This window comes from Capricornis sumatraensis, chromosome 16, assembly GCF_032405125.1.
Source record: "Capricornis sumatraensis isolate serow.1 chromosome 16, serow.2, whole genome shotgun sequence".
Classification (NCBI taxonomy): domain Eukaryota; kingdom Metazoa; phylum Chordata; class Mammalia; order Artiodactyla; family Bovidae; genus Capricornis; species Capricornis sumatraensis.
The window spans coordinates 77,706,865-77,845,927 of record NC_091084.1 but is presented as its reverse complement, the minus strand read 5'-3'; the positions used below and the strand labels follow the sequence as shown (position 1 = coordinate 77,845,927).

The following is a 139,063-nucleotide window of genomic DNA, read 5'->3' as shown; positions in this document are numbered from 1 at the left end:
GGGAACCTCAGTGAGGAGGGTGACTCATTTGGGGCATCCAGCTATCAAGTGGTAGGTCAGGGCGGGACTTTGAGTCCACGCCCCAAATTCCGTGCCATTTTCCTTTGCTTTTCTTGCTTTCAGAGGCTCAGACTCATAAAAATAATGAAAAAATTTATTTTTATAACCACTCTTTTTCATGTGGCAGTAAATTTTTAATTGTTAATCAGTCATGTAAGTTCAGTGTCTCATTTTAGAAGTTCTTACCTTGAGTTAAGGGGGAAAACGGGCATATCTGTGAACTGCTCTGACAAGGTTTGTTTGTGTACCTTACCTAAGCTGTTTTTACCTGTTTTCTTGTTAAGAGGTAGGAGTAGTTTAACCCTAACAGAAGTGGCATGGAAGTAATGGTTTTAAGGTAGGTAGCATTCATAGCACCTTCAGGTCTTTGCAGAGAAATGTATGGCATTCCTATGGGCAAATAAATGAGGGCATCCCTCCCACGGGTCATTTACTAGATGAGAAAACCAGAAGTTGCATCCTTATTTGGTTCCTTATGAGAAATGGTGTGGCATGAAAGGCTGCTGTCTCCCTTCCCCCTTCTCCCTTCTCCCTTCTCCCTAAGGTCTGGCCCTGATCTCTGCTCCCAGGCCCACAGCCGTCCTCTTGGCTGTGACCTCACCGAATCCTAAACAGCCGCCTTCCACGAGCTCCTAGAGAGAGAGAGATGGCCAGTCTCTCCTGGCTGGCTTGCAGCCAGTGCTGCCTCACCAGGTGGTCTGCTCTGTGGCCGTGTCCTCTTGTGGCTGGGCCCACATGAAAGCCTGTCCCAAATGCTGTCTTGATACGTATGTCCTTGCTAGCAATCTTGTTTTTTAAGCCTCCATTTACAGGTTGATTCCCAGTGGGGGCAGAGCCATGTTCAGAAACTTTCTGATAGCCTGATTTTTCTTGTCTTTCATCTCTTTGCTTCTATTTATGTTCTTTGTGCCTCTTTCTTGAGCTTGCACCTTCTGCATAGCTGACTCTATTATATCATCTTTGAGGCTGCAAAATAAAAGTTGGAAGATTTGAAAGTTAAAGTTCCCAGAATAATGTTGTCGCCCACATTGCACATATGTCACATTTTGAGTTTACTAGTTAAGCCTCTAAATATGCGCTTTATATACAGTATGTGCAGTGTGATGACTTTGGTTGCCATGAGAACCTAAAATTTTTAGGCTTAAACGGTTCAGTAACAGACACATTTTTTTTCTCTTTCATTGTCTTAGAGGTAGACTAGCTTTTTCTTTGATCTAATGTACTTTTTACAAATTGAGGTATTAGTCAGTGTCTGTTCTCAGGTATCACCTCTTGCTGACAGGGTGGGTAGCTTCTTTGTTTCTCTATTATCAGTCTCCTTTATTCCAGTCTTCCATGCTCTAGTTTTTTCCCTGTCTGTCTCCTTTTACTTTGCTACAGGATAGAATTAGAAGTAGGAAACTGGAAGCCTTGCCTTCTTAGAAAAAACAGTATACCTGGTAAGAGAGGAACTGTCTAGTGGGACAACCCTAAGCACATCTACCGAATTCCACTCTCATGTAAGCCTACTGTGATAAGCTGTGGTGGTAAAATTTGCTTACGGGAAAAAAAAAATTTTTTTCTTGAACCAATGTACTAGACTTCTTTTTTTTTTTGTAATTGAGGTATGGTTGATTTACAGTATCTTGAGAATTTTTTAAAAAGAATTATGATGTTAGTCTGTCATCTAAAACAATTCAGATTCCACTTGAATTGGAATATATTATTTTGAATAATTTCTTGGCCAGAGTGACTTGTTTATTTTTGACTAAGTTTAGTCATGAAGATTCCCTCTTTTTTGGACTAGGAAGTACAAGAGGAGATGACAGTATGTTAACAAACTATATATTGTTTGCTCTTTGATTCTTAAACCTGTTTTGCATCATAGACCCCCTTTGATAGTTCATGGAACTATTTCCCTACAAATACAATTTAAGTACATAAATTTTTTTGCATATATATGTAAAATTTTGCACATAATATAGTAAAATTTATGGAATCCAGTAGGTCTGTGGACCCTAAACACAGACTCCTGATCTGGCCCAATGCCAGTTTTCACCTGAGAATGTGGGTATCAGGAAAGAAATGACTTGCCAAAGGCCAAACTATAGGTGTGTTTAGCCATGTTGATTTTGTGGTTATACTTTAATCACCCTTGGTGTATATAGTTGTGATGTTTTGCATTGTGTTTATTTTTACATAAGTAATCTTAATGGATAATTAAAGCTGTGATGTCATCCAGAAAATAGCATATTAGTCCACAGTACGCTACATTTTGGGAAATCAAAGTTCCTGTAATAGGCCCGGTCAGAATAAATTAAGTGTATAAGCCACCAGCACGGCTACGAGGTTTTTAATGAAACGTTGAGCAGTTGCGCATCTGCGCTTTGTGGGGCATGCCTGGACTGCCTCTGCTGCTGGGATCCTGCTGCGCTCTTCTGCAAGCACATCAAACAGGGTGTGGACAAGGCTCTGCCTTGCACTGGGGGATCCAGGAGGTGGGATTGAGAGATCAGTTTATCTGTGATTGGGCCTTTTGCTCATCAGTACTGAATTATGTACAAAAGGCACAGAGAAGATTTCAAATGGTTAGTTTGCTTATGAAATACAGTAAAGTAAATAATTACGGTGGACCAATTAATTTTAAGGATTTGAAAGGTTTTCCTTTTTTGAGTTTTAGGGAAAGCATTTTGCTCGGGTGCTACCCAATATGTTTGAGTATTTATGTCCCATAAGCTGGAGGATTGTGCACACACGTAAAGCAGGCATTTCAGTGATAGAGAGGAACTAGGCAGTGCTGTCTTCTCCAGAGCTCCCCTTCATGACTGGGTGAGTTAGCAAGTGTTTTGTCATCAAAAATATTAAAATACACACTCAGTATTGGTTGATTCATTGAGAGCTAAAGTACAGAATCTTTTGAGGCCATCAACAACGCATTTCTTTCATTCTCTGGCCGCACCCCCCCCCCCCGCCTTTTTTTTTCTTTTTTTTTAAACCATGCATTTCTTATCTGTGGAGAGTTTACTCTGGCCACAAATGAAGCTTTTCATATACGCTTTACATTGAGATGAATGTGAATGAGTTGTTCCAAGTAGAATAATTTTTAGAACATAAACATTTGATGTTTGGGAAATACATTTTAAAAGTTATACATTGTAAAAGTTATATCAGGATTTATTTTAACTTGTAAATCAGAAGAGCACAAGAGACCCGAAACATAGTCTGAGAGTTGGAATGAGAGTTTCATGCTGAAGACACCAGCCGAGGGGCCTTCACACAGATGCGGAATAACGTTTTTTGCATGTTAAATTCCAGAATTTAAATGACCAATTAAACCTTGTGGTGGCTGCTGCTGATCCGGTAAGACGCTGCCCTGCTAAAGTGCTCACAGTGTCTTTCCTGTCTCCTGTGGCAGGGGGATTCTTGATGTATAAGTGACTGAAGTTATTGGGAGATTCCTTGGCTGAAATAGAATCTCAAACCTTTCTTGAAGTAACAGCCTGTGTGTTTCTGTTTTTTGTCTGGAGCATGTGAACACAGTGCATGTGTGTGAGATAATTGGGCTTTCACTGGCGGCCCCCTTTCAGCAGCCATGTATGGATAAAGCTGTTCAGGTCCCTGCTCCTCCCTCCGGCGCAGGATCTGTTCTGCTGAAGCTGCTGCTGCACTTTTCAGCTTTCTATATTTGTCCCGCAGCAGCAGGGGCAGCCCATCCTGGCTCGGGCCGGCTCAGGGCCCAGCCGCGGCTTGCAGCTTGTGCTCTTACCTGCTTGCATCTGCCTTTGTACATTTCTGTCGGGGACTGAGTTTTCAGATTAAAGAGGTGACCTGTTTGCCTTGTTTTGTATTGTTTTGTCAGTTATAAATGGTAAAGAATGTTTCAGAATCTTGAGGGTGGGGTGAGGAGGAAAGATTTGTATTATTTAACAAAGTATATTAGGGAGAGGATGCCAGACTGATAAACAGTGTCAGAAGTGACTTTGTTCTCTTAGAAACTTTTCTCATTAAAGTAGTAGCATTTTTTCCCTTTCGTTTTTCAGTAGTCACAAAGCCCAGTTCTTCGGGGTGAAAGTGAATTCTTTTCCTGGCACGTGAATTTCCTGATGTAAGAATTGAGTAAAAAAGGCTGAGACATCTACCTCCTTATGAAATGATCTCATACGCATCTTTTTGTAAGAGGGGCTCCCCTGTGTCTCAGACTGTAAAGAATCTGCGTGCAGTGCAGGAGACCCGGGTTCGATCTCTGGGTCCAGAAGATCCCCTGGAGAAGGGAATGGCTGCCGACTCCAGTATTCTTGCCTGAGGAATCCCATGGTCAGAGGAGCCTGTCGGGCAACAGTCAATGGAGTCTCAAAGAGTCCAACACAACTGAGCGATGAACACTTTCACTTTTATAAGTAGGGGCTAAGCCTCTTCCTTTGACCTTTTCTTGGAAAAGGAACTGGGAAATGCCCCATTTCTCTGGGCTTTGCAGTGACGATGCTGTTTGCACCGTTTCAGAGGGCTTTGTCTAGTCTGGGCTTACAGAAGGCTCTTGATATTTTTTTGGTGTCACGTCTATTTAAGGACATGACATGTAGACAAGAGTTCAGGTTATTCCAAAGAGTATTGGGTTTGTTATATATTTAAGGAGTACTCTCTTGCTTTGTTGTAAGGTATTCTAATTAGCCAGAAATACATACCTCATTCTTGGTCAACTCAAGTCTAAATTCAAGTTGGTTTCTTTGTTTTACACTTGCCTTTTACTCCCCTCCCCCAACTCCCCATGAGTCATAAGCATGCCAAGTTGGGAATAGACCTTGTCAGCTGAGTAGGGATGAGACACTTCTCTGCACATATTTGTAACTGGCTGGTGAGGAAGGTAGAGGACTTTAAATGCTAGAGAAATGCGTTCACTGAGGCAGCTGCTTCTGTGGCTGTGTAGTGTGGCTGCAGGGTTCCGTGTGACTGTTCACTGATGCGGTCTGCCTTTCAGTCCCTTAGGAGTCTGTTGTCCTGTGACTCGTTTGCCTGTGACTTGTCCGTTGTTGCCTTCAGGGGTGTGTATTTGTGTAGGGCCTAGGACCTGGTACTAAGTCTCTCATGGGTCCCATTACTTTCTGAAATTCTGTTGAGTGTGTCATTGAGTCGGCTTCACCTTCTCTTTGGCAAGTCTTAGTCCCTGTCTCATTTTACCTTTCTACTAATGTTTTCTCATTTATACCGTGAGTCACTGTATACTCTCTTTAGGGGCTGTCACCGGAGATTAAAATCAGTGGCAGCTCTCAGATTTTAGAGCTCAGTCTCAGTAAAGGACACCATGATTTAGCACATCTCTTATTTCAGCTTTTCCTTGATCTTTTAAAAACTTTTATAATTTCCCTAGTCTCGTTTTATTAGTTGGTATTTTTTCATTGTATGCTTCCATAAACCCTTTTTGGTATGACGAGGGTAATAAATAAATGTTTATAAATAAATAAGTGCTTTAGAACAAGGGGTTCAGTCTTTTATAAAGAGGGTTACACTGACACTGGACTCCTAACAGACGCAGTTGGAGATTTGTCTGCCAGTCTTTGCCTTCGTATCTCCCTCCCTCCCTCTCTTTCTAACAGGTGTTTCTGTATAATCTTAGGTGCTCCATTTTGCTGGGGTTGGCATCCGCACACTGCAGTATCTAAAGTAGATAACCAACAGGGATCTACTGTCTAGCACAGGGAACTCTGTTCAATATTCTGTAATAAACTGGATAGGAAAAGAATTTGAAAAATAGTAGAAAAATATCTCAGGTGCTCAATTTTGAAGAGAAACAATCCTGTCCTACCATAGGCGCCAGCCTCAGTGCCTGGGATAATCATGATAGCAGAAGTTTATTGAGTACCCTGTGTGTGCCAGGCACGGTTCTAAATGCTGTGTATACGTGGATTTTTAAATTTAAACAAACATCTTCTAAAGTAGATACAGTTGCTGTGACCATTTGCCAGATGAGGTAACCTATAAAAAAGCTAAGCAATTCACCCAAAGCTAAACGTGGCTAGTAAGGTCGAAATTGGGACTAGAAAGCAGTGGTGTGACTCCAGAGTTTGAGGGCAGGGTGTATTACTGGCTCTTAGTCCATATTTGACTATTAATTTTATTAACATTCTGAATTTTATTTGGAGATTTTTGAATCATGAGTCATCTAACCCGTTTCATTTTAGAATTTCCTTCTAAAAATGACTACAATATATGACTTTGGTTTTGCAGGTCACTGTCAGCTAATTCATTTATTGATAAGAAGCTGGAAGGCAAGTAAAGTAGTGAGCCTGCAAAGCACACCCCAGATTACTATTTATCTCTGCTAGTGCCAGACTGTGTGTTGAAGATACTGAAAGCAGAGTTAATTTTAGCTTCTTTAACTCTGGGGCTCTACACTACCTGTCTTTAAGAGATGCCTTCATAGGGGAGCATGGGGAGCGAAGCCTGGCAAATTTTGCCTGATCCATTAGCTGTAATCTATGTGATGGTAACAGGATAATAAATATATTTAAAAGAAATGATGATGGTAGAATTATTGGTAGGCAGAGTAATTTCAGTGGAGGGTAGCAAAAATGTTCTAACCTTAGACAGTGTGATTAACTAGCTCAGAAGTGTGATTTAGACAGCAAAGGAAGAGCCCGCTCTCCTGCAGTGTTTGTCTCTCTTGAATTGATGACATTTCCCCTGACCATATATGCTTTTCCCTTATATATATGCGTTTGTTGTTTGCATAAATCTTGTGTTCTGAACAAGGACAAGGATTGGGCCTTTTTTGTACCCCCTCTGCTTCGAGAGTTAAATGTTCTCTGTGTGCATTTTTTGATGGATAGCTCTCACATTTTGTAAGGAGCTTGTTTTTGTAAAAATGAAATCAAAGCACTGACAAGTTTAATTTTGTGGAACAGTGGGATTTTTTTAGAAGTGATTTGAAGGAGGTGACAGAGATCATATAAATGGGTGTTTAAATGTGAGAAGCACTTTTAGGAGCGCAGTTCGAGAGTGATGAAAGCATGATAATTGAAGCCGCTTTTTTAAAAAGTGACAGTATTAAAGAGATATATAGAATTTGCCCTAGGGCTGCACATCCTTCGGGACTCATCAAGCCATGCTGAACACGTTCCCTGATTGGCTGAAGTAAAGGTATGATTTTCGTATCTCAGGGAGCATCTGCTCGGAACGAAGTGGTTTCTGGTTTTGTAGAATTATGACCTTAACAGAAAGAGGCTGCGTAGAGTTTCCTGCTTTCCGACAGAAGAGGACACGCCTCCTGAGATAAGGCCGTATGGGGAGGCGTCCTACTCGAGCGCCATGTGCTGAGGTTGAGGTTGGGGCAGGTGGTGCAGGCAGGGTTCCTGGCCGCTTGGTCAGGGATTTTGGAGATGGTAGGAGTTAGATGCTAGGCTGTGGAAGGACCGTCGAATGTGATGCATATTGGGCATGTTTGTCTAAGAGTTGAAGTGAGCTCAGTGAGAGACTATTGATGTATTTGGGAGTGTGGGGATAAGATAAGGGAAGAGATAGGAAGACGCTGACTTCAATGATACCTCAAATTTGATCTTAACCTCCTGAGATTAGGAAGAAGGAGACAAGATACGGTGTGAGAAGCAGGATTCCAGATCCCTGGCCTCGCTTGTTCTCTAGAGACTTCAGGTAAGGTACGGCAGGACTGTTCAGTTGAGGCCCTCAGTCGTGTCGACTCTCTGTGACCCCATGGACTGCAGCACACCAGGCTTCCCTGTCCTCCCAACTTCTGGAGCTTGCTTGAACTCATGTCCGTTGAGTTGGTGATGCCCTCCAACCATCTCATCCTCTGTCGTCCCCTTCTCCTCCCATCTTCTCCTCCTGCAGGACTGTAGGATTTTTCTATTTAAGCTTGAAGCTGTTTTGATCCCTTTTTGAGATACTAGGCCAAAAGCTGTATTTATAGAACTTGTTTTGACATATTATCTCACCCTGTCCCTAGCCTTCCTTACTGGAATCCAGCTAATGTTGCACTCTGCCTGGCAGGAAGGATTGGTTGAAGAAATGTACACATATATATACAGCTGAGTGATTGAAAATAGCTCCAGACTTTGTAAATAGGCCGGCTGTAAGGTTTGCAGTCAGTTAAGTTGCTGGAATAACTTCACATGGTGTAATTCCTCAGCTCACACGTGGTGGGTGTACTGCTGGTTCCCCTGGACATTGGCTGCTTCCACACGTTTCTGGAAACAGGAAAAAAAATAGAAAACAAAATGCTTGGTTTGTAACAGATTGAGTTAGGATTTTTCTTTACTTTGTCCCTCATAACTTCCCAGAGTTTTCTTTAAAAAAAAAAAAAATTCTGTAGAATAGATACAACGTGTCCATATGTGGGTGATTCAGTCAGTATTCCACTGCTGCAACCGTGCTAGCAATGTTTCTTCATCTTTCGAGAGATACTCTATTCTGTTTCATAAATATTCTATTTATTCTTTTTTTTTTCCTTTGGTCAAACTGCGCTGCTTGTGGGATTTTAGTTCCAGGGATTGAACCCAGGCCCTGGCGGTGAAAGTGCCCCTGGACACAAAGGAGTTCCCAGTCCTCTCCTGTATAAATACACCCTCCTGATCAGTACTTAGTGGTACACTGAAACTACCTTTTCTGTTTAATAGCTACAGAGGAATTGTGTCTCTATACTACTGGCAACCCACTCCAGTACTCTTGCCTGGAAATTCCCATGGGCAGAGGAGCCTGGTAGGCTATAGTCTATGAGGTCACAAAGAGTCAGACACGACTGAGTGACTTCACTTTTCACTTTCACTACAGTTTATTTAACCAGGATCCAACTGATAGGCGTATGTGTTTCCCCTTTTTTTTTTTTTTTTTTTACTGTTATAAACAATGTCCTTATGAATGGCCTTTTGTGTATGTCAAGTATAAGTTTATTTGGAGGCTGTATTTCTGGAACTGGAGTTGCTGGATTCAAAGTGCATATATAGTTGTCAATATTGATACACATACTTAAGATAATTTTTTATATTTTGCAAGTGATGTCTGTTGAAGACTAGAAAGATTTTTTAAAATTTTTATTAAAGTATATTTGATTTACAGTGTTGTGCTGATTTCTGCTATACAGCAAGTGATATATATATATTCTTTTTCATATTTTTTTCTATTATGGTTTATCACAGGACATTGGTTATAGTTCCCTGTGCTATATACAGTAGGACCTTGTTGTTTATCAGAGTAGAAAGATCTTAATGCGGTGGCAGTCAAACCGCTAGCCCAAACAATTACTGGAATGAAGAGCATATGACCTGAAAGGGAAGATTTAAAGAGACCATCCTGAGATAAGCTGATCTGTCAAAACCAGCAACCATTATTGCTGGAGAAGAGCCACATTGCCTAGAGCAGGCAGGTGTAGCCCCTCCTTTTTTAAAGTTTTTAGGGAGCATGGTGATGGTAGCTGAATCTGTAAGCCAGATATATTTCTTTTACTCTCAAAATGTTAGTTTCACCCATTTATGATCTCTGCCTTAGAAAAACATTTGTGGTCCATATCTCATTCAGTCCTTGTCTCTTTCACCTACTCAGGTGGATGTCATGAGACCAGTCACAAGAATCAGCCAATAAATTCCAAGTAGTTGTTATACCTAAAGTTTAATAATCATCTCAGAAAATAAAAGCAAACTATTATTTTGAGTGTGCCCCCTCCCCTCACAAAAAAAGCACATTTTGCAAGCAGGTGTATTTTTCCAAATAAAGCCCTGTGAGTCCAGAATGTACAAGTTTCACTGGCTGGCTGTGGAACCTGCGTCACTCAATCTGGTATCTTCACTTTAGTTTCCTCATCTGGAAAATGGGACTAAAAATGCTGAAGAATCTCTTTTGAGCACTCAGAAGAATAATTATAAAGTCATCTCCAGAAGGTTGTGTATTACAGAAATGACTCTTCAGAGACATCAAGATTATAAGGTAATTTAAAAAGTAACTCTTGACAGTGTTTTAGGGAAAAAAATCAGTCACATTCTGCCTACATGGTACTAACATATGGCACAGCCCTCATGAGCTGCACAAGTGGGCTGAAATCAAAATGCAGTTGGAGAGAGGAGCAGCAGTGACTCACTAGATGAGACAGATATGGCCTTACGGCAGGGCAGGGGAACCAAGGCGGAACTGGTGGTCTCCGAACATGCCAGATTTCAGCAGAGGATACACGAGGATTCCAGGGCAGGAGAAGGGCTGAGCCCCACGATTCGGTGCTCCTGCAGTGAGTCAGGCCCCGAGGCCCTCTCTCCCCAGTGCCCCGACTTCTTCCACACCGTGGGGACCCTGCGCTGCCTTGGACTGCTGTGTCTTTGGAGGTGGAAGCCACTTGGGGCTTCCCTGGTGGCTGAGATGGTGAAGAAGCCACTAGGCAAATATTTAACATTGTTATCACTGGAACATCGGGTTCAAACTAGAAAGACATGTATAAGAGTTAGCAGTTCTGCCCAGAGAAAGCTACACGGAAGCTTAGCCACCATATGTCAATTGCTCCTGCTCCATCAGGCAGTTTTGTTGGCCAGGACTGACAGTGCACAGCGCTGCCAAGGAAACAGGAGGAGCTGAAGGCAGAACGAGATTCTTATTCACTGCCCCCACCCTCCCCAAACAGAGAGCTGGGTGGGGAGGAGAGGGGAGTGCTTAATGGGGATTTGAGAATTACTTAGAGGTACTTGGGGAGGAAGTATGAAGAGGTGTGTTTTTTTTTTTTTTAATGTATTTTGCATTTCCTGTCTGCCTCACCAGAGCACCTCCAAAATGGAATAGAGGTGAACTCTTGTTTCCATGTGTATGTAATCATGTGAGAAGGTCATGTGACTCAACAGGAGCTGAAACTGCAGATCAGGGGAAGGAAGAGCAGAGCCCAGCTCGCCACCATGCAGCTTCTTTTTTCTGGCGCCGTTCTGTTTTGTGGACCACTTTTTGTAACAGTTTCAGAAGATTTAATCATTATGTTGGCTTTGTCAAATAGATGTTATATTTATTGATTTCTACATACAGATGATATTGGCAAAGTCAGGCTTTATACCAATTCTGACTCTTAATTCTTAAATATGTGCTACTCACAAGAAAATGTTTATAACTATCATGTTTTCTTTTTTTTTTAAGTGTTGCTATATTGCATAATAGTGTTAACACTACTGAAAGTGAAAGTGAAGTGGCTCAGTCGTGTCCGACCCTCAGCGACCCCGTGGACTGTAGCCCACCAGGCTTCTCCATCCATGGGATTTTCCAGGCAAGAGTACTGGAGTGGGTTGCCATTTCCTTCTCCAGGAGATCTTCCCAACCCAGGGATTGAACCCGAATCTCCCGCATTGCAGCAGACGCTTTACCATCTGAACTACCAGGGAAGTGTATACTAAAAAATGGTTAGATGGTAAATTTTTTGTTTTGTTTGACCCTGCTGTACCTCACAGCATGTGGGATCTTTGTTTCCTGACCAGGGATTGAGCCCACGCCCCTCTGCATTGGAAAGTCCCTGTGTATGTCTTTTTTACCACATTTTTTTGTTTTCAAGCTGGAGAAAAGTTGTTGCTTCTAAAGAAAAGATGAGCATACTGGCCAGTGGTGAAGGAGATGAGGTTGAGATCTGTTTATAAACTTCTCTCCTAGGGTCACAGAGAGGACACACACAGATGACTCAGTCAGTAAAGAATCAGAAACCCCAAACTTGAGTCTGAATCATGGAAATAGTAGCCACAGAGCAAGTGTCGTAAGGTGGGGAAATGGTTTTTATACACCCCACAGAGAAAGTGTCGGGTTTATCCCTGCTGACCAAGACAAGTCAGAACTCGGCCTGATATAGTGCAGGACCCAAGCTGTTTAACATGAAACAGTTTGCTTTGTGGAAGGAGATGCTCTGGGAGTGAGGAGAGTGACAGGGGGGCATTTTTTTGGTGTTTCCGTGCATCTGTTTAATTTACCTAATCGCCTCTGTTTTACAGATGAGCGAAACAGTTAGTGGTTAAATAGTTTCTCAGTCTTGTGTCCACCTATTTGCTGCTGAGTTCTTTTACACATGTTATTTCATTGAATGCTCAGATCACTGAGGTGGGTTCTACTCACTATTGGTTGTGGCGTGTGTGCCCAAGATCCTGGATTAGGATCTGGTGGCAGCTGCCGTCCCCCTGCTACAGGTTCCTGAGGAAAACAGAGCGGCCAATCTGGGCAGACCCCGCTGGATTCAGCACTAATCCCGGTGGGGTTTTGCATCAGGAAGAGCTTGGTTGGGTAGGGCAGCTCCCAGAGTCGATCCTTTCATCTGGCTATTGGCTTTTTAGGGTTTGGGGGTGGAAGAACATGCAGTTTCCAAAGCAGTGAGCCCGACAGTCTTACTGACCCAGCCACACGACAGGAGGAAGACGGACAGGAGGGCATTGCCTGCAATCTAAAAAGTGACAGACATTTTTTAAAGGAGCACAATTTTTGTAAGTCATTCCTATTATTTGTTTCCTCTTCCACTTAGAGACTTGTACAGTGACTTGGTTATATTCTGGGCATCCATTTGGTTCCTTTTGAGGGGGGGTTAAGTTAAGTTCTTTTACAGGTGGGGAGACTGACCCTTAAGAGATGTTAATGAACTTGATCAGAGTCACACGTCTGAGTAACAGGAAGTTTTCACTGTTGCTGCTGCTAAGTCGCTTCAGTCGTGTCCGACTCTGTTCGACCCCACAGATGGCAGCCCACCAGGCTCCCCTGTCCCTGGGATTCTTGAGGCAAGAACAATGGAGTGGGTTGCCATTTCCTTCTCCAGTGCGTGAAAAGTGAAAGTGAAGTTGCCCAGTCGTGTCAGACTCTTAGCGACCCCCTGGACTGCAGCCTACCAGGCTCCTCCATCCATGGGATTCTCCAGGCAACTCTTGCCTAACCCCAGTCAAATCTGTCAGGACCGTTGAGACTTTGGACGTTTACCTACTTACAAGATTTGCCTTAGAAAAATGGTCAGATTTGGCTTTAGGGAGCTCAGCGTTTACGAAGTCTTTTCTGTGGTTTCTGCACAGGATCTTCCTTATAGACAGCTGGAGTGAAGGAGAGGCTCTGGGAAAGATGGGACTTGGAGACGAGAATTGACGATGGGTTTCAGTGTGTCAAGGGTCCAACCGCCTCTCTTTATGTTCCATCCAGCTCCGTTATTGCCTGGATTCATGTGATGTTGAGAGTTACTGTGTTCCTTTGTGCCTCATCTTGTCTATAAATGGAGATGGAATAGGCAGGAGGATTAAGTATATAAAGGACCGAAAAGCACCACATGGTGTACAGTAAATACTCAGAACGTGTTAACTTCTGTAATTGTAGCCTCTTGTACATGACTGGACATTTCTCCCTACTTTCTGGTGTACAGATTTTAAATACATATCCCATTGGTTTGAGGATGCACACACTTACTGCCATTGATGGCATCTTAAATTCCTTGATTTGTGATAACCTGTTAGATTCAAAGAGAAAAATCTGTTCAAGAAACTATTCATCTCAAAGCTAGACATAAAATTGGTGAATTACCTATTGTTTTGAATTATCCAGGCCTGTTAATCAAATTTCCCAGGAGACCTAGGGTTACCCTGAGGGCCGGAATAGGCAAACAGCTAGGATCTGCCTTGCCTCTGTCTGTCTGCCACCTGAACAGCTTTACGTTTATGTTTATGGGGAAAACACTTCATTTAAAAACATTTCAAAAACCCCTCATCTGGATCATTGTTCCGTTCTTCTTTAGCTCCCTGCTGTATTATTAACATATTAATCATGTCCAGGTTTTGTTAAGAGCACTTGCTCACAGTGGTCAGTTAGTGAGTCGTGCTGGTGAGGCTGGAGTCATGGGTTTAGGCCTCATGCAGGTCTGAGCATCACTGAGCCTGATGCCAGCCTCTGTACCTGGAGTCTGCCTCAGTGCACACGGTGTAAGAGCCGTTGGTGGAGATTGAGTCAGTTGACTGTCTGTCTTCCTTTGAAGGACTGTGTTCTGTTCTTCAACATACAGGCCAGCAGAAAACTCTATGAAATAAGGTTCATTACCTTGCCTACACTATGGGAGGTGTGTAGGAGATCTGAGACCTTTCCTATCAGATCTCCTTGTGAGAGGAGATACTGTTCATTCACTCTTGCATCCTTGAAACATGTCACGATCATATAAAAGTTCCAAGATATATTCCACAACCAAATATAAATGCTTTCCAGATTGTGTGTTTTGGGATAAGTACTTTGTTTTTCAGAGTCCTCTGTCCCATCGACTTACAAAGTATAATTTTAACTTGAGCAGGTCATGCTTTGAACATGTGAATATCACAAGCAGACAGTCCTGCTCATTTCCCTCAGTGCTGTCTTGCCCCCATCCTTGTCTGTTGCCCCCTCACCCCAACCCCACCCACCTTTTTGGTACTCCTTTTCTCCCTTGACTCTTCTTTACCCCTCTTTGAGACTACTACTGTGCCTCCACACATGGTGATTGAGAATATGAAGATAATGTTAATGGAAACAGACTTTGTGGAGCCCCAGGGAAGCATAGAGCAAAGGCAGTTCAGGCTTCCGCACAGCTTGCAATGCATTTTGTTTGGTTCCCTACATAAACGAAAGATGTAGAAAATTCAAACCTAGGGACTTTTCTGGTGGTCAAATGGCTGGGACTCCGTGCTCCCGAGTTCGATCCCTGGTTGGGAAACTAGATTCCACTAAAGAGTTCGCATGCCACAACTAAGACCCAGCACAGCCAGAGAAGTGCGTAAATACTAAAAGAAAGAAAGAAAAAGAATATCAGTTAAAGAAAATCCCTCAAACCTAAAGCTTTTAATTTCCGCATAACTTTCCTGTCTCCCCAAAGCGTTTCTGTTCTTTTACAGACAAGGCAACAGAATGTAAGAAAAGTAAAACTGGAATGACAAAGCTTTTTAGAGAAACACCTTGTGTATTAATCTTCGCACTGTCCTCCTTCAAGTGATGAGGGCCTGTGTGGAGGAAGACAGTGTGTCCTTTTTTTGTGCGCTTAAGTTTCCTTTAGAAAGTCTTTGGGTGACTTAGTAGGATGATTAATCTACTTATGTGTGTATGTCTAAATAAATAATTCCGTTTTCCTTCTCTCCTGGCTCGGCACTTAGGCGTTCCTAGTCCCTGCAGGGCTGCCATGCTCGCTGGGGCCTTGACGTGTGTCCTTCCTACTTTAATGTGATTGCTCCTCCTTAACAACCCCAGCCTGCGTTTAGCTCTTTGTGTCCTGGAGGTTCCCCATCCAGCATGCAGTGTGGGTCTGGTCTCACAGGGTCACACAACAGTAGTGTTTCTCAGCTGTTCGGTGCAGTATATCGGGAAACATGACTTTTATCTGGTCTTTTATCTGCCCTTTATATCTTCCAGAATCAAACTGACAAGTAGACATTTAGCTTGTTCTCTACTGTCTTAACAAGCACCCAGAGCAAGCTCAGCACAGACACTGTCTCTATGCAAGTCTGTGCGGCCTGGATGGGTTCTCTGTTTATCAAGAGAGATGGACTGTGGGCTCTGAAATTAGAATTCCTCATGTATTCAGTAGATTACTTTAGCTTTTGAATTCCGAGAGTAGTCCCCACCTTGGAATGGCCATAATGATACAGGATTGAATGAGGTGTTATGAACTTCCTCTTAATAACTTTTGATGATGTAGGCAGGTCCAGGAGAGTGCTTGTAGTTTTGTGTGTGTGTGTGTCTTAATGTAAACTTTACATTAAGATGGTTGGAAGCATCATTACTTCATTAGCAAAACTGGAGACTGGTTAAGTCTGTATGAAGCGTCAGTTAAGTATTCATGCACCCATTTTATGCCAGTGAAGAAATGTCTTTGAGTTCAGTGAGGGTAGGTAGAGTGCAGTGTCTCATGGTGAGTTCTGGTTCTGGCTTTGTCTTTCAGAATTGTTGACACTTTCCAGCGTAGACTTGGTGACTTTCTGCAGTTCTCTGTAGCCGGGGCCAGACAGAAGTACAGCTGGCAGGAGTTGTAGATGGACTTTTGTAGGAATTTGGGCAACTTTTATAGAATCAGTCTTTACTTGCAAGATTGTTCCATATGTGTAAAAATGAAGTAGATTGGTGTTTTGGTTCCTCTGTTTGCTTTTACCTTCAATTAACTTCCCCATCTTCTGATTTTTTTTTTTTCCCCTGGTTTCAGTGGTTCACCACTTTCCTGGGGCCATCAGTATGCATTTACAAGGCAGGAACTGCGGGTTACTTTTGAAGAGTTTTATACCTAGCACCAGCCTGTTCGGGACGATTGTTTTGGGGAAATAGCATGGCTTCTTCACATTAATAATACGATCTTTAACTGCTGAGGGCTTGCCTTGTGGCTCAGCTGGTAAAGAATCCGCCTGCAATGCGAGAGACCTGGGTTTAATCCCTGGGTTCGATCCCTGGGTTGGGCAGATCCCCTGCAGAAGGGAAAGGCTACCCACTCCAGTATTCCGGCCTGGAGAATTCCATGGACTGTATAGCCCATGGGGTCGCAAAGAGTCTGACACGACTGAGCGACTGTCACTTTAACTGCTAAAAGGATTATACAGCCTTTAGCTTTGTGGTAGTTCCCACCCAAGAGCAGATGCTAAAAGTGATTGTTTCGGTGACCTAGATGTGCTGTAGTTCAATCTCATAAATTCTAGTCATTGATTTGCTATTTGTGGTGACATTTTGGGGTAAGCATCTTTTTAATAAACCTTTTAGCACTTTAGTTCTCCATTTCTAACTAGATGGTGTTCTTAAATTAACTTGGAGGTGTTAATGTGATTGTGTGTTGTGTGCTTTCACATTGGGAGAGGGAGTGTTTACCTTCAGTCTCGGTGACAAAGGGGCTTTTGTTTGAAAAGAAGCTGTGTATCTGAAATTGTGAGAAATACAGGCATGGTCCACTTATTTTTCTCTCCTTGGTTTTTTAGAGTGAAGACAGTAGTCCAGAGAGGGAGGTGGAAAGCTACAGGTATGGGCTAACTGCTGGGTGGTTGTGCTCTGGTTAGCTTTTTAACCTTCCTTCTTGCATGAGGCCTGTTTTGCAGATGTGAAAAAATTGCCTTCAGAAAGGTGATGGCTTTTTTCCTTCATGTTGGGATTAAATTTCCTGTTCCTGGGAAGCTAGATTTTTTTTTTTTTCTCCTTCCCAACTTTCTCCTTAGCTGTTTACCAAGGCAGGCTTATCTCCCATTTGAACTAGCTTCTGCCTAGTTCAAATAGTTGGAGCTAGGCAGAGGGTGGAGAAGGCATGGGGAGAGAGGGAGGGGACGTATGTATATGTGTATATATCTACACACAGCAGCTGCCTGGCTGGCTTCCTTTCCCCTCTCTACTTCATAGCTGGAAAAGGATTCATTGCTCAGTGCTGTCCGATTCTTTGCAACCCCATCAGCTGTAGCCTGCCAGGCTCCTCTGTCCATGGAATTCTCCAGCAGGAATACTGGAGTGGATTGCCATTCCCATCTCCAGGGGATCTTCTCGACCCAGAGATCGAACCTGGATCTCCTGCATTGCAGGCAGAATCCTTAGCATCTGAGCCACTTCATAGTTAGAAGACCCTAAAAGTGAAAAAGTGAAGGTGCTCAGTAAGTGAAGTCCTCCCGACCGAGGGATCGAACCTGGGTCTTTTGTGTTGTGGGCAGACGCTTTACTGTCTGAGCCATGGTGGCTTATTGGAAGACCCTAAGTAAACTAGAACAAAGATGAGGATAAAACTCATTGAATTTCACAAAGATGATACAACCCTCTTGGAACCAGAATTTGTTCAACATACTGATTTTTAAATCAGCACTGGAACCTAAATAAAGCTTCAGCTTACGGTATATTGTTATCAACTAACAGTTATACTTAAATTGCAGAACTAGTTGGGGACCTGAAAATATGACCTGATTTAAGGGGTGGTCACAGTTTGACAGGATGATCTATTTGGTCAGGTGTGTCCCAGAAACTCCGTGGACGTCTCTGAGCTGACACTTTTGCTGAGAGAACTAAGCATAGCAGAATATCTTTCTGCTCGGACTTGGACGCTGACTGGGGAGGAGCTAGGTGATTAAAGGCAGGGAAAGGAGATGGAACACTTGCAGATTTCAAAAGTGAATGTTCCTCCCTTCAGTCTTGTCCTGTCTTTTTAGTGTACCGTATATAATTTACAGGCAAACAGGCTTAGATGTAACGGTTACTAAACTTAGTGCTTTTGGTCTTACTGTGATTTTAGATTTGGAATAGAACTTTTTGTTTTTTAAACAATACTTCTATTCCTTCTTTAACCCCCTAATTCCTTCTTTAACCCCTCCACACCCCTCTTCAGAATTTTTTCATTGTCTAGACTCTCATGGAAACCCAACAAAGGTTTTCTGTTTTAAGATATGCTCAACTCTCCCATGTTTGCAAAAAGTCTCCCACAAAGTGAGATGTCACAGAGATAATTAGCAATTTAGGTCAGTGTATTTTTGCATATGCAAAGTACTAGCTTGGGAGTTTTAGGAGACCCACTAATTACATTAGAGGTACTAAACTTTAGAAGTGAAATTCAAGTCCAGAAAGATTTTAGGCTAAATTTTAAGTTGTTCTGGTTGGTTATTTTCAAGTAGTATCAGTTCGTTGCTTCTGAGGGGATATCCAGTCCACTTCACTGTGTTAGGTTATGACTTTTCCCTGGATTTTTGCACTTTTCCTTAAATAGACTAATGATGGAGTTTTTTTTAATAACATAGGCTCTCTTTTATAATTTAGTAGTAGGCTCTCATTTTCCCTATGCTCATATAACCAGACTTCACATTTTTGCCTTTTAAAACACATTTAGGTTATCGAGATGAAAGTATAAAATCCCTTCACCTGTCATTGAACTCCTGGTTACATCAGTCAAGATCGACAGCCTGACATTTGCATGTTCCATGTGGGCTTTTTTGCTTAACTATACTTTGCTCTTTCTTTTGACAAATCTAATGCTGTAATTCTAGCATTTCTGTCTTCTAATCCGGTTTTTGAGCTGTTTATTCCCTTCTGATGCTCTAAATGCAGGGTGCGCTGCTCTTTCGAGGGTGTCCTGGATCCTCTGGTAGTATCCACAGGGTTCCATAGGAACACAGGGCAGAGCACCTGAGGGATTCAGGAAGGCTTCCTAGGAGAGATGATGTGTGTGTGTGTGTGTGTGCATGCGTGTGCGCCCTAAGGGATTCAGGAAGTGTGTGTGTGCATGTGTGCATGCGTGTGTGTGCATGTGCATGTGCGCCCTAAGGGATTCAGGAAGGCTTCCTAGGAGAGATGATGTGTGTGTGTGTGCGTGCGTGCATGTGTGTATGTGCGCCCTAAGGGATTCAGCAAGGCTTCCTAGGAGAGATGATGTGTGTGTGTGTGTGTGTGTGTGCACGCGTGTGTGCCCTAAGGGATTCAGGAAGGCTTCCTAGGAGAGAGGTGTGTGTGTGTGTGCGCGTGCATGCGTGTGTGCACGCCCTAAGGGATTCAGGAAGGCTTCCTAAGAGAGATGATGCGTGTGTGTGCATGCATGTGTAGTGTATGTGTGCGCCCACGTGTGTACCCTAAGGGATTCAGGAAGACTTCCTAGGAGAGAGGGGTGTGTGTGTGTGCGCGCGTGCGTGCATGCGTGTGTGTGTGCACGTGTGTGTGCCCTAAGGGATTCAGGAAGGCTTCCTAGGAGAGATGATGTGTGTGTGTGTGCGCCCACGTGTGTGCCCTAAGGAATTCAGGAAGACTTCCTAGGAGATGTGTGTGTGTGTGTATGCATGCGTGCATGCATGCATGTGTGTGCGCACATGTGTGTGCACGCTGTGTCCGACTCTTTACGACCCTATGGACTGTAGCTTGCCAGGCTCCTCTCTCCATGGGATTCTCCAGGCAGGAATAGTGGGGTGGGTTGCCATGCCCTTCTCCAGGGGAACCTTCCCGACCCAGGGATCGAACTCACGTCTTCTGCCTGCGTCTCCTGCATTGGCAGGTGGATTCTTCATCACTGAGCCACCTGGGAAAACCCCAATATCTTATCCTCTGATCATTTTTAATGATTTGGGTTCTTACTGTTATAACAGATAACAGACTGATTGTTCCTACCCTCACATAATCAAGCCTTGAATTATGGCCCTTAGGAAAAAAGAGAATATTCAAGGCAAAGAAAACTGAGACAGCCAACCAGGGGAAGAAGAGGAAACCATGCGTGTAAATTTACAGACGTGGTTAAAGAGAGACTGAGGGAAGGTTAGGGCCTTCTGTTGCAGTGGACCCTGGATTTTAGGCCTAGGCTGTGTTTCTGATTAAGAACTTTTAAACAACTGCTTACGGATAGTTTGCTATGAATAACTTTTAATTCTCCTTTTTAATTTCCCTCTGACAGCTGCATTTTTGTATTTCCATAATTGTTTTTATCGTCACTTTGTGACCCTTTTCTAAAATGGAGTGACTTGTGATTAATTTCTGTTCTTTCTTTTCCTACAAGCATGTTGAATTTAATTATACTGAGATAATTCTTGTGACCTGTTTAAAGAGAATTCCCCCTCCCCCCATGTAATAACATTTCCACCTTGTAGGTTTTTAAAACATTGCAGCCTTATCCATCATAAAATGAATTTTAAAACGTTACAACCTTTGACTCAGTAAAAATTACTATGAGGAGTACACATCCTTTGATACACTGGCCAGTACTCTCGTTATAGTTGTGATTCTGATTAAAATAGAGATGTAGTTAGGAGTCATGCATTTTTGGTGAATAATAAAAGCATAGCAACCAGTGGACTTCCTGAAAACTTGATTCATTTTTAAAGGAATCCTGGAACTAGAAAATCTAATTTGATTAACTGATCTCACACAGGTACTCCTTAGTCAGGTGCTTCCCTATAGGAAGAGGCGTGTAATCGGTTCCAGTGCCCTTAGAAACGGACCAGACGGGCCAGTCGCTCCGCCAGCTCCAGCTGGGGCTGCCTGCTTTCTCTCTGGCAGTCGGGCTCCGCGAGCTCTGGGTGCCGGTTGCAGGCTCCTCACTGGCAGCCTGGTTCTGCTTCCTCTGTTAATAGGGTGGCAGAGAGCTCCTGTCACTTCTGTCTCTATAGGAGATCGGGTGGGCCAGGGTCTCTGACAAAAAGGAAAGAGCAGTTACCTACTATTTGAGTTCTAAATTTTGGGTGGTTGTGTCTGGATATTGGACAGAAGACACAGCTTTTACCTTTCTCAGTTAGATGTAGACAGGTGTCAGCCTTTGTTAGACAGACTGGAACATTTAGACCTGTGCCGTGACATGACTGCCTTTCGTTACTTTTTGTTTGAACGTCATTCTGTATCTTTAGTTCATTTGTTTACCTCTTTACATAACTTCTTTTTTTCAAAGTTCCCTTTATTGTGATCTGAGCTTGAGTGAAGTGAAACCTTTGAGGTAAGGCAACCCTAATGGTAAAAATGGAAAGAAGTCCTGTGAAATTTGGGAGCCTTCAGAGATAGTTTTAGAGTCACTGCCTAAATATTGAAATGCCACCATTTGTTGTTTGGAGGGATGTGGAGCTAAATTGAGAATGAGAGTACCACATCTGCCTTGACTGCTAAGTTTATCTATCTCTGCTGCTCACCCATAATAGAATTTTTATGTGCGCATTCATTAATCTTGGTTTTAGGAACAGTTTAAAAGAGGGCAGACAGTGAAGAGGCTTGGTCTACATTCCTCTCTCCTTTAAGTATTTGAGCGTTTGTCCCTGGTAGGCCCCAGGTCTTCTTCATTATCATCACTGTGGTGGCTTTTGTTTGTTTTTCTTTTGTTTCTCTAGAAAGGTCAAAATACTGAATAAACTGTTTCTTAGTACTCTGTCAAGAGGCAGAATATACTATTTTTATTTTTTGTTTTTTAAATTTTCTGACAAATTAAGATTCAGAGTTCCTAAGGAAGTTTTGCCTTGTGCTCCCTAAATGAACGCCACCGCAGCAGCAATTCTTAAAGCCCTCACTGCGATAAAGATCATCAAGAGGCAAAGTGGGTCCAGCGCAGAAGGTAATATTAATATGAGAGCAATATGCTTCTGGTGGCCAGTTCTTCAGCCAGCTTGTCTCTGGCCTGCTTCTGATGGGTGGTCTGAACCATTTAAAGAACTCCTTAAATGACTCTTTGGAGGTTAGTTTGGAACCCAAACAGTGCGTTCATTCCAAGGCTAACCCACCCAGTTCTTTCTAAAACGTTTTCAGACTACATGACGTGAACTGCGCCCCCCCTTTTCCTTGTGCTCAGGTAGTTCAAGCTTGGGGGGTTCCTCAGAAGCTGCTCGGCAGGGAGCAGTTTGGAAGATGGAAGCAAGTCTGTGTCTCTTCTGCTCTGTTAGCCGCTGCTCTCTTCATGGGTCTGACACTGTTTATCTGACAGTGCGCTTAGTACTGCTTCGCCAGGGAAAATCACACAAAACCAGCCTGGCGCATCAGCACTTCCATTGTGTGCGGGGCTGAGCCTCCCTCCACATGCTCACACCCCCTGTTTAATCCCCTGCTCCCTGCCCCTTCCCCAGTCCTGCCTGCTTCTGTGGCACTCACTGCTGGCGTCCCTGAGCTCCTGTTTCCACTTTGTGTTTTTTGTGGGGCCCAGGAAGCTAAAGCTGTGTATATTTGTGGATCAGACAAGTGCAGCAAGTTAATATCGTTGGCTTCTGAAGGGGAGAGTGAGGTGATGGCTGCGTTTAAGTTGGATTTCCTTCCAGAAATGATGGTGGATCATTGCTCTTTGAATTCCAGTCCTGTGTAAGTATTTTTGTTGTCTAATATTTATCATAAGTAGAGGACTTGGGCTGTTTTCTTTGTTACTTGATAAAATGAGTCCCTTTGCTTAAAAGAGGGAAGAAAAAGACTGGGTGAGGAAGCCAAAGTCCGCACTATTGTTATTTTCCTATTGTAGTCTGATTCTCTCGTTACTGCTGACTTCCTGTAGCTGTAACTAAGTTTTGTACGTAAGGATGCATTTGATACACAACCAGCACCATCAGCTCAAGTGTGCTGGGCTGTTAATTCCTTCTGTAGTTCTCCTGTATGATAGATTCTAAGGTATTTTTTTAAACCTTAGATTTATTGCTTTGGGTTGGGTATACAATTTCAGATCATCTTTTGGGAAGCTATTTATTTATGTATGTTTTATTTCTAATGATCTAATTTTTATACTCATATCACAGAGTGATAGCTAGGGTGTATTTAGCAGTGTATACAGAATACTGTATTGATGTGTAAACTAACCCTGAATCTTGACCCTCCCCCCCACCAACTAATTGAACACGCAACACACTGTGTGGTTTTGGGGACATCAGATGTGCCCCACCCCAAGGACGGCAAACTGAATTAATCTCGATTGACAAATTGCCTAAATAAATTTTGAACGTAAAAAATGAGAAGCCTAATCAGTTTGCGTTATTGTTCACCGTTGTATGCAACTAAAATGCCAGCCTGGCTCTGAGTTGTACCTGTAGGAAGCCTGAATTCTGGGCTCTGTATTAAAGAGCACACTTCTAACCCTTGATTTGAGTTACTTTCACCAGGCTTCAGAGTACCTTGTAATCTAAGTGAAAGAGACTTAAGTCATTCAAAGCCAAGCATATTAGATGGTAGAATACCCCCTAGATCACAGGGGGAGTGCAAGTCTTTGACATTAGGCCTCAGTGTGCAGATCTGCCTTGGGATTCGGTGTAACAAGTGTGGTGGTAGCAGATTCTCAACAGTTCTTTGTGGGGTAGTTTTGGGGGCCTCAAACAGAGTTGGCTCGCTCATTTGAAACAGGTCCTGCGCCTTCTCTGTAGTCTCCAAAATAATGGTAATTTAGAAGTGTCTTTTTATGAGAGTTCTCTTCACTGCTAAAATAAAACTTTAGCAGTAGATTACAGGTGAAATCACAGTGAATGCTGTCATAAAAACTTACTATATAATAAAAATATTCCCACATACCAGATGGACGATCCCTAGAGTTAGCTGTCTCCCGTTGTCTGTGCATTGCCGTTGCCTGGTGTTCCATCCTCCGATCCAGTGCTCTTCCTCAGCCTGTTTCCTCATCTTTTACTAGGTCGGCCTAATTCAGTATCCCATGAGATCTGGATCATGGACCACTCTGTAAAAGTCACCTGGAATTAAAAATGCAGGTTCTGGACCCACGCGCTGATAATTCTCATGCTAGAATGGGCCCAAGAATCTATTTTAATAGTGTCCCATGTGGTTTTTATGTACACTGAAATATGAAAACTAATGGACTTAGTACAGTGCTCATTCTGAGTAGAAGAGAGTACTCTGTTAACATTATTATTTTTTTCCAAGAGCATTTGCTTTTGTTTTCATCATCCATCTTCACAAAAACTTTGTGAGGTTAATTGGGCATAGGCTATTGCCGCTATTTTACAGATGAGAAACCCAGCGGAGAGAGGCTATGGGTGACTGAACTGAGGACAATTGGTATCAACCTTGGGCCTAAAATACAAGTTTGATGGTAGCCTCTTTGTTCTTTGCCTGCTGGACTTGGCTTCCTCGGGTGCCATTAAGCAGTTGTCCCCCGCTCTTCTCATGACTGCAAGCCCTCTGGCCCACTCGCAGGGGCACCACACGAGTGGAAAGAAGAAGGTTCTGGAGAATGGTGGGTGCTTGCCACCTCTTGGATTCTCAGCTCTTCTTTTCACTCAAATTGCTTTAGCAGTAGGTTCGATACCACTGGTTTTCTCTCTGAAGTGACACTGCCTGGGAGTAGGACCTAGCAATGTATCTGTTCTGCAATTTCAAATTACAGCAGACAAAAATTGCTGCAGGAGCTGTGGAAGGGCTGAGGGGGCCCGCTCCCTAGCTGCCTTTCTTGTTTATGGAAAGAGGTGTTGCCGATACCTACTCTGTGTAATAGAGGAACAGGGAAGCTGAGGGGCACTTGGCTTGCGCCCTGGGACAGAGGTGTTCTCTAGGCTGGGGTCATCTCTCAGCCCTGACCTCTTAGCGTCCCTGTTGTTTAAGGGGGCACTGGTGTGCTTCTCTGATCCTCAGATCTTTATGACTGTCCTCTGATGTCCCTTGAGTTCTGTGTACCTAGTCTCGTTCCCCTAGAGAACAGCTGGTAAGTAACTTAGGCCAGTGTTTCTGGGTCCTCTTCATGCTGATGTTCTTCTGTGCACATTGTGAGCCAGAGGACCAGGTCAGGGTCACGGGTGTCTGGAGACTGGGATGCAGCAAGTGTTTACGCCTGCTGGCGAGGTAGACGGAGTAGTAAGTATGTGAAATTTTTCTGCTTGTATAATGAACAAATGGAGGTCACCAGGTAATAAGAAGGGAAGAGGGGAAAAAGTGAGTGAGTAAAGATTTTGGAAATGATTTTTGAACAGTTGTGAGGGTAGTATTTGCCAGCTTATTTGGCTACAAGGAACAGATTCCACTCAAGCTAGTATATATGAAAGGCTCTTCCTGTAAGGATGCAATGGGCTGGACTATAATATATTAGGAACTCTACCCCTCAAAGACGCGGAAACTCCAGCTTTTGGAGCCAGGGCACACGTTCGGCTGTCTGCACGTGCCTCTGCTGTTCATCTCCTGGATGGTTTTGGTTGCAGTGTGACTTGGCTTTGCCATTGCCTTTCCAGGATGTCTTGACACCGCCCGTGTCCCCCCCCCCCCGCCCCCGCCCCGCCCCAACCGTGCAGGTATAATGAACACAACACAAAGTTTACCCTTTTAAAGTGCACAGTATCAGTGATTTTTTAATTTATTTTTTACTGTATCCATAAGGTTCTGTGATTATTACCACTGTCTAATAACAACTTTTTCATCACCCCCAAAAGAAACCCTGTACCCTTCAGTGAGCATGCCCTCCCTTTCTCCCCGCCTCTAGTTCCCATTCCCAGGCAACCACTAGCCTGCTTTCTGTCTCCATAGGTTTGGCCATTCGTTTCACAGACGTAGAATCACGCAATATGTCACTTTTTATGATTGCTTAATGTTTTCGAGCTTCAGCTGTATTGTAGCATGACTCTGATTCTTTCTTGCCACTGCCCTTTCATCTTAGCTTAGCTCTAGCTATCCTGAGTTGCAGCTTTTCCTCTTGCAACTTCATCACTGACTGCCTGTTTCTGTCAGTGGGTTCTAGGTTCTGTAGAGCAGTCCTGGGCAGCAGAACTTGCTGTGACGTTAGAAATGTTCTTCTGAGTAGTCCCTGCTGGTCCAGTACTTAGGACTCCAAGCTTTCACTCCTGAGATGCTGGGTTCAACCCCTGGTGAGGGAACTAAGATCCTGCAATCCGCACGGCATGTCCCCACCCCCCAGAAAAGTCTTCTGTCTCTGATATCCTGTGTAGTCGACACTAGTCACATGTGGCTAGTGCCAGTTGAGAAACTGGATTTTAAAAATTAAATAGTCACACGTGGCTGGTGGCTGTTGTCTTGCTCAGGGCAGCTATAGGGTCTTGCCTAGCCGGCCTGTGCTTCTGTTTTAAGCATAGGGCACAGTCTTGGGTTTCTAGCCAGCCGGTGGACCATCTTGTTAGGTTAAGCTCCGCCTCCTGGTCTCGTCATCAGGGGCCAAGGGATGGGAAAAAAAGTAGAACAGAACATTAACTCTGCCCTCTGAGCTGGGAAGTTTTGATAGGAAAAGGTGAAGACAGGGGTTAAGAGTTTTGAATGGAAGTGTACTTCGGCGACACAGCTCTTTGGTTCCCTCCCCCGTCTCTTCCAGATTGGGTTTCCCTTTTCTGTGGCGGGTTCCATTGGGAATCAGGTAGACAAGACAGCCTCTTGTCCTGATCCCTCCTAGTTTCTCATTCTTAATGAGTCGCGAGTTGCTGCCAGAGCCAGAAAGATAAAAAGAAGCGGATACCATGCCTCTTCCCTGAGATGCTGGCTGCCTTCTCGTCTCCCTTCTTCCCCTGTTGCCATGGGCCTGCTCTCCTCTATTCCAGCCCACCCCCCGGTCAGCACTCCACTGGCTGGCAGTGCTTCCACAGAAGATAGGAAGGTATCTCCACTGACCAGCCTCTTAGGAATGACAGGGACGTCATAGGTAACTTCTCCAGGGAGTTTGTTGAATTCACTGATTCTTGAATGAATGTAATAAATATGTTTAATTTATGATTACTGACTCTGAGGAGCTCTCCATCAATGGGCAGGTGAGACACAAATTTGAGAATGTAGTAGGTGATGTGCAGAGTAAATGCCATACCTGGATATTGTGGGATCCTTGGCATGTCACGCTGGGAGTCTCATCCCCAGGTGACTTTTTTATGTAGTGGTTACTTCTAAGGACTAGAAGTATGTGTGGAAGGTTGAGAATGGAAGAGCATTGTTGCTCATCTCTTCAGACACAGTAACAGTTGATGATGAAGTTTGTGACTGCTTACTACATACATATGTGGTTGCTTTTCTCTTTTTTGTCTCTAGCTGATACTGGCACTTACATTTCTAATTGTATCTTCGTGTGCTCCAGAGAAATACCCCTTGTTTTCCTTATTCACTGATGCATGCCACATCTTGAGCTCCCCTTGTAGCTCACTCAGCTGGTAAAGAATCTGCCAGCAGTGCGGAAGACCTGGGTTCGATCCCTGGGTTGAAAAGATCCCCTGGAGAAGGAAATGGCAACCCACTCCAGTGTTCTTGCCTGGAGAATCCCATGGACAGAGGAGTCTGGTCGGTTCCCAGTCCATGGGGTTGCAAGAGTCAGACACAACTTAGCAACTAAAGCACCACTACCACACCACGTCTAACACTGTGCTTGCGCTGTGTGAAGAAGAGCTCAGTGGTAACGGGAGGAAGAAGTCAGTCAGTCCATAACTCCAGCTGGATGGTGTCCACTGCATCTTGAGCGCGGCCTGATCATTTGCTGTGCTCTAGAAGTGCTTCTCAAACCGGTGAAGGGCCATGTCCCATCCTCCCTCCACCCAGCTTGTAAAATACAGTAAGATAATTTCATAGAAAAACAAAATAATGAGGTAAAGGCTTACATTTTGCATATGTTTTTAATATTCAGTTAACCATATGTAAAATTATGGAGTGTGATTCTTGTAAAAGTTTCTCATGGTTAAGTTTAAAGATTGCCCAAAGTTCTTAGGGGAGTCTTCTGGTTCTTGGATAGGTATACTCAGGGGGAAGGGTGATTCAGGCAGAAAGTGGACATGAAATGAGCAGGGGTTGGAGAGTAAAGAGAAAAAGGAAAGGCACTTGTCTGGAATGCTGAATCTCCACTGAACTTTTGGATAAATCACAAATCATATAGATCGACTACATTTATGCTTCTGCACTAAAAAGCAATGTAAAAACTTAGAAGTGGTACACAGATACAGAAGGAGGGGACAAACCGAGCACCTCCAGTGTTACACAAGCTAATGGGCTCCTGCCTCTTCAGAAATAGCTCTCTGCTTCTTTATGGTCAAAACATTCTAAGCACCATTTATTTGGGTGCTGTGTTAACCCTCCCTGGAATAGAAATGTGATTAAAAATTAGCAACATTTTAATAAAATATTAAAGTGAAAGTAAAGTCACTCAGTCGTGTCCGACTCTTTGCAACCCCATGAACGGTAGCCTACCAGGCTCCGCCGTCCATGGGATTTTCCAGGCAAGAATACTGGAGTGGGCTGCCATTTCCTTCTCCAGGGGAACTTCCCAACCCAGGGATCGAACCCGGGTCTCCTGCATTGCAGACAGACACTTAACCGTCTGAACCAAGTGGTAATTAAAGTTGTGAAGCACGGGTGGTAGGAAGTGATTCCCATTTTTTCACTGGTCATAGGACTTAAAAAAAAATTCATGATAGAATGATTTCTGTTACAACATTGGGATTAATCTTTTAGAAGTAGCTATATTTCTGCAGCAACTTGCCAAACGTGGTTTTAAATTAAAAGGGAAAACCAGTAAAACAGCGTATTCCAAAATGCTTAAAAGGGGGGGGAAAGTAGATTGTTCCTGTGACAGTCAAATAGTCACAGGAGAGAATACCTGCTCTCTGGTCTGTGAGCCAGCATTCATGTCTGCACAGCGTTCATTTTTATCAGGCTTAGGTGCTTAAATGGAATTGTTGAGAACAAGAAGTGCTTCCCACCCCACATCTGGGTAGTTACTTTGAACCAGGCGCCAGTCCCAGGTGTGACTATAAGAATACGAAACGAAACCGCTTCTGCCCTCTAGGAGCTCTCAGTCTTGCTGGGAGAGGTAGCTGGAGTCAAAGCGTGCTAAGAGCTGTTCAGTCCTGTAACCGAGCTGGAAATTCGGTGCTGCGTGAGTCTTGATGGAGCTGACTAGTTAACCTGGGGGAGAGTGTGGGGAACCCTCATAGACAAAGCAACAGGGATTGGTTTATATGAGGTTTATCTTACACTTTTTGATGTTTAGTACCTAGACATGAAACTAGCCCTGTATTCAGTTACAAGAGGTGTAGAAATTAGAGGATGAGCTACTAGATTCAGCGTTCTCAAGGATTTTCAAATGCTAGTCAGAAGGCAGCAGTGTGAGAAAACGCGCGGCTGCTAAGTCGTGTCAGTCGTGTCCAACTCTGTGCGACCCCACAGACGGCAGCCCACCAGGCTCCCTGTCCCTGGGACTCTCCAGGCAAGAACACTGGAGTAGGTTGCCATTTCCTTCTCCAATGAATGAAAGTGAAAAGTGAAAGCGAAGTCGCTCAGTCGTGCCGACTCTTGGCGACCCCATGGACTGCAGCCTACCAGGCTCCTCCATCCATGGGATTCGCCAGGCAAGAGTACTGGAGTGGGGTGCAATTGCCTTCTCCTGGTGACAAAACTTTTTTTTCAAGAAAAGTGGCGTTTTATTTGAGGTTGAACATTAGAAAGAATGCATGAAAGAAAGAAAGAAAGACACATTTGAACATGGTGATGTAATTTCTGGATTTATCAAACACTGACAAAACTTAACCATGCTAACTGTTTGGAATGTCAGGTGTTACTAGTTTGGATAAATGCTCAGAATAAGATTGTGAAAAGGTGGTAGGAGAAGCACTTTGATTCATTCTGAATGGAAACATTTGATAGTGTAAGAGTTTCCCCCATGGTTCTTGACAGTGGCAGGGGTAGGAATGAAGGCATTTAAACAGGAGTGTTACAGGTTTGTTGCGATCAGATTCGAGGAATTTGTGGACATTATAACAGTTAGAGTTGGTAAGGGAATTAACTGGTAAAATCTTGGAGAAATAGCAGCAAATCGGATTACTTAGAAACAGAAGACCCTAGAATGATGACATCATTGTTTATATAACAATCGTTTGTAAAAGTTAAGAGGTTTTATTTTGTTTTGATTGGAGGGCCTCACTCAAGAGTACCAGGATTATGCATGAGACAGCAACACCCAAAGATTAATGTTCTAGTCAGTTCTTAGGCCTTGGAAGTCCTGTGCTTCTGTTCTGACATCTACTGAAAGAAAACTTTCCACCCGTCATTGTGTAGATTGAGAATCCTGAATCCTACCCATAAGCAGTAGTCTTTTGTGATTTTGTGGACGTTTTATAAAATTTTATTAGCTCTACTTAAAAATGATTAAAGCTTTCTTTAGGAACTTTACCTCTTAAGTTCTTCTGAGACTTCTCTAGCTAGACAAGGAATGACTGACATTCGTTTCATTAGTTAGAGCCCAGGGTATCCTAATCAGAATGGTGCCTTTAGTTTGGGATCAGATGGAAGGGGTGGCATAGTGAGGGACGGCTGGGGAGCTCTGGTAAATTCAATGTAAGTAGTGAAAAGAAGTAGGTTTTTTTCCCCTTACTTCTTCAGGAAGTGGTTGAGACTTTTAAAGAAAAGAACTTTCTCTTAGAAGCAACATGAACACGTAATAGAAATTTCATTTTATGCAGCTCAAAGAAAATGAACGGCACCCTGGACCACCCAGATCAACCGGATCTTGATGCTATCAAGATGTTTGTGGGCCAGGTTCCAAGGACCTGGTCTGAGAAGGACTTGAGGGAACTGTTTGAACAGTATGGTGCTGTCTATGAAATCAATGTCCTAAGGGATAGGAGCCAAAACCCTCCACAGAGCAAAGGTAAGGAAGGGCTTTGGGTTTATGTGTATTTGCAGTCATGCGCATGCTCTGTCTCATTGCCAGAATGCACTTGTGGTCATGGCGGGGGTGTTGGTGGGGGGATCTGACTGTCTTTTTGTTGCAGCTATATCTCCCAGTCCAAACATGTTTAATGGCTTAAAAATAAAAGAAAATCCTCATGAGTGACATCGTGAGGATAATTTGTAAGTTGGATGTTGGGCAGTCATTTTCAAGATCTGTAAAGTCAAGAGACAGACTCATGTGAGTGTCTCATTTGATCTTGGTAATGGAATGACAGAAATAAAATTGAAGTAAACCAACCACCTAGGTGGTTTTTTAGTATTTTAGCTAGGGTAAGTGAAAAGAGAAAGACTGTCCAGGTACTCGTGGATTTTTGTTGGTGTTACAGAGGCCTTCTGGGATGGCTTAGCAACTAGGAGGGGCTTGTTTATAGATCACCTGGTTGTTATAGCCTACAAAATGATTAGGGGAAGGAAGGCAAGCTGCCTCTAGAAATACCCAGCAGAGGAGAGGGTTTATAGGACTGATAGTAGATAAGCTGTTAGCTTTGCCCCTAGACACATGCAGATATACACTTGTTTACCCAGATAACAAACATTTCAGAGTGATTTTCTATGGAAGCTGTCCTATAGTACAGAGGTAAGCAAGCGTGATGGTCGTGCTTGAACCAGCTTAATAGCGAAGGGTCTAGAGCCGAGGAATTACTTTCTCTTTGTGGCGTAGTTAGCCAAAAGTAAAAGGTATTATAGTTTCCGAAAATGACTGTCAATGTAATATACAGTAATTTAAAATCTTAATTGCAGGGTGATTTTAAAAGAAATCTATATCATATCTTATGGGACTGCGGGCCTAAGATTTACAAGACATACTTATGCCCTCCGATCCCCAGTAAAGACACAGAGCACAGAGGCCCAAGGTCTCCTCAGTCAAGTGCTGTTGGACATGTAATTATATTTGATGAGAACCAAGAGTCCAAGAAATAGATACTAAGAGATCCTTGCTCTTAAGTCATTTTATAATTTAATAAGTGATGATTATGTTAAGGCATATGGTAGAAACTGGCTGCAGTGTAAGGCTTGTTCTGAGAAAGGAGGAGTTGTAGACCACAAACTGTAAGAGGGCAAGGCTGAGTCTTCGTGCCCAGTGCACTGCCTGGGCAGAGGAGGGCGGGCTGAATGGCGTGGCTCTGTGACCTTTGTAAGGACAGCCATCTTGCCAGAGAAGCTACAGGAGCAGCTAAAGAAGAAGACAGCCAGGTGGCGACAGCAGTAAAGAACATGGCAGAAAACCTTTTTTTTTTTCTCTCTCTTCCTTATTAGATTTTCTCCATCTCCCTCCCTCCCCTCTCGCCACCCACCCACCCACCTATTTGAATAAACCCAGCCTTGGCTTTTGACTTTCAGTGTATCCCTGGAGGAGGGAGTGCTCTCGTAAACTATCTGCTTTCAAAGGACTGGTTTGATTTCATTAAGTATTGTTTATTGCAGGGTGCTGTTTTGTTACATTTTACACCCGAAAAGCTGCATTAGAAGCTCAGAACGCTCTTCACAACATGAAGGTCCTCCCAGGGGTAAGAAACTCCTACTAGTAAGTGGAACCGCGGTGGCTTTGACGCGCGGAGCACACTTACGGGGGGAACAGGGTGACTGCCACAGCAACTGATGCAAAGGAGGAATAAAGGGAATGTTTCAAAGAAGATAGGTTGAAAGTGATTCTCAGCCAAGAGAATTTTGACTTGTTGACTCACATTCTATTTTGAGGTTCTGTTGAGGAGAGATAATGAGGCAGGCGTGAGTTCAGAGACAGTTCTTCCTTTCTTTGGTGCGTCGGGTCTTGGTTGGTTGCGTCATTGCAGCGTACGGACTCTGGTTGTGGCGCATGTTGTTAGTTGCTCCAAGGCATGTGGGATCTTAGTTCCCTGATCAGCGGTTGAACCCATGTCCCCTGCATTGCAAGGTGGATTCTTAGCCACTGGATCACCAGGGAGGTCCCCAGAGACACCTCTTAAAGCTCGGTTTTGGTATTTCCCTGAGAGTCCTCATCTGTGTTTCTGAATGCCTCCAGTGTGTGTAATGCTAATAGTCACCTGTCTTCCCTTTTAGATGCATCATCCGATACAGATGAAGCCTGCCGACAGCGAGAAGAACAACGGTAAGCGAGCACGTGAGCGAGTCCTCCCCGTATGCGGTTCCTGCGGGTGTGTTTGCTGTCCTCATGGCGTTTGGGTTGCATTGTGCGCTGATTGCCCTTTTGTGGAGGTATAATTGGCGCATGATATGTCAGTTTCAGCTGTACAGCATGATGATCCAGTGTCTGTATGTGCTGTGGAGTGCAGAAAGTCTCGATCTGTCACCATGCACAGTTATCAGAGTTATTCTTCTTGTGATGAGAACTCTAAAGATCTACTTTCTTGACAACATTGAAACGTGCAATGCAGTATTAACTGTAGTCACCATACATCCTCGTGACTTATTTTAAAACTGGAAGTTTATGTGTAATAAGCTTATTAATACTTCTTGGCCTCCTTTCCCCATTTTGCCTGCCTCCTTTCCCTTGCTCCTGACAAGCACCAGTCTGTTCTCCATGAGCTCAACTGTTTTTTTGTTTGAAATATTCATATTTAAAAGAGAGCAATGCAGTATTTATCTTTCTGTGACTTAATTCACTTAACAGAATGTCTTCACGGTGCATTCCTGTTGTCACATGGGTCCACATTTCATCTCTCATGGCTGGAGAATAGTCGTGTGTGTAAAATACCCCTTTTCCTGTATCCCTTCCTCTGTTGATGGATACTTAGGTTGCTTCGGTACCTTTGCTGTATAAACATGGGTGTACATAGATCTTTTCAAGGAAGTTTCTTCATGCTCCTCAGATGAGTGTCCCGGGTGGGGTCGCTGGGTGATAACGGCGGCACTCATCCCGATGTTCCGGAGACCTTCGGTGCTCCTTTGCATAGTGGCTGTGCCACATCGGTCCTGCCAGCAGTGAACAAGGGCTCCCTTTGCTCCACAAACTCACCAACACTTGTTCTTTTTTGTCTTTTCGATAATAACCATTCTAATATATGGGATGATATCTCGCTGTGGTTTGAGTTCCCTTTCCCTGATGGTTAGTGGTATTGAGCATCTTTTGTGTCTCTGTTGACCCTGCATTGGAAGTATGGAGTCTTAACCACTGGACCGCCAGGGAAGCTCCTGGGGAAGCTGTGGTTTGTTTGTTTGTTTGTTTGTTTTTTTGCTTTTGGTGTCGAATCCAAAAAAAATCATTGCCAAGACTCATGTGAAGGAGTTTACCAAGCCCAACTCACCTAGGAGTCTCATGGTTTCAGTTAATCTGTTACTTACTCAGAATTAATGCATTTTGAGTTAAGTTTTGTGTCTGGTGGAAGATAGTGATTCAGTGCTGTAAGTAATCTGTCATCTGAGTTCTTTAAAATAAGCATGGTAAGTAGAGGCGATAAATAAGAGTTGACAGGGAAACATTACAGGAATGTCTGAGAGTGAACTGGAATGCCTCTGATCTGCATAGTTCCTTACCAACCAGAATAAGGAGGGGAACTGAAGAGATTCCCTCCCTAAAAAATTAGGAAGAAAAGCTTAGTCCTCAAGAAGATAACCAGAATATGAAGGTGGACCGTTACATTCACTGAGTGTGTGTTCTGCTTCTGTTGTCTTATCAGTTAAGTGGGAGCACTCATCCTTTGGTACAACAGTGTTTCTGGTGAGAGCAGACCTCGCTAAGTACGAGGCAGGATGCTGAGTACTTGGTGTTTAATACCCACAGCAACCTCCGAGGTGAACCAAGTTTCCTCTAGTAATCACACGAGGAAACAGGCACAGAAGGGTTAAGTAACTTCCATGAGACCCTGAAGCTACTATATTTCATCTAAGTGCTCCCAGTTATGATTTATAAGAGCAGGTGCTAAGTTATGAAACAGAATGCATCTTAAAGTCAGTGCGGTAGGTTGGAAGGCACAGCGCTCTGCTGCGCCGCCTCCTGCAGTAACGGCCAAGCATTTGTGTTCACTCTCTCAGCAGTGGAAGACAGGAAGCTGTTTATCGGTATGATATCCAAGAAGTGCACTGAAAATGACATCCGAGTCATGTTCTCTTCGTTTGGACAGATTGAAGAATGCCGGATACTGAGGGGACCTGATGGGTTGAGCCGAGGTGGGTACACTTTTAACTTTTAAAAGTACCTTTAGTACCTTCGAAAGTACTCATCTTAAATTTGGAGTTATTTTTAACTGGATCAGTGGAGACCAGTGATCTCCAGCTGCCGTGAATGATACTGTCAAGATGGAGAGGGTTGAGGATGGTGTTGTGTTTCTAGGTCCCGTCATGATTCCTGTCAGTTGATCCCAGTTCCCCCAAGGAATCTGCATTCTGCACTTAAGTGTCGTGCATTAAAATTCTCTGTTTCTGTCCTTGGAGAAATTCTGTGCCAAAGTGCGAACACCCCTTTCACGAGAGAAACTAGAGAATGTGATTCAAGCACTTTCTCTCCTGTTTGTGCTTCCCTGATTTCTCCCTGAAGCGTGTATCGCCTGGTGGTAACACATCACCTTCCCCACTAGATCGTGCACTCCTGAAGGCAGGAATCACGTCTCTATTGGTAGCATGGCACTTGGGCACATAGTAGGTGTTCAGTAAATGTCAGTCAGATAAATCAGTAAATGAATGGATGAGCTGTTGACTCTTCTCTCACCAGGTTGTGCGTTTGTGACTTTCACAACAAGAGCCATGGCACAGACAGCTATCAAGGCGATGCACCAAGCGCAGACCATGGAGGTGGGCGCAGGCGGGTGAAAGGGAGGGCTCCCCAGCACCGGAGCACCAAGGCCACTGAGCGCCGAGGCCCGGTAGCATGTGTAGCATTTGCTTGCCCTGAAAGGTGCTGTGTGCGAAGTCACTCTAGTCACGTGCAACACTTTGCACCCCTGTGGACTGTAGCCCACCAGGCTGCTCTGTCCGTGGGATTTTCCAGCCAAGAGTACTGGAGTGGGGTGCTGCTGCTTCCTCCAGGGGCTCTTCCCGACCCAGGGATCGAACCCGGGTCTCTTAGTTCTCCTGCATTGGCAGGTGGGTTCTTTCCCACTGATGCCACCTGGGAAGCCCTGAAAGGTAAGCCAGCCAAACATCCGAAACACTGGTGCTTTCTTTAAAGTTAGCATAGTGCAGCTAGTTCACCCTTTCAAGTTACCTTTTGCCACTTGTGTCTGTCAAAGAGGAGAATCATTTGGCACTGAATAAAATGAGAATGCAGCCCATGGGACCCTGGAAAGGAGGGTTTCCCTTCACCCAGAATGAGGAATTTGACCCTTTGGTTTTGGTGTTTTCGTAGGGTTGCTCCTCCCCCATGGTGGTAAAATTTGCTGATACACAGAAGGACAAAGAACAGAAGAGAATGGCCCAGCAGCTCCAGCAGCAGATGCAGCAAATCAGCGCAGCCTCTGTGTGGGGAAACCTGGCTGGTCTAAACACTCTCGGACCCCAGTATTTAGCAGTGAGTCCTGTGGTTTGCTTTCTGCAGGCTGTGCAGGCTCCCGGCTGTTTCTTCTCCTGCTGTCCCTAGCTAACATATATAATAGCACTCACAGCTTTTAGCGTATCCCAGGTTTTAGAGAAAACTTCAGGCAACACGGTGTTCCTTGTCATGCTAGTCTCGAGTGTGCACTGGCTCGCTCTCTCGTCACACATCATTGGTTATATTTTGAGCTTCTGCTCCAATTAGAGTGAATTCCTAATTTCCTAATACAAAGATTTGGAAACATGTGTCCCTGTCCCCAAGGAAAAGAATTCCTGGGGAATTCTTAGCTACCAAGTATCTCTCTCCATCTCTTTCTTCAGTAGATGTAGAGGCCATCAATAAAATTCTTCCTGAGCCTTCCATGAAGAGTATGACAGTAGATTTTCCCATTGACAGAGAGGTCAAGAGATTAACATGGACATTATTAAATGAGTATTACAGGTGTCTGTTGGAGTTCACTAAATAGTAAATAGATTTCCTTTAATTTGAGTTCTTTCTTGTCAGGTTTGAGTCATATAATCCAAAAGCAGGCTCTAATTTGTTAGACTTTATTAGGTCTGCAGTGTATGTTACAGGGGATTATCACTGCTTTAACCCTCAAAAGAATCACAGATGGCACAAGACACTTAAAACTGTCTCATCTTAAAATCAGAAAGAACAAGTCATCTGTGAAGCTACCAAAGAAGGAAAACAAATGGTGAAGCCACTAGGTTAGTATGGATAGCCTAAGAATACACACAGAAGTATAGGCATTCATTCCTCATCCTTTAACATATTATTTTACATGGAGACAGAAGAAAGGCAGTGGTTTCTGCCCTCGGTGCCAGGTTTTGGCTAATTTGATGCTCTCTGGTTTCTATGTTTCTAAAATATTAGAAGAATTATCTTTGCTGGTATTTCTCTGAAATCAGAAAGCCTAGATGGTGGTTCTATTTCTGCAGATTAAATTGTTCCTTGGTGCTAGAACATTGCTTATAAGTTGAGAAAATTCAGAGATTTTAGTCTTCTGCCAGAATGATAATGCTTTGGAAATTATCTCCATGGCGTGTGCTTGCTTTTCTTAGAGGGTTTGGCACCTTCTTTTAGGGAAGACTCACCTTTTTGTCGTCATTACCACATCTAGCGGGCACATGATGGTATATGTTGAGAGCTGTGGCCTCTTTGTTTCAGTTAAACATGATCCCCGCGCTCAGAGCTGGTCTCGTTTAGGGAGGAAGTGCCAAGCACAGTATGTACAGCCCACTAGTTGGGACTGAGCCCATTGGCCAGGATATTGAAGAAGACAGAAATAAAGACGTGTGAGTGATGGACTGCGGAAGTGATAGCACGCCATCATTAATTAGGATGCACTAGAATGTGTCAGCTTGAAACCAGGGCAGTAGTTCTTAAATCTTCCAGGTTGTGGAGCCCTTTGAGAAGCTGATAAAATTCTGTGTGTGCACACTTTTTCATCCTACTTCTGGAACTTTGTGAACTTGCCTGAAATGCCTGTAGACTGGAGAGATTCATGATGACAGAGGAGCCAGGTCAGATGTTTGTAGGAATGGGTAACAGATTGAACCGAGGATCCAGAAGCAAGAATACCAGCCATTCAGTGATTGGGTTTGAATGGAACAAAAGGTTCCAGCAGGTTGTTTAGATCAGGGTTCCAGTTTGCTAGGTACAGGGTAAGGCCGTGGAGATTCACAGCTTACGGACAGGTCCTCTCGTTGTATTTGTTATGGAACACTCATTGAAAGAGAATGTTCCATGGATGAGTGCAGCCTGCGCCGTCATTTGGTCATCTGCAACAGTGAGGTGAATGGGGCTAGATGAACGCGTAGTATTTTAGTCACGACAAGGTTGATCTAGTCACAACTTCATCATGGCTGGTAAAGGATACTCTGAGAAAGAGCCTGAAATGGTCCCACTTGGCATTTTAAGTAATCGGCTAAAGTAGAAATTAGGTCTCCAGATGGGAACGGCCTATAAAATAAGGTGTATGGACCTGATCAAGGAGGATTTGGGAGAGAAGTTAGACATGGCAGTCGCTCGTCTGCAGACGCTCCTGAAGTGGGTTGCATGGCTGCCTGGGCTGAGCTCGGGTCTCCCCTCGCGCTCTGTCCTCTGCTGCTGCGCTGTGTTGCCAGGGACTCGGGCCTGGCTTAGGACGCAGCTGACATGGCCGTCCTCTGCGCCAGGGCTTCAGCTGGGTTGTGCTGTCGTAAGCCTCATGTTTTTGTTGTGTTGGCTTGGGTTCTTGTCTTCGACTTTCTTCTCTCTGGGGGCCTCTGCACTCTCGCTTTGCTGTGCTGTAGAGTTATCCCAGATGCAGAACCAGCCCTCACTCTCACTCTTGTTCTGTTTTTTGGTGTAATGTCTAGCTTTATTTGCAGCTCCTTCAGCAGACTGCCTCCTCTGGGAACCTCAACACCCTGAGCAGCCTCCACCCGATGGGAGGTAAGTGTTTCACTGCTGCGGAGGAGCAGCACCAGCCAAGCCAACAGACGCAGCTAACAACAGTCTTGAGAGTTTTCTACTGTTCGTGCAGGAAAAAAAAAAAAATCCCACTCATTACATAAACCTGACATTAGATGAACACCCTGGGACTCATGCCTCCTCTCTCGAAGGCGGCCCATTTAGTTACTGGTGTCATAATGCTCTGCAGCTGTCTGCTCCCCACCCCTGTAAGTCTCTAGTAAGAAGAGCTGTTAGTACCTGCAGACTGTCTGCAGCCACTTTGATAAGGAGAAAATTGCACGAATTATTTCCACAATAAAGTGACTTTTCCAGTGATTCTCAGAGGAAAAGTATAAGATGGCTTCTGTGTGTGTGGCTTGCCCTGCAGCTGCTAGAACCTCGAAAGTTAGTGTCTGATACATGTTATTCCTTAGGTAATTACTATTTTTGGTGTTAACAAACATCAGAAACTTAACTGACAGATGCCCAAGTTGTTAACAAAGACGGCTCCACAGACAAACCCGAGGCAGGGACAGGGCCGCTCCAGAGCCGCCCAGCCCCACCCCCCACAGCACTGGGATACGGCTAGGCAGGTGCATCTGAGGAAGGGCTACTCCTAGGTGAGGTGCAGCGTGCCACTGGGGAAGTCTGACGGATTCATTTTTTGTCCCCAGGACTGAAAGGTTGCTGTGTTTTCAGAAAGTTGCCAGACTGTAAATCTGTGCTGCAGCCTCTCTCTCCTCATTAATTCCCCACCCCTGCCCATCTGCCTTTCCCCTACCTGGGGAATCGTTTGCCGCACGTTGGTGCGGTTCAGATTTTTTCTCTCCTTTTGCCCAGTGTTGCTGGGTTCCACTTGGAGGTCTTCTCCTCGGAGTTTGTTTTCTCTTGTTTTTCTGATGATTAGCCTGCTATTCAGGTGGTGGTTCTTTCTTTGTTCTCTCTGCTGTTGCAGTTTTCACATGTCATCCCTCCATGGTCTTCTGGATCTCTGCTACATTTTCTGCTTGGTTCGCCTCCATTGCAGAGCAGATCCCCTGTAAAGCATGAGTGAAGGCTCAGATACAGATGCATTCTCTGCCTCGGGCTTTGCCATTGTTCTCTTCAGTCTGCCTGTCTCCATGGTAGACCACGGAATCCACCCCTTTTTTTCTGATTTTCTAGTTGCCCATCCATTTATTAATGCTCACTCACTTGGGCTGGCCTGCTATTGTATTAGACATGTCTTATCTGAGGAAATGTCTAGTTTCTCAATGAATTGAATGGTATCTGAGTCTTTTTGGAGCTCTATAGTATTGCCTGTAAGGCTTATACCTAGAATAGTTCCACTTTGGGATGAGCCTTCTGCCAGTCTGCATGGTCATTGCCGGAGTGGATATAGGGCACTCTTAGCTGCTGGCTGATCGCGTGCTTTGGATGTTGCAGGGTTAAATGCAATGCAGTTACAGAACCTGGCTGCACTGGCTGCCGCAGCTAGTGCAGCTCAGAACACACCCAGTGGTACCAGTGCTCTCACCACGTCCAGCAGTCCCCTCAGCGTACTCACCAGTTCAGGTAAGCATGTGATAGCGGCCGGGCGCCCTTGTGGGCCTTGGGCAGAATCCCACATGAGGATTATGTTGTTCTGGAGAATAGTTAACACCCATTTCCAAAGGGGTCAGATCATGAACAGTAAAGTCTCAAATGTTTTCTTCTGAGTTAAGAGAGCTCTCATAGTTTTCAGTTAGTTGTAATCATCGCTTCTGTGTACTGCAGGAGCATGTTGTTTCCAGAATCATTCACTGGGGCAAGCAGAGGGCGGGGGACTTGGTAACCGAAAGCCCCCCTATAAAGAGAATGAAGAGTTGAGTGACACGGCTTGTGCTTTGGCTCCTGTTGACACAGGAAGGCAAGTGTTAGTTTGAGTTTAACTGGTGGGTGTCTGACAGCAGGGTCCTCACCGAGCTCCAGCAGCAGCAGCTCCGTCAACCCCATCGCCTCCCTTGGAGCCCTGCAGACATTAGCTGGAGCAACAGCAGGCCTCAACGTCAGCTCTTTGGCAGGTGAGGGCCAGTCCCTGGAAGTCATCCAGTCACTCTGTGCAGGTAGCACATTTTAAACTGCTCTGGTAGGGACACTTAGAGTGAATGGTGGGGGTGGCCCAGTGGAGTTAGAGATGAGCGTGGGGTTTTGAGTCAGACCTGACCCTGTACCTTAAGACCACCTTTCTAAGGGCATTTTCTCGTCTGTGAAGTGGGACTAGAGTTCTCTGAGGATTGTCAGGTAAAATGAGAATCCAATGCAGTGCTGAGCACATCACCTAGTACAGCGTCTGACCGTGGTACACGCAGTAAACGTTGGCAGCTATCCCGATGATGGGATTCACCCACATCTATCATACAATGTATGCACTCGTTTTAAGCCTCAGGCCTGGGACTATTTTACCACATTCCATTCTTAGGAGAAAATGGCAGCGAATCCAGAGAAGAAGTGGGGCAGGTCACGTGTCAGTGGTATCGCTTCTTGTGCAGGTTGGAGGATGAGCTGCCTCTGGGTGTGGCCGTTTAGAATGTCCCCGTTAGCCATGGGCCCTGGTGACTGTCCTGAAACCTGACCCGTCAGATGGCTGTTCCTTCTCAGGGAGAAGCTAAGTAGGAGATGACAAGGTGTACTTGGGCATTTGTCTTTCGCGTCAGTTGAGTCTTTCTGATTTGTCGCTCCTCCTCCCCCTCCCCCACCCCCACCCCCACCCAGGGATGGCTGCTTTAAATGGTGGCCTGGGCAGCAGCGGCCTTTCCAACGGCACCGGGAGCACCATGGAGGCCCTCACGCAGGCCTACTCGGGGATCCAGCAGTACGCTGCCGCAGCACTCCCCACCCTGTACAACCAGAGCCTGCTGACACAGCAGAGTGTCGGCGCCGCTGGGAGCCAGAAGGAAGGTGAGTGCGGGGGGACTGGAGTCAGGGCGGGGTGGGCACACTCTCTGCACCAGCACTGAAGGGCAGGCAAAGCCCAGGAGAGCTGTTGAGGTGGTGAGGCCAGCACTGCTCTTTGGCATTGTCAGGGGTGGACTGAGAAACTGTGGTCTGCACTGGAATGTGTTCTGGTTGTGGCTCGTCTCAGAACCTGTGTACACCCTCCTCGAGTGGGGCTACAGCTTTCAGGCGAGGAAACATACTGGCCTCACTGTGTCTGGTGCCGTTTGGCAGTCTGTTTTTGAGAGGAAGTCTTCTCTGTTAGAAGTCTGCTCAAGGATGTCTTTTCTCTTAGAAGTCTGCTAGAGGAAGTGTCTCTTAGAAGTCTGCTAGAGGATGCCTTCTGTCTAGGTGTCCCCTTAACCCTGTCATTTGGCGTTTTCCTAACTTTCTCATCTGTGCTTTTCCTTACTGAGGACAAACCGAAGGACGATGAGACAGAGTTACAGCCTGTGGGCTGATGGAGTGGGGAGTAGGTGCTTTGACACAAATGGTAGTAAATTCAGGAGAGGCTTTCTGAGCAGAAAGAGGCCTGAAAGTGGTTTGTGTGAGTAGAAAACCCTGCTGACATCTCTGTGCTCTTATTTGATGGGTTTTCATAGCCAGGAGCTGGCAGGATCTAAGCGTTCATGTAGGAAAAGACAAGCATCCTCTCTTGCTTTAGCCCCAAGGAGCCCCGGTGCAGCACGCCCTCCCTGCTCTAAGCTGGACATTTACCACCTGCCCTGGGCTGTGTTGACAGGGAGCTCCTGGAACCCTGGAGACAGGCAGTGAGCAGAAGCGTGAGGTGTTCCAGTGGTGCTCTGAAGAATAACACACAGGAAAGCAGAATAGAGTGCCAGAAGGATAGCATTTTCCATAGAGGTTTCTCCAAATGGACGTTTTAAGCGCAGACCTTAGGGAGGGAAGGAGCGAGCCGTGTGTGTATCTCGGGGAAGAAGAGGAATGGGGCAGAGGGGCAGCAAGCACAGAGACCACGAGGCAGCGTGTGCCACAGTATCTGACGACAGCAGGGAGGCCGGGGCGGCTGGAGGCTCGCTGGACTGCCGCTGTAATAAAACTCTTCTTCAGTGCGTGGTGCATGTATACAACAGGCTGTACCCAGCCGTTAGAGAGAATGGAGTAGTGCCATTCTCAGCAACATGGACGGGCCCTAGAGAGCATCATGCCGAGTGAACTAAGGCAGAGAAAGATGAATGTGGTGTCGCTCTAAAACATGCTGCAGATGAGCTTCTTCACAAAACAGGAGGAGTCACAGATGCAGAACAAGGCGGGAGGGGTAAGGAGGGGCAAACAGGGAGACTGAGGCTGACACACACACACCGAGACACGTGAAGCAGACCAGTGCGGACCGCCGTGCAGCACAGGGAACTCTGCTCAGTGCTCTGAGGACCTGTATGGGGAAAGAACCTCAAAAAGTGGATATACGTGTGTATACGTATAACTGATTTACTTAGCTGCACAGCAGAAACTAACACCACGTTGTAAATCAATTATACTCCAGTAAAAATACTTTTTAAAGCTTTTCTTTCGTTGGGAAGTCCTTGAGTTGAAGAGGAAAACATATTCTGTTTTTGAGCTTTGGTTACTTATCATATATAGTGAAAGTCACTCAGTCGTGTCCAACTCTTTGCGACCCTGTGGACGATACAGTCCATGGAATTCTCCAGGCCAGAATACTGGAGTGGGTAGTCTTTCCCGTCTCGAGGGGATCTTCCCATTCCAAGGATCAAACCCAGGTCTTCTGCATTGCAGGCAGATTTTTTACCAGGTGAGTCACAAAGGAAGCCCAAGAATACTGGAGTGGGTAGCCTATCTCTTCTCCAGCAGATCTTCCAACCCAGGAATCGAATCAGGGTCTCCTGCATTGCAGGTGGATTCTTCACCAACTGAGCTATCAGGGAAGCCTGATTATTTATCATAGGCATGTATTTTAAAAATACATGTTTACTGAGGCACAGTTTACTTATGGTAAAATTCACCCTTTGGTGAATATAGCTCTGTGAGCTCTGACGAGCACACGTAGTCACTTTCCTGCCACCATAGACGTAGAATATCTCCATGACCCCTAGAAACTCCCTCCTGTCTCTCTGTTGTCAGTCCCTGCCCCACCTGACTCTGGCGACTACTGACCTCTTTGCTGGCCCTCTAGTTTCTAGGCACTCTTTTGAAACCCATTTTACTTATAATCTCTTTCTACTGGTTTTTTTTTTTTTTTGCTCCAAATGCACATCTGCCTGCTACTGTCCCAGCATGCCATCCTCCCACAGGGTCAAATTCTGCCCTCTATCGGTGAGACAGAGCATGAGAATGGTGAACAGGAAAGAGGGGAGGAACCTGTTGCAGAGATTGCCCTTCAGCTCCCTGCTTTGTGTTTGGAGAATCTTTTTAGTTCTCCAGACACATTTCTGTGTTTTGGGGGATGCTGAGAGTTTTAACACAGGTGGAAATGGGGCTCAGCTGGTGCGGGGGAGAGTGTGCTTGACCCTGATGCCGTTTCAGTCAGTGGGAATCTTGCAGGTCCGGAAGGAGCCAACCTGTTCATCTACCACCTGCCCCAGGAGTTCGGAGACCAGGACCTGCTGCAGATGTTTATGCCCTTTGGAAACGTCGTGTCTGCCAAGGTTTTTATAGACAAGCAGACAAACCTGAGCAAGTGTTTCGGTATGTTGGTGTTTCTTCTGGTGTGGGGAGGGTTGAGTGTCCAGTGAGCGAGAAAGAGAAGGGGCTGACAGCAGGAAGAGCTGAGTTTAACTTTGCTTTGAGTAGATTACATTACCTCGTTTTGAGCCTCAGTTTATTTTTTCATTTCTCTAAGTAGGAATGGTGATTTGTACCCACACTGTCGCTCCAGAGGTAAAAATAATGTATGGAAAATGGCTTGGCCAAAAAATACTTGAGGATACTGTGTAGATGTCAGCTGATACTGTTAGGAACCTGATTTGTTTCATGTGATGTAATTTCAAAAAGTCTTCCTGATGAGAAGAATTGAGATTTGAGACTCAGCTCATGTAAGGATCCTGCTGCATAAGGAGGACTGAGGCTGTCCTTGCCTCTTCACGCCCCTCACTGGGTTTCTGCTCGGACACACAGGTTTTGTAAGTTACGACAATCCTGTCTCGGCTCAGGCTGCCATCCAGTCCATGAACGGCTTTCAGATCGGCATGAAGCGGCTTAAAGTGCAGCTCAAACGTTCGAAGAACGACAGCAAGCCCTACTGAGCGTGCTCCCCTCTGAGACTGGAGTGAGAGGGTCTTCTGGTAAGTGGGGGAGGAGCACCCTAATGATTCGAAGCCCTAAGGCTGTGCGTTGACAGCCCTGGACCCTGATCCCTGCCACTCTCGCAGGCACAGCTTGCCCTGAAGACTCAGCTACTGCCTTCTGTGGGAATTTCGCTTCGTACAGAGGACAAGTTTGTGCTTTGGTTTCCAGTGTTTTACTTTGGAGTTTAGGTGCCATATCCTGAGGTGTTTTTTTTTTTTTCCTTTATTTAAAAGTTTGCTGTGTTTGTAACCAGTGTGTGTTGAGAAGGACCAACATCAAACTGCCCTGGGGGAGGAGGGGAAATGGAAAAACATTAAGAAAGAGAATCAGAATTTGCCCCAAACTATCCCAAGAAAGAGGACGAAGTTAGGCGAAAGTGGACCCCCAGAATCTTCCTGAGCACGAGAGTGGGTGACGTGAGAACTGATACCCAACAGCGTTTGGGGGCATAGCAGGTGGGGTTGGCTTTGGAGAAGGAGAGTGACTTGAAACCCGGCAGCCCTGGGAGCTGGAGGCTGAAACTCCTCTGTAACCGCCTTCACTGGAAAGTCTGCATTCTTGCCAGCGATTTTTTAGATTCTCATCTAGGATTTCTGCCCACTTACCTAAGAAGGGGTAACAAGTCTCTGGAAATAATGCACCTATTAAATTAGCCTAACATGCAAAAAGCAGGGATTTGTCATCCGTTACCCAGCCAGCCATTGGTGTTGGATCAGCCCTTCCTTCCTGGCTGGTGGCTCTTAGGAAGAAACAGCCAGTCAAAGGGGTCGTGTATAGTTTATTTCAACACCAGACCGCTAGACCACGGCCCACGTCTACCAGGCCCCTTTAAAGAAGGCCTCTCGGGAAGACACTGTCGGGTTTCCTGTTTTGGAATTGACCACAGCAAGGAATGTCACTTCCACCCCCAGCCACAGTTTTCTCGTGAGGGTAGATCCAGGAAGGGCTTATGGGATCTGGCAGAAGGGAGCACCTTTCCTGAGCAGAGAGATTAAAAGCCGTCGCTGGGGGAGGAGGAGCCTGCTTCTCAGTGTACCTGAGTCCTAGGGTTCCTTTGAGCCAGTGCTGCATTTCCCGGTGGCCAACACCCAGTTCTTAAAAGGATTAAGCAATCCGCGGTTGCCTCCTTGGTTGAGATGGCCCAGGTGTGGCGTCTGGGTGGAGACAGGCCCCTCTTCTGCCCCTCCAGCCCCGTGCTCTGCTCTTGGTGACAAAGGCGACGGCAGGACGTTTACAGCCTCCGTGTGCACTCAGTGTTCATTTACCTCAGTAGCACCCTGTTCATTTTCGGCCTCGTGCTTACAGTCAGCTCCCTGCTGCCTCCCGCAGGTCTCACTCCTGCCTGTGACCCACACAGCCTCCGGGCTCAGCCTCTGCTCCAAGAAGCGCTGGTAGTGGGGAGGCCCGGGAAGGACCTGCTGTCGGGAATGTGTCCCTGGGCAGAAGTGGCCCTGTTAGGATATGACCCGCAGCCAAGGCCAGGGACCGTCCCTGGGGTCCTCAGCCTCACAGACGTCAGCCGTGCCCCCTAGCGGCAGAGGCGAGATCACAGGGGTTGCTTTGCTGTCAGTCAGACAGGGGCGGTCTCCTTGCCATTCTGTCCTCGGGCCTCAGGTGAGCGTTGACCGGCTTGCTGTTGTGCGGGTAGTTGGTGGTGGTGGATTATCCCATTGAAGCTGGGACAGCTGTTCCCTTCTCATAGTGTTAACTTGGGTCTGTTGTCCTCTAAGAAACATGAAACATACTTCTTAAGCTGAACCACGTAAACTTGAATTCTGCGCACTGGGAGAAATGTGTCCTGTGTTTCAAGGATAAAACTGTTCCAAAGGCTTCCAGGGTCATGATGGGATTTTTTAAATAAATGCAAAAAATAAAAATAAAAAAGAAAAAAGAAAACAAAAAAAAGAAAAAAATGCTAGGTTGGGGAGGCGCTGTTCTGAATCCCAACCGGCTGGAACCAAGAATGTCGTTTCTATTTTTATAGAAGTTTTATACAGCTCCGGGGTGGAGAATATTTATTACCTAAATTATATCTCTGGAAAAGGCCAGGATTTTATAGAATCCAGAATGTGATTGTTGTACACACAGGGTGCTGTGTATGATTGAAACTACTGACTTTCTGTGGCCGTCTGCAGCCCAGCCAATCTGCCCGAGGGGGAGGCGTTAACGCTGTGAATTGGCGGAGGAGAGAGCTGTGCTCCGCAGGTTGCTGCCGGTCTCACCTTCTGTTCTGTCTTCCTCCTTGGCCCGCGTGGGGTTTTCCAAAGCCCGGAACTCCACTCTGTGCCCACCTTTGTCCCTGTCCCTCCCTCCTCCCCCATTTCACTGTTACTTGCTTACCTATTTGTCCTGGGCTCCGGAACCCCTTTGCTATTGGCATGAAAGTTAAAGGTGTAATCCGCCTGCCTCTGATACCAGACCCCGAGGTTTCCTGCCTGCTGTGGGTTCCCTCGGCTGCCCCGGCCCCGCGAATTCCCACAGCAGCGCCGCCCTCGAGCACAGTTCTCTCCCCAGGCCAAAGGTGGTATTGTGGAGAAGCTGCTCCCCCTACAAGTCTCACGGTGTGAAAAGGGTTCAGCTCGCAGAGGGGAGACTCGCAGTCAAGTCTTAAGCAGTGCTTTTCTGTTGTGGGGGTCTCACTTACATAAACGTGTTTTCTGCTGTAGCTTTGTTTCTTCCTTGGGTTTCATCATGAAATTGATTTGCCTTGAATGCAGCCAGACAGTGTCTCCTGGGTCCCGCAGGAGTGGCCAGGGCCCTCGTGGAAGCTAAGAGCTTGGATTTCTGGCAAGAGGGCCATCCCTATAGGAAGGGGGAGAAATTCTGGCCCTCTCCCCCAAAGAATTCGCACCCCCCGCCCCCCCCCACAAGCCAGCAGCTCCAGCTGTCTCCCTGAGTCTCGACCAGGAGTGAGACTCGGGAGGCTGAGGCTCTGCTCCGCCCGAGAGCTGCTTTTCAGATGCGCTTGGGCGCTTCTGGGGAAATCCAAGCCTTAGGTTCCCCGTGTCTCTGGCAGTTGGATGTTTTCTTGGTGTCCTCCATGTCCTTTTTGACTTTCCCGTGTCCATTGTTAGCATGTGCAAGAGTTCCGTCATTGCCCAGCCTCCCCTGCCCGCCTCCTCATTTCAGGGCTGTACACAGTGAGTGTTCCTGTTCTCTCTCTCTTTGTTTGGATGTATTGCTCTGTGTAACTCAGTGGGTCTCCCTCTTTCTGGTTTGTTTTTTTTCTAGATTCCTGCCGTTTGTTCATCGTTGTGCCTAAAGCATGTCGATGTGGCGTCAAGTACATCGTCCAAATCCCTGTCTCTTCAGCTTCTCTGATGCTTGAACTCTCACCTTTGACCTTGTGTTGACCTTTGATGCTGATGTGTATTTTTATTATGTTTGTTTCTTTCTTTGTTTTTTCTTTTTTCTTTCCTTTTTTTTTTCTTTTGTGCTGCCAAATTGGTTTTGCTAGAACGACTGCTGAAGGGGAAATATTTAAACTTGCATTTGAATATAAAAAAATCTATTTTTCTAGAACTTCATAAGATAACCACTTGATTTTGTGATTCCAATTCTTTGTAATTGTCTTCAGAGCAGCCCTACTAGCACATACCGCGTGGTGTTTGTATTTCTGTGAACACACAGCCAGTCCGCTTCTAGGCTTTGTTTCTCGGTGTGTTTAGTTTTAAAGACAGCTTTGGAGTAAACAATGAAATAAAAGATGTCACTAAAACCTTTGAGGCTCCTGAGCACATTTTGCTGATACAGTTTGTAGGGCTTGAGGAGACTGCATGTGTTCCTATTTTTGTTTTTTTCTGAGTTCGCAACTGCAGAAAGCCCCTGAACCCTTTTTCCTTTCTGACCACCGGCTGCAGCTGGGCCCAGGCAGCCCCCGCCGCCTGTGGCCCTGCCGGGGAGCGCCCTTGTGGGGAGCCTGCGGGGCCCCCCCCCCCCCCCCCCCGGCCGCGCCGCGCCCGCCCCACGCCTGTTCCTGCCGTCTCCACAGCAAAATGTGATGCTTCGGGTTTTTTCTGTTTTTGTATTGTTTTTGTGTTTTTGTTTTGGATTTTTCCCTTCCTACTAAGATTGTGCCCAGAAACCCGAGCTCTGCGTGTTTCCTGCTGTTTCTTCACACCTCCGTGTTTATCACCTCCACCTCTCTGTTTTCTATAGTTTGTGCAAAAACTGACCGATTTAAAAGGGTTTCAAAGAAGCTGTTTTAAATTGTTGTGGGGTTGATTTTCCCCGGGTTGTGCTGTTGTGTTCTGAAGCGGCAGCTTCCTCCTCTCTCGCCCTTAGAGCGCGCGCCTGTGCATTTAGACTGTCTCCCCACCAGGCCTGCAGGCCTCGGGGGGCCTCCGGGGCCGGCTGCTCTGCTCAGAGACGGGTGGGAAGGGGTCCAGAGAGGCACAGGAGCAGAGAGAGCACCCCGGGGCGGCTGTGGGCAGCAGGAGGCTGAGCGCGCTAGGGGCCCCGGGCCTCCCTCGCCCCCGGAGGCGGAGAGTGCCCTGAGCCTCTCAGAGGCGGGCCGTGCCTGCACCAGGCGCCAGTGCCCCTGCCAGCATGCTGTGCAGCCCCCGGCCCCCGCCACCCCACTCTGGCTCTTCACTGCAGCTCTGCTCTTGCTTAGCTGTTGGGGTGGGGGTCGGGGTGGTTTTTTGTGTTTATTTTTTTTAACTGGGTGAAGAGCCAGATAGCTACTGTCCCCGGGTGCCAGGCAAGCCCCGGTCCTTGGTTCCCTGAGGGGAGCCTGCCCTCCTCTCTTGGGGCACCATCCAGCCTCAGGGTCTGCAGGGACTTGAGTGAGAATGTGCATGGTGAAGGGTGAGGCCAGAGGAGACGTGAGGTCGCAGGGTGGGTCTGTGGAGGTCAGAGGTTGCAGGGGTGGCGTTTGGGATAGCTTCCACCCAGGCCTGAGCGGCTGGTGGGCTGGTGGGTGAGTGAGCGAGCTGGGAAGCAGGGCTGTCCAGGGAGGGGCGGGGCGGGGCGGGGAAGGTAGAACGCTGTCCGCGTCCTCCTCGCTGCAGGTGATGAGGAAGGGTCTCGGCAGCGTCTCTGCCCCGGGACCGGGCAGGCAGCCTAGTGTTAGCTTGGGGGCCCCTTACCCAGAGGAGAGGGTGGCCAGGTGGAGGCCCAGTGGATGGTAGGCTGCTTCATTTCTTCAGAGGGGTGAGTGGATGGAAGGAGGCCAGGAACCCCAGCCTGAGCGAGACCGCCACGCACCCCACAGTCTGACTGCACAGAGCGGCCTCTGTGGGCAGAAGGCGCCAAGGCTCCCCTCCCTGTGTATTCAGAACCCATGTTTGCCAATATATTTTGCTTTCAATTCCAAGAGGAGCTCTGGGAAAACCTGTGGATAAAACCAAATGCCAAATGTTGGACGTTGTTTCCTTTTCCTTTTTCTCTCTCTGATTGTTTTAATTGTTTTGTGGTGGTTTTAATGGATTTGAGACCCTGGAGCGGCAGCTGCCTTTCTGATTTCCAGCTGCTTTTTGTGAATAATTTAAAAAGAAAAAAAAAAAGAAACTTTACATTTTGGAGACAAACCTGTGTGAGTTTTTTATTGGTACAAACGTTGTATTTAACACTAGGGGTTTTGTACAGTTTTTTGCCTTTTCTACTAGAAAACAATGTAAAGTGATTTCACAATGTGAAGAGAAAAAATTGCCACTATGACCAAACGCACAGTCTGTTCTGCAGCAACAACGGGATTCAATCAACTCAAAGTCGTGATTCAGCCGTAGAAATGCTTTTTCTTTACCTTGTTTGAGCTTTTCCTTTCTTTCCTGTTTTGATTTGCAAAAGAAAATGTCTTTTTTGTGTGAACTTGTGTTGTACTATGTAGAAAATTATGGATTTTACTTTAATGGTTTTAAAAAAAAAAAAAAAGGGCAAGAAGAGCCCCTGTAGCTTTTCTGACCTGATCACAGAGTTTGTGTAGTGGATTAAAAAAGAAAAAAAAAATTGTTACAAGTTTGGAGCAAGGGAGTATGTGTTTAAAAGGAAATCTTCCTTTTTTGTGTGTTTTTCCTTTTGTCCCAATGGGGAACCTAAAATCTGTTTTAATTGCACAGACACACGGACAAAAAGTCATTTTGTATCTGCCAAGTGTGGTACCTTCCTTTGTTTATTTGCTATTAAACTGTTTGAGAAGAACTGCCGTTGTCTTCTGTGTTACTGATTGCTGGGGCAGGGGTGGCCTTTGGGGCAGATTGGCCTTCCTGAGGAAGGGGTGGGCACTCTAGTGTGGTTTCACTTTGATGTGCCTGTTAGTATCCAGTGGGACCACCCCAGACTCCTGAAAGAACAGGATTTCTTTCAGAAAAGTGCTTTCTGTATGGATCCTGCGTTCTTCTCAGCGGACCCACTAACCAGGAGGCCCTTACACAGTTTTTCGGCAGCCTTCGTTTCTGTGCTGCTTCCATCGCCAGTAGTGGCCGCCACCCTGCAGGACTGGCCCAGACCTGTGAGTGCAAGTCCCTTCCTTGGCTTCGGGGTTCCTGCCCCCAGGGAGGCAGCCAGCGAGCACCGAGGTGCCGCGTCGGGCCTTCTCGCTCCAGACCAAAGTGCGTGGGCTCCGTTTCCCCTCTTTCTGACCTTAGGACAAGGTCACATTTCTAGGGTTTCTTGGGTTTACCTCTCAGTAATTCTAGATCACTTTCCGAGTGAGGCCCATACCGAGGCTTCCCCTTCTGCCTCTGTGGACTGTGGATGCAGTCAGCCCCTGGGCCGGGAAGCTCGCCCCCTGGCTGAGGCATGAGCTTGTCTGCCGCTTCCTACCGCGGTCAGCCTCACTCCCCTGGGAGGCCCATCCTTGTGAAGCTGGCGCCTGTGCAGGGGCCTGCAAGCAGCTCTGGCCAGTAGGTGGGCCAGGCCTCAGCCTTCTCATCAGGCTGGCTCCGTGTGGGGTGGGTATGGAGTAGCGTTTGCCACAGTGGGTTGTACTGGGTGCTAGTCCACCAAGTGTTCATGCAGTCATTGTCCCAGCTCGTGTTCACTGACCACCGTCCTAATGCTGCAGGGAACACTGGACGCACTAAGCGCTCTCGTCTTTATAACCCCTGGGGGGCCTACTGTTCCCATCCCCACTTAGCGGATGAGCAAACTGAGGTTAAAAGAAATTGGGTTGTGGGCCTCTCTGGTGATCCACCGGTTAAGACTCCATGCCTCCACTGCAGGGGGCATGGGGTTGATCCTGCACGCCACATGGCATGGCCCCCAGGATAAATAAAAATAAGAAAAATACTTAAGAAAAAGAAATTGTATCGGGGTAGGGGGGAGCGTTAATCTTGCCCTCTGCAAAAAAGATAACTCAAGTTTATTTACAAACATCTAGTATGTTGAGTTCAAGAGTTTGATCCTTTTTTCAAAGAGATTGCACCTCTTAAAATGCTCCCCTTCATATCTGTCTCCTGAATTCCCCACCCGGCCCCAGCCATGCCGCACAGCTTTTGGAGTCTTACTTCCCCAACCAGAAATTGAAGCCCAGGCCCTCAGTGGTGAAAAGTGCAGAGTCCTAACCACTGGACCCCCGGGAGTTCCCTCTTGGATTATATTTCAGGTCGTGAGTGTCTTGCTATGAAGGTCAGCAAATCCAGATCCAGGCTACAAAGTTCACAGCTAGTAGCTTCCACTTGTTTTCCCCCAAAAGTGGGGAAATCTTCCCACGGACCGCAGAGGTTAGGGCCTTCCGGATGCTCTGTCCCAGCATTGCAGCGCCGGTGGATCTCTGCGAAGGTCTTGGAGCCTGAAGGTGGAAGTGACCGCGGCCACCCAGCAAGACCGCCTTTCCCAACCACCCCATCCCGCTGTGTCCAAAGTGCTGCCATACTCCGTTGAGTCTTTTTGTCCTATGCACATTTTAGAAATAGAACTAGGATCATACTGAAAAAAGGAGACACCGAGTTGCTCTTGGGAAGTGGTGTGCACCGAAGAGTCAAACCAGGTCTGCCTGACTTGCAGGCCCTCATCCTAGAGAAGTAACTCCGTAAAAGCGACTGAGTCTGCTGTGCTTACCTGTGCAGACTCATCACGTGTGATCAGCGTGCTGTCCTCTAGGCTCGAGGGGAGGGACCCTACATCCCTCTGACTCCCTCAGTGGTGCATTTATCTCAGCTTTGTCCTCAAAGTGACTCTCAGTCACTTTAAGGGATTCACTAGTAACTCAGTCTCCAAATTGTTGGTCAGCATGCCCCTGCGAGGTGCCACTTTCCTTGAATACTGAGGTGCTTCCTAAACGTCATTCCTGCCACACAGTTCTTTCTTTAGATCAGTTCAGTCACTCCGTCATGTCCGACTCTTTGCGACCCCATCAGCCGCAGCATGCCAGGCCTGCCTGTCCATCACCAACTCCCGGAGTTCACCCAAAACCATGTCCATCAAGTCAGTGATGCCATCCAGCCATCTCATCCTCTGTTGTCCCCTTCTCTTTCTGCCCTCAATCTTTCCCAGCATCAGGGTCTTTTCCAGTGAGTCAACTCTTCACATAAGGTGGCCAAAGGATTGGAGTTTCAGCTTCAGCATCAGTCCTTCCAGTAAACACCCAGGACTGATCTTTAGGATGGACTGGTTGGATCTCCTTGCAGTCCAAGGGACTCTGATCTCCATCACCTGTTGCCACTTAAGCTCATCTTTACCTTGTGTTTAATTTTTTTTTTTTCTTTTTGCATTGTGGTAAGTTAACAATTTCCTGTTCACACCACTTTTAGGTAAACAGTTCAGTGACATTCAGTACATTGACAATGTGGTACTACCATAGCCACTTAATGTTTTAAGTCAGCTTGAAACGCACCTTTTGTAACTTCACCTCCTTCGGGCCGTTGGTATTTGTGAAGTCACAAGTTCGATGCCCTAGTTGTATGTTTTAAAATAACACATCAAGGGATTTACCTGGCAGTCCTGTGGTTAAGACTAGTGCGGCACAAGTTCGTTCCCTGGTCAGGGAACTAACACCCCACATGCTGCTCGGCCAAGATAAAAAACACCTGAGGCTACGTGATCATCGGGACACAGAAAACGGCCACACGGCACCTTCTCAAAGGATCTGTGTTTCACACTTCGGAAATTTGGACCAGGGTGAAGAGTCGGGCTTGCCCATGGACTCTTTGGGACCTGTTGCCTCTGAAATTAGAAGGCGCTTGGTTGAACCTGAAGCTGTCTCGCGCCTGACCCGGATGCCCTGTGATTCACAGTAAAGAATGAGGTGGTAGATCTCTTTTGAAGTCTTTGCATTTGGACTCCTGCATTCCTGAAACAGAACTTGACTTAAAAAGTACGACTTGAACATCTTCTAGTTTAACATCATACTTAAAGGCTGTTATTTCTCTTTTAAAATTTACCAGAAAGGGATTATGTCAAAGGTACTATTTTGAACCTCAAAAAATTTTAGGCTGGTGCATCTCTATAATCATATAAACTGTTTATATATATATTTTAAAAAGCTCCCATTCAGTCACCTTTATTTTTTTTTTTTAATAGAGTCCTCAGGCATCTAATTTTTGCCACACTCCTAGTTCCCAGCTTCCTGGCTTTCTCAGCACACGACCCCCCTAAATCTCCCAGGAACATCACGTACTATGCTCACCTGAGCATAGCAGTCCCAGATGAAGATGAGCCATCAAGAAGGAAATGAGAACGCAGGTTTGTCCATTCACCTCTGGGAATGTCAAACTAATGTATGATGACATTGCCCTTTCATGAGGGACTGTGACTCGGCTTTCTCTTGGACCTGCTGCATTTTTCAAGCTCTTCCTCAGGAGCCCTTTCCAGCACCCCCCCCCCCCCCCCCCCCATCTGGTGTTCAATTTCTTTTGCATACGTTGACTTTCTCTTTACTGGCACAGGCTCCAGCTATAGAAAGGGCTCTTGTTCTTCTAAATCACAGTCAGATCTGGGGATGGGAAAATGAACACATTTCAGCCAGGAAGCCGTCGCCCGATGCTCCAGCCAAGTCCATAGGACCTCAGCCCCACTTCCATCCCCACGCCCCCATGAAGGCTCCCAGGGACCTGAAGCCACCTGTGGTTTTGAGTGTTTTCGAACTGCTTTACTGAGATGTAATTCACACACTGTAGAGTCTGCCCACTAAAGCAGCCAGGTCTGATTTTGAGTATTCTGCACCATCACCATAACCTAATTTTAGAACATTTTCATCACCATAGAAAGAAACCCCCGTACTCCTTAGCCATCAGTCACCTTCCACCCCACCCCCACCCCACATTCCCATTTCCAGCCCCTCAGTCCAGTTCAGTTCTGTTCTGCTCAGTCACTCAGTCGTGTCTGACTCTTTGCGACCCCATGGACTGCAGCACACCAGGCTTCCCTGTCCATCACCAACTCCCAGAGTCCACTCCAACTCATGTCCATTGAGTCGGTGATGCCATCCAACCATCTCATCCTCTGTCATCCCCTTCTCCCGCCTTCAGTCTTTCCCAGCATCAGGCTCTTCTCCAATGAGTTGGTTCTTCTCATCAGGTGGCCAAAGTATTGGGAGTTTGAGCTTCAGCATCAGATCTTCCAATGACTATTCAGAACTGATTTCCTTTTGGATGGACTGGTTGGATCTCCTTCTGGATTTGTCATATAAATGCAGTCACGCGGCACATGCTTTTCTTGTTTGGCCTTCACTCAGCCTACTTCCTGAGGCATCTCTTCCTTTCCGCACTAGCCTGGGTCCGCCTGCTCCTGCCGTTTCTAGCCCTTCTGAGCTCATCTCCTATTGTTTCTGTGGCACCCAGTCCCTTCCACTTCTCCCAGCTCCTCCTGCCTGACCCGGAGTCTCTTAGACCTGCCCTGCCTGCATCGCCCACTAAGATTACCTGTCAGCCAACAGAGCTACCAGTTAAGAATGAAGGCTTCCTTTCTGGACTTCGCTGGCCAGGACTCCATGCTCCCAATGCAGGGGGCCCAGGGTTGCTCCCTGGTCAGGGTTCTAGATTCCCCCATGCCACAACCAAGAGTGCTCACGCCGCAGCTAAAGAGTCCACACGCTGCAACTAAGGCGTGGCACAGCCAGGTAGAGACGTACCGTTTTAAAAATAAATAAATTCCACCTTTAGAATGGAGCTTCGTGAAGGCAGGGACCGGGTGCAGTGGCGTTCTTCACTGGAGGCCTGTTGTATTGTCTAGTCGCTCAGTTGGGTCCGACTTGCGACCCCATGGACTGTAGCCCTGCCAGGCTCCTCTGTCCGTGGGGTTTCCGAGGCAAGAATACTGGAGTGGGTCGCCATTTCTTTCTCCAGGCCACCTTCTAGACCCAGGGATCAAACCCTGGCCTCCTACATTGCAGGCAGATTCTTTACCACTGAGCCACATGGGAAGTCTCACTGGAGCCCTAGGGGCTGGTAGATAATAAGCATCCAGGAGACATTTAATGGATAAGTAAATAAATATCCAACATGAAGAAATAAATATCCAAAGGTGACGGTTGCTTCTGTCAAGAGCTTCCAGGTGTGCTTTTTTTTTTTTTTCAGGTGTGCTTCTATATTACGTTAGATTTTTATTTAGACATCCATCCACTCCAGAAAAAAGGGAGGAACATTTCACACCCGCTTATAAGCCACTAGCTGCCAGCCAGTACCCGAATTCTCTGCAGGTCCCTTAGAGACACTTGGTAGGAGTGCTGCTAATACAGCTTCCTGCTTCTTGAGGAGATTGGCGTACCACCTGTTCCCTGGGCCCCTCTGCTGCTGGAGCACCCCTTTGGCAGCCAGGGAAGGCCCTTGGCAGCGGGGAACCTGTGTGTGGCCCACCAGCCCAGAGAGTGTCACCAACCTAGTCATCCCCGCGGTGGGAAGAGCGCCCTGAGCCTGGGGCGAACATGACTGGCCTTTTTAAGGTTATAAGGGTTGAGGGTTTGTTGTTGTTGTTGTTGTTTTAAATGCAAAATGTATATAGAAGAAGGTTTAGTGTGTGGTGGGAAAAGCTTATGTGTGTTTAGAAGCCTCTTCCACCAAATGAGATCCAAATCCCAGGTGGCGCCTGTGGTAAAGAACCTGCCTGCCAATGCAGGAGACTTCAGATACATGAGATCGATCCCTGGGTGGGGGAGATCCCCTGGAGGAGGAAATGGCAACCCACTCCAGTATTCTCGCCTGGAGAATCCCGTGGACGGAGGAGCCTGGAGGACTACAGTCCATGGGGTTGCAGAGTCGGCCGCGACTGAGCGTGCGCACATCGCTGTCCCATAGCTCATTGATGACTGTCAAACAGATGGGGGAAGTACGCTTCCAGAATTTCTCTCTATACAAAGATGTGTGCATATGTAATTTTTGTTAATAAAAATGAGATCATGCCTTAATGTACAGAATGTTCTGCCGTCTGCATTTTTTTTTCAGTTACTGTTCCATGGGCACCCTTCCATCTGGTATCTACAATTTTCACTTTTTAGAGGCTTCATAGCATTTCATGGTTTCTCAATGACTTTCCTATTGAATGCAGGTCATCTCTAAATTGTTCACTATTGTAAACTGAAGAGCCAATTCAAGGGAAGTTCAGGGGGTCCTTTAGAGGGCTGTTTGTGCCACGTCTTGTTTTCAAAGCCAAGTTCTTCCTTTATCATCTTGTTTGGTTTTCACAGAAACCTTCCCATAAAGGTAAATCCCCATTCACAAACAGGAAAACGAAGTTTGTTGAGAGGGACAGACATCTCAAGGATACCAGTAACCATGGCAGAAGGGGCCTGGGACTGTCACCTCCAGTTACACTTGTGCAGGGGCTGTAATCAGGGGCCTGCAGGGGCCAAGCCGGTGATTCAAGCCTGCAAGAGGAGGCCAGTCTAAGATGGTAAGTGATGCTTGGCTTCAGTGTCGAGGCAAGAACAGCAGGAGGTGGGGGCTGCAGGTGAAGGGAACATTGTTGGTCTCTTGACTTCAGACACCGACCCCTTGAGCCCAGACACTGACCCTTTGACCGGTTGACTGTGGACTCACAAGCCCAGGGATCACTTGAGCTTCCAGTCTTCAGGAGAAACAGGAAGTGCAGATTCTTACATGAACTCTCCCAGGTAGCAATTGTAGCCACCTTATGTGGGAATCTTCAGCAGGCCAGACTGTGAGTCCCACTTCAGGCCCAAATTTCATTTTCTACTTTCGATTATCAACCAGGGCCCTAAAAGGTAGGCCATGTAGCTGGTACCCGACACAGCAGGCACTGGAACAACAAACCCCCAGGCCCTTGCTGTCCCATCACCCTGTGAGGGCAGGTGGCCCAGACAGAGACTCATTTTGTGACTTGCTCTCCTGGGTCAGCCTTTGTTGCTGGGCTTTGTGAGTAAGGCTTGATTCCGTTCGCCTTCTCCTTAGCCTTTTTTTTTTTTTTTTTTTAAGAGCAATTTTAAAAAATACCTATTTTTTTATTTATTTGGCTGCTGGGTCTTAGTTGCTGAACGCAGGATCTTTGATATTCACTGTGGCATGGGGGATCTTCAGTTACGACATGTAGGATCTAGTTCTCAACCAGCGATTGAACTCCGTCCCCCTGCATTGCGAGCTCAGAGTCTTAGACCCTGGACCACCAGGAAGTCCCTCCTTAGCCTTCTTTGTATACATTTCTCCTGGCCAGCCAGGTCAGAGCCTGGACAGGGTTCCCAGTGGGCTTGGTGTGTCTGGCGAAAATCACTAAGCTTCCTGAACATGGCTATCTACGTCCCCTTCACTTTTGTCCCTCTCTCCCGGGACAGTGTCATGATCAAGAGTAAGACCCCTGGAGTCACCCTGCTCGGGGTCCACTGCCTGCTCTGTCTCGAGGTCGAGGTGTGGCCTTGGGCAGGTCACTTCACCCTTGGGTGCCACCCAGTTATCTGTAAGCTGGAAGAAGTGCTCAGCTCGGGCAATGTAACCCTCCTTTTGATCTCCTCTAACTTTGCCAGGGGCTGAGCGGATGCTAGGACAAAAACCACCCCCTTGCCCTAAAGGAGCATGCTGCTGCTGCTAAGTCACTTCAGTCGTGTCCGACTCTCTGCGACCCCATAAACAGCAGCCCACCAGGCTCCCCCGTCCCTGGAATTCTCCAGGCAAGAGCACTGGAGTGGGTTACCATTTCCTTCTCCAGTGCATGAAAGTGAAAAGTAAAAGTGAAGTCGCTCAGTCGTGTCCGACTCTTCGCAACCCCATGGACTGCAGGCTACCAGGCTCCTCTGTCCATGGGATTTTCCAGGCAAGAGTACTGGAGTGGGGTGCCATTGGCTTCTCCGAAAGGAGCATGACCCTGATGTAACTATGTTTGGAAATCAGCAAATGGCTCACTCGGGAGCAGAGAAAACTTGGTCAGGTTTTTGAGTTTTGAGATCCTTTGAGTTCCCAGGTGCCTGGAAGGCTGTGGTCCCAGATTCCTCTGGGATGCTGAGGCAGAGTGCCCATCTACTTCCTGCCAAAGACTCAAGGCAGACTCGGGGCACTGAACTGTATCTCAGCCACAAATAGGAGAGAACCTGCTGGCTCTTCAGCACTTTCCCTGTGGGTTCAGCTTCCTTCCCCTCTGGAGACCAACCCAGGACCCACCTGTCCCAAGACAGTACTGTGCCAGTGGCTTCCAGCTCTCCCCCTTTGCCCAGCTTCCTGTGCGCCAGGTTCGAGAGCACGTCCCCCAGGACTTCCCTGGGGGTCCAGCGACTAAGAAGCCTCCCGCCAGGGCAGGGGACATCAGAGCAACTAAGCCTGTGCACCCAGAGCCCACGCTCTGCAACGAGAGAAGCCACGGCACGGAGAAGCCGGCCCACCGCGGTGGAGAGCAGCCCCCGCTGCGCCATAACTAGAGAAAGCCCGAGCGCAGCAACGAAGACCCACACGGCCCCAGATAGACTTAACTAATTCATTAGATGGGCTTCCCTGGTGGCTCAGACGGTAAAGACTCTGCCTGTAATGTGGGAGACCCAGCTTTGGTCCCTGGGTTGGGAAGGTCCCCGCGAGAAGGGAATGGCTACCCCACTCCAGTATTCTTGCCTGGTGAATCCCATGGAAAGAGAAGCCTGGCGGGCTAAAGTCGGGGTCACAAGGATTCTGACCTGACTGACCAGTTAAATAAATTTGAAAATTGAATTTAAATTAAAAAAAAAAAAAGCACTTCCCCTGGGACAGCCCAGTGTCTTTGTTTAGTCCCAAGGGCCTATTCCTCTATCCCCTTGACGTATGACCCTGGGGCATGGACACCCCCCACCCCCGTGCCCAGACTGTCCCACTCTGGACCTGTTTTGCTTGCAGCAAACAGGAGGCAGTGATCTCTGCCTCTGCTCAGCTTCCCCAGGATGAAAGAAGCATGGCAGGTTAGCTGTAAGCCTGGAGCAGCTACTTTAAATTTCAAAATTAAGCTTTCATTCCTCCCTGTTTTTTCCCATTCATTCATTTAACATATTTATTGAGTGGCCACTGCATGCCAGGTTTTGCTCTGGAGACAGGCCAGTGAAAAATGAGATAAAGTTCCTGCCCACACATTTGAGAGGGGCAAACAGATACTAAGCCAATACCCTCATCAATGAATATAAAATTATCGAGATACATCTTGTATCAGAATGGAATTTAATTCTCTGTGAGTATCGTAAGCTGGTCCATCCCAAATGGGCTTAACTGGGCAGTAGGGAGGAGAAAAGGGACCTTGAGGGGCAAAGGCCCTGGGGCACTCAGATTCCTTACAAGTTGAACACAGAGTTACCTATGACCCAGCAATTCCGCTCCTAGGTGTATACTCAAGAGATATGAAAACTTGTCCACATGAAAACTTGTACATGGATGTTTAAAGCATCATTATTCATAATCGGAAAGGGAAACAACCCAATGTCCGTTAACTAATGAGTGGATAAGCGAAATGGCATAAATTCACAGTGAATACTGAAAGTGAAAGTCGCTCAGCCGTGTCCGACTCCGAGACCGCATGGACTATACAGTCCATGGAATTCTCCAGGCCAGAATACTGGAGTGGGGAGCCTTTCCCTTCTCCAGGGGATCTTCCCAAGCCAGGGATCGAACCCAGCTCTCCCATACTGCAGGCGGATTCTTCACCAGCTGAGCCACGAGGGAAGCCCCAGAATACCATTCAGCCAAGAAAAGGAGTGAAGTACCGCTCACGCTACAATATTGAAAACACTGGGCTGGAAGGAGCCAGTCACGAGGGGCCGCATGTTGTACGAGTCCATTTATATGAGATGTCCAGAACAGACGAGTCCACAGCAAGTAGGTTGCGGTTGCAGGGTGTGTCCGTTTGCTCAGGCTCCCGTAAGGCTGTGCCACAGACGGGGGCCGGGGCGGGGGGGTGCTTAAACAACAGAAATGTATTGTCTTACAGATCTGGAGGCCAGAAGTCAGAGAGCAGGTGTCAGACCGGTTAGTTTCATTCCAAGGCCCCTCTCCTTGGCTTCCCAATGGTCCTCTTTCTCCCTCTCTGTGTGTCTATGTCCTAATCTCTTCTTACGACGCTAGTCATATGGGATCAGCGCCCTCTCTAGTGACCTTGCTTTACCTCTTTAAAGATGAATTCCTGGCAGCCCCGTGATTAGGACTCTGAGCTCTCACTCCTGAGGGCCCAGGATCAATCCCTGGTCAGGGAACAAAACTCCCACAAGCCAGGCAGTATGGCCAAAAAGAAATGGTGTCTCCAAATAGGTCACATTCTGAAGTCTGCAGTCAATATCACATATGAGTGGGGTGACTGCTAATGAGCACAGGACTTCTTTCCAGGGTGATGAAAATCTTCTGGTGTTAGTGCTAGATCAATGTGCAACTTTGTGCATACAGGCACACCTCAGAGATACCGCAGGTCTGGTTCCAGACCACCACAATAAAGCGAACATCACCGTAAAACGTCATATGAGTATTTAGGTTTCCCGTTGCATACAAAAGTTATGTCTGTGCCATGTTGCAGTCTATTAAGCATCATGTCTACAAAAACAATGTTCAGACCTAAACTGAAAAATAGCTTATTGCTGAAAATGTAACCATCGATATCAAAGATCACTGATTACAGGACATCCCTGGTGGTCCAGTGGTGAAGACTCCATGCTCCTAATTCAGTGGGCTCAGCTTCAGTCTCCGGTTGGGGAACTAAGATCCCACGTGTCCCACACGCAATATGGCCAAAAGGTTAACAAAACAAAATGAAATTTAAAAAAAAGATGTTAAGGCAAGAGCACTGATTACACATCACCGTAAGAAACGTAATGAAAGAGCTCCAAATACTATGGGAACTGCCAAAATGCAACACAGAGACACGAAGTGAGCTTATGCTCTTGGAAAAATGGTGCCAGTAGACTTGCTCGATGCTGAGTTGCCTCAAACCTCCCGTTTGTAGAAGACAAGCATCTGGGAACTGCAAGAAAATGAGGGATGCTTGGATGCTAAAAGCCACTGTCCACTCTGAAAGGACAACTTTGCCCTGGGGCAGGAAGGGGCCTGGTTTGCAGATTGCAAAGAGAACGATGCAGTGAGACGAGCTGTTAATTTTGGCAGAGCCCTCTCTCAACCCCGGGAGACTTCACGGGTCTGCCTGCTCCCTCTATAAGACCTTGCCCTTCTCCATGGTGTCTGGCATTCAAGCTCATTATAAGGCACTCTTTCAAACTGGGATTGGAATTTTGTATTTTTTGTTTGTTTTTGTTTTTTTTTAGGTGAAGTAGAAAAGAATAGCTTTATTGCTTCGCCAGGCAAAGAGAGCCACGGAAGACTAAAGCTCAGAACTCTGCGTCCCTGGAACTGGCTATTTTTTTAAACCTTCAAAAACCAATTTCTACTCCTCGTAGACAATTTGCCATGGAGCAGACGAATGCTGCTTGAGATAACCTCTTGCTTATTGTCACGTGGTGCTTCCCGTGTGTCAGGCACTGTTCCAAGTCCCAGCCAGCTACTAAGGCGTATAGTTCCAACAGTCCAGTGAAGTGGGAACCAGTGCTCTCCTCCCCAAAGGCATGCTGCCCATAGAACTAATAAACGGCAAAGGCAGCATTCGAAAGTTGGCAGCCTGGTCCAGGGTCCACACTGTTACCCATCACAGGTGAGGGTTTATTAGCTTATGACAGTTCCATTTTACAGATGAGGAAACTGAGGCCCAGAGGTGAGTAACTTGTTGGCTAGGCTGAGCTGTGGGTGAGGACTCATTGGGATGGGGTGGGCCTGTGCGCAGGTATGTGGCTTCCGTGGCCAGTCCCTCTCAGAAGCAGAGCTGGGGAGGATGGCTCTGGGGATGGTGGTGAGGCGCCAGAGGAGGGCTCAGAGCTGGGCATCCACTCCAGCCTCCCTGCCGGCCATGTGCCCAGCTTCATCCCTGCTTACTCCAACTCTCAGGTTGCAGGGAGAGCCTGCCCTGCCAGGGGGGCTCATGGGGCTGGGGTCAGAGGTGCTAAAGAGATGCCCGAGGGGGTGCCTGGGGCAGGAGGGGGCGGGCACCTTCCTCCCAGCTCTGCAACAGCCCGCGTGACCTTGTGGCTGACATTCCTTGGCGGCCACGTGGCCCCAACTGGCAGGGACAGCTGCGCACAGGGGCCAGACCGGCTTTGTTCCCAGGGTGGCGCCCGCTCTCCATTCGGGCCCCGCGCCTGTTTGGGGCTGTGTGGGCAGTGGGCACCAGGAATAGGGGGGCGGTCCCATGATAGCCTAGAGGCTCAGGGCCGCCGGGTGTCTCTGGGAGGATGGGGCAGGACCAGACGAAGCAGCAGATCGAGAAGGGGCTCCAGCTGTACCAGTCTAACCAGACAGACAAGGCGCTGCAGTTGTGGATGAAGGTTCTGGAGAAGAGCTCAGACCTCGTGGGGCGCTTCCGCGTGCTCGGCTGCCTCGTCACGGCCCACTCGGAGATGGGCCGCTACAAGGAGATGCTCAAGGTGGGAGCGCGCGGCCAGGCTGGGCAGGTGGGGCCCGGCGGGGCTTCTCCCAGGCTTCCCAGCCCCCTCCCGCCTCCTCAGACTCGCCTGTATCCCTCAGGCTGGTGCCAGGGCCTGAGGCCCCGAATCCTCCGCATCTCAGGCCCTGGGTCTTGGATGCTCCGTCTTGGCTTTGGATTTGGGCCCCTGGCCTTGAGCTTTGGTGTCTGAGGTTCTCAGCCTCGCGGTTTGAGGCACTCAAGGCCAGGTCTCAGACTCAAGGCTCCAGTCCTCTCCTGTGGGGTTCTGAGTCTAAGCCTGGGGAGGGCGGCACTGGCTCCAGGTTTGAGGCTGGGGGGCTGGGTGGGTGGTGGAGACTGCAGACCAGTTCCGGGATGAAGTTGAAAGCAGGGGGGTCTGGGTTTGGGAGGTGAAGGCTACCGGGTTGCAGCTTCCAGTCTGGCTGGGGAGCCTAACACATATCTGAGGCTTGGGGTGGGCGCTCCGCGTCTGAGGCTCTGGGCTGGGGGTGGGGGGCTTGGAGGGGCACAGGCTGAGCGCCCCGGCCCACCCCCGCGGCGGGCAGTTTGCTGTGGTCCAGATCGACACCGCCCGGGAGCTGGAGGATGCCAACTTTCTCCTGGAGAGCTACCTGAACCTGGCGCGCAGCAACGAGAAGCTGTGTGAGTTCCACAAGACCATCTCCTACTGCAAGACCTGCCTCGGCCTGCCCGGCACCAGGGCGGCCGCCCAGCTCGGAGGCCAGGTCAGCCTGAGCATGGGCAATGCCTTCCTGGGCCTCAGTCTCTTCCAGAAGGCCCTGGAGAGCTTCGAGAAGGCCCTGCGCTATGCCCACAACAATGACGACGCCATGCTCGAGTGCCGCGTCTGCTGCAGCCTGGGCAGCTTTTACGCTCAGGTCAAGGTGCGCCCCAGGGCCCCCGGGGGAGGGCGGTGGAGGCCCCCGGCTCCCAGAGAGCCTCCTAGGAGTCGTGCTCCCTGTTGCCACACCGTGTTCAGTCCTCCCATATAAGTAGGGACGAGGCAGATGGGAGTCTGAGAAGAGAAAGACTTAGCCGGGAGGAACAGAGATGGCCAGGCTTCCCAGGTGGCGCTAGTGGTAAAGAACCCACCTGTCAATGCAGGAGACGTAAGAGATGCAGGTTCGATCCCTGGGTCGGGAAGATCCCCCTGGAGGAGGGCATGGCACCCCACTCCAGTCTTCTTGCCTGGAGAATCCCAGGGACAGAGGAGGCTGATGAGCCACAGTCCACTGGGTCGCAGAGTCAGACACAAGTGAGGTGACCTAGTGTGCAGAGATGTGGCCAGGCAGGGCAGAATCAAAATTCAAGCTTCAATCTGTCTGACTTCCTTGGGGAGTGGGAAGCTCCCATGTGAGGACAGGCCTTAAATCTGTACTACTGTGTGTTTGCTGTGTGATCTTAGGCAAGTCACTTCTCTCCAAGCCCATGAAATGAGGGCGAATGGAACCCGCTTTATAACATGGTTTTAAGGATCATTCTTCAAACACATATTGAGCATCTATTGTACCCCAGGCACTGTTGGTCAGGATACAGCAGGGAAAATAAGAGCCAAGTGCCTGGGATCACGAAGCTTGCTTTCTAGCTGGGGGAGGAAGTTGAATAAATATAATCAGCAAAGCCAAGTATACAGCGTGGTGGAAAGTGCTTAGGAAAAAGGAGGGCAGGGAAAGGGGGTCGGAAGTGCTGAGGAAGGGGTGTTGCAAGATCAAACAGTGTGGTAGGGGTGATGTCTGATGACTTGGAGAAGAGAGGGTGGGCCATGTAGAAATCTGGCAAAAGAATGAAAAAGGGAGTGGTGAAAGCATAGCTCTGCTCTTGGGGGAGCTTACCTTGCCTACTCCAGGAAGCGTGGAGGCCAGCGTGGCTGTCGCAGGTGTGTGAGAAAAGGTGGGAGGTGGTGGGGTCCTGGGGGTTAGGGGAAAGGGAGATAGCAGAGAGAAGAAACTGATGGAGCCAACCACCTCAGGCTTCAGGCCCTGAGCCTTTGCTCTCCTTCCTGCAGACATCCAGGCTGCGCTCGGCCCTTGGGGCATGTCAGTGCCTGGCACAAAATAATGCCTAGTAAACCTTGCGAAAGTCAAAGTGTGAAAGTGTGGGTCACTCAGTCATGTCTGACTCCTTGAGACCCCATGGACTGTAGCCCACCAGGCTCCTCTGTCCATGGAATTCTCCAGGCAAGAATACTGGAGTGGGTTGCCATTATCTTCCCCAGGGGATCTTCCCAACCCAGGGTTCGAACCCACATCTCTTAAGTTTTCTGCATGGGTAGGCGGGTTCCTTACCACTAGCTCCACCTGGGAAAGCAGTTGGGTGTGAGGAAATAAAGAGTTGTCCATGGATTGATGGATCATCCTTCATCTGAGGATTTTGTTTGCAGCAATAAGACATCTGGAGAAGCCATTCTGTGAGATCAAATAGGATTGGAGAGACATGGGCGTGTTTTAAAACCTTTTTTTTATTATGAAGAAAATTAACCATACAGGAATGCATAGAGGATGGTATAATGAATCACCATATACTGGCTACTTATATTTAACAATTAATATTTTTCCATGTTTGATTTACATATTTTTCACTGAAGTGTTGTGATATAAAATTATCTCACATTATATCCCGTACATTATGGGACTTCCTTGGTGGTCCAGTGGCTAAGACTCTACGCTCCCAGTGCAGGGAGCTGGGGTTCGATCCCTGGTCAGGGAACTGGATCCCATAGGCTGCAACTAAGAGTTTGCATGCTGCAACTAAAGACCTGGAGCAGCCAGATAAATAATTTTTTTTTAATTATAGACATCACGAAATTTTACCCCGAAGTAGTTCAGTAAGCATTTCTGAAGAATAAGAAGACTATTTTCTGATATAAGGACACTTAATTATATAACCACAATATTATTCTTACACACACCATGGTGAACAATTATCTCTTAAATTTCTCTCTTTATCCTGAAAATACACCTTAACTCTCAGCTTGTTTGAACTGGAACACAAGCAAGAACCACACACTGCAGTGATTATTATGTCACTTTCAATAGAAAGTTAATACACTACTCTTTATTCTCCATGATTTACTGAAGAAGCCAAATTAATTAATATTCCATCTCATTGTCTCATTGCTTCCTCAAGGAGTCACATAAGCTGTTTCTTTGTCTCCATTACTCTCTATGAACGAGAATTTTAAAAATGACTTGGTAAGATGTAGGTCACGCATTTTTTAATTTTTTTTTTTACTGTGGAGCCTTTATTGAATTCATTACAATATTGTTTATGTCTTGGGTTTTTGGCCACAAAGCATGTGGGATCTTAGCTGCCCAACCAAAGGTTGAACCTGCACCCCCTGCGTTGGAAGGGGAAGTCTTAACTGCTGGACCACCAGGGAAGTCCTGTAGGTCATGCATTTCTGGTGAGAACCTGTACAAGCAGGACTGCGTGCTTCGTAAGACACCATATCGACGTCTGAGCAAGCGACCACCTGATCCCACCGTTTTCAGCTTTGCCTTCTTCCTTGCAGGACCAGCAGCTTAATTTGTGGGGTGACACTTTGTGAATATTCAGTTCAGCAACAGTATTTTCCATAATGGTTTGAGGATTTTTTGATGTCTGTTGCCTGAATCAATTCTGTCAACTCTCATGAAATGGTGACTTCCAAGTTCTATGATGCCTTCTACAATTATTAGCTGGGATTTTCCTATAAGGAAGAACTTTTCCTCATCAATTAGAGCTAGCTGATTACTCTGAAAAACAGTTCCTAAAGGAAAGGTAGATAAATCCTTTGTCCCTCTCCTTTAATTGCCATGTTTCAGGATAACGAGTTGATGTGATAGTTGACTCCAGCGATCACACTTGTTTTGCTTCCTCTTTTTGGTATTTCATCATGAAATCTTGGACTTAAAAAAAATATTCAGTAGTCTTCAGTCAGTTGCAGTCATTGTTCCTTTTGATACTCATGTTATCTTAATTTTAGTCAGTGGAATTCCCTTCAGCCTGACCCCTATGTCCTTTTGATGAGACTTCCTTTAGTCTTTGGAAAAAAGCATTCTGGTTTTCTGGCACAACAATCTGTCCCATGGTATTGTGGAGAGTCGGCCCTTGGTATTCTCAGGGGATTTGTTCCAGGATCCCCGAGGACACCAAAATCCAGGAATGCTCAAGTCTCTTATATAATATGGTGTAGTATTTGCATCGGAGAAGAAAATGGCGACCCACTCCAGTACTCTTGCCTGGAAAATCCCATGGACGGAGGAGCCTGGTAGGCTGCAGTCCATGGGGTCGCTAGGAGTCGGACACGACTGAGCAACTTCCCTTTCACTTTCCACTTTCATGCACTGGAGAAGGAAATGGCAACCCACTCCAGTGTTCTTGCCTGGAGAATCCCAGGGACGGAGGAACCTGGTGGGCTGCCATCTATGGGGTCACACAGAGTCAGACACGACTGACGTGACTTAGCAGCAGCAGCAGTAGCAGTATTTGCATAGAACCTGCATATATGGCTGCAGTGGGTCTTAGCTGTGGCATGTGGGATCTAGCTCCCTGCCTAGGGAGTCTAGAGTCTTACCCACTGGACCACCAGGGAAGTCCCCCCCCCCCATATTCTTTAAATCATCTCTTGTTGTTGTTTTAGTCACTAAGTCGACAGGCCCACGGACTGTAGCCTGCCAGGCTCCTCTGTCCGTGGGATTCTCCAGGCAAGAATACAGGAGTGGGTTGCCATTTCCTTCTCCAGGGGATCTTCCCCAGCCAGGGATTGAACCTGCGTCATTGGCAGGCAGATTCTTTTCCACTGAGCCGCCAAGGAAGCCCAGATTATTTATAAAACCTAATACACTGTAAATGCTAGGTTAATAGTCATGTGCCTGGCAACTGCAAGCTTTGCTTTTTTGGAACTTTCTGAATATTTTTCCCCCAATATTTTCAAGCTTTGATTGGATGTGGAACCCTTGGGTACTGAGGCCCACTGTATTTCCTGCTCCAGACCAGTAAAGACCGGATGTGGGCTCTCAGGATGCTCATTGCCACTGGCTTGTTATTGCTACTAAATCTCCTTGGTTTCGAGGACAATTGGACTTTATACTGAAATCTTCAACTCAAGCCTAATGTTTCAGGATTTCCTTTATTTCAAACTTGATTCTTTTTTTCTCTTAGGCTGAAAATCTTGGTTTCTAACAACATAATTAAATATTTACTTTATCTTACAAAGTACACAAAATAATTTGAAGACAATATACCACTATTGCTGAAAAAAAAAAGACAAATGAAGTTTAGGACTTCTCTGTTCTTTTGTCTTTATGATATATCCCACTATGGTTGAACTGTTCAAGTGTATGTTTTAAGGTCATTTGAAATAACACTTGTTCTGTATGGTTATATTAATAAGAGCTTATATAATATATTATAGCAATTATGAAATCATCATAATATATTATAATATACCTTAATTATAATTATATTATAATTATAAATTATATTTAATTATCTAATAATTATATAATAATTATAATAATATTATATTATGTAGAATATACATAATATATACAATATATAATATAAATATTTATAAATATAAATAGATATATAAATATACAATACAATTAATACATATAATATAATATTTAATATATAATTAATATGTTATAATTCTTATTATAACATAATAATATATTGTTATAATATATGGTATGATATGATATAATTATATAATAATAATTATATTATATTATGAATTATATATAATTGTGTTATATATTATATTGTATAAAATTATATTCATATAATTATATATATTTAATTATATATAATTATAATATATTATATTATATAATATTATTATAATTATATTTATATAATCTTATATTCTTATATTCATATTATTATATTGTATATATTATGATAATTATATTATTCAGTTCAGTTCGGTTGTTCAGTCGTGTCCGACTCTTTAGCAACCCCATGAATCGCAGCAAGCCAGGCCTCCCTGTCCATCCCCAACTCCCGGAGTTCACTCAAACTCATGTCCATTGAGTCGGTGATGCCATCCAGCCATCTCATCCTCTGTCGTCCCCTTCTCCTGCCCCCAATCCTTCCTAGCATTAGTCTTTTTCCAATGAGTCAACTCTTCTCATGAGGTGGCCAAAGTATTGGAGTTTCAGCTTTAGCATCAGTCCTTCCAATGAACACCCAGGACTGATCTCCTTTAGAATGGACTTATTGGATCTCCTTGTAGTCCAAGGGGCTCTCAGAGTCTTCTCCAACACCACATGTCAAAAGCATCAATTCTTTGGCACTCAGCTTTCTTCACAGTCCAACTCTCACATCCATACTATATTATTATGAGTAATATATTATATTTATATTATAATTATATAATATTTGTATTATCATATCATATTTAATTATATTATAATTATATTGTATTATAATTATAGTCATATTATAATTAAGTTATATTTATATTGTAATATAATATAGTTGTATTACATTTTATTTATAATATAATTATAGTTATAATTATATTACATTATATTGTAATTATATATTATAATTATAATATATAGCTAATTACATATAATTAATATATAAGTATATAGTATAATTAAAATTATATATTATATAATATAATTAATATACATTTAATATATAATTATATAATACAATATTCTATATGAATATATTATATATTATTATATATAACACATTAATATAATACATATAATATATTTAATATATAATTAATATAATTTAAAATATATAATATATTACATGTATAATATATTATTAATTATATATTAATTATAATTAAAAATAATTGTAATTTTATATAATAATATACAGTTAAGGTTATTTGTTTCCATTTTCTAATCTTAGGTTTTTTTAATTAAATTTCCTATTTTTAAGTCTGTAAAACATTTACATGGCTTCGAATTAAAAAGTACATAGTACATATTAAGTTTATTAGAAACAGGTCTGTATTGGGGTTACCGAGAGTTCTCTTTGGGTCATATTAGCTTGCTCGATATCAAATGAAAATTCCAGTCGCTTTTCTACAAAAAAGAACAGGGAATCGGGGTTGTAACTGAATGGGACGTGAAGTCAAAGGTGGCTGTTTGATTTTTAGTTTTGTTTTTCACGTGAGGTAAGACATGCCAGACTGTGTTTTTACGGAGATGGGATGACTCAGTAGAGAGATGGGGAGGGTTCCTGAGCCCACTGGAGGCGGTTTATTTAGTTCGACGGGAGCAGGGAGGAGCAGGAGCCAGCAGTGTGGAGACAGGGCCGGCAGGCTTGACCGAGAAGGCGGGTGAGGGAGCGGGTCCCCGACTTCCTTCTGTTTCCTGACGGAGTGTCTGGTGAGGTCGTGTGCTCATAACTGGCAGGCTGAGAAGACGTCTGGAAGTCTGAGGAGAAGGGAAGCGGGAGAGGATGATTTCTTTGCCTCAGTGAGTCTGTCCTATGTTCTCGGAGCTGACTCTGCTGGCAATCCAGCCTTCAGTGATGACCAGCCGCCAGGAGGCAAACTCCAGCGGGGGGTCAGGGTGGGCTCGGACAGCCCCGCCACCACACTTCTGTGCATCTCTGCAGGCCAGGGGCCCAACCGGGACTGGCTGAGAGGAGAAGCCAGTTGCCTTTCTTGCTTCTCATTCTCATTCATTCATTCAGCAAATACTTTCTGAGCCAGGAACTGTGCTAGGCTCTTGGCATACGTCGGAAAACCAGATGAAAATTGTTACGTTCATGAGCCCACCCCTTTGCAAGGCTGTTCCTCCTGCATGGATCACGGTTTTCCTGGACACCAGGATAAGTGAATGAATGAATGAGCGAGCACGCGGTGGAGCGCTCCACTTAGGGGCAGCTCCCGCCACTCAGCATGCGCCCTCCCAGCCCGGCCCCTCCCTTTGTTCCCTGCAGGACTACGAGAAAGCCCTGTTCTTCCCCTGCAAGGCTGCGGAGCTCGTCAGCGACTACGGCAAAGGCTGGAGCCTCAAGTACCGGGCCATGAGCCAGTATCACATGGCTGTAGCCTATCGCCTGCTGGGCCACCTGGGCAGCGCCATGGAGTGCTGTGAGGTGGGGCGCGGGCGGAGGAGGGTGGGGCCCGGGCCCGGGGCTTCCTCCTGCCTGCTCAGCCCCCTGAGGCCCCCCAAGGCTGGCTCCTGGCCCCCCCTCTCTACCGCTGAGCCCCTGGAGGATGTGCTTGCTCCCCTTACCCCGTCTACCCCAAATCTCATTCCCTTATAGTCTGTTCCCAGCGGAGGGGGCTTTCCTTTGCCCCCCGCCCAATACCCACTCTGTGGGACACTTTTAAGTTGGAAGCCAGCCAGTCTGGAGTTCCACCAACCTATCCCGCTTAATAACCTGGGGACCTCGGTCAAGCCACTTCCGCTGTCAGAGACTCAGTCTCCAGGGCTGTCTGTCCTCAGTGGTTCGGTACACGGGGACTCTGCACCAGGAAAGGGGTACCGGGCTCCGAGGGTGTCAGAGGGGCCCACGGGGCGAGGATGCCTCTAGGGTGGGGGGCAGACGCGCAGGCCTGAGGGACCGGCTCCGTCACAGGAGTCTATGAAGATCGCGCTGCAGCATGGGGACCGTCCGCTGCAGGCTCTCTGCCTGCTCTGCTTTGCTGACATCCACCGGAGCCGTGGGGACCTGCAGGTGAGGTCATCAGGACGCAGGGGGCGGCGGTGCGGGCCAGGCCGGGCCTGATCCCACCCCCCAACCCGGCTGCGCAGACAGCCTTCCCCAGGTACGACTCCGCCATGAGCATCATGACCGAGATCGGGAACCGCCTGGGGCAGGTGCAGGTGTTGCTGGGCGTGGCCAAGTGCTGGGTGGCCAGGAAGGCGCTGGACAAGGTGAGGGGACTCCTGTCCTGCGGCCCCCAGCTCTCCCCAGCGCCCCCACACGTCAGCCAAGGGTGTGTGGATCTGCTTCCCGACTGGGCTCTTTCAGACCCCTTGTCCAGTATCAGCCTCACCCCAGGTCTGTGAGGCCAGGGCATCCCAGGTCACTTTCCAGGCTCAGAGCAGGGTGTGACTTGCCCAATCACCCAGCTCGTAAAGGGCCAGAGCTGGGGTTGGAACTCGAGATGCTTGAACTGCCTCCTATGATTTCACACGGAGTAGGAAACCCAGGGCAGTATTCTTGCCTGGAAAATTTCACGGGCAGAGGAGTCTGGCAGGCAACAAGCGGTTGCAAAGGGTTGGACACGACTGAGCAACGGAGCCTGATTTCATAACCACATCGTGAGATAGGAGTGTTCTTCCCATTCTGTATCCAAGTAAACTGAGGCAGCTCAGGCCAGTGTACCCCAGCCTCTTCCTCTCCCCAGCCCCGCCCCTCCCTGCCCTTCCTTCCCTACAAGCTGAGGCCTCCGTCCGTCGGCCCTGCCTGCAGCCCTGGCCTGTCTCCCCTTCCAGGCCCTGGATGCCATTGAGAAAGCCCAAGACCTGGCCGAGGAGGTGGGGAACAAGGTCAGACCTGATTCCGTCTGCTGGGTCTGGAGTCAAGAGCCCAAGGTGGGATCCAGGGTGGCTGGGTGGCTGGGTGGGGAGACCACCCCCACCAGCCTGCTCGTGCCCTGAGTCCTTCCAGATCTCCAGGAGGTGCCCCAGTCACCCCCTGACCCTGGCTGTTTCTCCTCCACTCAGAGAGCAATTGGAGGGGCGGGCAGGGTGAGAGGTCCGTAGCTCGGGGGACATCAGAGTTCCTCAGAGGATTCTTTCTCTCTTTTTGGAAAGCTTCTTTCTTTCTGGCTGCGCTGGGCCTTCATTACTGCTTGGGCTCTCCTCTGGCTGTGGTGCACAGGCTTCTCCCCGCCCAGGTGGCTTCCCTTGTGGAGCACAGGCTCCAGGGCCCCTGGGCTTCAGAAGGTGTGGCCTCCCGGGCTCCGGAGCACGTGCTCAGTACGTGCGGTGCACAGGCTTAGCTGCTCCATGGCACGAGGGATCTTCCCGGATCAGGGATCAAACCTGCGCTCCCTGCATTGGCAAGCCAATTCTTTACCACTGTGCCACCAGGGAAGCCCCCCTCAGAGGTTTCTTGATGGTCATTAAGACTCTGCCAGTGATAGGGAGGTGGGCACCCCAGGGCTTTTCTAGCTGTGGGTTCCAGGACTCACTGGCTTCCTGCAAGGTGGGTACAGCAAGCCCCCTTTTACAGATGAGGAAAGTGAGGCTCAGAGAGGTGCTCAAGGTCCCACACCTGGTAACTGACCTGTGTTAACTCCACAGCCTGTGTTCTTCCCACAGTCTATGCAGCCTCTTCAAATTTCATCATCCTATCCAAACCTTTTGAAAATAGCCTCAGAGTCTTCTAGAAGATGCACCTTTCTCAGAGGTCAGGGCATAGTCTTGTTAAAATGCCAAATATACCTGCCTTGGCTGGACAACAGCTGCTCTGGCTTACCCAAATATCATCAGAAATGCCGATGAGCTGCTGTGGGTATGCAATGAACAGAAACAGGAAAGCAAATTAGTGAGTAGGGCATCGAGACAGCAGATATGGTCAATAAAAATCCTTCAGAAACATGAGGTCCCCAGTCGCTTCTAGGAGTAAGGATCACTGATTTCGCCGACCCCCTCATTCTGCATGAAGGGAAGCTAAGGCCCGGAGAGGGCCAGACATTTTTCCTAGGGCCCTCAGCAAGGCAGGAGCGTGGCAGGACAGGGACCCCGTGTACTGAGCGCCCTGTGGTCCCAGGAGGACAGATGGCATCTCAGGACGGCTGCTCACCGGCACTGACCTGGTCTCGTCTGCCCCCCCGCTGCAGCTGGGCCAGCTGAAGCTGCACTGCCTGAGCGAGAGCATCTACCGCAGCAAAGGGCTGCAGCGGGAGCTGCGCGCCCACGTCGTGCATTTCCACGAGTGCGTGGAGGAGACCGAGCTCTACTGCGGCCTGTGCGGCGAGTCCATCGGCGAGAAGAACAGCCGTCTGCAGGCCCTGCCCTGCTCCCACATCTTCCACCTCAGGTAAGCGCCCGGCCACGGGCCCTCGGGGGCTCCCTGGGGCCTAATCACACTTAGGCGGTGCTTTCGGGGCCTCCTGGGTGCCTGCTCTCAGAGTTTCCTGTCTAATCACTCATCGAACCCTCCAGCGGCCCTGTTTTTCTCCCCAAAGAGACCACAGAGAGAGAATTCTCGAAGGTCGTGGGAGAGCGGTGCTCTCTGCCTGCCGCGGGGAGGGGAAGAGGGAGCCGGGTCCAGGGTGGGCGGCCAGGCTGGCCGAGCGGACCGCGCCCTTTGCACCAACCCCCCACCCCTCCAAGGTGCCTGCAGAACAACAGGACACGAAGCTGCCCCAACTGCCGCCGCTCGTCCATGAAGCCTGGCTTCGTGTGACCCCGCAAGTCGTGGACCTCACCTCGCCTCCCCTGCTCCTTCTCTGCCCTCACGCTGGAGGGCCCTGACCGGCTGAGCCCCTGCCATGCCTGTTTACTCCTGGGGCAGGGGCTGGGGGGGGCGCCTCCTGCGGCCTCGGTCAGGGCCCAGGGCCTGCCCACGGCAGTTCCACCAGGCCCAGCTGCCCTCCCCCCTGCCTCTCTGGACTTTGCTCTTTCTAGAAAAATAAAACCGTTTGTACCTCGTCCCAGTGATTCGGATGTTCCCTGCCCACGGACTGCCCAAGGGTGAGGGAGAGCAGTGGGCTTCCCTAGACACCCCCGTCTCTCTGCACACATGGACGAGCGCCTCCACTGCCCTCCCGGCTTCTCGGGCTGCCGTGGGAGCTGGAGGCAAGATCCTGCTGGTGAGCAGCACCTTTAAGTGCTGACACGCGGGGCTGGGCAACAGGATGTGGCACAGAGTAAACATAGCAAACCAGCCACATAGAAAGTCTGCCAGAGGACTCCCCTGGGGGCCCAGTGGATAAGAATCAGCCTGCCAGTGCAGGGGACATGGGTTCGATTCCTGGTCCGGGGAGATTCCACATGCCACAGGGCAACTAGGTCGGTTCATCAAAACTGCTGGGCCTGCGCTCTACAAGAGAGTACAGGAGAGTACCCCCAGTCGCTGCAACTGGAGAAAGCCCGCACGCAGCAATGAAGAGCCAGGGCAGCCAATAAATAGACAGAATAAATGTTGTTTATTTTTAATTGAAGGATAATTGCTTTACAATATTGTGTTGGTTTCTGCCATACACAACACGAATCAGCCATAGGTATACATACATCCCCTCTCTAAAACACAAGACTTCTAGTCAGCTCAGGCTGCCATAACACAATACCACACACCGGGTGGCTAAAATCATCAAAATGTATTTCCTCGCAGTTTTGGAGATTGGAAGTGCAAAATCAAGGAGCCAGCAGGGTTGGTCCCTGGTGAGGCCCCTCTTCCTGGCCTGCAGATAGCCCTTTCTCAGTGTCCTTGCATGGCGTTTTCTTTGTGCTTATATGTAGAGAGAAGAGAGCGAGATTTCCCTCTCTTTAATCCCATCGTGAGGGTCCCACTCTCATGATCTAATCGAACGCTAATTACTTCCCAAATGTCCCATCTCCCAATCCGTCACACTGAGGGCTAGAGCTTCAACGTATGAATTTGGAGGCAGGGATACAAAATTCAGTGCATAGTAATGATTAATTAAACCAAAATCCATACTGATGTTAATAAATAAGTGGACAAATTAAAATCTTAATAAAAAAAGAATGAGATATTTGCATAGTTTCAAAGTACTTCCTCACAAAATACTTGTTAATTTCAAGGGGGAAACCTCACCATGGAGAAGGTTTGTAGAACCAGATTAATCACTGAGAGAGATCGACATCTCCAGTAATGAAACAAAACGAAATCAGCTGCTACCTGCATGAACGGAGTGAGAAACTCAGTGTCTCTTCTGTGACGCCCCTGCAAAGATGAATCACGTGAATGTAATCATGAGGACACACCAGGTAAACGCAAATGTAGAAATACTCTGCAGGACTTCCTTTGCAGTCCAGTGGAGAAGAACCCACCTGCCAATGCAGGGGACATGGATTCGATTCCTGGACTGGAAGATTCCACATCCCGTGGAGCAACTAAAAGCCCCCCCGCACCAGGACTGCTGAGCCCACAAGCTGCAACTGCTGAAGCCCGGGAGCCCTAGAGCCTGTTGCTGCAGCAAGAGGCTGCAGTGAGAAGCCATGCACCGCACTAGAGAGGAGCCCCCGCTCACTGGAACCTGAGAAAGCCCGTGAGTGACAGTGAAGACCTGCCACGACTAAAGAACAAACACATTAATTAATTTCTTAAAAGACTGTTAACGTCAGTGAACCGTGAACTTCCTGATGTTCAAGCTGGTTTTAGAAAAGAAGGAGGAACCAGAGATCAAATTGCCAAGATCCACTGGATCATGGAAAAAGCAAGAGAGTTGCAGAAACACATCTATTTCTGCTTTATTGACTATGCCAAAGCCTTTGACTATGTGGATCACAATAAACTGTGGAAAATTCTGAGAGAGATGGGAATACCAGACCACCTGACCTGCCTCTTGAGAAATCTGTATGCAGGTCAGGAAGCAACAGTTAGAACTGGACATGGAACAACAGACTGGTTCCAAATAGGAAAAGGAGTACGTCAAGGCTGTATATTGTCACCCTGCTTATTGAACTTCTATGCAGAGTACATCATGAGAAACCCTGGGCTGGAAGAAACACAAGCTGGAATCAAGATTGCCGGGAGAAATATCAATCACCTCAGATATGCAGATGACACCACCCTTATGGCAGAAAGTGAAGAGGAACTCAAAGGCCTCTTGATGAAAGCGAAAGAGGAGTGAAAAACTTGGCTTAAAGCTCAACATTCAGAAAACGAAGATCATGGCATCCGGTCCCATCACTTCATGGGAAATAGATGGGGAAACAGTGGAAACAGTGTCAGACTTTATTTTTTGGGACTCCAAAATCACTGCAGATGGTGACTGCAGCCATAAAATTAAAAGATGCTTACTCCTTGGAAGAAAAGTTATGACCAACCTACATAGCCTATTCAAAAGCAGAGACATTACTTTGCCAAAAAAGGTCCGTCTAGTCAAGGCTATGGTTTTTCCAGTAGTCATGTATGGATGTGAGTTGGACTGTAAAGAAAGCTGAGCACCAAATAATCGATGCTTTTGAACTGTGGTGTTGGAGAAGATTCTTGAGAGTCCCTTGGACTGCAAGGAGATCCAACCAGTCCATTCTGAAGGAGATCACCCCTGGGAATTCTTTGGAAGGAATGATGCTAAAGCTGAAACTCCAATACTTTGGCCACCTCATGCGAAGAGTTGACTCATTGGAAAAGACTCTGATGCTGGGAGGGATTGGGAGCAGGAGGAGAAGGGGACGACAGAGGATGAGATGGCTGGATGGCATCACTGACTCGGTGGATGTGAGTCTGAGTGAACTCTGGGAGTTGGTGATGGACAGGGAGGCCTGGCGTGCTGCAATTCATGGGGTTGCAAAGAGTTGGACACGACTGAGCAACTGAACTGAACGCCAGGTTTTTTTATTTTTGGAAAGAAATATTCTAAAAAGTAACTGTAATCTTCAAAAGTGTCAAGGTCATGAAGCAAGGGAAAGACTGAGAAACAATCCCAGATTGAAAGAAACTAAAGCCCTACAACTAAATACAATGCCTGATTCTGATCTTGATTCTGGACTGAATCCAAGTCTGAATGCAGTCTGTCCTTTAAGGCTGTGAAGAACATTATTGGGACAAGTGATGAAATTTGAATGGAGTCTAAGGGTTAGATGGTAGAAACATATCAAGGTTAACCTACTGGTACTGAAGTTGTATTGTGATTAAGTAGGAAAAAATGTCCTTGTTTGTAAATTCCCACCAAAGTATATGAGGTGATGTGGTATTTAATCAATAATATTCTCTCAAAAGATGCAAGAAAAAAATTATTTACACTGTATTTGCAACTTTTCTTTATGTTTTAGATTTTCAAAATAAAAATATATAATTAAAAAAAAAAGACTAGGACAGGGTAAGCGGTTGAGGAGCATGGGAGCAGAAAAAGCCCAGGAGGTGCAGGCTGAAACATTAAAAGGCTGTGCGAGTGGGTCTGGGTGAGAAGGAGGCATTTAAGCAAAGACTTGAAGGAGCAAAGGTAAGGGAGTGAAGCAAGAAAATATCCTGGAAAGAAGATTTCAGGACACCGGAACAGAGTCCACGGTAGGAGTTGGCCCGGCCTGATCTCGAAGCCACAAGGAGCCATGTAACTGTGAGCAGGGGGAAAGAAGTGGGAGGCGAGGTCCTGGAGAAAATCGTGGGGGAGGAAAAACGTGGTGCCAGTGGTAAAGGACCCGCCTGCCAAGGCAGGAGATGTAAGAGATGTGGGTTCCATCCCTGGGTTGGGAAGGTCCCCTGGAGGACAGCGTGGCACCCACTCCAGCACTCTTGCCTGGAGAATCCTGTGGGCAGAGGCGCCTGGAGGGCCACAGTTCATAGGGTCGCACAGAGTTTGGACACAACTGAAGCGACTTAGCACGCAAGCACGAAAACCCCCGCAGGACCTGGCAGGCTGTTTCAGGGAGCTTGGCTTTTACTCCAAGTCTCGCAGCTGCTGCAGGGTTTTGAGCAGAGGAGTGACATGATCTAACGAGGCTTTACAATAATTCCTTTGGTTGCTGTGTTGAGAACAGAGTACACAAGACAACTGGCCAGGATGCTTCAAAAATGTCGATGTCATGAAAGACCAAAAAAGATTGGGAGGTTGTTCTAAACAGAAGGAGACTGTAGAGACTTGACAAATGACTGCCATGTGTGACTTTTAACTTGATATTGGATTTTGTTTTTTAAAGGCTCTAAGGCATGTTTTGGAGATAATTGAAGAAATTGTATGGGCTGTATATTAGATTTTATTGCCTCAATATTAAATTCTTTAGGTATGACACTCTACTATGCGATAATGTATTGGAGTTCCATTATTAGGATGTCTTTACTCTTAGGAGACACAAGTTGAAATATTAGAGGTGGAGTAACATGATGTCTGCAGTGTACTTTGAAATGGTTCAGAAAAACACACAGACAGCAAAAGAAAATACAAATCAATTAGTGAATCTAGGTGAAAGCTACATAGGTATTCATTGAGCTCCAAATGAAATATTCTTTCATTTTTTAAATATATTTCACAGTTTTCAAACTAACAGATTTTAAGAAGTATTTTAGTAGGGGTCCCCAGAGGGACAGATCCAACAGGAGACATACATGTATGTAAAGAGATTTATTATAAGGAAATCAGCTCATACAATTACAGAGGTGGGAAACCTCCATGGTGGCTGGGGTAAACTGGCAAACTGGAAACCCAGGAATGTTGCTGGTTTAGTTTCAGTCTTAATCAGAAGGCCTGAGATCCCACGGAGCTCCTGGCATACATTTTAGTCTGAAAGCCAACAGGCACAAGACCCTGTTCAGTTCAGTTCAGTTGCTCAGTCGTGTCTGACTCTTTGCAACCCCATGGACTGCAGCATGCCAGGTCTCCCTGTCCATCACCAATTCCCGGAGTTTACCCAAACTCATGTCCATTGAGTAGGTGGTGCTATTCAACCATCTCACCCTTCTCCTCCTGCCTTCATACTTTCCCAGCATCAGGGTCTTTTCAAATGAGTCATTTCTTTGAATCAGGTGGCCAAAGTATTGGAGCTTCCACCTCAGCATCAGTCCTTCCAACAAATATTCAAAACTGATTTCCTTTAGGATGGACTGGGTGGATCTCCTTGCAGTCCAAGGGACTCTCAAGAGTCTCCTCCAACACCACAGTTCAAAAGCATCAATTCTTCAGCGCTCAGCTTTCTTTATAGTCCAACTCTCACATCCATACATGACTACTGGAAAAACCATAGCTTTGACTAGACAGATCTTTGTTGGCAAAGTAATGTCTCTGCTTTTTAATAAGCTGTCTAGGCTGGATCATCAAAAAAGCAAGAGTTCCAGAAAAACATCTATTTCTGCTTTATTGACTATGCCAAAGCCTTTGACTGTGTGGATTACAATAAACTGTGGAAAATTCTGAAAGAGATGGGAATACCAGACCACCTAAACTGCCTCTTGAGAAACCTATATCAGGTCAGGAAGCAACAGTTAGAACTGGACATGGAACAACAGACTGGTTCCAAATAGGAAAAGGAGTACATCAAGGCTGTATATTGTCCTTATTGAACTTCTATGCAGAGTACATCATGAGAAACGCTGGGCTGGAAGAAACACAAGCTGGAATCAAGATTGCTGGGAGAAATATCAATCACCTCAGATATGCAGATGACACCACCCTTATGGCAGAAAGTGAAGAGGAGCTAAAAAGCCTCTTGATGAAAGTGAAAGAGGAGAGTGAAAAAGTTGGCTTAAAGCTCAACATTCAGAAAACGAAGATCATGGCATCCGGTCCCATCACTTCATGGGAAATAGATGGGGAAACAGTGGAAACAGTGTCAGACTTTATTTTTGGGGGCTCCAAAATCACTGCAGATGGTGACTGCAGCCATAAAATTAAAAGACGCTTACTCCTTGGAAGAAAAGTTATGACCAACCTAGACAGCATATTCAAAAGCAGAGTCATTACTTTGCCAAAAAAGGTCCGTCTAGTCAAGGCTATGGTTTTTCCAGTAGTCATGTATGGATGTGGGAGTTGGGCTGTGAAGAAAGCTGAGCGCCAAAGTATTGATGCTTTTGAACTGTGGTGTTGGAGAAGACTCTTGAGAGTCCCTTGGACTGCAAGGAGATCCAACCAGTCCATTATGAAGGAGACAAGTCCTGGGTGTTCATTGGAGGGACTGATGCTGAGGCTGAAACTCCAATACTTTGGCCACCTCATGCGAAGAGTTGACTCGTTGGAAAAGACCCTGATGCTGGGAGGGATTGGGGGCAGGAGGAGAAGGGGACGACAGAGGATGAGATGGCTGGATGGCATCACCGACTCGATGCACATGAGTTTGGGTGAACTCTGGGAGTTGGTGATGGACAGGGAGGCCTGACGTGCCGTGATGATTCATGAGGTCGCAAAGAGTCGGACACGACTGAGGAACTGAACTGAACTGAGGTTGGTCATAACTTTTCTTCTAAGGAGCAAGGTTAAGAACTGATATTTCAGTGTAAGTCCCAAGCCTGGATCCCTATTCTTGGGTTTCCCTTGTGGCTCTGTCAGTAAAGAATCCGCCTGCAGGGTGGGTAGACCTGGGCTCGATCCCTGGGTTGGGAAGATCCCTTGGAGGAGGAAATGGCAACTCACTCCAGTATTCTTGCCTGGAGAATCCCCATGGACGGAGGAGCCTGGCGGGCTGCAGTGCACGGTGTCATAAAGAGTCGGACATGATTGAGCGACTAAGCACAGCACCCAAGCCTGGAAGAAACCCAGCTCAAGACAGGAAGAAGGAGTTCCCTCTATCTCTGAGGGTGTTCAGCCTTTTGGAGCTATTCAGGCCTTCAACTGATTGGATGAGGCCCACTTATTTTGGGGAATCCCCTAATTCCTAACTAGGCCAATTCTGCAGTTGAAAGACCGACCCCCTCCACCCCGCCTCCTTCAAAAGCGCCCTGTGACCCGCCTGATTAGGACTACATTTCCCAAAGGCCCAGGGGACACCGGGTCGTGTCTCCCTCCCCTTTCTATTTCTTCTCCCCGCCAGGTCCCGCCCCTCTGGGCGTGCCAGCCAATGGCGCATCCTCCTCTCGCTGCGGCACAAACAGGACGAGGGCGGGAACGTTTCAGCAGCCGCGGGGGCGGGCCCTGTGGCCTGCGCTTATCTTTTGAATCCGGGCAGCAGATTCGCCGCCGCAACGCGGCCCAAGCTAACTTTTTTCAAGAGTCGGGACTCGTTGACGGAGTCTCACTAGTCAAGAGCAGACGTAAAGAGAGGTAATATTATAATATTAATCTGTCCCCGCGGCTGCCGCCCGGTGCAGTCTTTAGGCTGCTCTTGCAGATGGTGAATCTGCTGCCGAAACTCGAGAGTCCGGTGACTCGGCAGGAGAAGATGGCGACGGTGTGGGACGAGGCTGAGGTGCGCGCTGGGGAAGCTGGCGGTTCTGGAGCCCGGGCCACGGGGAGACCCCGCTGGCGGGAGGGGAGGCGGTGGCTGCGGGGGGCAAGGTCGAGCCCGGTCCCGGGATTGGGGCCGCTTGGTATGCGGTCGCGACTCCGTTCTGGTTTTTTTTGCGGATAGTGGGTTAATTGAGGCAAAGAGTTGGCTAACTCACAGTGCTGAGTTAACTGCCTTGAATTTAAGAAAAAAAAATTTATTTTTTTCACAGCAAGATGGAATCGGGGAGGAAGTTCTCAAGATGTCCACAGAAGAGATCATCCAGCGCACACGGCTGCTGGACAGTGAAATCAAGGTGGGCAGTGAAGCCCCCTCTCCCTGCCCGCGTCCCCCCACACACGGCAGGCCCTGGTGCTCTCACGTCGTCCCCAGCCTCCCTCGGAGAGTGTGGGGACCGCGGTTTCCTCCTCAGACCAGAAAAAGAGAAAACTAAGTTTTAAAAGGGAAGGGGAGAGGGCCGGGGTGGGAGACCAGGCCTGAGAGAAGGAATTGGCTGACTGCTGTTCCCAGCTTGGTCTTTCCAGTATTCCTCTTGAGAGTCTGTTTTTTAAGAAACCCCCATTTTACAGATGAGCAAACTGAGGCTAAAAGAGGTGTTTTTGTTGTTGTTGTTTTGTGTTTTACTGTGGTGAGATATGGAGCCTGTAACGGAAGGCAGAACCTAAAGCCCGTGTGTGCTCAACTCAAAGTCTGGCTTTTTCCCTTTACTACAACTGCTTACCCTGGAGGTTTCCCGACGGGCCTCCTGTTTCGACCTTTACTGGTTGTGGACAGTCAGGCTGAGCATTCAGAGAGCCTTTGAGCTGAGTGAAGGGGTGCAGGAGGGTTCCTCCGGCCGCCTGGATAAGGTGCTCCAATTAAGTGGCCCTCAGATAAGCTGAGGTAAGGCTGAATATTTCCTTCCATTCACCCTTGTCCCAGATCATGAAGAGTGAAGTGTTGCGAGTCACCCACGAACTCCAGGCCATGAAGGACAAGATCAAAGAGAACAGCGAGAAGATCAAAGTGAACAAGACCCTGCCGTACCTGGTCTCCAACGTCATCGAGGTGTGTGTGTATGTGGAGGGGAAGAGGGGTCAGTGGGGCTTGGAGACAGCCTGCCACTGGGGAAAGAGTGGGTGGGCCTCTTGAGGCCTAAATTGCATGTAGGATCTAAACCTCTTAGGTTCTCCTCCCCACTGTAAGTTTTTAGGGGAATATACAGGCCTGAAAAGGCATTGGAAGCTTCGTGTTTCTTTTTCTACTGGGTATTTTTCCTCGGGGGATAGATGAGCTCTGTGCAGGGAAGCAACACCTGAGCAGAGATCACACTAATCTTCCGATTTATTAACCGTACCTTTGCTGGGCTCGGGGCTAGGCTGAGGAGTGAGGGAGGGATGGTGAGCCCTGGAGTGCTGAGGTTGTCTAGGCCCCAGAAGTGCTGGGCTCTGCAGAGTACAGGGGGGCTGAGCGAGGCCTCTTGATCTGAGCTGCTTCCTTTCCCAGCTTCTAGATGTTGATCCCAACGACCAAGAGGAAGATGGTGCAAACATCGATCTAGACTCCCAGAGGAAGGGCAAGTGTGCAGTCATCAAAACCTCCACACGGCAGGTGAGGCTGGCCCAAGAGGGGAGCGCAGAGGCCGGGGGGGGATGTGGGACAGGACTCGGGAGCCTGCCTGAGGGCAGCGACTGAGGCTGCACCTGGAATCCTTCTGCAGACCTACTTCCTGCCTGTGATTGGCTTGGTGGATGCCGAAAAGCTGAAGCCGGGAGACTTGGTGGTGAGTGGTGTCCCTGAGCCCAGGCGGGCCTTTTCCAGCCAGGTTTCTCCCACTGCTGAGCCGAGCCCCTGGCCCCGGCCCAGGTCACTGTGGGTCCTGAACGTTTGCAGAGCTGCCTGCCCTTTGACTCTTGTGTTGCCCGGTCCTGTGGCTCTCCTTTCACTCTGGACACCTGTCCCCCAGTCACTTAGGTAGGCGTTGCGCTGGGACAGAGCTGAGGCTCTCATGCTGTGTCCCCAGGGTGTGAACAAAGACTCCTATCTGATCCTGGAGACCCTGCCCACCGAGTACGACTCGCGGGTGAAGGCCATGGAGGTGGACGAGAGACCCACGGAGCAGTACAGTGACATCGGGGGCCTGGATAAGCAGATCCAGGAGGTGAGGGAGGCCCGGCGCCTCGGCCCGAGTGCTGCTCGTCCCGTGCCTCTTACCCTCGCAGCCTCTAGGGAGGCAGGGAAGCGGCCATGGAACAGTTTGGAAGACTGAGCTCTGGAGGGTCTGAACAACTTGCTCAGGATCTCAGACAGTTAGGGCCAGAGCCAGGACCGGAGCTCAGGCTCCTGTTCTTAGACCGTCCTTCTGCCCCGTCCTGCTGTTCTGGGAGTCCACCGCCAGCCTTGGTGGGAGCGAGCGTTCTGTGTCCTCTGGATGTGGGGCAAGGAGACGGCGGTGTCCCTGAGTTGAGTGGGAGGGCTACAGATAGGGTTAGGCGGTGGGAGCCCACAGGGTTCCCTGTCCTCACCCAGGTCTTCTTCCTGGCAGCTAGTGGAGGCCATTGTCCTGCCAATGAACCACAAGGAGAAGTTTGAGAACTTAGGGATCCAGCCCCCAAAGGGCGTGCTGATGTACGGGCCCCCAGGTACGGGGAAGACCCTGCTGGCCCGGGCCTGTGCTGCGCAGACCAAGGTGAGTGCCTTGGGAAGGATGGGGGGAGATGGGCAGGAGCTGAAACTCGGCCGGGTGGGCTTGAATTGAAGGGGCCTCTTGTCGCGCCTTGGCCTGATTCTGTCACCCCCCCACCCCAGGCCACCTTCCTGAAGCTGGCCGGCCCCCAGCTGGTGCAGATGTTCATCGGGGACGGTGCCAAGCTAGTCCGGGACGCCTTTGCACTGGCCAAGGAGAAAGCGCCGTCCATCATCTTCATTGATGAGCTGGACGCCATCGGCACCAAGCGGTGAGGGGTGCGGGGTCCCACCAGTTTGGGTCTGGATCCCCACTCTTGCACCCTGCTCGCCCCGGGATGCTGGCAGCTCTGTGTGCTTGGACTTCCTAATGCTCTTCTGACTAGCCTCCCTGCTTCGTTTCTTTTCCCCCACCATCCTCTCTCCTCACAGGTGCCAGCAGGTTCCCCTCAGAGCTTCACTCACCGGCTCCCCCAGCCCCTCACGCAGGCAGAGCCTGCTTTCCCCTGCCGGGCCTCCCTGCTGCTCCGTGGCATCATCGCTGGGCTTGCCACGGCCTGCAGGGCCCCTGTGTTGGTGCCCCGGCTCCCCTCCAGCCTCACCCCGTCCCTGCCCTCACCTCCCCGCCGCCCCTGGCTTCCTCCAGGCGGCCCCCGTTTGCAGGCCCACTCGTTGGCAGAGATTCGCCACCTGCTCTTTTCTCTCTGGAATGTGCTTTTCCTTTTTCCCTGATCTCCGCTGGTCGGTTGCCCAGTGATGTGTTTTCAGCCTTCAGATCTCAGCCTGAGGGACATTTCCTCAGGGACAGCTGCCTGGGCCCCCTGTTGTATGCCAGGTCTGGGCCAGATCCTGTATTCCTTCTGAATTTTAGCTCAGTTTGTGATGGCACCTTCATCGGGGGTGCAGGCCAGGCAGCGGGTTCTGCTCACTGCTCTGTCCTCAGTTTGGCACCTGAGCCCAGGAGCTCTCACCTCTGACACCTTTTCTGTGCTGGTCCTTGGGCGGGGACCCCCAGGCTGAGCGGGACTCCTCTCAGCCCCGGGATGGGTTGGGTTGGGCTTCCGGTGGTGGAGCAGGGGAGGGCACCCCCCGAGCTGTGGCCTCACCGGTGTCTCCTTCGGGGCCCAGCTTCGACAGTGAGAAGGCCGGGGACCGGGAGGTGCAGAGGACCATGCTGGAGCTGCTGAACCAGCTGGACGGCTTCCAGCCCAACACCCAAGTGAAGGTGAGTGTTGTCTTCACGGGGAAGAAGGGGCGCCGAGGTCCGGGATCTCCTGTCGTTTCACTGGCGCGGCTCGAGTTAGAGGCGGTCTTGAGTATCCGGTGCCGTCTCACCTGACCGGGGCCGCCTCCTTGCCTGTCGCGGCCGTGCCTGTCGCCAGTCTCTGAAGCTCCCTCCTCATTCAAGCGGCCACGTCTCCTCCTCAGGTCATCGCGGCCACCAACAGAGTGGACATCCTGGATCCCGCCCTGCTCCGCTCAGGCCGCCTGGACCGCAAGATCGAGTTCCCCATGCCCAACGAGGAGGCCCGGGCCAGAATCATGCAGATCCACTCCAGGAAGATGAACGTCAGGTGGGAAAAGTCCCGAGCGAGGCGCTGAGACCTCGGGCGGCAGAGCCGTCCCAGTCCTCTTCGTACTGAGCCTCCCCGGGCTTCCCCTCTCCCTCCACCTCCTGTTCACACAGCGCCGTCCCCACAGCGGCCTCCGTTTCTCCCAGATGCCTGACCTGACACAGAGCCTTAGTGGGGCCCGGGATCCTTAGCGTTCACCTGCACACACACCCCTGCCCCCCGGATCGGAAGGCGAGCTGGCCCAGGCCGTTTCCTGGCCTCCCCCGCTGCCAGGGGCCAGGCAGACCTGGGTTCAGATCTGTGTGACCGTCCGCAGGTGGCATAAGCCTTGGTTTTCTTCCTGGGACTTGGGGGTGAGAGCTGCAACCTCCTGAGGTTGTGATGTCAGGTGCAGTGCTTGGCGCAGGAGGGGAGTCGGTGCAGTGCTGCGCTGGTGCAGGCCCCGTGCCGCCTGAGAGACAGTCGGATGGCTGTCTTCTGTCTCCACCTTCTGCTCCCCACAGACTGGATCCTGGGGTCCAGGTGCATCTCGAAGGCTGGAGACACGAGAAATGACTTGGTCTAACCTACTCTGACCTCCCTCCCTCATGCCTCCCCCCTGCCCTGTGCAGAGGGACGGAGGGACGAGGCCCAGTGGGGAAGGGACTCGCCTGTGATCCGGGCGAGTCGACCTCGCTGCTCTTCCTGCCCCCTCCCCGTAAGTCACTGAGTCTCGCCCCACCTCCCCACAGTCCTGATGTGAACTACGAGGAACTGGCCCGCTGTACGGATGACTTCAATGGGGCCCAGTGCAAGGCAGTGTGTGTGGAGGCGGTGAGTGTGGGCCGCGGAGGGTGGGCGCTTCATACCACCTCCCTGCTTAGGCTGGTGGAGGCGGCCGAGGGTGGGGCTGAGAAGGTGGAGGCCTCAGGGAGCTGGGCTGGGGCGTGGGGAGGGGCCCAAGAGCCTGTCTGTTCTGGGGCGTGGGGGGGGGGCCCAGAGCCTGTCTGTCTGGGGGCTGGGGCGTGGGGAAGGACCCGAGAGCCTGTCTGTCTGTCTGCGGGGCTGGGGCGTGGGGAGGGACCCAGAGCCTGTCTGTCTGTCTGGGGGCTGGGGCGTGGGGAAGGACCCGAGAGCCTGTGTGTCTGTCTGCGGGGCTGGGGCGTGGGGAGGGACCTGAGAGCCTGTTTGTCTGTCTGCGGGGCTGGGGCGTGGGGAGGGACCCAGAGCTTGCCTGTCTGTCTGCGGGCTGGGGCGTGGGGAAGGACCCGAGAGCCTGTGTCTGTCCTGGGGGCTGGGGCATGGGAAGGGACCCAGAGCCTGTCCGTCTGTCTGGGCGCAGGGCATGATTGCGCTGCGCAGAGGCGCCACGGAGCTCACCCACGAGGACTACATGGAGGGCATCCTGGAAGTGCAGGCCAAGAAGAAGGCCAACCTGCAGTACTATGCCTAGGGGCCTCCTGCTGGCAAACCTGCGCAATAAAGGATGCTTCTGTTGCTGCCGCCTGTCTGGCCTTCCCCGGGCCTTGGGTAGAGGAGTAGGGTTGTATGCCGGAGGCCCTTCCCTGGGTGCTGCTGCTGGAAACCTGAGCGAGCCATGGGCCTCAGACCAGTTGTCAGGGCAGGGCCCCCTGGTAGGGATGGGTGTGCGCCCCAGCTGCTCCCTGGGGTCTCCTGGCCTCCAGACCCCTCTGACTGCACACTCCCCACCCCGCCTCTCAGTCTGAGCTGAAAATTCTTGTTAACCTGCAGCTCACCTGAGGGGCCCACAGAGAAGCCAAACTAGTGTTTCCCTTCCTTTTGAATCTTGGTGCTCTGGCCCTCGACCTTGCTTCCTGGTAAAGCCAGGCCCTGGGCCTTGGCTCCCTGGTTCCCGGCTGCCAAGCCTTCTGTTTGTCTCCACGTCCTGGTTCGCTGTTGGCCCATTTCCTCCCGCTGAAAAATGAGCTTCAAGCAGATCCACTGAGAGCCCTTCTAGGCCTAACCCCGCTCACGCTGTGTCCTCTCCCTCCCCTGGTCCTGCCCCCAGCCCCGTCCCTGTGACGCCCCACGTCCTGTCAGAGCCCTTTACCATCTTGCTGGTCATCTGCCTGCCACCCTTCCAGCTCTGCCGCCTGAAAGCTGACCGGGTGGTTCACCGCTGGCTGAGGGCTCGGCCTGGGCCACATGCATTGTGGATCTTATGCATAATTGTATCTAGTTAATCTCAGCCACCAGTAGGGCAGCCCTATTTTATGGATGCATCTGAGCAGCTGGGCCAAGACCACACAACTCTTAGATGGCATAGCCAGGATTCAAACCTAGGAGTGAGCACAAAGCCTACTGTGTTGTCGTTAGCAGGTTTGACTGTCCCTCCCGCCCCCTCAAACAGCCTGTTAAAACAGCAACCCTTCGAGAACGCCCCATCGGCTCTCACTTGCCCCCTGGCAAGAGCCCCTTACCCTCTTTTTCCATCCCCTCTGAGAGGCCGTGCCCACAATCCCAGAACTGCTGCTGCCTGCTGGCAAGTCCGGAGGCCCCTCCCTCTCCCACTGCCGCCAGCCTGAGTCGGGGCACCCCCGCTGCGCACTCCTTGGTGTTCGGTCCCACTGACTTCCACCCCACCCCCCACCCCCTCGCCATTCCAGAGTAGCCCCAGCACAGCCTCTGATGGGCCTCTGTCCCTCTCCTGAGCGTCCCCACCTGAATGAGGCCTCAGGCTTCTCATCCCTGACCTCGGAGCCCCCATCTGTAAATGGTACCTGGCTGCCTCCCTCAGCGGGCTGAGTGCACCGACGTCCCGCGCCTGCTGAGGGCTGGTGGGGGCCCTCCATTCATCAGGCCTGGGCCCACCAGGCCCTGGCTGTCACGAACAGGTAGACCAGGTCCCTTTTCACTGAAGATACTGAGTCAGAGCCAGGCCTTCCCTGCCACGGAGCCAGCCGACCTGGGCGTCACACCCTGAACCAGACTCCATGCTCCCCCCACCACCTGCGAAAGGTGGGAGAGGAAGCGGGCTCCCCATCCGCCTTCTCCCAGGAAGCAGCTCCTGATGCTGGCTTTACTCAGCCTGTTCACTGGAGGGGAGGGTGTGGTTTAGAATAAAGATCTCATTTTTTCTTTTTAACAAAAAATAATTTCATGGAGGCCAAACCTGGAGACGACTCTGTGGGTGGAGCTCCCTCCCGTGGTGAAGTTGCTTAGGCCAGGCTGGGAAGAAGCCCTTGGTTCGCAGGTCTGCGAGAACACCAGCCTTGGGGGTGACGTGGGCTACAATGGCCTAGAATCAGGCTTGTTTTATTGACATAAGCTAACAACAGAACAAGCCAGAGAAACGTGAAATGTTTATACCCTGTTCGGAGAAGCAGCTCGAGAGAGTGCAAAGATGAGCAGAAGGGCTGAAGGTGGGGATGACAGGCTGGGCAACCTGCAGGAGCCGTGCGCAGAGCAGCCAACCTGGCGGGGACACGAGGTGCCCGGCTTTCGTGTGCAGAACAGAGGCAGCCAGTTCGTGTGTATTTATTTGCATCTCATCTATACAACAAGTTATTTACAGATACAAACGGAACCACAGCAAAACTGCTATAAAACCGATCAGCCCCTCCTGAGGGCAACTCCTCCCGACGCCCACGGCCAAGCGGCAGGGCTGGAGCCTGGCTGTGGAGCAGGCCAGCTGAGTACCTGGGCCTCGGCCAAGGGAAATAGCTGGGGATTATGGCTTCAGCATTCTCCCAGAGCACATTCCTGAGTGCTGACAACGTGGAGCCCTCACCGCCCCCACCCAGCCCCACCCGCGGCGGCTGGGGAAGGGGGCCTGTGATGGGGGCGGGCAGCCACCCTTCCCTGTCTTCCTGTCCTCAGAGTGTCTGCCGGACCCCGGGCTGGCAGAAGCACCCAAGTGGATGGGGGGGACACTGGCGTGGGGCTGCTTGCTGCCCTGCTGGCTGCTGTTTGGCAGCTGGAGGTGGCAAGAGCTGCTGGCGCTGCCAGGGAGCGTTCGCAGCGGGGGAACAGGAGCCGGCCCAGGGCTGACGGGGAACAGGTCTTAGAAAGCATCTCCCAGCTCCGCGCTGGGTGGAGTAGGACCATCAGCGCTGAGTGGAGCCGGGGGCGAAGCAGCCGCCTCTCCTCTCTTTGGCCTCGGAGCTGGTGAAGGGAGGACCAGGCCACGGCCGAGAAAAGGTGCCCAGCCTTGGTCCCTGGCTGCTCGGAGCCGGGTGCACGTGCCCAGGGGCTTACCCCCAAGGCCCAGGGGCCCCGAGGCCTCGGCGGGAGACAGCCTTGGGGCTCGCTGCAGGCCTGGTTCCTGGGGTGGCTCGCTCCTCCCAGCGTCCTGCGCAGACGCCTCTGCTTGGGATCGGCGCTCCCTGCCTCACTGCTGACTCCGGGGGTGCAAGCCCACAGGGTGACAGGGGGAGAAGACCAGTGGGCGGGCCCGGGCGTCAGGAATCACAGTGTCGGCCTCGCACACACCTATGGCCACATGTGCACAACATGCACACACACACCACCCTCGTGTTGGGTTGGTGGCGCACTCGCTCTCTGACACACGCATATTCACTCACACACACACACACACGGTCACAGAGTGAATCCGAGTCTCTTATTGCTGTGCAGGGGTGGGGCGCCGGGGACAGTCACTCCACGAAGACCGAGAACAGCACCATTACCACGATGCCCGCACAGAGCAGAAGCACCTGCTGCAGGGAGTGCCTGCGGGCGAGAGGGCTGGGGCTCAGGGGGCCGCATGGGCCGACGGGCAGCGGGCAGGGGCCTGCCAACGGCAGTGCCGGTGGGCAGCTCACCACGGGTCGTCTTCCTCCAGGAGGTCAGGCAGCACGTTCACCAGGGCGATGTAGAGAAAGCCGCCGGAGGTGAAGGGCAGGATCCAGGCCACCGTCTCCTCTGCAGCAGGGGGAGGAGCCCTGACTGGCTGGGGGTGCTGGGCGGCTATGTGTACCGACCGACCCCCCTCCCGCGAGGTGGACCCGGGCAGAGCCGGGCTTGGATACCCGGGTCAGGGCAGCCGTGCCCTTCAGCCAGAGCCCCTCTGCAGACCGCCACCACCCCCACGCCCGTACCTACTCCCTTGGGGGACTGCGCACAGATGGCGAAGCAGGCGCCCAGCAGGCCCCCCAGTGCCGTCGAGAGCTGCAGCTTGGCTGCGCTCCATCGGTCAAAGCCGGCCCGGAGCAAGATGGCAAAGTCGCCCACCTGAGGGGAGGTCCAGATGATCACTCTGGGCCCTGGTGGGGCCAGACACCCTGAGCATCTCAGGTGTGGATGGGTCCACCAAACCCCGAGCAGCAGCCCCATCGCTGGGAGCCCCGGCCTACATCCCCTCTGCTGAGCCCTCAGTCCCGAGGCGGCTGGAGCGCGGCTGCAATGGTGGCTGTGGCCTGAGTAGACTGAGGGGCCCCAGGCCTCTGGTGCAGCCCCCCAAGCCAGCCATTGCTGGGCAGTCCCACCCAAAGTACCCCCACCAGCTGCACCCCCACATGGCTGATCACGGGGACCTTGTGGCACTCACCTCATGGGGGATCTCATGCAGGAGGATGGCCATGGTGGTCAGGAGCCCGATCTGGAGGGAAGGGAGTGTGTGTGGGGGGGTCTGTGTTGAGGGCACCCACCTGTCCACTCATCCTACCAGTATCTGCTCTGGGTGCCTTGCCTGGACACCGTTGGGCTACTGGAAATACAGAAGCGAATAAAACAGACCAGGAATCCGCCCCCGAGAAGCTAACTGTCGGTGGGGGGAGAGGCAAGGGCTGAGTAAACACAGAAGGAGCCATGTGACTACACAGCGTGACAGGGGCCATGGGGACCAGATGGACTGCGTGCCATGGGACGCGAGGGGCCTGACAGATGAGGGGTCAGCAGAGGCCTCTTTGAGAAAGTGCTTTTGGAACGGAGGCCTGAAGGATGAAAGTGGAAGAAAGAACACTCCAAGCAGAGGCAGCAGGGAGGAAGGAGCCACCAGAGGGGGACGAGGTGGGCCAGCTCCAGGGCAGACAGACCTCGGGGCCCAAGCACAGAGCGCAGAAGGAGCAGGAGTGGGGAGAAGCGTCTAGAAGCAGGCAGGGGCCGAGTCTAGCAGCTTGGCTGAGGCCCGTGGTCCCAACGAGGAGTGTTTGCAGTAAGGAGGCTGGGATAAGGTGCTGGGTGCGGGGAGCGTGGAGGAGGCAGGTGGACTGGAGGCAGGGCCGCCTGGTCAATGTGGGCCCCGCATGCCCATCGCGATGGCCTGCGCCCCCGCCCCGCCCCAGCCCCACTCACCTTCTTGCTCACTAGGAAGCTGGCAGCCACAGCCAGCCCGTGGGTGAAGTTGTCTATGGTGTTGGCCAGCAGGTTGAGATAGCCGCTGACCTGGGTGAAGAGGGACAGGGTTGGCCTGAGCCGGGCCGGCCACTCGGGGTGGGGCAGCTGTAGGAAGGGGGGCCCCGAGCAGGCCACTCACTTTGATGTTCCGGACCACGGCGCTCAGGCCGGGCTCTGCAGCCGGCTGGGCCAGAGAGTGGCCTCCATTGAGCGCGGCACCAGCTGCGGGGTCTTTGCTGGGGGCCTAGGGCCAGGAGAAGGGGGGAGAGGTGACATTAGATGCCCCCCACTTGGCCAGGGTAAACAAAGGGAGTGAGACAGGGGAGACCCCTTTTATCTGGCTAGACCTCACTGCTCAACCAGCCGGGTGACCCCAGACCCAACAGGCCCTCTGCCCTCCACACTGCTGTCACTATCATCCATGGGGACAAATCACAGCAGGGGCTGGGGCCCTGATCCTTCCAGACAAGCTGGCCCAGCCTCCTAGAGCTCCCAGGAAAGGGCTGAGAGGCCCTCTTTTTTAGGGCTTGACTCAAAACCTGAATATTCATTGGAAGGGCTGATGCTGAAACTCCAATATTTTGGCCACCTGATGCGAATAACTGACTCACTGGAAAAGACCCTGACGCTGGGAAAGACTGAGGGTGAGAGGAGAAGGGGACGACAGAGGATGAGATGGCTGGATGGCATCACCAACTCGATGGATGTGGGTTTGAGTAAACTTCGGGAGTTGGTGATGGACAGGGAGGCCTGGCGTGCTGCAGTCCACGGGGTCACGAAGAGTCGGACACGACTGAGGGACTGAACTGAACTGACTCAAAACCTGGGCCTCCAGGCCCTAGCACCACCACAGAACGAAGGCTGACCTGTGTAGGCTCTGGAGTTTGGGGCTCACCTGGCTGTTCTCCTCCTTCCCTTTGCCGTCCAAGAACAACTTCTCCAAAACCAGGAAGGTCAGGAAGCCGGCAATGACCCACAGTCCCAGCTGCTGTTGCTGCTGCAGGCTCCGCCCCTCACCACCTGCAGGGGGCAGCACTGACAAGCCAGGCCAAGCCAGGGCCACAGATCCGGGGTGGGGGCGTCGCCACTGGAACTGGGGCACTGGGACCGTGATAGAGGTCCAGGAACCCCTTTCCCAGTCATTCTGCAGAGTGGGCAGGGCCTAGGCCATTCCTGGGCCTGGGCACCAGCTCCCACCCACTGCCCACCACCCTCCTGGCCTCCCCCCAGCCTGTGGCCTCACTCACCAGAGCTGGCACTGTTCGTGTAGGCCCACGCCTCGGGGAGCAGGTGGAGAAACACATTGCCCAGAAGTCCCCCCAGGGCAAAGCTGAGCAGCTGTTTCAGGCGCCGTGCCCCAGCTACAAGGCAGAGATGCGGGACCTGGGAACTGAGGCCAGAGTCCCTGGCCTGACCCCTTCCCCACCCAGGTTACTGGGCTCCTAGTGTGATCCCAACCAGAATGCACGTCTCTAGAAGGCTGGACGTGGGCTCCTGGCCTCCCCAGGCCCCCAGCCTCCAGCCCCAGTAGGGGCTGGTGTTCAGCAGGAATTCACTGCGTCCTGCAGGGCGCCTGTAGAGCCACTATTGCTCCAGGGCTAAGAGAGCGGACAGGCCCCAGCTCCCAAAGCCAGCAGCTGCTAAGTCTGGGCAGATTACTTCCAGGACTCAGTCTTATCATCTGTAAACTAGGGACAATTATATCTATCTGACAGTGAGTGATCTTCAGGAAATTAAATGACAACATGTACGGGAAATGCTTATTAAAGAGGAGTTTTTCTCTTCTCAGCCACTGATACTCTCAGAGAAGTGGCAGAGATCTGACAACTTGTGCAGACTTAGAATACCCAGAGTTGGAAGTGCCCTAAAGGGGCCGTCTCAAAACCCTTGGTTCAGTAGACAAACTAAGGCCCAGAGGGAAAAGGTGGCTTGGTGGTGGGGCTATGATCCCAGGGTAGCTACTGCTTCCAGGCTGTGTGACCTTGGGCTCCTTGAAGAACTTCTCTGTGCCCATGCGTCCCCATCTGTAACATGGAGCTAACAATCCAAGTCCTCCCTAGGCTGACCCCGCAGGGATGCCATGAGAGGGGCAGGAGCGCCGGGCCTGAAGAGGGCTGTGTTCACAGATGCGGTGCCAGCCCTCAGCCCAGTGCCCGGCACGGCTGCATGCATGTCCATTTGCTGAATGAACGGTTCCTAAGCCTGGCAGGCAGCACAAGTCCCTGGGGGACCCTCGCTTCCAAGGTTCCCAGGGCTGGTCCAGAACTTCCACGACATTGTCCTGGCTGGGGGCGACAGGCACCTGCATCTTTAGGGCCCCCCATCTGGTCCTGTTTCTCTTTCATCACAGAATGTCACTGTGGACATGCGCACATGGTAGGAAGGGGAAGCCAAGGAAAGCCCTCTGCCATGCCTGCGCCCACCTCCCAGGTGCCCTCCCTAGAGGAGGCGGGCTGCCAGCCTCTCGGTATTCCAGGGAAGCCTGCCCTGGGGGCTCTGGGTCTGAGCACCCTTTTGCACACTGAATGGGGGCTGAAGTGAGAGGCGGTGCTTTTTACAGGGCACTGGCTGGTGAACATGGAGCCCCTTCCCAGCGCTGGGCAGTCTTCTCTTTTTTTCATGTTAACTGCTTAATTTATGTGTGTTGGGCCCACCACCCCTACCCTTGCAGGGGTCACACATGCCACACGAAGCCAGCCTCGCTGTGGTCGGAGCCCGGGACGTAAGCCTGCACACGCCACGCCTAAGCATGGTTGAGACAGCAAGGAAACTCTGGCCAGAGGTGACACCTAGTCCCACTGCTCATCAGGTCTGTGTACAGCGTTTCCTGTATCACCCCAGAGGTATAACATCAGGACGGGCTGAGTAGCAACCGTCTTCTCCTGCACCATCCCACCCGCTCCATCAGTACCACTACCTCACGTCTCAGTAAGATCCCAAACCCACTCCTCACTCGCTAAATATGGTACAAGGTGACACTCAGGGGAGGCAGGTCCCCTTGTGTTCAAGAACGCCCCCCTCCCAGGTCTGGAAGCCAGGGTGGATGATATCCCCCAGGCTTTTCAGTGGCTGGGCAGTCTTCCAATCGCTTTACTGATATTAGTTCATTTAATCGTCACAATAACACCTATGAAGTTTATACTGTTATTATCCCCTTTTTTAAGGTTGGGACCTTGAGGCAGAGCCAAGTTAAGGAACTCACGCAATACTACCCAAAGTGGCAGAGCCAGGCTTTGAACCCCAGGCAGCCTGGCATCCTATTTCCAGCCTTGCCTCTTGCTTCGCAGTGAACGTTCGCTGACGTTCATCTTTCAGAATAAACAGGTGCACAGATGGATGAACAAATAAGCACGGCGCAGCCCGGCTCACTGGACCGCAGGGAAGAGCTCTACTCAGTCCACCCTCTGCCTCAGACACGCTGCCGCCTGGGACGAGACCCGGCTCTCCCAGGAAGGGCAGCGGCATGGTTCCCCAGTCACCTGCTGCCCCCGGGTGCCGGAGGGGGGATCACTCACCTTCTGAGCGCAACGTGGTCCCCATCTCCAAGGGAATGACAAGCAGAGGGAAGACCCCGCTGAGCCCCACCATGAGCGAGCCCAGGAGGGAGCAGACCCACGTCTCCAGCCTCTCTCCACTCAGCAGGGCCCCCCAGGACTCACTCTCCTTATTGTCCAGGCGACAGGCTGCTGCCACCCCCCGGCTCCGGAGGGCCTGCTGGGAGCCCCCAGCCCCTCCCAGGAGCTCCAGGGCAAGAGCCATGAGGAAGAGGAGCCTCTGTCCCGCCATGCCGATGCCGGGGCAGGGACATCCAGGCATGCCACGTGCTGAAAAAACACACAAAGGCCGCTTGCATGAGCGGCCACCCTTGGCCGCGCACCTGCTTAGAAAATGTGGCACCTGGACCCTCCCTGCGCTCCTGGTGGCCACGGAGCCCACCCTCCTGCCTGCCTCCCCCAGGGCCTCCAAGGACCCCTATGAGGGGTGCATGGAGCAATGGGGCTCTGCTCCTCCACACCCCACTTCCAAAGGCCACACACTTTTTTTTCCCTTGGGAGCCAGTTCCAGACTTTGTGTCAGCCTGTCCGCCTAGGGCTAAACTTTCCTTAATGACAGGGTGAGGCGCTGGCTGGGTTCCCTTCAGCCACCGGCAGGCCCGCTCCCTCAGGGTGTCTGGCTGCCAGGGGAGAAAGCTTGGCTGCCAGGATGCGCCCCAATGAGGACACCCCCAGGGGCGGCGGCCGGCGGCACTGTCTAGCTTGACGGGACGAGCTTAGGAAACGCAGGTGGCGGATGCCAAGCAGCTGGGCTAGGTCAAGACCATCAGGGCTTCTTCCTAGGAAATGAGTCTAATATCCCGGGGCCCGGAGACAGACAGGAGGCGAGGTAAGACAGAAGAGAGAGGCTCCTTCAGTGACGAGTAGCCTCCCAGATGCACAGGGCACGGGCATCCAAGACCCACCCTTAGCTCTGTGCTCCACGCTTAAAGCTGCTGGGCTTGCGGCGCTGTGTGCTCAATCGCTCAGCCCTGTCGACTCTTTGCGACCCCAAGGACTGCAGCCCGCCAGGCTCCTCTGTCCATGGGGATTCTCCAGGCAAGAATACTGGAGTGGGCTGCCGTGCCCGCCTCGCCTGACTGTGGACAAGTCCCTAAAGCTCTTCTCTGAGCCCTTAGTCTCCTCCTCCTCCGAGGGAGATCAGTACGGCCTCCCTCACTTGGTCGTGATGGTGAGATGAGTTTGCCCATCGGGTGAGCCTGCCTGGCATTGTGAAGGTACAGAGAGCCCTCCTCACGTTAAGGGGCAGCCAGAGTATACCCAGCGGGCAGATCACAGGATCTGGATGTGAGTCAACCAAGAGGGAAGTTCAACCTGGAAACTCAGGCATGAGGTTTAAATGTGGTCGGCCCAGCCTTAGGCCGGCTGTGACCTTGAGCTGGTGATGTCCTTGCCTCAGTTTCCTCATCTCCTGATGGAGGTGGGAGGGAGGCAAAGCAGCTGGAAGAGACGCTAGGATCTGGGATCTCCAGGCCATAACGGGACCCTGATGAACCCCACTGGGCTCCTCTGGGGACCAAAGCCGGGACTGCGGGCAGGAGGCCGGGCTTGGGAGGCAGAGGCGGGTCACGGTTAGAGGTGAGGGGGCCCCAAGTGTGGAACAGGAGATGGGGGTACCGAGAGAGTCAGAGAGGAAGAGAGAAGGGGGGAAGCAAGAGCGGCAGAGTGAAGAGGGGGAGAGCCAAAAACAGATGCGGAGCGGGGAGAGATGGGGACGACGCGTGGGAGACAGAGGAGAAGAGCCCAAGGAAGTTTTAAGTCCCGCGCGAGAGGCCCAGGTCCGACCTGGACAAGGGGATCGGCAGAGTCCGTCCCGTCCGGGGCTCCGGCCCCGGGCGTCGGGCGGTCACTCACCGTGCGGCGGCGGCGGCGCTCCGGGCGGCCCCGGCCATCCAGCTGCTGCGCCGCGCCCCGCCCCGGCTCTGCCCCGCCCGGCCCGGCGCCCCCCTCCACCCGGGCCCGGAGCCGCCCCCAGCGCGCGGCCACGTCACACGGGACCTGTCCGGAACCCGGCGCGCCGCGCGCCGCGGGGTCGCGGGGGGAGCGGCGGCAAAGGGGCGCGCTTCCGCCTCGAGGCTATGGGGGACCCAGGAGGCTGGCGCACTTCCGCTCGGGCCGGACCGGGGACGGCGGCGGGGAGCGTCGGGCGGAAGTGGGAGCCCCGTGGGCACCCGGCTCGGCCGGGCTGCGCGAGGGCGGAGGCAGCGGCCCCCGCAGGGACCGCGAGCGGCCGGGGGACTTGGGCTTGCGGGGCCCGGCCGCCGCTTCCTCTCTCGGGCGGCGGTGCCGGCCGCGGCCGCACGGGGGCGCGCTCGGCCGCTGGACGGCGCCGCCCCGGCCCGGGGTCCGGGTGTGCGGGGCGGGGGACAGCTGTCGTGCTCCCGCTCTGAGTCAGCCGGGCCTGGCTCCTCCATGAGCCAGGGAAAGGAGAAGTGCCTGCCACAGGGAGGGGCCTAGCCCCGGGAACCTCAGAAGAGGGAATTTTATTCTTACTCATCGAATTATTTTTATGCTTTGGTTTTTCACTGGGAACCTCAAGCCTTTTGTCTCCAGGGCTTGTAACCCTTTGGAGTCCAATGCACGGTGGCCCGACGTTGCTGCCCGGTAAACTCCAAACCTTGGGGAGCAGAGACTCTGTGCTTCCGTCATTTTAGACGAGGGCAGCAAACAGTACCATCGTTATTATTGCAGTTTAACTGAACGTCTATGACGTGCCATTCACTCTGATCGTACTGTCTTCACTGAATCCTCGGGTCTGTCCCATTAAGGCGGGGACTGTTAGCTCAGGGTCGCACGGATGGCAGAAGCCCGATTCAAACCTGGGTGTCCCTGGACCCAGAGTATGTGAGAGCACCTCTCACTTGCAGGATCATGGAAATCTGGTTTGGCATTTCCACTTTTGCATTCTTCTTGGGGAATCAGCCAGGACAATATAATACTAGGAAAGGGGCACTTGGGTGCCCCCTTGGGTAGAGATTGTGTCGGGGGTGGGAGTCTCCGAGCCTCTGACCCTCATCTGCTCCTGCGGTGGGTCCATGTGTCACTGTTACCGGGGGCTCCGACAGCACAGGGCTGTCACGTGCTACACCAGTTGCCCTATTCTACTGCACTCGCCCACGTTTGCCCTTCCTAGACCCCCAACTACACAGCGGATCAACTTTCCTCTGAAAGTCCTGTCTGCCTCATCCGCCAGGCCCTTAGGTCTGCTGGGGCGCCCTCCTGTTCCGCTTCCTGAGTTCTGAAGTGGAAGCCCCAACTTACTTACTTTGTAAAGGGAGGAAGACACTCAGGGATGCTGCTTTGGGATCTCTAAGATGCCCTCCCTACCTATGCAAATCACTCCATCACATGCAAAGCACTTCACAATATACAAATGATTTCACAATAACACAGTCAGCATTCCCGCCACTAGGAGCTGAGGACTGCTGGCCGCCAGTAAGGGGATGGGCAAGACCCTGGCTAGAAACACCACATGCTTTCCTCTCACTCGGGTCAGAATTTCCATCATTAGACTCCTTAATGTACTGGGGGTTGGGATGGCACTGGAAAATGGTCATGAGCCAGAAGAGCCCCTCTAGAGTTCAGTGGGGGAACCAGAGAGAGTGTGGCTGTTTAAAATGATGAGTTCCATCTGCCAGGGGTTTCCGGATGCAGACAAGTAAGAAAAGAGAAATGTAGAAATATCTTTAAATATATCCGCTAGTTTACACTCATGACAAGGAGGATGATTAGAGGTATTGAGAGATTATATATATATATATATATATATATGCCCATGTATAATTGTGAGTAAATAAAAACTAGAGAAAATCAAGTCTTCCCAGGCGGTCCAGTGGGTTGAGTCACACGCTTCCAATGCAGGGGCATGGGTTTAATCCCTGGTCAGGGAACTAAGATCACACAGGCCGCAGCTAAGAGTTCGCATGCCACAACTAAAGATCCTGCCTGCTGGGGCTTCCCTGGTGGTTCAGTGGTAAAGAATCTACCTGTCAATGCGGGAGACACAGGTTCGATCCCTGATCCAGAAAGATTCCACATGCGGTGGAGCAGCTAAGCCCCGGTGCCTGTGCTGTAGAGTCCAGGATCCACAACTGCCGAGCCCACACCCCACAAACACTGAAGCCCGTGGGCGCCTTGAGCCTGCTCCACAAGAAGAGATGCCACGACAATGCACTGCAGCTAGAGAGTAGCCCCCGCTGGCCTCAACTAGAGAAAAGCCCCACGCAGCAACAAAGACCCAGGACAGCCAATAAGTAAATAAATAAAAGTATTTTTTAAAAAAAGAATCCTGCAGGCCACAATGAAGATCAAAAGTCCTGTGTGCTGCAAGTAAGATGCTGCTGCTGCTGCTGCTAAGTCACTTCAGTTGTGTCTGACTCTGTGCGACCCCATAGACGGCAGCCCACCAGGCTCCCCAATCCCTGGGATTCTCTAGGCAAGAATACTGGAGTGGGTTGCCATTTCCTTCTGCAATGCATGAAAGGGAAAAGTCAAAGTGAAGTCTTTCAATCGTGTCCGACTCTTCGAGACCCCATGGACTGCAGCCCGCCCGGCTCCTCTGTCCATGGGATTTTCCAGGCAAGAGTACTGGAATGGGGTGCCATTGCCTTCTCCCGCAAGTAAGATGAGGCACAGCCAAATTCATGAAATTTTAAAAAGAGAAAAATTTAAAAACATACGTATGTAAAAAAGAAGGTGTTATAGTGATGAACAGAGGATGGCACGGGGGGGCCACGCCCTCCTCTCCTTGCCGAGCACAGACGATTGGCTTCCAACACATTCAGCAGTCGGTTTGGAGGCTTCAGGGACTGCCTGGGTCATGGCACTGGGCCGGCACACTCCAGCAGGGCAAGGTGAGCCTGGACACTGCCTTCCTCGTGGTTGGGAGGCATCTGGCACCCAGGGTGGGGGTGGGGGGTGGCACAGACCAATTTCTCTGATTTCACTGAGTTGCCTAGGGTCTGACTGTAACACGTTGTTCCTGGCTCTGGTACCTTTACCGGGGGGCCTTTCTCAGCAGCCTCAGCCCCCTTACTTCTGGAAGGTGGGACTGCTCCTCACGGGGCGGGCGATGGCTGGCACTGCCCAGGCCCTGCCAAACCCTCTCCTCCTCTGGCAGTCCAGGCTGGAGGCCCGGGGCTGGGCGCCTTCCTCCTGCTTCCAGAGCGTGGCCTCTGTGAGAGAGCCGGCCTTCTCTGGGCTTTCCATGGGGGCCTGCAGGGAGGCAGCAGTCGCTTGCTTGGAGAAGGGCGTCTGAGGCTCAGGGGGCCCAGGGTGGGGTGAGGCGGAGCCCGGGGCTCACCCGGGGCCCCGCTGCTCTTACCGTGGCCTCCGGCTCGGTCTCTCCACACTGGATGTGCCCTCTGGAACCCGCGACTCTAACTCTGTCTCCACCTGCTCTTCCCAGAGCAGCCTTAGCTCCCCGGGAGTTCCTGGGGAGCTGTCCCCTCTGAATCTCCAAGCCTGGCTGGCAGTGCCCCAGTGACTCCACCTAGGGGGTCCCTGTGGCCAGGCTCCCTCCCGCCCTGCCTCACTCCTTTCCTGCGGCCTCCCTGCCTTTACTGCGCCCATGTGACTCCCATCCCACCCTGGCAGGCCCGGCCTGGCCTTCCCCTTCCACCATCTCTGTCGATTGGAATCCAGCCTGTTTACAAGGCCACCTCCTCTCTGAAGCCTTCTGGGTCTGTCCAGGCCCTCAGTGGTTATGTCTTTGGAGCCTGGAGCCCTGTCCCCTGAATACACAGGGCTTTTCCTCCCCCGACCCTCCTCAGCCTCACCCCACTGTGGGCTTCTGGAAAGAAAGACAAGCTCTTGCCAATAACCCTGAGGAGAAGTCTGTCCAAATCAATTTAATGTCTCCTTTTCCCTCTCTCCTGCCTCAGGAGCACAGAACGGGATAAAATTCCTGTGCGCTACACACTGTGTTCTGAGACTTTGCAGGGCTCTCTTTTATTTATGTATTTTTAAATAAATATATATATATATATATATATATATATATATATATATATATCTTTCTTTCTTTATTTGGCGGTGCCAAGTCTTAGTTGCGGCAAGCAGGACCTTAGTTAAGGCATACAGGATCTTAGTTTCCCGACCAGGGATTGAAGGAGTCTCAACTCCTGAATCACCCCATTTAATTCACATTTATTCATAGATTTCTTTACGTGTTACCCCGTTCAAATCCCATATCTCTGCTTCCTTCTTGGGAGAACCTGAGTTTTAACAATTCTTTTTTTATTTTTAATAAACATAAAAAAAAAGAAAAAGTAAACATGACAGGCAATATTCTGTCCAATCTGGCTTTTTTTTTTTTAATAAAGAGCTGTTTTCTTTTACATTATTCAGATTTTTTTTTTTTTTTAACAATTGTTCTCATATAGGTCCTGCCTAACTCTTAATAAACTTCAGTTCAGTTCAGTTGCTCAGTCGTGTCCAACTCTTTGCAACCCCACGGACTGCAGCACGCTGTCCTTCACCATCTCCCGGAGCTTGCTCAAGCTCATGTCCATCAAGTTGATGATGCCATCCAACCATCTCATCCTGTGTTATCCCCTTCTCCTCCTGTGTTAATAAGCTTACTTTTAAATACTTTACATTTTGCAGGTAGTTAAAAGAATGTATTTCATGTTACATTTTAGATGTAGTGCACGGGAAGGCAAATGATTTTTATGCACTCCTTTGATACCTGGTAAGCCAACTACATTTTCTTATTGGTTCTCCTCAATTCTCAGTATTACTCTTGAGTCTTTTGGGTGGGTAATCACATCATCTCCTAATAATAAAAGTAGCAGAAGGAAGGGACCCACATCATCTGTTGTAGAGATATGGTTTGGCTTGGTTTTGAACTTCGTAGGAAGTGTTTGGGGACTGGCCTTTTCCCTCAACGATATGGGTACTAAGGGCTTCCCGGGTGGCTCAGACAGTAAAGAATATGCCTCCAATGCAGAAGATCCGGCTTCATTCCCTGGGTTGGAAAGATCCCCTGGAGAAGGGAATGGCTACCTACCCTAGTATTCTTGCCTGGAGAATTCCATGGACAGAGGAGCCTGGCGGGCTATGGCGTCACAAAGAGTCGGACAGGACTGAGTGACTAACACTTTCATGGGAATAAGATTGATCCACAATATTGGGAGAAGCTAGTGTACTTGCACTGCTGAGCCACGTGCCACTGTGTGAATGAGTCCTCTGTAACGTGCCCATTCTCTTTGTCAATGGGCATTTGGGACATTTCCTAGATTTTTGCTCTTCAGGACAGTGCAGCTTTGAATGATCCCTGTCTCTTGGAGCACATGCCAAAGTTTCTCTTGATTTTAGCCTGGAGGGGGATCTGCTGGGCTTTACAAGATAAGGCCAGATTGTTTTCCCCAGAGGCTGTCTGGAGTTGCGCTCTGACTAATAATGCGCTGGAGATCCCGTGGCCCCACCTCTTCTCCAACGTTTGGTGCTGTCAGTCTGGTTCATTTTTGCCCTTCACATGGTATAAAATAGCATCTTATTGTGGTCTTTATTTGCATTTCTCTCATTGCCAATGAGCTTGAGCATGCCTTAGATGTTGACTGGACAAACGTGTTTCTTTTGTAAAAAGGCCAGTTCATGTCTTATATCTGTTTTTCGGTTGCATGACGAGGGTTGTTTTTTTTTGTTTTTTTTTTTTCTCTATGGATTTGCAACAGTCCTTTATGTATTTCTGATGTTTATCCTTCATGAGTTGGACCTGGCAGACAGGCAGACGTCTCCTCCAGTTTGTGGCTTGCATTTCACTTTCCCTAAGGTGTCTCCACGTCTCTTCCCTCCCACACCTGTGCCAGGGATGCGAGTGTGCGTGCGTGCGTGTGTGCACGCGGGCGCGAGTGTGGTGTGTGTGTGGTGGGCTCCTGTCCCTCAGAACACCTTGCAGACCAACGCCACTGCCTCTCCTGCTCCCTGGGGCGTTAAGGGACCCCGGCAGCCCTCCCGTATTTGGTCGAGGGAGCCGGGATGGGGAGCCCCCGTCGGGGTTGGGGTGGACATGCTGCGGCAGGGAGGGCCTCCTCGCGATGGTGCCCCCTCCCAGGAGTTGTTTATCACTTCCGGATGCTCACCTGGGGCCCGGGCCCCTCTCTGCTCCGCTGGGCAGCAGCCCGGGCGCTCCCTGGGGGCGGGCGGCCGCGGGGGAGGGGCGCCCCGGGCCAGGCCCTCGGGAGGCGGAGGCGCGGGCCAGGCCTGCGGCGGGGGCTGGGCGGGGGGCGGAAGCTGCCCGAGCAGATAAGGGCCGAGGTCGGTCCTGCGGTGAGACAGTGCGGGACGCCGCCTCCTCCCCCCAGCCTCCGCCCAGCCCGCCCCCGCACCCTCCAGTCCCAACTCCCCGGAGCCACGTTCGGCCCCGGCGGCCCCCTCCCTCCAACCCCGAGGGTTGGTCCTCTGCAGTCGTGGGGGATGGGGCTCCAGCCTGCACGTTCCGTTCCAAACTTCAGTCATCTCCGTTGGAAAATGGGGGTGGGAGCTCCAGTTACCCACCCCAGGGCCGTTGGGGATGGGACAGGCAGAGGCTGGTGAAATCCCTTTGTAGATCTGGGCCCTTCTGTAAAGAAGGGGTATCCTGAGTTCCTCGCATGGCCCCTGCCTGTTCTTGCTGACTGTCCAGGCTCGATCCCCACTGTGTAGATGAGGATTTGGGGGACCTGCGCTAAGTCACAGAGCCCACCATCAGGAAACAAGTGGGGAGTGGAATGGAGCTCTTTGTATTGCCCCCAACCCCAGGAACAAAGCTAGGTTTGGGTATGCTTGTACACTCTGGGGGCCCTCTTTAAGAAAAAGATTACAAAATCACAAATACAAATTTGCTGAGGCATCTCCCCGGGCCTTGAAAGGGGTCCAAGCAAGCAAGAAGCCCAAGTCCAGCTTCTTGGTTTCCTGGCCCCACCCTGCAGGCCACCCCTCCCCCGCCCCCTGACCCGGGAAGGGCTTACACCCCTCCTATAAGAGCGGGTCAGACACCAATATAGTTGCAGGGTTGGCCCAAAGCAGGACAGCTGGGGCCTAGAGGAGTCCCCGCTGCAGCTGGGCGCACCCCCTTGCATGCTTAGGCGGCCCTCCGCCAGCCCAGCCCAGCCCAAGAGCGAGAGCAGTCAGGCATTTGGGGACTGCACCACGGCCGGGCAGGGCCCAGCCCTTCAGTCCCAGCCAGCCACTCAGGGCCTCTGACTTGTGGGCTGGCAGTGGTAGGGAAAATTCCTAGGAAAAAAAGGAAGGGGGGACCTGTCTGGGGCAGGGCAAGTGCATCTGACTTGGAGTCACATGGGCCTGAGGTTCAGGTCTCTGCAGGACCATGTGACCTTGGGAAGACTCCTTCACTTTGGTTTCTTCATCTGTAAAATGGGAGTAATAATAGTACCTACTCGTCAGAGCTGTAACAAGGCTTAAATGAGTCCATGCATGAAGAAGGGCTGAGCCTTTGGCCTTTAGAAGCAAATTTCCCTTCTGTGAAATCTCCAGGTCAGGAGAGGCATCTTTCTCTCCATATTAGGGTTGTCACTTATGCACTGGGGGGTGGAGTGGTGTGTCTCTGGTTGCAAAATTGAGATTTAGACCCCATGAATGTCTGGCAGCAAGGCCCTGGTTCTAACCACTAGGGAACACTGCCCCCTTGGGCCTGTCTCCATCCACCACTAGGTGTGCGTACACAGGGCAGGGAGCCAGGGGGAGCATTTGATTCAGGAGGCTGCTCACCTTTCTAGATTTTATAATCTCTGATCTTATGGTCACCTGAGGCTGGAATTTTTCTAACTCCAGCATACTACAGCCCGAACCAGGAGAAGCAGGAGACTCTGGGGATGGAGACAGAGCCGGGGAACTGGGAATAGGTCATGACTGTGAACCAAGAACCTGCCTGCCAGTGCAAGAGATGTAAGAGACATGGGTTCTTTCCTTGGGTCTGGAAAATCTCCTAGAGAAAGGTGTGGCAACCCACTCCAGTACTCTTGCCTGGAGAACCCCATGGACAGAGGAGCCTGGTGGGCTATACAGTCCATGGGGTTGCAAAGAGTTGGACACAACTGAAGCTACTAGACAGGGAAGCCTGGTGTGCTACAGTTCATGGGGTGGCAGAGTCGGACACGACTGAACAACTGAACTGAACTGAAGCTACTCCGCATGCCTGCACACGTGAGCCTGGGCAACAGTGACATCCCAAGGACTCAGATCCTTCCAAACAAAGAGGTACTGCTTCGCCTCACGGTTTGCTTAGGATTTCTCCTGGGTGAATAGAGGAGAGAACTGAGTTCTCAGCTCAGAGCTGCCCCTCTCTAGCCAGCTGACCTCACACCAATCCCTCTTCCTCTCTGAGCCTCAGTTTCCTCATCTGTGAAATGGGGATAAGAATACTTCCAACTGCAAGGATTATAAGATATGAAATGCACAGAGTGCCTGGTCAACACTACCTGTTGGTCAAACCGTGTGGCTGTCTGGGGATGAAAGGGGGTGTCTTGGGAGGGCAGGAAGTATGTGAATAGAAGTGGGGAGTCCTGCCAGGGCAAGAGTCGAGCCTCCAAGGACCTTGCCTCACAGATGGAGTGCCTTGGGGTAGGGCTGGGAACCCCAGCTCCGGTACTCTCCCAGATCAGGACAGGTCAGAGGGAGGTCAGGGGCCCTGGGCGTGCAGAGAAGAGCAGGGAGCAGAGGTTCTCAGGCAGGTGAAAGGGAAAGGAGGGAGGAAGTGGGGGCTTCTGGGAGGAGACGGTGTGCGTTGCTGGCCACACGGTCACCGTGAGGCCCCAGACCATGACCTCCTTTGTCCTACATTACCGGCTTTCAAGTGAGGCCTTTCCCCAGTGGGGAAACCGAGGCTCCAAGGGGCGAGAGCACTTTCCCAGGGTCACACACTGCAGGCTCCCCAATCTGTCTGGCTCTGCAGCCTGGACTCCCCAACAGTCACAGCCACTTTCTTATCTTATCTGCCTGATGAAGTTGAGTGAAGCAGCGTGATCTCAGAGGCGCAGAGGGATCCTGGGCCCTGCTGCTGTCTCCTAGGACCCTGAGCTCTAGGCTGCCAGCTGTTCAGGAGACACTGCCGGGAGAGCTGGCGCTGGGAGCCCAGGCGGGGCCCAAAGCATTTGCTCTGAGAGCAGAGACCCCTGGAGTAAAGGGGAGTGAGCCTGCCATCTCAGGAGGGTTCCAGTAAACACACCCCAACAGCGAGGGAAGCTGGAGGCGTTGCTCACAACAAGGCCCAAACTAGCCAACCTATTTCTGAAATTCCTTCTTCTTGTCTTAAAAATTCATATAGATTTGTATTCTGTTAAATAGGTGGGATCCCCCACCCCACACACACTTAAAAAAAATCAGTTTCTACTCAGTTTCTACCTGCGTGGACACTCCAGGAAGACGTGGTGTCTTCAGTGACTGCGTGTATCTGGGGCCTGCCCTGTGGACCCCAGGCCCTGGGGCCCTGGTCTGGTTTGAGAAAGTGCAGGGACAGAGTTGAGGTCACCATCCTGCCTGTTCTCACAGTCTAGGGCTCTCCCCACCTCCACTCTGCTCCTGCCTCTTGCTTCGGCTCTCCCGTCTCCTTTCACAGACGTTTGTCCAGCCCAGCCCAGCCGTCCCACTGGGACTTCTCAGATGCTTCACTCCCCCCTCCTTCATGCCCTGAGGGTCCTTGGTCCAGAGGGGGCCCTACCCATCTTCAGCTGTACATGTAGGGCAGTCTAAGCCCTTGCCTCCCCAGATGAACAAACAGCCTTGTTGAATCTCCCCATGCCCATTTGGAGGAAACTGAGGCCCAGTGCTGAGAGAGGCTGGGCCTCCAGGGTTCCCAGGGGACCTCCGGGCGGGTGGGGTACCTCGGCCTAGGAGAAGGCACCCGATCCGGGGCCCCCCCGCCAGGGATGCAGGGAGGAGGAGGGAAAGCCATGGGGTGCCGGGGGCTGCAGCCTGGCAGGTCCCTGTGCCCAGGGTAGGGAAGTTTCTTATTTCTCCTGCTCCGACTTCCCCCTTTGATTTATTATAGCCATGAAATGCTCTGCTCTCTTCTCTTTTCCTTGCTGTCCGCGGGGCTGGAGCAGTGCAGGCCCTGCGGGACTCCCATCTCCTTCCAAAGGGCGAGCCCGTCGCGGAGAGGTGAGTCGGGGCGGGTAGGTAGGGCGGACGAGGCGGGGGGCCCGACTCCCACCCCCGTCCCGGCGCCCCCAAGGCTGGCCCGGGGGCAGGACCCCAGGGGCGGGCACAGTCTCGGTTGGGAAGGGCTGGGGCCGGGCCGAGAGGGTGTGGCAGGTGTGGGCTTGACGGCAGACAGCTCCCAGGGGCTGTGGGGGTGGCGGGCTCTGAGGCTGCGGCCTCGGGAGGCTGGCGGATGGAGCCCGGTCAGGTCCAAGGCCGTCAAAGAGTCCTCCCGTGCTAACCCTTAGGCCGGAGAGGCGGCTTCTCTGTGACCCCTGACCCCATGTTCTGATTTCTCGACGGCCCGGGGGGCCTGGTTCAGCCGCCTCTGGGGGATGGGGCTGAGCACCCAGAGGAAGGCGGGAGGCCCGCAGCCCAGGCCTCGGGCTCCTCGAGGCCGCGCCCCTGCGCCCGTTGGACATCGGCTCGAGGCCGGGGCCAGGCAGCTGAGGGCTGAAGTCCGCCGGCCCGGCCCCCGGGGCGGACCTGGCGGCCGGAGCGTCCTGGGCCAACGCGGTGTGGTGCCTGTGGTAACGGGGCTGTTGGCGTTTTGCAATGGCCCGGGGGCGGGGAGGCTGCGCACACACGCTTCCTGTGGTGACTGGGTGCTTCCTGTTTTCTCAGGCGCCGGACTTGCTGCTGCCGATGTGGAAACAGGGGCAGCTGCCGCCGGGGTGGCTCCAGGCAGGGCGGCCCGCCGACCCTGCCCAGAGGGGCCTGAGTGGGCCCGCACCCCAGGCCCCGACCCGGGCAGTAGGTGGCCCGAGTTACCCCCCAACCCCAGGGGCCCCATGCCTCCCATCTCCAGCAGCTTCCGCCAAGAGGAAGGGGCCAGGCAGGGCTGCCGCCCAAGGCCAAGCAGGTGGTCCCGAGGGTCCGAGGTCCAGGGATGGGAGCTCTGGTCTCAGCTCTGCCCTTGGTTCTCTGAGTGCCTCTGGCCATCCCTGACCCACCCCAGGCCTTGGTTTTCCTCTTTCACGTGAGGTGATCATGGTACTCAGAGTCTAAAATCCCTCACCCATTTCAGCCCCAATTCGGACCTTCCTTGATTTTTTCCATCCCAAGAGCCTCAGCTTTGAGGTCAAGATGGGCCCTGAGCCTGGGACCATCTGAGGTGGGGCTTGGCATAGGCCTCAACAGAGAGGGGTTTGGAGAGACTGGGGAGAGCACAGCTGCTGGGGAAACCAGACTTCCAAATGAGGGGTGGAGGCCGGGAAAGGCCAGGACCAGGTTAGGGAGACAGGCTGTGGATGGGACAGACGGAGAATGGTGGCTGACAAGGTTGACTCGGAAGGGTTCAGAGCGGGAGAAAGATCTCCGGATCCTCTGTATTCCTACAGATGTTAGGAAAGGGTCTGGTACGCCCTCACATTCTCTCTCAGGAGAAAGATGAGTAGGGCTAGGGGCAGGGCCAGCCCTTCCCGTCTGTCCGGCAAGGAGGTGGGTGCCTGTGAGGCATGACACGTGGGCCTCGGGAGGGCCCGGAGCCTTCTCCAGGGGTCAGGTGCCTGGAGGTTCCACCACCAGGGCCAGGCCTCGGGAACTTGGCATTGTTTTTTCCCCCGAATGTGTTTTGTTTTGTTTTCAAGCTGCTCTTGCAAGAAGGGGAGGGCAGATGACTTGGCTGCTTGTGGAGATTGCTGACAGCATCTGACGTCTGGAGGAAGAATTTCTTTGCAGGAAGGCCGAGGCCTGGGTGCCCCTGGGGGAACTGACCAGTCCACTGACTGAGTTCAGCCACCCCGCTCGGCCCAGGAGGTTCTGAGGGGCCCACTTCTTAAGTGGCTTCTCCTCAGTCTCAAGGCCTGTCCATCGCGGATGGCCAAGGGCTGGTTCCGGCCAGAGAGGCCTCCAGAGTCCCAAGACCCTGGTGCTCAGCCTGAGGGGCCGGGAGGCCTGCCTGGCCTCTGCCATCCCGTCCCCTGCCTTGGTGCCTGGGCTCAGCCCAAGTGCTGAGTTGGCGGCTCCGCAGCTGCTCTTCTGCCCACGGAGGCCCAGTTATAAATAAGCCCAGTGTTGGCCAAGTCATCAAGTTCTACCCCAGCTGTATTACCTCAGTGACCACAGGTTGGGGCTGCCCAGAACTGGGCCCGCCAGAACCTGCCCATCAAGGCCAAAGGCCGGGCCAGCCTTGATTCCCACAGTGGGGGGTCCTCAAACCCAGGGCGGGAGTCTGTGCAGCTTGCTGCTCAGACCTGGACCTGCCTGGACACGGGCCACAGAAGGGGCAGGGCCCATCCCGCCCGCACGGAGCCAGCAGCTATTTACAAACCGAAACCGGGAGAAGCGAAGTGGCTGCGGCCAGAGTGGCTCCAGGCCCCCCGGCCCCCACTCCATCTCCCGCGGCCCCCTCCCCCGCTCCGCATGGCTTCCTCTTTCCTTCCCCACACAGCTCCCCAACCTCCCACTGCCCCGGCCAGCTCTCTCTGGACAACCTGCCAGGACCTCGCAGTGACCCCCCCCCCCCGCCCCGTCCCCGGCCCCTCAGCCACTTGCTTGGAGGTGGGGGGGTCCCCTTCAACTCCTCACCGCCCCCAGGACCCCATGAGCCTGGGCTCCTTGGAGCAGCCCCCTCCCAGCGGGGCCCGGCCCACTCTGGCCTGCCCGAAGCACATTCCCACAGTTCTCAGTTCCCCTTCGTGACTGGAAAAGCTCCAGCCCCGATGGCCGCCATGACGCTGCTCGGCCCTGCCCGACGGTAGCCGCTCCAGCGGCTCCTTGACCTTTCCTGGGGTGGGGATGATGGGGGCAAGGACTCTGGGGTGCTGTGGTGGGCCTGGGGGCACCCGGAGCCTTCCAGGGGGCTTGTTTCTGGGCGGGAGACCCCAGCCATCTACTGTCTTTGAGCTGGGTTTCAGCCCCCTCGTCCGGCTGGTGTAGGTCACAGGCCCTCTTGCGGGGCAGAGTTGAGCTGGGACAGACGGACGCTGGGCCTGAGACCACGGCTCTTGCTGCTTGGGAACCGCAGGCAGGACTGGCGCTGCAGTAGAGGATTGTTCTAGGAAGAGACAGAAGACAGCGCATGGAACACCCGTTTTAAATCATGAGTAAGCTGTCTCACGATGGTGCAGAGCGGGTTGGTTCTTTTCGTCCCCAGATAGAGCCTGTCCCACCGTCTCCATCAGAAATGGATGCTGGGGCGCAGAGGGCAAGGCGCGTGTCCCAGGCTACTCAGCAGGCAAGTGTCTGGACCGGGAGTCAGGGTTTCCCGACACCCAGTCCCCTTGTCTGTCCATCTGACTGGCTCTGGCTCCATCTCATCCGCCCGTCTCCTTCCCAGGGAGGACACAAGTTTCCCAGCCCCTGGGACAAGGCAGGAAGCCAGGCTGGCCCGAAGCTTTAGGGGGACGCAGGCCTTGGACCCTAGAGCTGCCAGACCTGGTCGTCAGCGGCCCAGGTCCCCCTCCCCGGCCTCAGGAGGAGGCTCTGCCTGCCCCACTCCATGCCTCCCACCAAGTCCCAGCTGAAGCAGAGCCCTGGCTCCCACCCTCACCCCAGCCCCAGGCAGTGGGCTGCATTTCACCTAACTGCTCTGAATGTCAGAATCCTCTTCCATGGATTGTCAGTCCTCAAACACAGAGCACGCACTCCATGCCAGCCGCAGCAGGTGCCAACTGTCTCTGGAGCCAGGACATGGCGCCTGCCCACAGTCCTATGTGGAAGGCAGATGAGCGACAAGATGCTGAGGACTCTGGGAGGGAGACTGAGGCTGGGGGACCCCAGGAGAAGGTGACGGGTGCTTCCCGGGGTAAGGAGGGGCCCCTCAGGTGGGATAGGAAGGAGGTTCCCAACAAAAGCCGGGGGGATAGGCTCTCCATGCTGAGTCCCACCCCTGGGCCTGGGCTCTAGTGGTTCCCTCAGTTCAAGTCAAGTGCCCTTTCTTCCTCTGGGCCCGGTGAACTCCTATTCATCTGTCAGGGCCCATGGACATACCATAGTATGACCAGGCCTGGCCTAGCTTCATGGCTCCTTGCCTCCTTCTTCCTACCCGGAAGCCAGGCCTCCTTGGTCACGACGCCCTCGCCAGCCCCACCCAGGCAGGCATCTGCTCCCGGGCTGGAGCCCCCACCGTCCTCTGCTCCGAAAAGCACCGTTTCCCTTTTCTGGGTGACCACACGCCATGCACAGGGAATTTCCATCTCACCCTGCGGAGCCTCTGATTCACCCAGGCCCCTAATGCATTTAACTCCTTCCGGGTCCAGGCCTGTCTACTCCTTGCCCCTTGCACTTGCCCAGGGACCCCTAGTCTGCTTCAGACTAGCCTGGAATCCCACAGCCTGGAAATTAAGTCAGCGCCTCACTCACTGGCCCCCTCAGCACCCTCCCACTCACGCACCGGGCACAGAGACCCCTGTCCTGCTGGCTCCCGGCACGCACGCTGGGGCAGCTTTGGGCTGAGAGCACAGACTGTGGAGTAAGATAAGCCTGGTCCGACCCTGATTCTGGCTCTTTCTGCTTTCCGGCCTGGAGCGGTATAAGGGTTGGCTCTGAGGCCCATTTCTCATCTAATAAGATCGATCCCTGTGCCGTAGCTTTGTTGTAAATGTCTGACACACTGGCCCTCTTCCTTCCACAGCATCCCTACTCCAGACCTGGGGCCCGTAGGGCTTCTCCCGAGAGCTGGTTGCTCAGGCAGGGAGGAGGGGAGAAGGGCAGGCAGGGCGAAGGAGGGCGAGAGGCTGCTCTCTCAAGGCTCTCGTCCGACAGCTTCTCGGCACCTCACGTCGCTCAGCTTTTTCAAGGAGGCTTTGGAAAGGCCAGGGGGTGGGAGCTTCCAAGGAACTGAGGACCGCAGAGGTCCTGAGCCCTTGGAGATAGGGCCGAGCCTTCCTCCTCCAGAGGGATGGCGGGTGTGCGCATCAGATAGAAACATATCCAGTGCGGTCTCTAATGCTCGCAGCCCCCTGGGGTGTATCCTGCTGTTGCCCCCATTTTACAGATGACGATACTGAGGCTCTGAGAAGTGACTTGCTCTCAGCCAAACGGCAAACACAGGGCAAGGAAAGGATTTGAAATCAAGGTCTCTAGAGCCATACTCTAACCTCCACGAGGGTCACTCAGCATTTGTGGAGGCCAGTGAGGGAAACGTGCACTAATTGAAAGCCTACTGTATACAAGGGGAAGGCTCACACAGATTGTCTCTTTCTGCCTTCTGGACCATGCTGCGGCTGAGTCTTGTTGGCACCTCTACAGAATCAAGGCCTCTGAGCTTCGGGGAGGGGAAGGGGCTACACACCCAGGGGTAGGGAAGGATCCAGGGGTGCCTAGATAGGAGGGGATGGTGTCGGGGGCTCCACAGAAGAGGGGGGGCCTTGCGGAGTTGGGGGGAGTGGCTCCTGTCCTCACTGAGCGAGCAGGGCGGGTGCTGCCCGTGGTGAGCAGGAGGAAGTCGCTGTGGGTGGCGGTGGGTTTGAGGTGCCGGAGGCTGAGTGATGTGGCCAGGAGGTGAGCTCCCCGTCTGAAAGGCCTGGTCAACAGGAGACAAGGGTGTGGAGGGGGGTGTGGGGGGAGAGCTGAGATTAAGGGCATGGCGGAGATCAGGCCACTCTGGAGACCTCTCCTGCTTAGCCCCTGGCACCAGGGAGCTGGTAGGAGTGTGGGGGGAGTGCTGAGGTGGGCAGGAGCTGGTGCAGAGTGCCAGGAGAGACTCAGCAGGGCGGGGGGAGATGGAGGTGTGACCTGGGAAGGGAGCATCTTAGCCTGGAGGAGGCGAGCCCTCGAAAGATGGAGGAGAAAAAAAAAAAGATGGAGGAGGCCTCCGAGTGTGAAAGGGGGTGGGACTGTGAGCAAAGGCCGTGGGAGATTGAGAAAGAGGTTCTGGGAATGTTGAGTAGTGTCTTTGGGCTGGAGGTGGGGGCAGGGCTGGTCTACTCGGGGTGGGGGAGGGTGGGAAAGGCTGGCCAGGGTGTTGAGGGGGAGGGTGGCGGACTCTAGCCCAGGACTCAGAGCTTTGGATTTCAGCCTGTGAACCAGCCAGAGCTAAGGAGCACTTTTAGGTAGGAAAGCACCCACAGGGGAAACTCGAGATGGAAGAAGCCGCGGAAGCACACGCCCCAGGGCCACCCCACACACCCCCTGGGCCAGCTGTGTGTCCTTGGGCAGCCCCTCGTCAGCTGAACCCCGTGACCCTTGTCTGTAAAACGGTACTGGTACTAAATTCACAGGGTCATGGGAGGTGGGGCGAGTTAATGCTGGGAGATGAGGGCCTCAGCTGGTGGTGCTGGTCTCCTTGGTCCCGGCCCCTGGCACTTTATGGGCACCTGCCCTGGGTACCACCCGGGTCTCCAGCAGACCTGGTTTAAGCCTCGCCTGTCTCTCGGTTGGCTGAGTCATGGACCCCCTTCTGAGCCTCAGTTTCCTCGACTGTCCCAGGGGGGATGATAAGAGCCCCAGGTTCAGATCTGAATGAGAAAGTGAACTTTGCAGTGATGCTCCTGTTCTCCCGGAGTCAGGACCAGATTCCACACGATGCGTCCCTCAGCGTCCCTCACCCCCTCCCCAAGCCTCTCACTTTCTCCCCCCACACCCCGGCTCTGCTCACATGGGCCCCTTGCTGGTCCCCTCGCCTGGAGCTCTTCTCCCAGGTGTCTGCTTGGCTGGTTTGTCCACTTGTTCCCAGCGGTGGTTCAGTGACCCCATTCTCCCTTTCTCCACGAGGCCTGCCCTGCTCCCCTTCACACTGCAGATGCGCCCCGCCCCCCGCACTGCCGCAGCCCTAAGCTGGGCAATCCCCTTTCCTATAGGGCTTGCCTCCTTCTCGCCTGCTCCGTGTGTCCCCTGCCCCCCACCCCCCAACCCCACCTGCTCCAGAATCAGCCCCAGGAGGACAGGGGCCTTTGCCTGTTTGGTCACCTGACCCCTGGAGGCCCTGAGCAAATATTTGTCAGATGTCCTAACGTGCTCCAGAGCCAGCCCAGCGCTTGGACCAGAGCTCAGAGCTTGGAGGGGCCCAAGGAGCCCCTCCCGGTGTCTCAACCGTGAGAGGAAGTTGCAAGACCGCCATTTCTGTACACGGGCTCAGCTCTTTCTGGTCACCTTTCCCAGCTCGCTGTGTGAGGCCTGAGTCCTCCCACTTGCCCCGTCGCGTCCCGCTGGGACTAGTCGCTCGCAAGGGTGGAGGGCATCTGGAGCTCTTTGGGGCTGAGGTTGAGGGGCCTGCGAGAGAAGGGACCACGATGCTCCCCCATGTGCACTCAGCATCGACAACGTGGGCCCTGTGTTTCCTGTTGCCTGCCTGCCTTGTGATTGCAATAGCACCCAGCCTACCCCAGCAGTCGCCCAGCCCAGTGCAGGCAAAGGCCACCCAGCACTCCTCCACCCAGGCCTGCCTGACCGCCTGGCCCTGCCTGCAGGGCCCAGCCCTGTGTGGCCGCCCGCTTGTCCAGCGGGGGTGGGAACAGCGCTCTCACAGGCTGCTGATGGGAGGAGAAGTAGGGAGACCCTTTACTCAAGACCATGCAACAGTATCTCCATGTGTATCTCGTTGTTTAATCACTCAGTCGTGTCCGGCTCTTTTGAGAACCCCATGGACTGTAGCCCACCAGGCTCCTCTGGGCATCGGATTTCCCAGGCCAGAATACTGGAGTGGGTTGCCCCTTCCTCCTCCCGGGGATCTTCCCAACTCAAGGATCAAACCTGTGTCTCCTGCATTGGCAGGCAGATTCTTTACTGCTGAGCCACCTGGGAAGCCCGTGTTTATCTATCTATTTACTTAAGAATGCATGCAGTACGCAGCCTAAAACTAATAAAATGTTATACACATCACTTATATCAACTGAAAAAAATGTCTCTTTTGACTTCAAAAGAGGTAAGTCAAAAATTTCTTTGTGTACTTCAATAAAAAAAAATAAAAATGAAAATTTAAAAATTAAAGAACTATCTGGGCACCTACATTGATAGCATCTAAATAACCATCTGGTCTCTTTTCCAGTGAGTTAAGATAGAAAGCTGTGGCATTTTCAATATTACTTATAATTGAAGGAGTTTTTGTTTCTGTTTTAGGTAATTCCTGATGCTGTTTCTTAGTGTCTGCAGGGAGGTGCACAAAGATTTTTGACTCAGCCTGTATTTGGTTGTGGTGATTTTCTTTTCACTGTCAAATCTCTCAACTGTCAAGATTAGACTTGGAAAATTAAATACAGAGAAAGAATTTGTAACATTGTAGTGTCTCACCCTTTGAACATTTGCTTCTGCAGAAGCAGGCCTTTCTCCTACATGGTTTTCGTGTAAGGCAGAAAAATGCGTTTTGTTCTTTACAGCTGAAGGATGTGTTTTAGAAACAAGCAGAGGTAAAGGTGTGAGGACTGCCGCCTGGAGCCAGCATGGCAATCCCGCCAGTCCTGGCAATGAACTTTCACTCACATCTTCCCCCAACTATTCCAGTAGATACTCCTCTCTAGCTTTCCTGCAAAAAAGAAAGCACTACTCTTTGACCCAGTATTTCAACTTTGGGGCATTTATCCTAGATGTACACTTGCATGTGTGTAAATTAGCAAATTTTGCCTATTGCAGTATTATTTGTAATAGCAGAAGACTGGAAATGACCTGAATATCCATCAGTAAGAGACTCGTTAAATAGCTTTTTTTCAACAATGGAATGCTATATGGCAATGAAAATGGACCACAGCTACATGCAACAAGAATATTTACACTATGATTCTCTTCATATAAAGATTAAAATCTGTTAAGGTAAAAACTAAACTGTATTGTTAGAGATGTTTACTTAAGTGGGAAAGCTGTAAAGAAAACATGGAAATAATTACTGGAAAAGTTAGGATAGTCTTCCTTCTAGAGAGAGGCAGGACATTTGGGGGAAGCTTCTGGAGTGCTGACAGTGTTTTATTTCTTGACCTGGATGGTGGTTACGTATGTGTGTGCTTTATCTTTTAAATTGTACATAATGTTTCCTGCAGTTTTTTGAATGAATGAGGTCTCAGGATGTGAAGCTACCACAGTTTACCCAAACAGTAGAATACTATACAGTCATTAAAAAGAACAAGAGGGCTCTATATGCATGGGCAAGGACATGGATTTAGTGGGGAAAAAACAACCAAAGTGAAGTCCGGTGTGTTCAGTGTGCTACTTGCTGTGTGAAATTTAAAAAAGAATTTATCTGCCTCTGTGCTTCTATCTGCTAGACTTCCTCCAGAAAAAATATCCAAGAATCAGGTAACAGGGAACAGGACCATTTCCCCTTTTGTTACCTTTTGAATTTCATACCATGTGTATCTATTACCTATTCACACATTAACGTAATTTAAAGAACTGTTTCAGGGATTTCCCTGGTGGTCCAGTGGTTAAGAGTCTACCTTCCAACGCAGGGAACACAAGTTCAATCCCTGGTTGGGGAGCTGAGATCTTGCATGATGCCGTGGGGCAGCTGAGCCCACGCAGTGCAACTAGAGAGTCCACGTGCCTCAGCAGAGACCCAGCACGGCCAGAAAGAAACAACAAATAAAAAGATAAAAATAAAAAACAGTTTCGTCTCTCACTCCCTGGAGCACCTAATTTTGTTGTTGTTGTTGTTTTTATCTCAAACTGATTTCTTGCCCACAAAAACTCGAGCCGCGGGGTCAACAAGACGCTCCTGGTGACCTCCAGCAAACCGCGGACCCTCTCTGGTCCCGTTTCCTCTGCTGTGGAAGACGGAGGCGGGCCTCCGCTCGTCAGGGCCTGCAGCCTTCCAGAAGCCCCGGCGCTGTCCCCGCTCGCCCTCCTGTGTCCCGCACCACCCCACCCCGCCCTTTCTCGCCCCACTCCTCTCTACCGCCTCCTTTGACTCTTTCTCCTGTTTTCGCCTTCTCTTCCTCCCCAGTTCTGACCGCCTTGGCCCCTGTGTCCCCCCGGCCCCCTGGTCCGCTTCACACTTGGCTCCTCTTCCTTCTGCCTCCTTCCCCTGCCCTGGGATCCAGCCCTTCCGAGAGCCCCAGAAAGCAGGTCCAGGCCCCAGCTCCCGACTTACAAGCTGTGTGACCCTGCGGGAGTCATCAACCTCTTGGGCCTCAGGGTAACAGATGACTGTCCCCGTTCCATGAGACCACAAGGGTGGAGGCACTCACTCCAGTGCCTCACCCCCTTGAAGGAGTTGCTAGCTCCTGGGGTTTTGGATGATCAGCCCGTCCCTGCTCTGCTTGGAATTGCTTAGAGGCTGGGTCCTGCTATTCCTAAGGCTTAGGACCTCAGCAGGTCCCTTGGAATCCGAGCCTTGGGCAGAGGTTTCTGGTGCACTTAGGGAGGACGGGCACTGGGAAGAAGGATAGGGAGGACTTGCTGGCGTGGGAATGGATACAGGCTGCTCAAGCTGCGCAGAAAGTGGGAATCAGTTCAGCCCGTTTCCTGAGACTGGGGACTCTGGGGGTTTTCTTACCCGGGGCTTGGCCAGGCTTGGGACAACGGAGTCTCTCACTTCACTGTGGCCCCTTGAGACTTAGGGCTCAGGAACGCAGAGCCGGCCTGGTCTGCTGTCTGCACTCATGGAGGAGAGCAACGCACTCCCTCCTCGTGCAGGTGTGTGCTCAGTCGTTCAGTCATGTCCGACCCTTTGTGAACCCCACGACCCCTGTAGCCCGCCAGGCTCCTCTATCCATGGGATTTCCCAAGCAGGGATACTGGAACCGGTTGCCATCTCCTCCTCCAGGGGATCCTCCAGACCCAGGGACTGAACCTGCCGATCGCCTGTGTTGGCAGGTAGGTCTGTTACCTGTTAGCACTGCACCACCTGGGAAGCCCCCACTCCCTGCCTGACACCAGCAGAGGCCCTGCAGTAGCTCCTGGAGGCAGCCCAGGCTCCCAGCTCAAGGCTCCTTGCTGCCGGGTCTGGTCTTGCTTCCGGCTTTTCCCCTTGTTCTCTCCCACCTCCTGGCTTTGCTTAGGCTTGTTCCTCAGCCAGACGTGCTCTGGCCCCTGCGTGCTTCCCTGCCTGTGGCCCTGGCCTGACTGACTATGTGCCAGAGCACCTGGCACCTCTGTGCCCCTGCCTCCCCAAAGAAGCACGGAGCTGCCCACATGTCTGTTCCCTCTGGGCCTGTGAGCTCTTGGAGGTCCGGGGCATGCCTCCTTCACGTTCACGTCCCCTCGCCTGGCCCAGCACACGGGAGACCTTCAGTAAAGCGTCAGTGATTAAATGAACGAAAGAGGAGATAAAGAAGCATATAAGCCAAACAAGCGAAGAATGAATGAATGAACACATCGAGCAGGACGTGGCTCTCGTGCAGCAGAGCCCAGCATCACAGCCGTGCAGTCAGTGGGGACAGGGATGGCACAGATGCCAAGTCAGCCCGCCTCTCCCCTCTTCTTGGGGAGGGGCCTTGGTCAGGTTCCTAGGGCGTCCTGAGGACCAGTGACCTGGACTCCTTGGAGAGTCCCAAAGGTGGAGGCAAAACATCAGTGAAGATGTAGACGGGATGAGTCTCATGGTGAATCCAGGCCTGCCATTCCCTGGCCTTCGCCGCAAGTGAAGAAGCACTCGGGTATCTGCAGTCCACTGACAGGAAGGACCCAGTGTCAGTACGAATGGGACTCAGAGCGAGGGTAAGACTACGCAGGAGAGGAGAGTGAGCTCTCAATGAGCTGGAGAAGTGGGCTTACTAGAGACCAAAGATTTAAAAATGGCCTCTGTTCATCCTTCTGCCCTTCCGACTAGATCAGGAACTCCCTGAAGACAGGAGTCTTGTCCAATACCTTTCTCTTTTCCCAGGACTGAGCATAAACCCTGTGTGTGTTAGTCACTCAGTCGTGTCTGACTCTTTGCGAGCCTGCCACTCACCTGTGTCCATGGGATTTCCCAGGCAAGAGAACTGGAGTGGGTTGCCATTTCCTTCTCCAGGGGATCTTCCCAACCCAGGGGTTGAACCCAGGTCTCCCACATTGCAGGCAGACGCTTTACCATCTGAGCCATATCGTATGGGCATGAAGCCTAGAACTCAACTGATATGGTGGAATGCATAAATGGCTGGCTGGCTAGATGAATGAATGGACCAATGTATGATCAGACTGACAGCTGGACATGCAATGGACACACAGAGGGAAATGTGGATGAGTAACAAGTGGATGGGCTGATAAATGGACATATGATGGCTCAGTGGATGAGAAGACAAACAAATGGGTGGATGGATAATAGACTGACAGATAAATGGAGGAATGAAGAGCTGGATTAAACTGAGAGACGAATGAACGGCTGGCTTGATGGGTGAATAGAGGGATTGACAAAACAGATAAGTAAATGGATGGGAAAACAGATGAATGGATGGACAGACAAGAAAAGTTTGTAAACTAGGAAGACTCGATTGACAGTCAGGCATTGGTAAGGGGTGGGGAAACTGAAAAATCTGGGCTGGGAACAGAGGTATGGAAGGCATGGTGGTCCTTAGGAAGCTGGGAGGGGAGGGTGTAAGAATCCTTCTGGTGGAAATGAAGCTGGTGGAAGGAAGGAGGAATCAGCACGATGCTGATGACCAGGCCCCAGGGCCCAGCCCCAGGCTTGGGAGGACTGAGCAGTTGGGAGCCTATGGGCCCAGGAAGAGCCAGGCCTGGCAGTTAGCCAGACCAGAGCCCTAGGCCAACCAGGCTGACCCCAGAGCGTGGAGGCCCCAAGAGGACACCCTTACCAGCTCCGATCCCCCAAGGAAGTGACTGTTGGCCACGTGGGGGGGAGGGGGTCTCAAAAGTAGTAGGCATCTGCGGGGGTTCGGGGTGAGAGAGCCTCCACAGGCCCCCGGGGGGCAGCAAGGCCCTCCTCGTGGGGGTGCAGCCAGCCTTCCGCCCTCCCGTTCTCCCGCCCCACCCCAGCCCTCAAGGCCGCCCCTCGCAGTCCCGGCTTCCTCTGGGCAGGGGGCCTGGCCCCCTCAGCCTCCCAGGCCAGCCCCTGGAGCACCACCTGCCCCAGCCGGCCAGAGACTTCCTGTAGCGCAAGAGATTTATGCAAACGGGCCGGGGCGGTGATGTCACCCCAAGGGGACTATCTCCCAGCGGCAGGCCTTCGATAAAATCAGGAACTTGCGCTGGCCCTGCAATGTCAAGGGAGGGGGCTCACCCAGGGCTCCTGTAGCTCAAGGGGCAGGCCTGAGCCCTGCATCCGCCCCGAAGCGGTCCAGCCCCCCCCACCCCCGACGGGGCGCCCCATCCCCAGGGGCTGCGCACTGGCCCCCACCGAGGCAGGGGACCTGACCGGCTCGGAGCTCGGCTGGATGTTACAGGCGTGCAAAATGGAAGGGTTTCCCCTCGTCCCCCCTGTGAGTATCGGGACTCCTCCACCAGCCCAGCCCACGGCCCTCGGACGCCCGCCACCTGCCCGCCAGCCCGCCGCCTGCCTTCCCCTATCAGTGGGAAGTTGGTGTTTCCTCCCTGGAGCCCCAGGGCCTGAGACCCAAGCAAGAGGGCCATCGGCCTCCTTGGAGCAAGCACACCCCGGCGGGCTGAGGGCCGGGCCCACGGTGGGGCTGTGATCGATGGGGCCTGAACGGTTATTTATCGATGGGGCTTGGGTGGCAGCCGGGGTTCCACGGGCCTGGGGGGGCCGGGCTGAGGGTGGTGAGGGCAGTGGGAAGGCTGGCGTGGAGGGAAGCCGGTCCCCGGGACGGTGACGGGCTGGAGGGCAGGAGGCAAGAGGCCAAAGGTCCGGGCCCTGGACTGGGTGCTCCTGGAGACCGTGGCTGCCTTACACCTGGGTCCTTGCCACCCAGGCACAGAGGACGTGCCTGTTGACCCGAGAGGTCTGGGCCTTGGGCCCCGAGTGGCGGAGGCAGAGGCGGGGGCTGGGGCAGCAAGGGGAGCGGGGGCTGGCCAGGCAGCTGGGGCTGGGACTGCGGAGAGGAGGGCAGAGCCTTCCCGGGGCTGAGACTGGGGCTGGGGGAGAACCTCGTCCAAGGAGAGACGGGAGTGAGGGCAGCGGCTGAGGCCGGAGGTGAAGAAGCGGGCGTCCCAGGGGACCCCAGGGACGGCAGGGCGGCCGTCTGGGGCAGACCCCCTCCGCTCCCGCTCTCAGTGACAGTTGCAGCCTCCGGCAGGTGTCACACCACCAGGCCCCTCTGAGAGGACCCCTCTCCCTTTCCTCACCCCCTTCCGCACTCAGCCGGGGATGGGGAGCCCTGGGGGTAACTGGGAAGGGCTTGGCCGGGCCTGCCCATCTGACTCAGCTTTCCCGGCTTGGAGGCAGCTCCCTTCCCCCTACCCCCGGCCACCCCACCCCAGGCAGGCCCAGAGCCCCAGGGAGGCACCCCAGCTTGACACCCTTCTGTGGGGCTGTGCTGTCTGCAGACCCAGAGCCAGGCTCCACGCAGGGCCGGGCACAGATGGGACAAGCCAGCCGGCTTCTGACCTGGCCCTGGCCCCCCCACCCCCACCTGGAACCTAGAAGATGGGGGAGACAGGCAGAGGGTGATAGGGGGTGGTCTCGGGAAGAGCCCACTCTGCCTCAAGACACCCAGAGGCCCTGGGGCCCGGCCACCCTGTCTCTGACCCTTGACCTCTCAATCCCTGAACCCCAGCTAAAGCTGAGCGGGAGACATGTCTTCCTGGGCTCCATGCGAGCCTCCTGAGCCCCTTGGCCCAGTCCAGGGGGGACGCGGAGTGGGTCCTGGGAAGGTGGGCTCCCAAGGCAGCTCTGGCCCCCAAACCAAGCCCCGAGGGCCGGGGTGACGGTTGTGCAATCCTTGGGCACATGCGCGGGGGTGGGGAGAGGCCTGGTGACTGTTGGGAAGCCTCTGGGTGTGCATATCCCAGTGCCTGGCCAGGGAGTGGGGTGGGGAGGGACAGGGATGGGGAGACGGAGGGAGGGGGACCAGGGAGTGTCTCTGGAGGAAAGGGGAAGAGGGAGAGGCCCCCAAAGCCATGGCCTTAGCCCTGCGTGGGGTGAGTCCTTTAAAGCCCATCAGTGTGGACAGCCAGCGTGGGGGTGGGGGCCCTGAGCCGGCCTGGGACCTGGACATCAGGCAGCGAGAGAGCCTGGGGGCCTGGGGGGCTACAGCAGGAGGACAGGCCTGTGTGCTGGGCGATGGGCGTGCAGGAACATGAGTGACCAAGCAAGGACATGGGCGTGAGTGTGTGTCAGCACGCTTGGAGGTGAGGGAGTGGATTCGCATGTCAACCCCAGGGACTCTGCAAGCGCCTACAGGCGAGTGTATACTGGCGCGTGTGCCCGGGGTGAGTGTGAGGGCTGTGAGTGGACGTGTGTATGAGAGCTCACATTGGGAGTGTGGGAAGAAATGTGTCAGGGGGATTTTGTGTGCATTTGGGGGGTGGTTTAGGCACGTCGATGTGACTGTGAGCGGGCGAGTGTGTGAGGCTGGGACCTGGGCATGTCGTGGAGTGTGAGTGTGAGGTGGCTGGGGGAGCTGTCCCCTCAGACCTGTCTTCTTTTGACCTCTGACCCTCCAAGGTCTCTGTCACCCCCTTTCCGCCGGAGCCAAGGCTCTTGCACCCCTGGGTCCCCCCGCTTGCACTCTGCGTGGCCTCTCCCAGTTGATAAAGGGGCTCAGTGTGGACCCAACATCCTGGGGTGTCCTGCCAACCTGGCTGGGGTCTCCCCGCCGCACTCCGAGTTCTGACCCCCTCCTCTCTCAGCAGCCATCGGAAGACCTAGTTCCCTATGACACGGATCTCTACCAACGCCAAACGCACGAATATTACCCCTATCTCAGCAGTGATGGAGAAAGCCACAGCGGTGAGTAGCAGGCCCCGCCCTGCCCTGACTTCCCCAGCCTGGCCTGGCCCCGGCGCCACTGCGTTCTGTGGAGGGAAAAGCATACCCTTCCTGAGGCTTCTTTGGAATTCCGAGGATCGGATCCAGTTAGCTCTCAGGGACAGAAATTCCCTACCCTAAAACCCCACGCTCCTGCTCCCCACCAACACCCCATACCCCCAGCGCGCGTTTCTGGAGCAGCCTTGGTGTGCAGGCACGGGCGAGCTTCTTCCCTGTTTTATCTTCTCATCCAATCCTTTCGGCCTGTTTCCACCTGACGAAAAAGGCGGAGAGGCTACGGGACTTGTACAAGGAGGCGCACTGGCCGTGGGGGCCCAGCTCTGTCCGCTCCAGGCCCAGCGCTTTCTCTTTTTTTTTCGGCTTCACTTAGTCGCTCATTCACGTCCAGCTCTTGGGGCCCCATGGAACTGTAGTCCGCTGTGCACCTCTGTCCTGGGGCTTCCCCAGGCAAGAATACTGGAGTGGGTTGCCATTTCCTCCTCCAAGGGAATCTTCCCAACCCAGGGATTGAACCCGTGTCTTCTTCTCCTCCCTCAACCCCCCATCTTCCTCTCCATTCTTGTCACTGCCCGTGACCCTGAACCCCTCACTGGTGCAGCCCCAGTCCCCGTTGTATGTGACTAACAGCAGTCTATTGACATTTGGGCTGGATACTTCTATACTGTGAGGTCTGTCTTGTGCCTTGTAGGGTATTTGCCAGCATTCCTGCTTCTGCCCACTGGACGCCAGTGTTACTGCCAATCATGATAACCAAAAATGTCTCCAGAGTTGCCAAATATCCCCTGGTGGTGGGGGCGGGGTGCAGAACCGCTCCCATTTGAGAGCTGTTCATTCGGCAGGGGCTGAAACCTTGTCTGCTGGAGTTGGGGGTGAGGATGGGGCCTGGGCCAGGGCTTTTTTCTATCTGGGTCTAACTGCCCCCCACCCCAAAGCCCAGGCTCAATCCTGAAGCAAATTCAGGGAAAGGGAGAGAGACCTTCAGTGTCTGGAACCTGGGCAGGGGGCTAAGAGAGGTCACCGGTGGTAGATCTCAGTGTATTGATGGAATATCTCTGAACCAAAGGCGAGGTGGCCTGGTTACTGGGTCTTCACTGAGGGATTCTTCACGGGGTGTGGAGGCCTGGGCAAGCCAGACAGCGGGGTGTCTGCAACCCCACAGGGACAGGCATGCTCTGCCATAGCCAAGGAAGGGCGTCACCTGGGGGCCGTTAACACCTGCTGGCACACCTCTGGCAGTTTAAGCCTGATGTCTGTACCTAGAGATGCCATATGTGGCAAGTCCTTATTTAGGGCCCTCACATCCAGATGGCAAAGCCCGCAAACAGTTTTGCCTGGAATTCACACCTGACGTCCATTCTAAAGACTGTAACTGGAAACCATATCTTGGGAATAAGGGGTGGACATCCTTCGAGGCCACATCTGGGAAGACACAGGCTCCTTTCAGAACCTGAGGACTAGAAAGACTTTAAAAACATTCTCCCCCCTTGCCACTTCCTTTAAAATTTTATACTTCTACAAGAAATGCATCCTTTCTGGGGAAAATCCAGAGACAGTTTAGATTCTCCAGCTCTACCTCCAGCTACCACTGCCGGGGTCGGGGGCTGACTCTCCCTGACTCAACACCAGCTCTACGCCTGCTTCTACCCAGTCTGGGACCTAAGCAGGTCCCTGCTTGAGGACTGGCGCCCCCTGGTGGCTCCAGGCAGCAGGCCCGCTCAGGTCCTTGCAAGCTCAGGGCTGCCTCTGACCCCTGCTAGCTAGCATCAGGGATCGTTTCTCCCCTGGCCTGACCCCTTCTCAGTCTCCCTGGGTCTGGGTGCCTTTCCTTTGGGTCTACCGAAGCTGCATTCTCCCTTCCTGTAATACAGGGGTACTATTTATGTACTCTAGAAACCAGGTAGGCCTGGGGCTGGCTGATGGAGTGAGCACTGTAGAGAAAGCCAGCAGGTCAACAGGGAGTGGAGAAGCACCGAAGGTTCTGTGACATCAACAGGCTCATTTTCGGGTGACTCAGTCCACCACTCACCCAGCCGTCCGCTCCCCTGCCATCCACCCAGCTGCCCCACAGCCACCCGTCCTTCCAACGCTTGTTGTCCAGCCCACTTGTCCACTCATCCCCTCTCTTGCCCATCCGCCAAATAGCCCCTGATTACGTGTGGTGGACCTGACCCTGTTGTAGGTGCTGGATTTGCCACAAGGAGCAGGCCGGGCAAGGCCGCTGCCCTCGTGGAGCTCACAGTCCAGTGAGAGAGAGATGGGGAACAGCTGAGTTAGCAGACATGCTCTGAAGACGTTCTGTAGAAAGCAGAGCACCGTGAGTCAGGCTCTGCCATCTGCACGTGAGGGCCCTAAAGAAGGATTCGCCACAGACGGCATCTCTGGGTACAGATGTCAGGTTTAAGCTGCCAGGGGTATGCCCGCAGGACGGAGCTCCAGAGGTGAACGGCCCCCGGGTGAGGCCCTTGGGTGGGAATCTGAGTGTCCTGAAGGCACATGGATGCACAGATAGGGAGGTATAAGTGTTCTAGGGGTGGGAACAGCAGGTGCAAGAGCAGGAGGGACCTGGGTGGGGACCAGGGTGGGAAGGGAGCACAGGAAGCAGAAAGGACAGGAAGGGGGGCCAGTCTGCAGGGGAGCACCGCACGGGCCCGAGGACTGCAGCGGGAGCTTGTCGTGTTTCCCACAGCTAGCGGGAAGCCACTGGAGGGGGCTGAGCAAAGAAATGACACGATCTGAGTAACCTTGTGTGTGTGTGTGTGTGTGTCTGGTAAATATCCAAAGAAATTATAGATATTTAATTTTAATTGTTCAAACAAGAAATACCCGTTGCAAACAATTTTAAAATACAGCAGCGTATGAAGGAAAATATTACCTGCTTCTCATTCTCACCCTGCACTGATAGCCATCTTGGTCTATTCTAGCAGATACTTCATTTGACGGTGTCTAATCTTGTATGTTTGTAAGTGTATACATCCATACATATCCTCTCCATTCAGAAATGAACTGCAGTATCATGCTGTTCTGCAATCTGCTACTTTTTACATAAATTTATCAGACTTGTTTCTCCATCAAGAGACAGTTAAAAGCTATCCAGCGCATCAGAGACAGTTAAAAGCTATTTTTCCAGTCTTTCTGTTACAGACCACTAGAAGTATATACATGAAAGTTTGAAACTGAGGCTTAGAAGAGCATTTATTTATTAATTCACAAACATTTATTGAGGACTTTCTATAAGCCAGGTGGAGATGAATCTAGCTTGATTTTTTACTTAGCGAATTCTATTGTACTATGAAAGATGAGTATTTGACTTTCTAGTTATTTAAAGCACACACACATACCAAAATAGTTACAGTAACTTTTCCCCCTTTTCATTTTATTGCTGTTATGATATGCAACATAAGTGTGTGAGTTTAAGGTGTAACAGCTAATGACTTCACACACCTATACATTGGGAAATGATTACCACATAAGTTTAGTTAATATCCATCTCCTTATACAGTTAGAAAAATTTTTTTCCCTTGTGATGAGAACTTTCAGGAGCTACACTTAGCTTTCAAAGTTACCATGCAGCACTTAGCCCTAGCCATTCTGTGCATGGCTTCCCCAGGACTTATTTATCTCACAGCTGAAAGCTTGCACCTTAGACCGCCAGCGCCCAATCTCACCCACCCCCCACTACTTCTGGCAACCACCAATCTGACCTCCTTTTCTGAATTGTCACTTTTTTTAAAAGATTCCACGTATAAGTGAGATCATACCGCATTTGTTTTCCTCTGTATTCTATTTTTAATATTTTGTTTTCACTTTTTGGCTGTGTTCCACCTGTGGGGGCTTCCAGGTGGCTCAGAGGGTAAAAAATCTGTCTGCAATGCGGGAGACCAGGCTTTGATCCCTGGGTAGGGAAGATCCCCTGGAGAAGGGAATGGCTACCCACTCCAGTATTCTTGCCTGGAGAATTCCATGGACAGGGGAGCCTGGTGGGCTACCTTCCATGGGGTCACAAAGAGGAGGACACGACGGAGCGACTAACACTCAACGTTCACGTCATGCGGGCTTTTAGTGCCCTGATCAGGAATTCAACCCTGGTCCCCTGCATTGGGAGCATGAAGTCTTACCCACTAGACCACCAGGGAAGTCCCTTTGTCTGTATTCTAAGTTTGTTAAATTGACATCTGAATTTTCCGTGGTTTGGACCATATGAATATTGCTCACAGTTGAGCCACGCTGCGTATTTTGATTACCTGAACTTTCTCATCACTGTGTTTCTGAGGGCTAGCAGCAGTGACGTAGGCCCCACCCCACAGCAAGGCTGCTGGGAGTCATGCCCCATCTCCCTATTATCGGGTGGGGTGACCACAGGGAAGATGTCTCACCCCCCGGGGCCTCAGCTTCTCACTCATGAGACCTACTTCACAGGACTGCCCTAAGGATGGAGTGAGCTACTCCATATGGGAGGCTTAGAAAGTGAAAATTATGTAAGGATTTGTTACTCATAGCATTATGGTCTCCTAAGAAAGGATGTCTGGGAGGTAAGGTTTTATTGCTGTTTGTGTTACCTGCTGTTTTTATGGTCTCATCTGATTAACAGTAGTTTGGCTGTGTATAGAAATCTAAGTTGAAAAAAAATTTTTTTTTCTCATTGAAACTGAAGGCATTTCTCTACTGTCTTCAGGTTACTAGAGTTTTTCTTAGGAAATCTGATGTCATTCCATATCCTCTTTTTTGAATGTAACCATTTTGGGGTTTTGTTTAATTTTTTTCCTGTTTAGTTTTGTTTTATCTCTCTGGAAGTTTTTAGTGTCTTCTCCCAATACCTAGTGGTTCCACTGAATAAGTTTTTTTGTTTTTTTTTTTAATCACTCTAATTTCTGGGTGGAGAATAGCTGGAGAGGAGGCAAAAGTAGGAGCAGGGGGGAAGGCCGGGAGGAAACCACTGGAATAATCCAGACAAGATATGACAGTGACTTGGCCAAGGGTGGTGGCGAGACAGACAAAAATGAGCAGATGGATTCAGGATAGATTCTCAAGGTAGGGTTCATAGAATTTGCTGTTTATTATTTTTAAGTTGTGATTAAAATGTATACAGTATAACATGGACTATCTCGACCATTTGCACATGTACAGCTCAGTGGCTCAAGGACATGTTGCTGTACTCCATCCCCACCATCCAGCTCCAGAACTCTTTTCATCTTGCGAAACTGGCATTCCGGACCAATTAAACAGTGCCTCCCACTGCCCCCTCCCCTCAGCCCCTGGCAACCATCATTCTGCTTTCTGTCCCTATGTTCCTGCACTCAGGACCTCATCTTAGTGGAGTCATGCAGCGTTTCTCTTTTCGTGACTGGCCTCTTTCATTTAACATATAATATCCTCCAGGTTCACCCATGTTGCAGTGTACATCAGAATTCCTTCCTTTGTGAAGCTGAGTAACATTCCGTTGTGTGGATACACTACATTCTGTTTGCCCATTCATCTGTTGATGGACACGTGGGTTGCTTCTATCTTTTGGTTGCTCTGAATAATGCTGCTGTGAACACAGGTGTTAAAATGCCTCTTTGAAGATCCTGCTTCCAGTTCTTTGAGACTATATGCCCAGAAGTAGGATTGCTGGATTGTAAGATAATTCTATTTTTAATTGTCTGAGGACCAAGCATACTGGTTTTCCTTAGTGGTCGCACCATTTTACTCTCCTACCAACAGTGCACGAGGATCCCACTGCTCCACATTCTTGCCAAAATCTTTTTCTGCCTTTTTAACCATTAAAAAAATGAAGTATAGTTAATTCACAATATCATGTGTTCAGCAAAGTGATTCACTGATTATATATATGTATGTATACATGTATATATGTGTTCTTTTTCAGATTCTCTTTCATTCTGTTATTACGAGATAGTGAATGTGGTTCCCTGTGTTATACAGTCGGCCCGGGTTGTTCTGTTTTTTGATAATAGCCATCCTAATGCTGTTTGCAGAGGGATTGATGGAGGAAATAGAGTTCCAAAGTATGACCATTCTCTCCACCATTCCATCTTTCCATACACTTTTCACCTTCTCATCCCACAGATTCACAGTTTATTCCCAGTCTTCTAATCATCCATTCATTTCATTCACCTTCCAAAGTGTCCTTCCTTCCCCTACCAAGCCTTGCTTCCATCCCAGGCACATTGCCAGGTGCTGTAGGATGAATGAAACACAGGCCCTGCCAGATTTATCTTTCTTAACAAAGGAAAGAACTAAAAATCGTAATAATTAGGATACAGTGTAAGAAATAATAAGGATCGTGAGACCTGGCGCTCTCTGCTTGCTGGGACCTCCGTTTCCATGTTTGAATAATTTGCAGGAGGGCTGGGATTAAGGAGCCCTTGTCCAGGGGTCTGTGATTTCCTACAAAGGGTTTTTTTCCTTATTCCTTGCTTTCTTAATTCCTCATCTTCCTTCTTGGTCTTGATCTTACTTCTCCTCTCCTGGTAAGAGCCATGGCTTCAGGCTGGGGTTTCTGCTTGAAGGAGATAAGGTCAACGGAATGACACTTAAGGCTTGCATTTTGTGTGTGTGTGGGGGGGGATTGTTTTGAATATCATTTTATTTTTGTCCTAGTGACATCTAAGTGTTAGGGACACAAAAAAACTGAGGAGCAATAAGGATGTGTGGGTAGGACTTTGGTTCCAGACTGGAAGCTGGTTTCGAGGGTGAAAGTGAAAGATGTTGATGAATGGGTCATTGCTGGCTTGATGAATAAAGGTTCAGTGATGGATGGGCAGATAAATGGATGGATGGGTGGGTTAAATGATGGATGATGAATGAGTGAATGATGGGTAGATGATATTTAGATGATGGATGGGTGGATGGATGGATAGATGGATGGATGGATGACAGATGGATGATGCTGGATGGTGGATGGATGATGAATAATGAATGAGGGGTAAATGGTGGTCGACAGACAGATGGATAGTAGCAGCCCATAAATTCTGTCACCATAAGTCTTACTTAAAGCTTTCACTGGCTGTCTTGGTCCTCAGCGGTGGTATGGCATAGGGATAAGAGTTTAGTCCCTGGAGTCAGACACAGGTGGGTTTGGATCCTGACTCTACCAACGACTATCTGTGGGCAAGGGACTTTATGTCTCTGAGTCACAGCTTCCTCATGTGCAAAAGGAAGATCAGACCATAGCGGCCACTTTGTCAGAGCTATGGTGAGGACTGAGTGACATAATGTGCATTAAGTACTTAGAACAGGGCCTGGTACATAAAAAACACATTAAAAGTAAGCTTTCACTGGTCATTTAACCAAATATTGACTGAAGCCTAGTATGAGTTGAATGCCCTACAGGCTGCAGAAGGGAGGGTCCAGAGCTATCTCCGGATATGCGAATGACACTATACTCCTGTATTGTAACTTTTCATATTTATTTATTGGCTGTGCCTGGTCTTAGGTGTGGCACACAGAACTTCGATCTTCATTGCTTCATGCCTGGTCTTCTTCTTTTTTTTCTAGCTGTGGCATGTGGGATCTTTTTTCTTTTTTTTCCTTTTAGCTGCAGCATTCAAAGTCTTAGCTGCAGCCTGTGGGATCTAGTTGCCTGACCAGGAATTGAACTCTGGCCCCTTGCATTGGAAGCACAGAGTCTTAGCCACTGGACCACCAGGGAAGTCCTGACACTATGTCCGTTTGAGGAGCAGAAAGTCATACTAAGGGGACATAAGTTGCAGGAGAGTCTGGGTGACCTCTCAAAGTGACAAGCAAGGATTTAGCAAAGCATTCCTGGGCAGTCATCTAGGAGTAAGGTCCAAAGAGCTCAGAGTGCTGACCTTTGCATAAGGATGGACTCATGGCATAATATTCCTTCAGACGACTCATCTCTGCCTACCAAACAGTGTTTATTATACAACTGCCTGAGCACTCAAAATCAAGGGTAGAGGAAAGGTTTCCGTTGGGCCTTTTGAAACCTTAATTGTAGCCCAAGAGTCTCTGTTGCAGGTTTCAGCGACGCTGGGGCAGGGTTCCTGAGCCTCAGTGAACAAACGAACCTCTGCAGGGGGCTGTGAAAGGCCAGACTCTTCCCGTCTCCATCTGGCGCTGCAGACTGCATGGGTCTCAGATGGGCCCCAAATCTGCAAGCTTTTCTGGCCCCCAAAGTGACTCGAACCGGGGGGGTGCTGAGACCTGCTGTGGGAAGTGCTGGCTTCAAGCTGGGACCACGAGAACAAGCCCGTGGGTCTCATGTGGAGCTGGGACAGAGGTGGGGACCGAGAGAGAGAACTCAGAGCCCCCAAGCCAGAACTGAGTAGGGGGTGCTTCCCTAGAGGTCAAGTAATTGAGAGTCTGTGCTTCCAATGCAGATGGCACGGGTCTGATCCCTGAGAGGGGAACTAAGACCCCACGAGCCACACAGCACGGCCAAAACCTGCCCCCCCCCCACCCAAAAAAAAACCCCAAAAGACCTGGAGTAGGTGTGAGGATTTGAGGGGGAGGATAAGGCATTCTATAAAGATCAGGAAGTTCCCCTGGGGAAGGGCATGGCAACCCACTCCAATATTCTTGCCTGGAGAATCCCCGAAATGGAGGAGCCTGGCTGGCTACAGTCCACGGTGTGGCAAAGAGTCAGATACCCACTGAAGTGACTTGGCATGCATGCATGGGCAGGATAAGGCATTCTATGAAGATCCGGGCACTTCGGCCTGGGCAGGAGAAGGCAAAACGGGAAGGGCCTGGAGTGGGGCTCCAGGGCAGATCTGCAGCTGTAAAGGAACCTGGGTCCACTCAAGTGCCCCAAAGCCCCAAAGAGCCCCATCCATATAGACAGAGCCACCTCTCTCTCAGCAAGTGGAGAATTTCTGGGACTTATTAATGCAAGGCAAGATGAAAGGACAAAATAAGGGTCATTTTGTTTTGTTTTCCCTTCAGATTTGGATGATTTGGTGGAGGAGAGTCAGAGTTCTTAAGAAGCTAGGATTCATGCATTCACTCAGGAAATGCTTGTTCAGTGCCTACTGCATCGCAGTTCAGTCCAGTTCAGTTGCTCAGTCGTGTCCAGCTCTTTGCGACCCCATGGACTGCAGCACACCTGGCCTCCCTGTCTATCACCAGCTCCTGGAGCTTACTCAAACTCGTGTCCATTGAGTTGGTGATGCCATCCAACCATCTCACCCTCTGTCGTCCCCTTCTCCTCCCACCTTCAATCTTTCCCAGCATCAGGGTCTTTTCAGATGAGTCAGTTCTTCACATCAGGTGGCCAAAGTATTGGAGTTCCAGCTTCAGCATCAGTCCTTCCAATGATTATTCAGGACTGATTTCCTTTAGGATGGACTGGTTGGATCTCCTTGCAGTCCAAGGGACTCTCAAGAGTCTCCTCCAACACCACAGCTCAAAAGCATCAAGACGCCTACTGCATGTAGGCACTGGGAATACGAAGGTGAAAGAAAACAGTCCTCTGCCCTTGGTACAACCTTGGGGTCTCAAGTTGAGCTTCTGGGAGAAAGAGACAGCCAGGATCCCTCAAACTATTTCTCTGGACCATGGGCTAAGGTGGCAGAGAGCAGGGGAAGATAAGGAATTGATAAGTAAAAGTATCTGCTGTTTGCTCAGGTGCTGATTCAGGCTCTCTAAAGACAGCATTCAACATTCATAATAATTACCACTATAAAGACAATGGATGTGTGTGTGTGCACAGCTGCTCATGTGTCTGACTCTTTGTGACCCCACGGACTGTAACAAACCAGGTCCTCTGTCCATGGGATTCTCCAGGCAAGGATACTGGAGTGGGTTGCCATTTCCTTTTTTAACTTGTGTTTCCTGCAACTCCTATGCTGGCAGGCAGATTCTTTACCACTGAGCCACCTGGGAATGATAATAGTTAATGTTTATTGAGTCTTACTTTGTGCCAGGTTCCATTTGAAGTGCCTTGAAAGCATTAGCTCATTTAATCCTCACAGCAAGCCTATGACGTGAGCTGGGTATCGTTATTAGCCCCATCTCACAGCGGAGGCAACAGGCATAGAGAAGCAGGACGACCTGCCCAGTGTCACTCAAGGGTGAGTGGCAGAGCCAGCATTCAAACCCAGCTCCGCCCCAGTTAGCTCCCCTATGCCATGCAGCTTCACGGAAGTGGGAGTCTGGATTGTGGGTTCAAATAATTCCACATGTGAATCGGACCTCAGTAACCGCCCAGCTGGGTCTCTGACTTTTGCAGAATCAGAGGCTCAGGGAGATAAAATGTCTTGCTCAGGGTCACAAGGCAAAGGCGCCACAGAGCAGGACTGGAAAATGAGTGAGTCTTCTGAGAGCCAGTGCAGAGCCAAGACAACACGTGTCGTTTCTCCAGGATGCGTGAGCAGCGACGTGTTTGTGAGAGAGAAAGAGGTGGGCGGGGGGGTGGGCAGACAGACAGACACACAGAGACACGCATAGGTGGTTGGTGGCAGTCCCCCTGCAGGCCCTGTGCCAGTCCCGGAGATGGTGACCTGTCTCAACATCCTGCACACTCCCTCTCTGGGTCACACAAGAAAAATTCCTCTTGTCACTCTGTCACATCTTTTGGACTCCAAGTTGTACCCAGGAAGTCCTCAGACGTGTGGTGGTTTTTATTCCTGGAAAAGGTGCCCAGAGTAACCACGCTGAAGACCGGCTCCAGGCCCAGGCAGGGCTCCCAGTGGCACGGAGCTGTTCCCCAAACTCAAATCCACCCTACCGCAGACTCTGAAAGCACCCACCAGGGGCTTTCCAGGAAAGCCTTGGGTGCCGCGGCGACCTCCCTGGGACTCAGGTGCAGCTCCCCAAGGACACGACCTTGGAGGGGCCACAGCGGGACCTCAGCTGAGGAATGTCAGCCCTGTGACTCTGCAGTCACACCTCGGCTGTGTGACAGGCAGTGAGCTGTGACTGCGGGCAGCCAGTCAGCTCAGGAAACTCTGCTGTGTCTGAAGGGGAGGAGAAGCGGCTCCCGAGTGCAGCCTCTGGGGCTAGGGGGTTTTTACAAATGTGAACTTGCGTGGGTCCTTCTAGTTTCTAGCATCCCTGTTTGACAGAGGGGTCAATGCATGTGCCTGAGGCCGCAAAGAAAGGAAACGGCCCGGATTCAGACTCTGGCTCAAAAGCTGGCATCCTTGTGATGGGCAAGGGAGGCAGGGTAGACTGGTTGTTGAGAACAAAGGCTTTGCTCCACCATGGGCTTTGACTGGGTGCGGGTCATGTAGCCTTTCCAAACCTCAGTGTCCTCATCCATAGCATATTCTGAGTATTCTAAAGTCCCTCAGTTGTGTCTGACTCTTTGCTACCCCATGGACCGCAGCCCGCCAGGCTCCTCTGTCCATGGGATTCTTCATGCAAGAACACTGCAGTGGATTGCCATGTCCTTCTCCAGGAGATCTTCCCGGCCCAGGAATTGAAAGCAGGTCTCCCACATTGCAGGCAGATTCTTTACCTTTTGAGCTACCTGGGGAAGACCCATCTATGGAACTGTGGTTCAGAAAATAGCAGGGTGGGTGGTGCTGCGATTAACGCCAATCTGCAGTCCAGAATGGCGGTGGTGATTATGATAGAGGACACGGCCTGGCGCTATTATTTTTATATATACTATTGTTGTTATATATATTAATATATAGTTATCATATATAATTATATATAATATATACTATTATTGTTCATATAATATTGTATACAATCATAAGCCCCTCCTGCTTTGGCCGCAGACCATTACTGGGACTTCCATCCACACCACGTGCACAGCGAGTTCGAGAGCTTCGCCGAGAACCACTTCACGGAGCTGCAGAGCGTCCAGCCCCCACAGCTGCAGCAGCTCTACCGCCACATGGAGCTGGAGCAGATGCACGTGCTCGACACCCCCATGGCTCCTCCCCACGCCAGCCTCAGTCACCAGGTGCGTGCCTGCAGGGCCGCCCCGCCTGGCCCGGCCCGGCGCCTGCGGTGAGGCGGGCGCTCCGCAGGAAGCTTACTCAACCCGGCTTCCTGCCCCACAGCGCCAACGGTGGCCGGAGCCCCAACGGCTGCCTCCTGACCCCCCGGCTGACCTCGTGACCCCGCACCCCTTATCTGCTCTCACCCGACCGAGGACAGAGGCCGGACCATTCCCATCGCCCCCCCCCACACACACTGGTCCTTCTGACCCCCGGGGGCCTCATTGCAGGCCCTCTTAAACACGGGGGCTGGAGCCCCAACCCCGTTCACTGGCTCCTCGTGGGTCTGGCATCCAAGTCACTGAGTCCTGAAATCCACTGACCTCTCCATCTCCCCGCTGACTCCCTTTCCCGACCCTCCTCCTCAGCCCCTCACCCCAGGGCAGCTGCCTGTCCACATGGCACCTCCCGCCGCCCAAACCAGGGAGACAGGCGGGGTGTCAGGAGCCACTTTGTCCCCACAACTGGCACCCTGTGTGTGGTCAGACCCCGTCTGACCCCGACCTCCAGTGTCCCCAGCCTTCTCCCATATCCCTCTGCCCCTCTCTGGCCACCCCGCCCCAGGACCCCCTCTTCTCTCACCCCACGGAACCCCCCCTACTTGGCCGCCTTCAGCTTTGCACCATCCCTCAGGGACCCCAACCCTCCTTCTGCCTCCTTTCCAGGTCTCCTACCTGCCCCGGATGTGCCTGCCGTACCCCTCGCTGTCTCCCGCCCGGCCCAGCTCGGATGAAGAGGAGGGGGAGCGGCAGAGCCCCCCGCTGGAGGTGTCCGACGGGGAGGCCGACGGCCTGGAGCCAGGGCCTGGCCTCCTGCACGGGGAGACAGGTAGGGGACCCAGCCCTGACCCTGGCCACCCTTGTGCCCCATCCCCACCCCGATCAAGGCCCACGGACGCAGCAGCCTGGCCACAGAGCAGAGTGCTTGCGTATGGGTGTGTGTTTGCCAACACGTGTCTCTGCGTGGGTTCCGTGGCGGGGGTGGAGGCCTCTGTCCCCGCGTCCGGGTCTGAGCACGTGCGCTGTGGGCGTGCGCATGCGCCACGCTGGCTGTAGCTCCGCCCCTGCGACCACCCCACCGGGAAGGGAAGGCGGGGGCGGCCCCACGGCACCGGGAGGCGGGCCGGGTCCCTGCCGTGGGCGCTGACCGCCTCCGGCCGCAGGCAGCAAGAAGAAGATCCGCCTGTACCAGTTCCTGCTGGACCTGCTGCGCAGCGGCGACATGAAGGACAGCATCTGGTGGGTGGACAAGGACAAGGGCACGTTCCAGTTCTCGTCCAAGCACAAGGAGGCGCTGGCGCACCGCTGGGGCATCCAGAAGGGCAACCGCAAGAAGATGACCTACCAGAAGATGGCCCGAGCGCTGCGCAACTACGGCAAGACGGGCGAGGTCAAGAAGGTGAAGAAGAAGCTCACCTACCAGTTCAGCGGGGAGGTGCTGGGCCGCGGGGGCCTGGCCGAGCGGCGCCACCCGCCCCACTGAGCCCAGGCCTGAGCCCACCGGGCCCGCCAGGCCGCCCCGTTGGCCATAGCATTAACCCCTTCGCCCGGGCGGCCGGACACAGGAGGGAAGCTCCCAGGGGCCAGGGGCAGGACTGTGGCGGGCCAGGCCTCGCCTCCCCGCCCACCCCCTCCTCCTCCAAGCCCCCTGCCCGCCCCACGTCCCCTGCTTCGCCTCCCAGCAGGGCGCTGGCCCCGGTTCCAGAAGGCCATCTGGGCGTCTGGCCCCAGCGAAGGGTCACCTTGCTTAGTACAGGGCACACGGCCTTGGGAGTTGGAAGCCATCCTTATTTGTGTATATTGAACCCTTTTTTTTTCAGTGACCCTCTCTCCCCACACCTGTCCCCCCATCAGCATTTTCAAGAAACCCATTTACCTAAAGTTATTCTCAGTCAGTTCTCTTCAGCACGGAGACCCCGTTTTTATCTTTTGTGCACCTTGCCTGATGCGCCTCACCCACGACATCTGACCTGCTGCCTTCTCGTTTGTCCACTGTGGGTTTACTAAGGATCCCTGCCAATGCTGGACGCTGCAGACCTCAGGATGGTTGGCACTTTGTCCAGTTGTCCAGTTTGTCCAGACAGTTGACACTGCCTGACCAGTAGTCATGATCCATGGAAGGAACAAATTCTCAGGTTTTCTTGGGGAATAAATCATTAAAAAGCTCTCTGTACCTGATAAATGGCTGTTTTTTTAATGCTTCAGTGAGGCTTAAACTCATTGAATCTTTCTGTTATGAGCCCAGTGTTGATGATGAGAATAAGGGCAACAACACTGAATGTTCTAGCCATTTACT

At 51.0% G+C, this 139,063-nt stretch overlaps 5 protein-coding genes across 9 annotated transcripts; 4 read left to right on the top strand and 1 right to left on the bottom strand.

Moving 5' to 3' along the window:
- The first annotated feature begins 22,630 nt into the window (after positions 1-22,630).
- On the top strand, positions 22,631-49,099 carry CELF1 (CUGBP Elav-like family member 1). Of its 2 annotated transcripts, XM_068988149.1 has the most exons (14): positions 22,631-22,716; positions 30,768-30,955; positions 32,464-32,546; positions 33,079-33,127; positions 35,014-35,145; positions 35,687-35,766; positions 36,320-36,481; positions 38,869-38,944; positions 40,370-40,498; positions 40,876-40,986; positions 41,678-41,863; positions 44,420-44,563; positions 44,993-45,159; positions 48,395-49,099. In XM_068988149.1, exons 1-13 carry the CDS (start codon positions 22,646-22,648, stop codon positions 45,118-45,120), a joined length of 1,539 nt encoding a protein of 512 aa, XP_068844250.1. In that variant the 5' UTR covers positions 22,631-22,645; the 3' UTR covers positions 45,121-45,159; positions 48,395-49,099. The 2 variants fall into 2 exon arrangements, with proteins under 2 accessions (XP_068844250.1, XP_068844251.1); XM_068988150.1 differs by lacking the exon at positions 22,631-22,716 and having other exon boundaries at positions 30,763-30,955; positions 35,011-35,145; positions 40,873-40,986.
- A 14,659-nt stretch (positions 49,100-63,758) lies between these two features.
- On the top strand, positions 63,759-75,351 carry RAPSN (receptor associated protein of the synapse). 2 transcript variants are annotated; one of them, XM_068989164.1, is made up of 8 exons: positions 63,759-63,950; positions 64,516-64,854; positions 71,873-72,031; positions 72,518-72,616; positions 72,694-72,816; positions 73,381-73,434; positions 74,733-74,932; positions 75,229-75,351. In XM_068989164.1, the coding sequence occupies exons 1-8, from the start codon at positions 63,759-63,761 to the stop codon at positions 75,299-75,301; spliced, it is 1,239 nt and encodes a 412-aa protein (XP_068845265.1). In that variant the 3' UTR covers positions 75,302-75,351. The 2 variants fall into 2 exon arrangements, with proteins under 2 accessions (XP_068845265.1, XP_068845266.1); XM_068989165.1 differs by lacking the exons at positions 72,694-72,816; positions 73,381-73,434.
- Positions 75,352-82,689: 7,338 nt separating this feature from the next.
- Positions 82,690-90,178, top strand: PSMC3 (proteasome 26S subunit, ATPase 3). The gene is made up of 12 exons (XM_068988246.1): positions 82,690-82,914; positions 83,165-83,248; positions 83,875-84,000; positions 84,439-84,543; positions 84,653-84,715; positions 84,956-85,093; positions 85,478-85,621; positions 85,741-85,889; positions 86,746-86,842; positions 87,046-87,191; positions 87,923-88,004; positions 88,513-90,178. The coding sequence occupies exons 1-12, from the start codon at positions 82,837-82,839 to the stop codon at positions 88,621-88,623; spliced, it is 1,323 nt and encodes a 440-aa protein (XP_068844347.1). The 5' UTR covers positions 82,690-82,836; the 3' UTR covers positions 88,624-90,178.
- Positions 90,179-90,674: 496 nt separating this feature from the next.
- Positions 90,675-98,932, bottom strand: SLC39A13 (solute carrier family 39 member 13). Of its 2 annotated transcripts, none has more exons than XM_068988595.1 (10): positions 98,876-98,932; positions 96,983-97,291; positions 94,715-94,828; positions 94,363-94,487; positions 93,607-93,711; positions 93,426-93,515; positions 92,680-92,730; positions 92,231-92,363; positions 91,955-92,054; positions 90,675-91,862 (listed from the first exon to the last, which is right to left on the bottom strand). In XM_068988595.1, exons 2-10 carry the CDS (start codon positions 97,281-97,283, stop codon positions 91,787-91,789), a joined length of 1,095 nt encoding a protein of 364 aa, XP_068844696.1. In that variant the 5' UTR covers positions 97,284-97,291; positions 98,876-98,932; the 3' UTR covers positions 90,675-91,786. The 2 variants fall into 2 exon arrangements, with proteins under 2 accessions (XP_068844696.1, XP_068844697.1); XM_068988596.1 differs by having other exon boundaries at positions 92,235-92,363.
- A 23,244-nt stretch (positions 98,933-122,176) lies between these two features.
- SPI1 (Spi-1 proto-oncogene) lies at positions 122,177-138,851 on the top strand. Of its 2 annotated transcripts, none has more exons than XM_068988772.1 (5): positions 122,177-122,388; positions 124,721-124,817; positions 136,544-136,731; positions 137,434-137,596; positions 137,931-138,851. In XM_068988772.1, the coding sequence occupies exons 1-5, from the start codon at positions 122,344-122,346 to the stop codon at positions 138,248-138,250; spliced, it is 813 nt and encodes a 270-aa protein (XP_068844873.1). In that variant the 5' UTR covers positions 122,177-122,343; the 3' UTR covers positions 138,251-138,851. The 2 variants fall into 2 exon arrangements, with proteins under 2 accessions (XP_068844873.1, XP_068844872.1); XM_068988771.1 differs by having other exon boundaries at positions 124,718-124,817.
- The last annotated feature ends 212 nt before the right edge of the window (positions 138,852-139,063 follow it).

Bases quoted from the DNA above. Each gene is read 5' to 3' on its own strand.
- SLC39A13 (XM_068988595.1), bottom strand. From the start codon at position 97,283: ATGCCTGGATGTCCCTGCCCCGGCATCGGCATGGCGGGACAGAGGCTC. The intron at 94,488-94,714 runs GTGAGTGAGGCC...TGCCCCCTGCAG, and splicing joins CACGAACAGTGCCAGCTCTG to GTGGTGAGGGGCGGAGCCTG. The intron at 93,516-93,606 runs GTGAGTGGCCTG...CTCTTCACCCAG, and splicing joins CCGTGGTCCGGAACATCAAA to GTCAGCGGCTATCTCAACCT.
- RAPSN (XM_068989164.1), top strand. From the start codon at position 63,759: ATGGGGCAGGACCAGACGAAGCAGCAGATCGAGAAGGGGCTCCAGCTG. The intron at 63,951-64,515 runs GTGGGAGCGCGC...CGCGGCGGGCAG, and splicing joins GCTACAAGGAGATGCTCAAG to TTTGCTGTGGTCCAGATCGA. The intron at 73,435-74,732 runs GTCAGACCTGAT...CCCCCGCTGCAG, and splicing joins CCGAGGAGGTGGGGAACAAG to CTGGGCCAGCTGAAGCTGCA.
- CELF1 (XM_068988149.1), top strand. From the start codon at position 22,646: ATGGCTGCGTTTAAGTTGGATTTCCTTCCAGAAATGATGGTGGATCAT. The intron at 30,956-32,463 runs GTAAGGAAGGGC...TGTTTATTGCAG, and splicing joins AAACCCTCCACAGAGCAAAG to GGTGCTGTTTTGTTACATTT. The intron at 44,564-44,992 runs GTATGTTGGTGT...TCGGACACACAG, and splicing joins AAACCTGAGCAAGTGTTTCG to GTTTTGTAAGTTACGACAAT.
- SPI1 (XM_068988771.1), top strand. From the start codon at position 122,344: ATGTTACAGGCGTGCAAAATGGAAGGGTTTCCCCTCGTCCCCCCT. The intron at 122,389-124,717 runs GTGAGTATCGGG...CTCCTCTCTCAG, and splicing joins GGTTTCCCCTCGTCCCCCCT to CAGCCATCGGAAGACCTAGT. The intron at 136,732-137,433 runs GTGCGTGCCTGC...CCTCCTTTCCAG, and splicing joins ACGCCAGCCTCAGTCACCAG to GTCTCCTACCTGCCCCGGAT.
- PSMC3 (XM_068988246.1), top strand. From the start codon at position 82,837: ATGGTGAATCTGCTGCCGAAACTCGAGAGTCCGGTGACTCGGCAGGAG. The intron at 84,001-84,438 runs GTGTGTGTGTAT...TTCCTTTCCCAG, and splicing joins TGGTCTCCAACGTCATCGAG to CTTCTAGATGTTGATCCCAA. The intron at 85,094-85,477 runs GTGAGGGAGGCC...TCTTCCTGGCAG, and splicing joins TGGATAAGCAGATCCAGGAG to CTAGTGGAGGCCATTGTCCT.